This window comes from Hydra vulgaris, chromosome 08 (genome assembly GCF_038396675.1).
Source record: "Hydra vulgaris chromosome 08, alternate assembly HydraT2T_AEP".
Taxonomy (NCBI): Eukaryota; Metazoa; Cnidaria; class Hydrozoa; order Anthoathecata; family Hydridae; genus Hydra; species Hydra vulgaris.
This window is the reverse complement of record NC_088927.1, coordinates 68,791,649-68,935,827: the sequence shown is the minus strand read 5'-3', so window position 1 is coordinate 68,935,827 and position 144,179 is coordinate 68,791,649. Positions and strand designations below refer to the sequence as shown.

General features: G+C 27.0%; 2 protein-coding genes and 1 long non-coding RNA gene across 5 annotated transcripts; 1 reads left to right on the top strand and 2 right to left on the bottom strand.

Moving 5' to 3' along the window:
• Nucleotides 1–14,459: 14,459 nt before the first annotated feature.
• On the bottom strand, nt 14,460–46,802 carry LOC100198563 (sodium/calcium exchanger 3). The gene is made up of 12 exons (XM_065804255.1): nt 46,519–46,802; nt 36,136–36,884; nt 33,181–33,248; nt 27,515–27,682; nt 22,824–22,875; nt 20,868–21,000; nt 19,113–19,348; nt 18,797–18,963; nt 18,502–18,676; nt 16,825–17,003; nt 14,839–15,168; nt 14,460–14,730 (listed from the first exon to the last, which is right to left on the bottom strand). The coding sequence occupies exons 2-12, from the start codon at nt 36,875–36,877 to the stop codon at nt 14,479–14,481; spliced, it is 2,502 nt and encodes an 833-aa protein (XP_065660327.1). The 5' UTR covers nt 36,878–36,884; nt 46,519–46,802; the 3' UTR covers nt 14,460–14,478.
• Nucleotides 46,803–55,142: 8,340 nt separating this feature from the next.
• LOC136084096 (uncharacterized) lies at nt 55,143–56,878 on the top strand. Its single transcript, XR_010640328.1, has 2 exons — nt 55,143–56,421; nt 56,558–56,878. It is a non-coding gene; the product is annotated as an uncharacterized LOC136084096 (long non-coding RNA).
• A 6,349-nt stretch (nt 56,879–63,227) lies between these two features.
• LOC100215888 (CCR4-NOT transcription complex subunit 3) lies at nt 63,228–137,785 on the bottom strand. Of its 3 annotated transcripts, none has more exons than XM_065804252.1 (18): nt 137,588–137,785; nt 128,459–128,601; nt 126,327–126,416; nt 126,093–126,153; nt 121,056–121,123; nt 112,157–112,183; nt 103,522–103,590; nt 93,045–93,113; nt 85,419–85,463; nt 85,141–85,188; nt 78,334–78,397; nt 75,015–75,136; nt 74,793–74,938; nt 69,380–69,630; nt 68,797–69,295; nt 64,012–64,144; nt 63,816–63,941; nt 63,228–63,738 (listed from the first exon to the last, which is right to left on the bottom strand). In XM_065804252.1, exons 1-18 carry the CDS (start codon nt 137,610–137,612, stop codon nt 63,640–63,642), a joined length of 2,085 nt encoding a protein of 694 aa, XP_065660324.1. In that variant the 5' UTR covers nt 137,613–137,785; the 3' UTR covers nt 63,228–63,639. The 3 variants fall into 3 exon arrangements, with proteins under 3 accessions (XP_065660324.1, XP_065660325.1, XP_065660326.1); XM_065804253.1 differs by having other exon boundaries at nt 128,459–128,598; nt 137,588–137,775; XM_065804254.1 differs by lacking the exon at nt 93,045–93,113 and having other exon boundaries at nt 137,588–137,759.
• Nucleotides 137,786–144,179: the final 6,394 nt, after the last annotated feature.

The following is a 144,179-nucleotide window of genomic DNA, read 5'->3' as shown; positions in this document are numbered from 1 at the left end:
CATTATGCTTTGAAACTTTGCAAATGTCCAAGTAAATGGATGGAAAATAAACAAGCTGGTATAGAGTGGTTGAAGGGTTTCATGAAACGTCACCAAGAGCTTTCATTTAAAAAACCTGAAAATACAAGTTTTTCTCGTTCAACAAGTTTCAATCAGTGCAATATAAATCAGTTTTTTGATAACTATGAAAAAGTTTCAAAAAAATATAGTTTCACTCCTGATAGAATTTATAATATCGACGTAACCAGCATTATGATAGCACTTCCTCGGCTTAATAAAAAACATTTGACGTTTGACAAAAACACGTAATTTTTATAAACTTTGCACTCTTATATCTTTTTGTATGGTTAAGCAAGCGCCTTGAGGTTTTTTGCATCAGTTAGTGTTACTCAACCTATTTCCAACCATATATAGAAAGTACTAAGCTTTGTATAGCTTCATTTACATATTACCCATATCTTAAGACCACTTTTCATTAAAAAACATGCCGCGGGAACGTTTTTTTAAAACGAAGGCTTGGAAGGTAAGGATTCCTTAGAACTTAAACACATCTAATTTTTATGAAACTTTCCATATTTATTAAGAAAAGGACGAGGAATCTAATGGAACCTGTACGTTTTTTAACATTTACACAAAAAATTTTAGTTCTCAGCGTTTAAAAACTTCAAGGTTGATTTATATAGAAAAAAAAGTGTTTTTGAAAAACGTCCAGGTGGAAATTGCGAGTTTAGCCTTTCCTCTATTTAAAACAAGTATTTATTTAAGAATACCTAAAGAATTGGTACTAAGGATTTGCATTTATAAATTATGTGTATATATGTATGCTTTTATTCGCGTATTTATTAACGTTATCTGTTTTGATTTTTGCGTTTGTTTTGGTTAAATAATGAAAATTAAATTGAAAGTGAAAGTGAAATTGAAAGTGAAAATTGAAAGTATAATTCTTAAAATTTAATCAAATGAAAATAAACTTTTTACTTTTTCCTAGAAAAAAAGGTCTGCATTCTTCAAGAAAGTTAAAATCTTGATTTTTACTATTTAAACTACAGGCTGCTTTTATTTAAACTGTTTTTTTCAAAACAAAAACCTAAAAATAGTACTTAATAGAAGCTTACGAAAATGGAGTTTTGTAAGAAATTCTTTTTTTCTTTTTATATTTATTTGCCTCTATTTGTTTGTTGATTAAATATTATGAACTCTAGTAATAATTATTTTAATTCCCTTTTTTAAGGAGTTGAAATTAATAATAATCTCAACAACATGGTTGCTCCATCTATAAGTTAAGAAAGTAAGTCAAAATTATAAATTAGGAATACTGTAGCACAAACTTTTTTCATTTTAATAATTCTATTTATTGAAACCAAAATAATCCACCCCTTATTTTTCTTTATGTCACTTAAATTAAGTTTACTTTTGATTTTAGCATCCGACACTGTTTTGGATTATCTAAATATTAATGGAGCCAATGTATCCCTCAAAAATCCAGATTTGGTTTTAACCAATCGCCATTTTTTACAAAGTTGTAAAGAAAAAGATGAATTTAACTTGACATGGCCGAATCTTTCAGTATTTTTTACATTCTTGTTTAAATATCCTATATCTAGAGTTATGCTGATCAAGTTCCTTCAAAAGTCAAAAATTTCATTGCAAAATTAAATCGTGCCAAATATTTTGATTTAACAAAGTATTTTTTAAGCTCTGCTTTATCTTTTATTGGTGCTTTTCCGGATGTTGTTGGTTTGTCACCTTCTGATGTTTTTGTATCTTCTGATTTAAACTTGCAAACAAAAAAAATCGGAAGTAAGAGTTAATGCTAGAAGATAAAGGGTAGATGACTCATGCAGTACATTACTGTTCATAAATATAGGAAGATCTAGATTATGGCGATAACGATTAGCTGAAAAAAGTTTTCTTAGTTAAAGTTCACCCGCCACTGTGAGCCCCATGCTGTAGCAGAAGTGAGATCCTTTTCAAGCTCAAATGCCCCTTCCAAGCAATCAGAGAGGGTTCTTATCAAGACAGGAATAAATGGTAGTATCAGCTGTAGAACGAGACGATCAAAATCCGTAGTGATGATCCTAAAGTAAGTTATTAGATTCAAGAGGAGAGCTTAAATTTTTGTTAATTAAAGACTCAAAAACCTTATAATTAGACCATTAGATATATCTACCTTGTTCAAAAACGTCAATTACATGTTACAAATTAAAATTTCTTTATTTGATAGGTGAAATCACCAGATAATATAGGTAATTTTTTATCCAAATTGGAAACTGGGAGATTCTCTTCATTAAATTGCGTTTTAATAAGAAAGTTTTTAGAACCATTTCCTAAAGGGATGTATACAATAGAAGTTGGGGTAACAGAGCATGAAAAGTCATTATTAGCAATTTTCAAAATTAAATCAGAAGGTAACAGTTTCACTATTGTATATATACACACTTGTGTATAGAAGTAGGGGTAGAGCAAGCATCAGAAGGTAACAAACCAACAACATCAGAGAAAGCATCATTAAAAGAGAAAATAGAGCTTAAAAAATCTTTTGTTAATTCAACGAGATTTTTTATTTTTTAAACATCTTTATTTTAACAAGGCAACCACTTCAAGCAACCACTTTTAAAGTTGGAAGTTACAGGAAGAGCCAAGACGAAGTTTATATAGCTTAATAATTAACAGATGACTTAAAAGATTGGAAAAAGATGGGTAAGTCCATCATGCTAGACTTTATTGAAAGCCTTTGATATCCAGAGCAGTAGAATTTGCCTAACCACCTCTATCTAATGGCTTACCTTTCGATGGTATCTATTGTTAAAAATGATTATTAGTTTGTTTCGTTACTCAAAGTTGCTACTTCTAATCATTCACTAAAAGCCAAGAAATAAGTTTTAGAATAAAAACATTTTTTTATGTTATTTTCATTTTTTTTATCTTAGGCGTTTTCATTGGTTCACATAAACAATCTTAAAGATTCTTTTTTTATACTTATTTAGTTTTAAATGTTTTTAATTTATATATTTTTTAAATGAATTGACAAAATATTTTTAACACGTTATTGTGTATCTGTGTTTCTAATAATAATATTTTCACATTTTTAGATATAATTTTTGCTGTTATACTTGCCTATTGCAGTTGTAAGTACTCCAAATTTCAGAAAGTTTTTATACTGTAAGTTATTTTCATTAAAAATTAAATTTTAACTTTATTGAAGAATCTTCTGTCTGTTAAAAACGTCATTCTGAATAATTATGACAGATTTCAATGCCCTTTTGCAGTAATTTACTGACCGGTCTGTAAATTGTACAATTATTTCAAAATAATGTATGGTTTGGATTCCATGATTCTTTTATGCATATTTGTAAGGTGTAATTATAATATAACCCAAATTTTATTTTCCGAAACTAAGTAAATAAGTGAAAACCATCAGTCTGTAAAATAGATGATTCTGGTTAATCTCGTCAGATAAGTAAAAATGGGACCATTATGAATAATTTCAAATCAAATTTAATAACAGTTCAAAAACATCAAATATATTCAAAGTCGGCCCAGTTGGTTTGTGCAGCCCTTTTGCAGTAACTTACTGACCAGTCTTTAAATTATACAATAATTTCAAAATGATGAACTATTTGGATTTCATGATTCCTTTTTGCATATATTTCTAAAACTAAGTAAATAAGTGAAAACCCTCAGTCTGTAAAATAGATGATTCTGGTTAATCTCGTCAGTTGAACAAAAAAATTTTGCATTTTATTTTCTTATAATTGTTGGATCACTATGGACAATATAAAGTCAAGTGTAATAATGGTTCAAAAGTTATTCTAAAGTCAATATGACACCAAAACCAAGTAAATAAGTTAAAACCCACAGTCTGTAAAATAGACGAATCTGGACAATCCCGACTGAATTAAATAAAAGTATTTTGGTATTTTATTTTCTTATAGCTAGTGAATCGATATGAAAAATTTCAAGTTAAATGTAATAACTGTTCAAGAGTTATTCAAGAGTCAACATGACACAAAAACTAAGTAAGTAAGTAAAAACCCTCAGTCTGGAAAATAGACAATTCTGGGCAATCTAGACAATCAAAATTTTTTTTTTAGTATTTTTTTATATAGTTGTTAAATCAATATGGAAAATTTTAAGTTAAATGTAAAATGGTTCAAAAGCTATTCAAAAGTCAATATGATCCAAAAATACGCTCTTTTTTGGTGCCACAACACTGCAAATTTTCCATACTTAAGGGGACACAACCCTATAAAAAAGTGTATTTATCTATCTATGCTATTTATAAGCTTTCTATCTATTGCTTTGTATATTTATGTAACTAGTATAACTAAAAAGTTGAAAAATATTTACAAATTGAAATCGAATCATCTTGTAAGTTTTGATCTAAAAGACATAAAAGTAGGAAGTTTTATGGTAATCAACACTCTAAAAATTTTACTGAAAACTCTAAAGTTACAAATAAAGAAAACATAGCAACAACAGTTTCTTATACAAAGTTAAATGGTTCAATGGTTAAAGTTGTTGATAACTGCTGTTCAAAAAACATTACAGGCAACCGAATAGTTGATATGGAATTGTTAGCTGAAACTTTTAAGATTCTTTTGTGCCCAGAGTGTTCACATGATTCAGTAAAGCTTAATCAAAAGCAGAAATTAGGAATTGCTTTTGAACTTGAATTTAAGTGTACTGTGTGTGGTTGGTTTAAATTGTTCTGGACTTCCAAAAAAAGATCAAAAACAAAAAGTTTCGACATTAATAGCAGAATGTTTTACAGTATGCGTAGAATAGGAAAAGGTTATCAATCTTTGAAACTATTTCTTACATTACTAAATCATCCTCCCCCTATGATAGAAAAAAGTTACAATAATATTGCTTCTAATTATCAAGTTGTAATCAAAAAAATTGCCAAAAATATAATGCATCAAGCTGTTAAAGAAATACGAACATTTAAAAAACTAGATCCAATCGTCAGACAGCAGCAATCTATTTTGCCTCATTCAGATAGTCAAGCAGATATATTACGTGATGCAGGTGTATCTGTTAATGGTACTTGGCTGCGGCGTGGATTTAGTTCAAATAACGGTATTGTTGCAGCAATTTCTATTGACACAGGTCGAGTACTAGATATTTAGGTAATGAGTAAATATTGCCAGGCTTGTATTAATGCCAGAATATGGAAACATTCAAACGTAGAGGAATATGCAAGTTTTATAGCAGACCATACTTGTACAAACAATCATCATGGATCTGCACCATCAATGGAATTGGTTGGCACAGAAAAAAATTTTAATCGATCTATAGAATTAAATAAAATGCGATACTCTGAGTTTTATGGGGATGGGGATTCAAAAAGTTTTTTGTCTATTGAAAATGTTTATGATGGTACAAAAGTGGTTAAACAAGAATGCATTGGCCATGTCCAGAAGCGCGTTGGAACACGATTACGTGAATTAAAAAAGAGAAAGAAGGGACTAGGAGGGAAAGGAAAGTTAACTGATGCTGTTATTGATAAGCTGAAAAACTATTATGGTATTGCAATACGTTCAAATATAGGAAATCTAAAAGGAATGCAGATTGCTGTGATGGCTGCACTTTTTCATGCGGCATCATCAAAAGAACATAATTATCACACATTTTGTCCAAAGGAGCCAGGTACATGGTGTCAATATCATCTTGACAAGTTGAATAATACCCAAAATTATAAACCAGGACCAGGACTACCCATGAGTGTTATAAAGTTTGTTAAACCAATCTTTATAGCTTTACAAGATGAAAATTTACTCAGCAAATGCCTCCATGGCAAAGCTCAGAATCAAAATGAGTCTTTCAATGCAACAATATGGAATCGTGTTCCAAAAGATACATTTGTAAAACTAGTACAGTTGGAAATTGCTGCTTATGATGCAGTTGCTTATTTTAATATTGGAAATTTAGCCACAATAAAAATATATGATAAAATGCAGATGGAGAGAGGCAGCTACACTGAGCTTGGTTGCAAAGACAGAAATCGTTCACGATTAAAAAATGCAAGTCGAAAAAATGGTGAGAAGTATAGGATGCGTCGCAAGTTTCTGCGTGGAGCGAAAAAGAGTAAGGGAAGTGAAAATAAAAATAATGAGGGTTTGTCATATGGAGCAGGAAGTTTTTAATGTTTATATCAAATTAGTTTTATCATACTTGTTTTGTAATACTTGCAGTTTATATGAACATGGCATTTAACAGGGAAAAGTAAATTTTTTTTACCATTTTAGCTTTTTATTCATTCGCAAGTAGAAAAGGGTTATTAAATAAGACTTTTGATAAATAAAGTACATCTATTGTTTGAATATAGTCTACAGTGCAATACTTAATAGATAAAAAGGCTCCAGATAAATATAATTATTATTAACAATAGAGTTAACATAATTTTTTTTTTAAAACCTTTTTTTCCCCAAGGAATAAGTAAGTTGTTAAGTTTTTGAGGTTCATTGCATACCTCTAACATCAAGCTAGTTAAATGCCAAATTTAATTCTATGTGACCTTCTGCATTTTGAAATATTTTTGCCACAAAATGGTCAATTTTTAAGTTTTTGCCCCCTAAAAATTGGCCCACAGGGCAACCCTTTCTTTTTTTTTAATTTTTTTTTTTTTTTAATCTTAGTTTTATTATGAATTTACTTAATAAATAGAAAAAATTATTTAAATATCAAAATTAAAGATTTTTTCATTTATGGGGTTGTGCCCCCTTAAGCCCTATACCATTCGTCAAAAAATCATCAATTTTTGCACTACAAAAAATTCAATAACTTTGAATCCGCTTAACTTCAAAGGCCGAATGACCCCTCATTTTTTAAGTCAAGTCAAGCTCTATACAATGATATAAATTATATATGCTTTTTTGAATTATAAAAAAATTGTCTGGAATGGCTAATTATGAGTAGTACAAACACCCAATGTTATAGCATCATGTGGAACAAAACAAGTAGGACAGCGTGTGTTTGCTGAACGTGGACAACTAGTTACTATGTGTGGTATAGGAAATGCCATAGGAACTTTCATTCCACCTGTCTTCATAATTCCAAGAGCACAGTTTTGTGACACCATGATAAAAGGAGGACCACCTGGTTGTATTGGTTATGCAAACAGTTCAACAAGTGGCTGGATGACACGGCCATTGTTTTTAAAGGTTCCAGAACATATAAAAAAACTACTCAGATGTTTAAAAGAGGATTTTTTTTTACTCTTAATGGATAATCATGAAAGCCATTGTACATTAGATGCCATTAATTGTTGTTGTGAAAACGCAATGGTAGTTTTAACATTTCCTTCTCACTGCACTCATAGAGTTCAACCTTTGGATGTGGCAGTTAATGGTCCTATCAAGCAAAAACTGTATATCTCTAAGAATGATTGGCTTGTATGCATTCCAGGAAAAACAATAGCAATACATGATTTAGTTGGCATAGTGACACCTACAAATATATTGCCAGGAATATTGTTGCAGGATTTTCCACATCTTGAATATATCCTTTTTCACGACTTGTTTTCTCCAATGACAACTTTCAAAGTGCCGAAGTAACTTATCGCCCTCTGATAGAAACATTTAGTATAGCTACCATTGATAATTTATATCAAACACCTGAAGGCATAGTTATTCTAAAACAAGATTGTATGATTGATTATAAGGAGCAAAAAAATTTACAAGCAATGCCTTACAATCACAGCACCTGCATCAGTAAGACCATATCCAAAAGCTCTAAATCGTAAAAAAAACTAATAAAGGCAGAAAAAGTGGGAAATCTAAGATTCTTACTGACACCCCAGAAAAAAAAGAAATAAAAAAATCTTATCATTTACGCAAGGCAAGACTTTAAACATCATTTGAAATTAAAAAAAAAGAAACTTACAAAATTAGATTCTCAAAAACCAAGCTAAAACAAAAAATACTTTAATCTATGTTGAGTTAACTTAATTTTTAATTATTTTAATTTTTTAAATAGTTTTTTTTTGATTTTGTTGCTTGTAAAGATTCTTTTAAAAATTATTTGAGGTTTATTATATATATATATATATATATATATATATATATATATATATATATATATATATATATATATATATATATATATATATATATATATATATATATATATATATATATATATATATATATATATATATATATATATATATTATATATAGTGTTTTTTAAATGTTCTATAATACAATACCATACTAAACAATGTACTAACACAAACATTTGTGTTTTTGAAGTGTAAGATTTTAATTAGATCAGGGGATGCCTTAAATTTTTACATAAGCCTTGTTTTATCTATTGCTACTAATAGAAACTTAAACTTTATCCATCATCATTTACCGGTATAGTTGGGTTTTTTTAAGTTTAAAGTTTAGTTTTGTTAGCTTTTTTTTTTTAAGCTGCTTCTATTTACAGTCTAAATAACTTTATATAACTTTTGTTTGATCAACTCTCTAGAGTGATTATAAGATTAGATTGTATAGAAATATATATATTTTTACTATTAGAAACCTAAACTTAATGAAATTATAAAAGTAAATCAATGCTCTATTTAAAAAAAAATTGTAATCTATAGTTATTTCCATTTGGCAGAGATAATTCAAAGCTGTCCCAGGTGTGTTCAAAGCTACCTCAGGTTGAGGCAGTTTTGAACATTTTCACGCGTGTTAAAGAAATAGGAATTCTGATTTAATTTTTAGCTCAGAATTTATTGAAACACTGCAGTTTTTTTCCTTAATCATTGTTTTGACTATTCAGAAGAAAGAAAGTGGTTAGAACAATTAAAATAATGATTTATAAAATAAATAATGTTTAAAGCTGCCCCCCTCTCTCCTAATTCATCTAGCTTTTTTAGAACTTGATTTTATCTATCCCGGGATTAGTTTCAGGGACACCAGGTAATTTTTACTTCTGGAAGAGCTTTTTCTGGATTGATATCAATAAATGATGTTTCAGAATTTGGAGTCATCATGGAGTAAAAAACCAATTTCACCCGGTTCAATAGCTTCTGCCCTCTTGCAAATGTTTTCTAAACTATATATTAGAAAGTAACCTGATCTCTACACTTGATAAAACGGTTACAAGTCTTAATAACAGCTATGGGGCTTTATTAAATCTCGCCCTCGATTATAAAAATAAACAATGACACAATGTACGATTATACATACTTTACTACTATAGTTTTCTATAGGATTTACAAATTTATAATTATTATAATCTATTAAATTTATAAATTTCCCTTTTATATCCCTTTATTTAAATATAGCAAAAATACTAAAACACAAATTAAAATCCTGGAGAGATAAAAAAAGTTGCCAACAAAACGTTCTTTTGGAACGTACCGAACCTATAGCTAAACAGTTAAGCAAAAGATAAAGTTCAAACAAGTAGTAGATATTGTCTAAAACTTTGATATTTATATCTAGTATTAGGGTATTCAAAAAACGATTGCTCTACGTAGATTGTGATTTTTGTTGTGATTGATGTGACTTTTTGATAGTTCGAGCATTTGTTAAAAAGTTATCCAGTCAACTTTTAAGAGAGTAATCCACTTCAATTTCAAAGGTTACAAACATTTCAAAATTTTCTTTTTTCAAGCCAAAGACACTATTTTGACTTGCCGTTGAAACAATTATACTAAAGCGTGTACACGAAATAAATTAACGTAAAAGAAAAAATTATGCACAAATATTTACAAAATCCTAATAGTAGCTACAGTTCGATAGCAAAATCGTTGCAAATACATCCATTCAATGTTAGCTATTATTGGGCCCAGAATTGAGAGTTATTGAAAAGTACTGGGCTATTAATAAAAGAAAAATGAAAAAAACGAAAAAGCTTTGCAGAAACATTAAAGATATTAAAATATCATTTAAAAAAGCATCAAATAGTTTTGATTCTTATTCTGTGCGCAAGCTTATGGGTACAACTTAAGCAAAAGCTCAAAATTTTATTAGATTCCCACTGGAATAATTAATTATTTTTTTCAATGTTTGATCTTCTTATATGTATTAAAATTATTACTTGGTTCGAAATAAAAATTGAGGAGTACTTTTTTTTAGTTGTTGTTCTACTTTCACCTTTATTTCGCGTACACGCTTTACTAAGACTGAAGCACATTTTTAAACGACTTTCGACTTCGTTTTTCCTCCAGCTAGTCTATTATAACTCTTTGATATTTGAAATTATATATTATTATATAATATTTATATAGCGGTTTGCATTAAAAAAGATGGCGGGTTTGTTTAAAAAATATTTGTATTTGCATTATTTAAAGCAATTTAAATGTTATTACGCAATTCTTAGTTTCAAACTCGATTTAAAAAAGTTTTGTCATAGTTGTAGTAACATTACACAACAATGTCTTCTATGATTTACTTTCTATAATTTACTTCATTTGTCTTTAAAACGGAAATTGTCTGGTGCGGAATGAAAACGTCTTAAGCGACTAAAGGAAAGATTAGAAAGGGTAGATATACGTCGCATTACTACTTCTTTCTATGCAAGAACTGTTGTCTTATCAGCTTATTCACTTTTAAGATTGTAACTTATATAGAAATGTTCTAAATACTATTCGATTTAAGTTATTGTATTTTTAATATTAAAGCAATTTACATGTACTACGTACCCATGCATGGGGCCGTAGATACAAAGATATAATATAAACGTTTGAAACTCCGTATATTTAAAACTTAATACCTTTTTTTACTTGAAATGAATTATAAAGTGAGCAATACAGCGACGAATACAGGATATTTGAAAATTTATGAAGCCCTAAAAGCGTACAATATAGCCCTATTTTTATAAGATAGGCAGAATTTTGAAAAGTTTTATTGTTAAAAGACGGATTGTCTGAACTCCTCCTCTTTAAAGCCCTTGTTTAAATAAATTGTCTACGTCCATGTAACGGAGTACTTTTGTTATGCTAGTTATAAACGTATAAACTACGAATAAAATTGCTATAGAAGTAAAATATAAGCTTCTTAATTATTGTTGTTGAGTTTTCTTCTTAAAAAAAAATTATTTTTATTTTTCTCGTTCGATACGTATCAATAAAGTTGGTAGCGCTTATTATGAGATGGTTCACTAATTTTGGTTTTTATTTGATTTAATATTTTTCAAGAGTAATAGGATTATCAGATTTAATAAGTTCCATATTTTGGAGTAAATTTTGTTGAATAAATTGAGACCAAAGTGTACAAAAGAAATCACCACTTCGTTTTTTTTGTTGGAAATGTAAAATTTTCATTTCTTTTTATGATATATATGTTTCCGTTACTTTAAAAAAATTAAGAAGTAAAATAACTTGAACCAAGTTCAAGTATTCGAGCAGGAAGAAAATAATTTGATAGATTCTAATTGAAGAGCAAATATGCAAATACTGTTTTGTCACAAAATTAAAAAAAATAATCTATGGTAGTAAATAGTTTCGCTTTTATAAATTTCATAATATAACGCAGAGATTTTCATTCAATATATTGAAGAAAACATATTATGAATGAAAATCTCTGCGTTATATTATGAAATTTATAAAAACGAAACTATTTACTACCATAGATTATTTTTTTTAATTTTGTGACAAAACACTTTTTGTATGTTTGTTCCACAATTTCTGAACTTTACATTTGTGAGTAAAAAAAATAAACTTTTTTATTATGAACTTGTTTTGATGCTTGTTTGGTGAAAAAGATAAAAAAGAGTTTAATTTTAGATTTATTAGTAAAAAATTTTTACTTTCACAATTCCAAGTTAACGGGTTTAGGTTGCGCCGCTATAATAGAGGAGGCTACTTTTTTTTTTTTTTGTAGTTAAGTTACTTGTTTTTTTAAGACTTTGTCTCTTGACCCTTAAATTTCAAAATACAAAAAAAAAAAAAAAAAAAATACAAGCCTTGACGAACAAGAAGCCTTGACGAACAAGAGTGGTGAAAAACAATTATTTAAAAAAATTCAATAGCTACAATTTTTATGATGTCATCAATTAGCGATAGTAGCTTGATAACTAGCTTGGTTTGTATATTACTTAAATTTTAGTTGACATGAAGAAAGCTATGTTTTACTTTTTCTTTATTTAAAGACAACTTATTTAATACCTCGTTCTGGAAAACCGTCAGAAGTAACACCATAACTATAGTAGGATATTCAGGCCATAACAATAGTAGCACATACAGACCATAACAATAGTAGCATATTTAGTACCAGCAAAACAATACTTAGACTGAGCAATTAAAAATAAGCACAAATATTAAATCAATCTTTTTCTAATTCCAGTAAGCACGCGTCGTCCTCCGCATGACGTAGCCTAATGGGATTGAAGTTTAAGCAGAGAATATGCTAGAAGAACGTTTACAAAAACAGATATTTTAATGTGAAAAACTATTCTATCAAGGGGTGACGCAAAAGATAAAAACGATGAAAAAAAGAAAATTTAGAAAAAGTGACTTGGAGTAAAATTTTTTTAGTTATCTAGGTGCTCCAAGAAGATCTACGCTCTTAACACAGAGCCACTGCGGAGGAGCATTTAACCAAGAAGTTTTTTTCTTATTAATGTCACTTATTGGACTAGAACCGGCATCAAAACCCTACCACTTGGCTCTGTACACGAACTCTAACCACTGCGCTATAGCTGATCTTTTTACGCACCCCAAAGTAAAAATCTACGTAACGTTATGCACCCCAAAGTATAAATCTAATCTACGTTAATATCCTTACGAAAACACACTATATTCATGTTTGATTCTATCGAAAAATAAGTTAGCAGAGCCAAACAACATATCAGCCAGCAAGACTCGAATACGTATAACACATAGTATACACGCTGATTTAACACAAAAAAGGTCAATTTGGTACTTTGTTGGTTTAAATCGCCATATCACAACCCTATTGAATATACTTAGATTGACGTATTTATACGTATATACTTGTGTTAATATAATACTGTTGAAAGTAGTGAAAATTTATTTGTGCTGTTTATTATTTACCTATTTTTAATTTTAACAAAACTGTTTTGAATATCGTTGTTTTGCTTGGCATAACTTTTTCACTAAATGAAAAGGGTCACAGCTATTTTATATAAATAAAATGTGAGTCCAATCATTTGTGTGTCGATTCATTGTGAGTCGGAATGTGTACATTCATAAAACCATAAAAAAAAGTAAATATTTGTCCTTTTCTTTTAGCGAAACAAAATAAAGCGTATTTAAAAAAACTCTAGTATTTTAATATTTTTATGTTTTCACCACGTTTCACAATAATTTACATAATCTAGTGAGATAAAATTAAATAACATTTAAAAAATAATTGTACATAATTAGAATAACTTTTAAAATTTATATACATAATTAAGCCTCTTTAAAATAAATTTACATAATTAACCTCTAAAAATAACCAAATTATCACAATTATTTAAATTTTTATTATTGACATCTTAAAAATATACAAAATACGCAACATCAAAATTAAAAGAAAATTAGAAATAAAAAAAATCAGATTTTTTTAATATATATTAAGCTCAAATAAATAAAATAACCAAGACCGGATCTATTGTTAAATATAAAATAAATTATAGAGAAAAAAACGGATCAATAATCAGAATTTTGATTACGTTTATGAAATAAATTAATTCACATTAATTTAAACAATCCCCCAAGGTACGGGACAAATAAGGCATGAAGAGGGATGCAAAAATTCTTTAACAAAAAATCATTTAAATTATATGTACAGTTTTTTAATTTAAAAATATTTTTTATGTATTTAAAAAAAATAACTTTAATATATTCTATATTATGCTTTATAATCTAATATATATTTTGTAAAACATTTTATTTTCAATTATTTTGTTTTTTACAATAATTTTAAATATAGTGTCATGTTAATATAGTGTCATGTAAATATAGTGTCATGTAAATGTAGTGTCATGTAAATAATTATTTTTTAATCGGTATATATTGCAAAAAAAAAAAAAATATTTGGTATATATTGTAAATGAGAAAAAGTGAATTTTATTGTCTATACTGCCTTTTAGTAAACCCAAAATAAAGATAATATTGTCTGACACAATTAAAATAATTGGTTTGATAAGCAATAGATTTTTCATCTTTATAAATAATCTAATAATAATAACTTTAATAACTAATAATAATAATTAACCACATGATAACTAGATAGTCTGAACTACTTACGTTTATAAACTATATTGTATTAAATGTCTACTATGAATTCATGAAATAAATCTACATTTGTATATATATATATATATATATATATATATATATATATATATATATATATATATATATATATATATATATATATATATATATATATATATATATATATATATATATATATATATATATATATATATATATATATATATATATATGTATATGTATATATATATATATATATATATATATATATATATATATATATATATATATATATATATGTATGAAATAAAACTAAAAAGAAATTGGTGATATATGTTTATATGCAACAAGCGAAGAAACAAGCACGTATAACAGCCATAATGATATCATAAAAATCCCTGAAAAATATTTTAGTGTTTTGTTTCCCCCTAATTCACCCCTCCCAAATACTTTTAAATACCTTCTCAAAATAAGCAATACAATGCAAACCAAAGAACAGACAGTATATGTCACCACACTAGTGGCTAACGTACCAGCAGGTGTAACAAAACCTCCTGGAGTTTTCTAAATAAAAAATACAAATATTGATATAATAAACTATAGTATAAATTAAATTTTTTAGAAAAGCATAACAAACAAAACCTTTATAGAATGAAAGATGGCTGCCATTACCTTTATAGAATGAAAGATGGCTGCCATTAGCCAAGGTATGCCTAAACCTAAGAAGACGTTTACACCATTACTGCCAGTGATATTTACAACAGATGCATCAGCAAACTTTTCAACTTGAGCAGCTGTGCGACTTGCAAATAAATCTGGTAGACTTGTACCCATGGCAACAAATGTTATAGCTGTAACCTCTTTTTGGAGACCAACTAAACATCCGAACAACGTTGCAAGATCTCCAATAATAGCCGTTAAGATTCCAATTAAAATTAGAACAATAAAAAAAGCCAACCAACCTCCATACCATTTACATGGAGGAACAAATGCAAACAGAACCTAAAATTTGTTTTACAATTCAATGTCTATAACTAATATTAGTTAAACAAATCTAATTGTTAGATTAGAGACATAGTGTTAAAAAAATGCATGACGATTTGTTAGATCAGAGACATAGTGTTAAAAAAATGCATGAAGCATTTGTTAGATCAGAGACATAGTGTTAAAAAATACATGACGCAATTGCGTCAACTCTAAAATTTATTTTGGGTTCACAAATTTATTTTTCGCTTTGATTTTCTTTTCTTAATACTAAATTTTTTTAAATTAAAAAATTTATTGGGAAAATTTTTTTTTTGTATAGAAGAATGTAATAGATGTTAAATGTATTTATCAAATTTTTATAATTACTATTATTTATTTTATAATTACTATTATTTTATAATTAGTATTATTTATTTATAACAATTATGAGAAATTGTATGGTCTACTCATATATATATCTCTTGTATAATTCTTATTTATTTCTCTTATAACCACTAAAAAGCTTAAAAAACTTATTTAACCAAACTTATTACTTATTTGAACAAGCAATATATAGATTGGCTCTTTAGTATTTTAATTTATAATTACAGTTTGACACATGTTTGAAAAACATGTGCCAAACTGTAATTATATAATGCAATATATAATGTACATTTGATCTTTTTCCAGATTAAATGTACATTATATATTGCACACTTAAAATATTAAAAATTTTGCAATATTTTAAGTGTGCATTGTGTAATTTACTTTATGCAATTAGTATTCACAAAAAATCAAAAGTTTAAAGTTTCAATTGTGTGATCGAGGCATTATAATATGTATATATGTTTACATATTATAATATGTATTATTATACGTATTATAATATGTATATATATTATTATTATACGTATAATATAATATGTATTATATATTATTATTATACGTATTATAATATGTATATATGTATATATGTTTATCATTATAATATTTATATATGTATATATGTTTATAATATGTATATATGTAAGTATTTTATTCCTTTGCAAATATTAAACTAAGCATATAACAAATGATTTTGTAGATAAATTATTATAAACAATTATAAAAAAATTTGTAACAAAAAAATATGGTGCCTTTAAATAAAATCAGATATCTAGAAGTCAAAAAATATAAAAGTTGGCAGCAAAAATGCAGCAATTTAGGAGAAACTTTATTTTTATTGTTGGAGTCGCCACTAATTGGCAAATAATATCAAAGAATCGCAGCATCAGAAAAGTAGGGAATTGCTGGCTTAGGTACAGGCAAACAACTTGCAGATATCATATAACTTATCAAAAAATATAAATTTATCTGCAAAAATAATTATATATAAATTAAACTTATCTTTGCATTTCAGAACTTTTGATTAAGCATAATTTAAAGCACAACTTCAACACAACTTTCCCTTCAAAACACGAGTTCAACATAATTTTCCTTCAAGACAAGTTCAACGCAATTTTCCCTTCAAGACCTAAGTTCAACACAATTTTCCCTTCAAGATTCAACACAATTTTTACTTCAAGACAAGTTCAATACAATTTTCCCTTCAAGACGAGTTCAACACAATTTTCCCTTCAAGACACAAGAAATATCATCAAATCTTGGTTAATTAAAAAAAATATTTTAAAAGATGAAAATCTTTGGACATACTTTCCAAAAAAAAGTTATAAAGTGCATGATATAGTCAATTACTGATGCACTATCAACATCACCACCATTGACGTTCATAGCTTCTCTGAATTGTTGACCCCATGATTCAGCACCCAATTCAAACTTATCCAAATTTACATGTGCTAAATTTACGACACGGTTGAACATGTTTTTGTACTCTAAATATAAACAATTGTTGTTCATTACAATTAATATTTAAAGGTTTTCTTATTATATGTATAAATAAATAATATATATATATATATATATATATATATATATATATATATATATATATATATATATATATATATATATATATTTATATTTAATAAGTAATTAGCATAAAAAATAAAAATATAAACAACTAGTCTGTTAGCTATCATTTTTATAACTTTGATTAATGTTACCAAATGAAGCAAAATATGGCTTCATGGTAGCTTAAAGCCATTGTAACATACATTATCAATAACTTATTTAAGTATTTGATTTTATGGCAATGAATGTTTTTTTCCTAACTTTGTTTTTAAATGTTACAAAAAAAAATTTTCTTTCATTTTCTAAGCTTTTTAATGTTTCTTTCACAAAAAATAGTTTGTCTCATAAAAGTATTTCTTTGTTAAGCATTTTGGTCTTGTTCGTTTCTTGTGATGAAAAAATAAATACTACATTTAAATTGTGCCATATTTTTAAGGCTCCAAAAAATAAACTCTTTTATATGGTATTTATGTACATAATCAGGCCTTGGCAGGAGTAAATAAGCGCAAGAGCGGAGAAAAGCTCTCCTAAAACCAACATGGCAAGCCATGCGAGCTGCTTTTCTAAACTGCTTTTTACGAGAGCTTTTGGTTTTTGCACAAGCTATCTGTTTATTTATAAAAAAATTGCTTATTAAATACAAAATTTAGTTTTATACTTGTTACTAGCATATGTTTGTAACGTTAATGTTACAATAATATACACATAACAAGATCATTTACTGCGCAGTGAAAAAATTCTTTAGACATAAAATTTTTTAACTTTGCAAAAACCGTGACTGTTTATTATCCAATGAACTAAATTTTTTTGACTTTGCGTTTTTCATTTTAGTTACAATAATAATTAAACTTTTGAGAGAAAAAAAAAACTTTTGCCAGAGCTGTAAGTTGCTCCCGTAAACTGTTTTAGGGGAGTGTAGGAGAACGAGAGCTAAAGCTCTCGCTTCCTGCTGAGGCCTGCATAACTAATATTGCAATTTCAAAAATAAAACAGATTTTAAAAAAAAACATTTTTTGTCATTATAACTTTTAACCTTATTATTTCAACCTATTCTTTATCAATAATATGTATATTAAATTTTTAATTATATTCTTTATATATACTTTTTTTTATCTCATTAAACTGAAAAATAAAATGAAAAACTATATTTTTCACTACTGCTACTTACCATCATCACTGATTATGCTACTTAACATCATCACTGATTATGCTACTTAACTTCATCACTGATTATGCTACTTGACATCATCACTGATTATGCTACTTAACATCATCACTAATTATGCTACTTAACATCATCACTGATTATGCTACTTGATATAATCACTGATTATGCTACTTAACAGTCGTCACTAATTATGCTACTTGACATCGTCACTGATTATGCTACTTGACATCATCACTGACTATGCTACTTACCATCATCACTGACTATGGTAACAACAGTCCTTTTAAGTCTCCCAAACTTTGCACCAGCTGGTTTGATTTCTGTAAACTCAACCACAAAAGTTTCATCTTTTTCAAACATATGATCATCAATTATTTCAATGTTTATAGCTTTACATGTTTCACCATGTTCAAAAATGAGTGAACCCTCAAAATTAAACAGAAATAAATGTTTAAAATATAAACAGAGAAGAATTTTAAACAAATACAAGATTTCAAATAAATACAAAATTTCAGTAAAAAACCTACATCTCTTCAACCTACTTACTTGCCCTCCAATAAAATCTTTTCCGTGAAGTGCACTTTGATCTTTAGTTTTCCATAAAACCTCCAATTTTCCATCTGCACCATTAATACGATCCACTGCAAGTTCAGCTTTTCCACAACTTTCTTTTACAATATAACTAGGTTTCTCAAAAGAAACAGTTCCAGGGTCTTAAAAATAGTAATAAGATAAATGGGAATATGCTTTTTTTATAAACACTTATTAAAATAAACTTTTAAAATTAAAATAATTTTTGCTGTTGTAGCAAAAATTAAAAAAAAAACTTTTTTATTCAAAATAAAAGCAAAATGAAACTGACCATCATCATTAATAATAGTGACTTCTGTTATAGAATGGTGACCAATAATAACATTTTCTTCAGTTCCTTGAGTGGGATACAATTTGACAAAAAAGGTTTCATCTGGTTCCCACTCATTGTCATCGATTATAGTGACTTCAAAGTGCTTATGAGTTTCGTTACTTTGAAATATTAGAACATCTTTTTTAGAAATATAATCTGAGCCTGCTTCAGCAGTACCATCAATAGTTTCATAGCTGTGTGAAAAAAAAACTTTAATAGTTTCATAGCTGTTTACAAAAAAAAATAATAAATATCATGTGAGAAAATTAATTAACAAAAGTTTAAAAAACAAAACTCAAACTTATTAAATTAGAAGATATGTTTACTGGATTTAATTCAAATTTTAAATGAACAGTCTTGAAGTGGAGCATAGTCAAAATATGACAAATCTAATTGGTTTAAAAGCCAATAAACATTACTTTTTTTTACTTTCAAGGTAAGGAATATATACGATAAAAATAGGTGCCATTAGTGCTGGAAAAAACAGTTAGAAAGCTACCAAATATAACTATGTTGTTCCCCTGTGATTTATCTCTCAGGGAGGAACCCTGCTTTTTCAAGTTTTTTACTCCTGAAATCTTTGAACAGCTTAACATCCCAATTAAGCCACTTTGCAAAGCCTTGAGCAATTTTAAGCAACCTTAGCGAAAGACTCAGAGATTATACAATTTTTGGAACAAACAATGCAATAGGTTGGGCTAGACTTAAATCATACAATGTTTACCTAAAGAGGGTTTTAATATAAATGACATGATTTGGAAAAGATGAAGTGAGGTTTAGAGAGGAGAATATAGAAAAATGGCTGAAATATTTATAATGTAAATCTAATAAATATTTAACTCAAATGAAGTTAAACAAGCTAAACTATTTAACTCTATTTAAAAAACATGCTTTGTTTTAAAAAAAATAAATTTTAGTTAAATTTGTTAAAATAAACAATGGTTATTGATCTGCAAAATTTTTCAAAAATTTTGAACTGTCAAAAACAATTCTGTTGAAAAAAAAAGAATTATTATAGAATAAAAAAATTAATACTTTATTTTCACCATTATTTTCTTTTATATAAATTTTTTTCATGATTTTTAAATCACATTCTTTGAAAGTTTTTTTTGCTAAGATTAAAATGGTATAAATTTTACTTTTAGCTGTTTCATCAAGTTGTTATTTTAATACATATTTACTTTCCCAAGTTCAAGGGGACACTTTAGAACCCTCCTCATTTTTTAAATAAGATTGAAACCCTTTATCTGGTTAATCACAAATGTTGAATTCTGAGCTATCATCATCATGGTAAAACTGTTGGACTGCTTTTAATGTCTGTGAAACTTAAGTTTTTGAATTTTGCAAATGTAAACATTGTGTACATTAATTTTTCAAATTTATTTATAAAGATTAAGGAAAATAATTTAGAAACTATAAATAAATATACTTAAAAATTAGTTGAAAATTAAAAGAAACTTTACTGGCTATTTGCATAAACAAGTTTATATTTTGTTTTAATAAATATAAATAAAAATTTTTTTATATATATATATAAATATAGATTTTTATTAAATATAAATAAAATATAATTCTTATAGTTGAATAGAATATTTTATTGGGTAATAATGCAAACAAAAATCAGTTTCAGGGAACTTAGATAATAATTTTGTAAAAATTTGTTTTTGAAATTCTAAAAGTTGTATTATTTCAAAATTAAATAAACATGCTTACCCAACTTGCACTTGAAGTTCAATATTTCCTGATCTTTCAACACCAAGCTGCACACTTTTACAATTTTCCATGACTGATACTGCAGAAGCTGTAAATTCAATATAAGCCTTTTCATTAGCAGGTGTTGCTGATGCTAAATAAAGTTGAAAGATTTGATTAAAATAAATATACCTGAACTTTGTTCAGGTATATTTACTTTAATATAACTAAAATGTGTAAACACTATCTTTGAAACTTGCAGAATACATGTTTCCTTGAAACTTGCAGAATACATATTTCATTGAAACTCACGGAATACATGTTGTTTTTGAAACTTGCGAAATAAATGTTTCCTGGAAATTTGTGGAATACATGTTTCCTTGAAACTTCCAAAACACATGTTTCCTTGAAACCTGCAAAATACATGTTTCTTTGAAACTTACAGAATACATTTCCTCGAAACTTGCGGAATACATGTCTCCTAGAAACTTGCGGAATATATGTTTCTTTGAAACTTGAGGAATACATATTTCTGCTAAACTTGGGGAATACATGTTTCCTTGAAACTTATGAACACATGTTTCCTTTTGTTCAAAATTTTCTCTTTGTTCAAGATATTTTCTCTTTTGTTCAAGATATGTTCTTGTTTTTGGAGTAAGTGCAAGAATGAAAATAAAAACTTGTAACTTTATGACGTGACATATGTAATATTATCATGTATCTCTTAAGACATGACATTAGTAATATTATAATGTGCCTCCTAAAAACCATATAAAATTTCTAAAAAATAAAATTTTTTTCACTACTAAACACCGCATCAACAACAGAACCTATAGATTAAGAGACAAATATTAGCTTAGGAGGCTAGTAAATCACTGAGAGTGAACTGAAGGCAGACAACTCAAAAGATCATCATAGGTTTCAAGAAAATTAAAGCTCTCTAGGAAATTTTTATCTAAATACAACTAGAAATTTTGGGTTCTTTTTGTAATGCATCCACTAAATCTACTTGTTTTCAAAGAGTAGGAATCTGAACTAAAAACTAAGGAAAAGCAAATAAGAATGATCTAATTTTTATCATTTCATTTTATTAATTATTATGAAGCCTCATTGAAATCATTTCATAAATTGATTACATTTTATACTATACCATCCATTGCTTTATATTATTTTATTCTATTGATACTATTTAAGAATTTAATTTAAAAATCTGCAGTTTTAAGAACTTTTTCAATGTTAAAGCATAAACTAATGTTAAAAGCTTTAGCAGCAACAACAATACTTACTGATTTTTCTCTGTAAATAATATCCACCATTTTTAAAAAATCTGTGCTGAACCGTTAAAAAAAAAGAATGTTGATTGCATGAAATAATTGTCTTATGGAAAATAACTTTTTATTTATATTTGGAACAGAAAATATAATTTTAAGCAAGTCAAATTTTATTAAAATTTTGAGTTTATAAAAATATTAGTGCTTATAAAACATTTCCTAAGTAAATTAAACAAAAACAAAAAAGTTAATTATTTGGTTTTTCAAGTCCATTCAAGTTTTGCAAGTCCACTAAGTTTTGCAAGTCCATTATCATAAATAACTGTAGAAACATTTTTATATTCAAAAATTGAGCTGAAAGCAACAAGAACTTACTTCATTATTTATTTATTTATATTATTTATATTTACTTATTTCAAAAGTTTATTTTGTACAATTATTATTATTATTATTATATTACTATTATTATTATTATTATTTTTTTGTGTACAATATGTAAATAGTTAAAAAGTTATGTAAATCATATATATTATGTAGTAACATAAATATAAATAAATTTTATATAAAAATAATCTTTAGATTCTAATTATTTATTATACATAAACTTTCAAACAAAAATTCAATAAAGTAAACATTTATAAACTACTGCTATAACCATAAAACGTTATCTTCTTCAAACTATAAAAAAAAAAAAAAATAAACATACACAATTTTCCTTGTCCCAATTCAGAACAATTTTCTTTAGGACTAACCAAAATCTGAAAAATATGAAAACATATATATATATATATATATATATATATATATATATATATATATATATAAATATATATATATATATATATATATGTATATATATATATATATATATATATATATATATATATATATATATATATATATATATATATATATATATATATATATATATATATATATATATATATATTATTGTGGTAATGGCAGAGTGCTTGCAAAGACAAGAAGTTTTAGGCTTGATCCTTGCTATATTCCTTGGAGTACCATACTCAACATGTTTTTCTGCAGCTTGTCAAGATTTGTTTTTCAAAGTAAAAGGGTTGGTAGGGGGTTGTAACCAAGTCAATTGAAAAGTAAAAATAAACAATGAGTAACTTTCTTGACTGTAGTGATGCCATTGGCTTTAGGGAGGTGAATAAAAAATATTCATATTTTTAATAATATATAGAATATATTTATATCCTGAAGGCCAATATATATCGGCCTTCTGATATTACAAAATATCATAAAAGATATTACAGCAACGTATCCAGCAGTTATTTAGGGACACCAATAGTTTTTTTTTCTATCCTTATCATCCACTATCTCAGAACTTTTTTGCTGTTGGAGACTTTTTTTTGCTGTTAGAGACTTTTGGCCTCGAAAAGGAAAAACATTAGAAACCAATAACAATACAAAAACAATAGAAAAATTAACGAGGACGGATGTTCTATTCATTTTTTATGAATAATAAATTCTGTATACAACAAATATTATCGCATATAAAACAAAACAAATATTACCACATATAAAACAAATATTACCACATATACAAAAATTTTACCACATATAAAACAGAACTAAATGAGTTTGATTTAAAAATAGTTGATTTAGCTTTTAAAACTCAATCAACTATTTATATAATAATTATTATTATTTATATATTTGTATTTTTATCTCACAATTAAACATGGATTTCTACCCTGACAAAGTAAAACAAACTCAAATCAAACATTTTTTTTTCCTTTAGTGTTGATTTTGTTGTAGTGTTTGAATGAACAGTAACATTAAAATCTTATGTAACATTTACAGTGACATTTAAGTTACTTATGAAACATTTACAGTAACATTTAGGTTACTGTTCATGAAATGTAAGCCAAATACTTTAAGAGATGATTACAAATTACAATAGCTTTTAAGTTACATGTTTTTTTACAAACTTATTTTGTTTCTTCAGACATTTTGTTGTTGTGTTTAAATAAACAAATAAACATTATAAACCGATATTGTTCACATATCTTATGAAAAAACTTTTACAACGTTTTAATAATTTAAATAAAACTTTTTTTTTTAATTTTTAAAAAGATAACCAACATTTTAAGACATTGCAATCACTTTAGTTGTCATTAGTTGCCATAAAAATCTAAAAACATTTATATCCAACATAAAAACAAACTCAAAAGTTCAGAGCAATTCATTTAAAGTTTAACTACCAACCAAAATTTAAATATTTTATAAAAAAACATCTTTTTCATGCAACAATGTTTGTTCTTTGCTGAGGAACAAATAAATTTTAAAAGCTTTTTATTGGAACGAGTGACATTTGCCAGTGTTGGTTACATAACCAGTGTAGGTTACATAACCAATGTTGGTGTAACTCCTTTCTGATAAGAATTATTTGATGTGTTTAAGTGAAGTAATATCTCACAAGCTTTGACTACAAAGTGATTACAGATTTTTTGAAAATACAAAATGCTAAATAATAAACTGAAGTAAATATTCCAAGATAAACTTATTTCCTCTAAAAAATCTAACTTTATAGTAATTTAACTTGTATTATATACAGTGGGTGATTAATAAAATATATATTATTATTATATAAAAAAGAGAATGCATTGAAGTTGGCATTAAAAAATTAAAAATTTTGTTGCATTTCTAATTGTAAACCAAACTTAATTTTGCATGTTTCTAAGTTATGCTAAATTATGCTAAGTTATGCTGAAAATTTCTGAACAGTTTTTGATTAATTTTTGATAAAGCATCTATTAATAAGATTTGTCATGTATTTTTAGGCATTTATGTCATTCATCTTTTTTCTGTTATTTTTTCCCTACAACCAATATCATCTACATAATATATGATAATATCATCTATATAATAAAACATAAGTTAAACTTAAAGTTTACCAAAATAGTTTTCATAACTATGGTCTTTGATAATTGCAATATTTTTATAAAAAATATGCTTCAAGTGTAACCTGTTTACTCAGCAAGGCGGAACGAAAGCTTCCATAACATTCATTACTCTAATTGCTTCCATGTCAAGCTTATGTCAAGCTATCTAATTGCTTCCATGTTAAGCTTACCTTTCTATACAACTACCTAATTTCTTCCATGTCAAGCTTATCTAATTGCTTCCATGTTAAGCTTACCTTTCTATACAACTTGTTGCTGCTTTAAGTATCAAAATTATAACAGTCATTTTTATCTATTCATTTAAGACAAATCTTTTGCACTGTAAAACAAGGTGAAATAAGGACAGTTTTAAAGGTTTTTCTGGTAACACTGACTAAGAATATAGTTTTCTTTTTTATATTTTAATTTTTTAGTGCTAAGTGTGGCCATATACAATTGTTTTAGATGTTTGTCATAATCCATCTCTGATAGGGGTATAATAGGGACACACCTAGTAATTATTGGTAACTAGTGATCACACCTAGTGAACACTAATTACCAATAAAAAATAGTTACACAAATAATGTGGTAGTGGTGTAGTGGTGAGTGCTTGTTTCATAACCAAAAGTTTGATCCCCACCATGCCCCTGGTAGTACTGCGCTCAACTTGTTCGTCAGCAACCTTATTCGTCAAGGTTGAGAGAGGGTTATAACCACAATTAAGTAGCCTCCTCGTCTGTAGTGACCTTTTCGGCATTGGGGAGATAAATTTATATTAAAAAAATAATTAAAAAACTGTAAAAGTACAAAAATGAGCTCCATTTATTGTATACATTTGGAATGAGATTAAAACAAAATTCAAGCGCAGTATATTCTTAATACTGAAAAAATTTGGTACAGGTACCGATGTTTATGGTATTAACAAATTGGGTATTGCCACCATTTCATAGTCTACATTGAACTTTGTAACTATGCTACTGATACTAAGGACTGATCCTTAGAATCAGTATCATAGATCAGTACTTAGTATCAGTATCAGAGATCAGTTCTTAGTATCAGTAGTAGTATTGTGAACATTTAGTCATTGGTAAAGATGCAAAGATGTAAAGATGCGCATATGCTTGAAAAAGAAAAAAAAATTATAATCAAAAAAATTTGCTCAACACTTGTGCAAATTTCAGTAGCTTTAAATGTTATTACAATTACAAGTTAATGCATTATAATAAGAAATTAATTTTTCTGAATATAAAGAATAATAACCAGATTATTTATCAGGATAAAAAACATAAAAAGTTTGACTTTTTTTTCTTTTTTAATTTTAATTTACCTCCCCAAGACCATGAAGGCCTTGAGTCGATGTCGATGTCGTCAGTCGATGAAGCTACTTTAGTTGTGGTTACAACCCTCTCTTAACTCTGTGACTCACGAAACTTGACAAACAAAGCTGCTGCGTGGAGAAAAAAGTTGAGCATGGTATTACCAGGGATGTGGTGGGGAATGAACTTGGAACTTTTCACTTATGAGGCAAATGCTCTATTATTATACCACTACCGCATATGCCACTACACCACTATCACACAAACTATATATTCTATAGAAATATTATAGAGTATGCCACATATACCGCATATACCACTATTCCACTATCGCACATACTATAGAAATTATACTTTATATTCTATTGAAATATTATAGAGCATGAAATTTCAAAAGTTTACTTATAAAACATTAAAACAGATCTTGTTACAATATTTCGTAGCATAACAAAAACGCTTCACACATATAAAAGCAACTTGACTATTTGATATTTATATTGTTAAAAAATAAATTCATTAGCATATTTTAAAGTATAACATTGTAATTAAATTTAATTTTAAACCACATTAAAAATCATTAAAACAATATAAGTATAAAAAAATAATAAAGAAAATATAAATTTGGTATTTGAAAAAGATTATATTTCATTATTATTTATTTCTTAAAACAATATTGTGCATAAAAAATAATCTTTTATTTGCTTTATCAGAATATCTTGTTTTATTTTTTATGTATTTAAGGAAATATATTTAATAAAGATTTTTAATAAACAATTTTAAGATTTTCTTTTAAAAAAAAAAAGAAGTTTTTTGGTTGCTTTCACACTTCTTAATTTTTGATGAAGACTTGAATATATTAACGTTTTACATAATGAATTGTTAAAAAAAGTTATTTTTTAAGAAATATTGGAAAATCATTTTAAATTTCTTCAGAGTTAAATTCAAATTTTTAATTTTCGAAATGGTATTTAATTGAATTTTTTTTAATCAAAAAACTATTTTTTCTATCAAAATATCAAAATTAGTCCACAAATGCTTGTTTTAGTTCACATGTTTATCACAATAATTACAACTTGTATTAATAAATATTTATTTTATGATACAAATGAATAAACAAAATTACTTCTATGATAGAAGTAAAGCAAATACAAATAAAAATAAAAAATTACCAATTGCAACTTTTCATTAAGCTTCGGAAGAGGTTTTCTTCCACCACCGATATTTCTTAATGACGCAACTCGGTAATATCCATAATTTTTATTTTTGTTAGCATCAATTTTCATTGCAATCAATTTTGCGGCTTCATCTTCAGTTATTCTTGAATTAGCAGTTATTTCCTAATGAAAAACAAACTTTTTTCTATAACAAAAAAATTTATATTTAATTTATTTAAAAATTCACACAAATTATTTATTTTTTCTTGTAGTTGATAGAAAGTTTTAATTTTTTTACAACTTTAATAGTTTCCAAAAACAACATAGTAGACCTTAAAAAAATACATAGCGGATTTTTCATTTAACTGTCTGGTAAGTAACCACATACAGGAGTATCAACTATTTATTTTTTATTAATTCAATTATTACTGTTATTAACTGAAGATTAGTTAACTATCAAACTTGTTATCTTCCTTATTTCATTATCCGGGTACCTGGGTATTTACTGAGGTCATTATGTGTGAAAGCTGAGTTTATACACACTAAAGCAAGCGTTTATCAAAGTATTAATGTAAATTATTTACATAATTAATATCTTTGCAACTGCCTGTTATTTTAACAAATTTTATGATAAACAATACCAGGTAAAATAATGTTGCATTTATGCTTTTATTTGTTTGCTTTAGTTTTTTTTTGTTTTATTTATAATAACAAAGTCCCATAAAAAAAACAAGTAAACTCAATCATTTCGCAAATAGGGAACACACAGATTTATGCAACTATTTTTCAATTTCACTTTGGATACAAACATGGAATACACCCGTAAGCCTTTTCCTTCCAGTTGAATCAAGCTGTACCTGCAGTTTCAAAGATTCAGATGCTCTTGGCTGTACATATGAATTGAAGGCAAAAAACATACAAACTTTTGTTGTGAAATGTAAATTTTAACAATTAAAAAAATGATTTTTGACAAATGGAGTTTTGACAACTCTCTGCCCAGTTGCTGATAAAATAATTTTCCCTCACAAAATTTTTTTGAAAGCACTGCAAGACATCCAAAATCAAGAATATTGTAAAAAAATGCCAGAAGCCACCTTGGAGTTGATCTTTTTGTAGATAATCTCCCAAGCATTTTATCAAGCGTGACCTAATTTTTAATCAGATATAAAATTCAATAATTACAAGTTTTTTCTTTCCACTATCATCAATCTTTGCCCTCTGATGCATTGATGATAGCATAATTACAGAATCTTTTTTTTTTGTAGCACTTGCGTGTGTGTCTATTGTCAGGTACTTTGTTGGCTTGTGATGTTTTACTAAATTACTATTGAGTTATGTCCAAATGTCTCATGTTGCAGCTGTTTTATCATTTTATTCATGTTGCAGCTGTTTTATCATTTTCTGTTGCTAAGCACAAGCATAAGTATCATCGCATTGAGTAAAACAAATGTTCCAGAAGCATATTGTCAATTGCTGTATGATACAATGGACGACTTCAACCTTTGTATTGTCAGTATTAGAGTTTTTGATGCCAGAGGTTATCAAAATAGCCAGGAATGTATAAAAATGCTAATGCTCAAGATTTTTCCACACTAGATTTTTTTTGTCCTGAATTCTTTTTATCATATGCTGCATATGCTTTATTTATATCTTTTTTATTTGTACAATGTAAGTTGTAGTTGAAGTTTGCTTTTTTATTTCTATCACATATAATCATATTAACCATTTCTGTAGTAAAAAATAATTTAAATATGTTAAGATTTAACAGTATGTTTGTGTTCTTCTTAGGTTCACATCTCTGTCACACAATATAACATTTTGCAATTGATGTTCACTTGTTGGTATCTCAGACCACTTAGTACCATCTTTGAGTGCCACTCCTGGCCCATAACTGTTGCTTTTATTAAACTTTCTGTTCTTCAAATCTTCACCATCTTTTCCATCTTCATTGAATGTATTTCATCATTTTTTCCTAAAACTTTATAAAACATAAAGTATAATACAAAACATGGTGTCTATTATCATCATGATTATTATTATCATCAACTTTTTGCTGCACACATAAATAGATATAGAAACAGCATCATCAAAATTTGAAGCTGCCACTTCACACTCTGGAAAATATTCTCTGTTGTCACTATCTGATAGGTTCTTTGCATATTTCATTTAACTGCTTACTTCTCTAAGAATGGTTTATTCTTTTAGAAATATATATTAGTTTATTGTTTACTTTTTTTTTAACATTAAAAATATAAAATAGTTTAGTCAAAAATAAATTTATGCACTCACTCCTTACCAACAAAAACTTAATGGATCATCTATCATACTTATTTTATAAAACAATTATTTATTTATAACAATTATAATTTTGTATAAAACTTTCTTTAGCATGTTTTCTAAGCAAAGAAAACATGGTAAAACAAGTTGCTAGGCCCCAGCACAACCTAATAACTGACAATCATTCTGCTTTTTTTAGTTGTTCAGGGTAACAGGACTTCCACTACACACATGACTTTACAGTATGTAGGTACCAAAGGATTGACTATTATTATTTTCATTCCACAAAATTAGCTGACTAAGCGCTTAGTAATGTGTCCCATAATAGTTGGGTACCCGGTTATTGAACAAAAGTTTATCAAAATCATACAGCCCAATTTTTTAATTTGTCTCATATTGTTTTCCTTGCTTTAATTTATAAATTTCCTAATTTGACTAAATCTACAACAAGCAGAAATAAATAACAAACAACAAGTAGAAATAAATAATAAACAACAAGTAGAAATAAATAACAAACAAGTAGAAATAAATAATAAACAACAAGTAGAAATAAAAAATCGAAACTAAGTAGTAAAAATAAATAAATTCAAAACTAAATTTGGCCCTGGATTTGCACAATAGTAAATTATAATAAAAAAAACAATAGATAGACTAAAATAAAATATATTGGTATAATGAAGACTTAATGAAAATATAAAAATGATATAACAATAGATTAAATATGAAAAGAACACTTAATATAACTGTATTATTTATAATAAGTTTTCAGATAAAACAAAATTATGTGTTTTGAAAGTTTTACCAGTAAAATGCAACTTTAATCTAATGTAAATTAATTTAAAGATTATAGTTGTAAATAGAAAATTTATATTTAATTAATTAATAACATTATTTAATTAAAATACACTAATACATAATTTATTACCAATTTTTTTTTTAAACTAATTCACTCCCAACAAGCAACCACTATCAGGTTGGAAGTCACTAGAAAACAAAGAATAGAATGATCAAGAGCAAGAAAACTGTTGACAGAAGAAAAAATTGAAGGTTTTATGAGTCGAGAAAACATGAAGATGGAGAGAGTTTTAAAGCATTGATGTGCGAAGAAAAAAACTAGATGAATAAAAGTTTTTAGAGCATAAAGATACAGTGAAATAATAGATACAATAATGCAACTTTACTGAATGACGAGTCAAGTAAGGATGAGTTTTGGTTGATTGAACTAAAAGATTTTAGCTCATTTTAGCAGCAGCCATAACAAAGAAAAGCAGATGCTAACTTTGTAATAGATGGTTTCCATGAGAGAGGTAAATAATAACCCAAGAAGACATTAAGAATATTAATAATAATAATAACAATAATAATAATAAGAACAATCGATTGTTGTTTGCAATAAATAACTGAGTTTCATTAAAGTTGAAATTCGCAAGTTACTGCAAGCTCCAAGCTGTTTAAGAAAAGAGATTGTCTGGACCACAAGCCTAAAAAGAGTTTAATTGAGACTTTAGCATTGGATGCTAGAATGATTTGGAAGTCTAACAATGGGTTACCCATTTAACTGGAATGGCAGGAAGGTTATGGCCATTTGTATCAAGACATGAATTAGCAGAAAAGTTCTTTGCATATAGTTCTGCCATATTCTCAGGAGAGGTAATAAGATCAGACCAATAAATTAGAGATGGAATGTTTGACTTTCCTTTGTTAATGATGCTGTTGAAGATTTTCCAAAAATCTCTGGAACCTAATTTCAGAAATAAAATTTAGTAAACTGAATTTAGTAAACTATTTACATTGATTTATTGAAATAATTTTCAAAAATTTTTTAAGTAGAGTAGATGAAAGCAATCATTTCATAATCCCCAGGCCAAGCATGTGACTATTGGTCTCTTCACGATGATCCAAAGATGAAACAACTAAATTCAAATTAGTCTCATAACGAGCAAAGACTGGCAAATTTTGAACAAGGTAAGATTTTTTTTACACAAATATTTGTAAGCAATAGATTCAAGCAATTAGGCAATGGTGATAGTTTTAGTTCAGTCATGTTTTAAGTTTATTGGAGAACTTGGCTTGATCATAGATAGTGCATGACAACTCTTGCAACAGGCTATGCAATTTCATGGCAAGATGGCACTGCTGATTTTTTGATGTTTTACCGCTTTTGATGGAATCAGCCTCTCTGAGAGGCTTTAAACAGAACTGAGAGAACTTCAAACAGAACAGCCTCTCTGAGAGACTTTAAACAAAAAGATTTTCATTGTTTAAGATAAAAGAAAACGAGAGCTGCACTCACATTTGTGAATAAAAAATTTTTTAGATTTTTAACAAAAAAAATTTCATACTAAAACTTATATTTATATTAAAACAAAAAATTTATATTTATTTCTGAACTTAAAACCTACTAAGATTTTGAATAATGTAAATGGTATAATAATAGGAGAAAATATAACACAATTTTTATTATCTATATATCTAACTCTAGATTTATTACATTTCAATTTACAATAAAAAAAAAAATTAAGGTTGAACATTAAAGCAAATCTAATTCAAAACAGCTGCATTCAAAAATCTAATATCCTGCATAAAACCTGTCTTGGATAAAATCTGTCTTGTGTAAGATAAAATAAAAAATTAATATATTAAAACAATAAATTAAATAATGCATAACTCTACAGTGATACAAATAAGTTGGAATGACTACAGTCATCTCATCATCAATGCAATTCAGTCATCCAAACGAACCAAATGAATGCAAAAGTTACTCAATTTTACTTCACCAATGCAATTCAGCCATCAAAACCAAATCAATGCAACAAAAGTCTATGAAGTTTTACATTTTTTTTTTAATTTTTAAGACTTTTTAGAAATACTTAGCAAGATTTGGTTGAAGCGTTAAGGTTAGGGTTAGGGAATATTTATCGATATTTAATAGAGGTATTTATAAATATTATATAAAACTATTTTATAAAAGTATTTATTGGTATGGTATAGAACTATATTAGTATTATATAGAACTTATTAGTATTATATAGAACTATATTAGTATTATATAAATATATAGGTATATATTAGTATTATATAGAACTATTAACATTTAGAAAGATTTTATATAAATATTTTAGTTAAAATTAGTTTTTTTAGTTTTCTAATATTGATGAACTAATTTTTTTTTATGTCATTATGATACTTATTACTAAAATGTATAATAAATAATCTATAAAAATAGATTATTTATTATATATTTGTTATTATTCTTTTTTTATAGATTATTTATATAAATAAATAATCTATAAAAATAGATTAACCAATGATTTTCTTAAGTTTCACTTGCTATATTGCATAAAATTTTTATACACTTACTAACTGTGTGTCAACATAAACTTTCTTTTAAAATGTTTGTTTACCTTCATGTACTCAATCAAATCTGGATGATGCTTTTTTAAAATTCTTTCATTTAACAAATCCAGATTTCCTATACAAAAAATTATATATAAATATATATAACAAATAAAATAAATAAAAGTGACAATTTTTATTATTATATTCTTATATTATAATGAACATTTGTTTGCTCTTTTTTAAATAAAATTCTAAATAGTTGTTTGTTCTATTTTTGGTGTTGAAATATTTGAGGATAGTTATTTTCAAACATTTTAAACAATCTAGGTGATTCATGAAGTTTTACTTAGATAAGATTTAATCTGAGGTATTTCAGGTTTTTATTGTTTTACATATAAGTAAAACAAGCAACTCAAAAAATATTTCAAATTATTATTTTAAGTGGTTTGCGTGCTTTAAATCAGGAATCAATGTGGTCCATGTATAATGGCTATTTAAATAGTGAGTAATTTTAAAACAATTTTTTTTCAACAAAATTTTTTTTGGTAGATTAAAATTGTTTTTTTTGGTAGATTTAACTTTTTTTTGGCAGATTAATCTATTGAACCATTTATTTCAATAATTTTTTGAAGTACTGTACTGAATTGAAACCTGATTTTTTGATAATATGAAACTTTATTGCGGTTGAAAATGCTACTAATCAGATTGAATCTACTCATTTGGATTTATTTTTGGTTGTAAATCTATGCATGAAGGATATAAATGGGGTTTTTATGTCCTCATGCTTGAACATAATAGGATGTTAGTTTGAATTATGGTGGTATGGATTTTGGCAAGCTACGATAGATAGAGAATTTTTTTTTTTTCAGTTGATTTATTCAAAAGTTATAAAAAAGTTTAAAACTTGCTTGAGGCATTTCTTTATTCATTTCATTTATAACTCTTTTCGAAATGATTTATAAAGCCTATCCAACAGATTTATGGAAGTAAAACTAATTTAACAAAAAACTAAAAAACAATTATTATTATTTTTTTTTTATAATCTATGTTTTCCCTTGAGTTGTTTGAATGAATTTCAAATTTCAAACAAAAAATGTCATCAAGGGCATAATTAGATCCAGCTGGCCCCTAACATAATAAAAACAAAATGGCGTCTAGCAGTGTTGTTTTAGGAAGGGGGGTTTATATTCCTAAGTATGGCAGTTTTAGGCCCCTTTTTTTCTCAAGATTTTTTTTTTCTTATTTTCTTTTTATGGCAATAAATCAGTTTAAGGCTTCTGCTTTAAAATAGCATCAGGCTCAAAAATCTTTTTATCTGACACTGGCCTCACTGGCCTACAAAAATAATAAAATTAAACAACCTTTTCTCTTTTTTTTTTTGTATTGCTGCATATTTCTTTATCTCATGTTTTTTCAAAGTATTGTAACATAAAATATAACAACATAACATAAATTAAAATACAGAAGAACAATGATTTAAAATTTCTATTAGGTTTCAAATTTCGAAAACAAAGATAAAAAAATCAAATTAGCTAGAAAAAAACATGAGCTGTTCATATCGTGTTGTAATTCGAATTCTAAACTACATATTTTAAAACTTTATGCACAAATGATATTTATAATTTGTATGCTTTATTTTAAAACCAATCAATGTAAACAAGGATGTATAAATAGAAGAACATTTGACAAATTGTTATAAGTCAGAGGCACCACTAATTACTGATGCAGGATATAACTTTTAGCGTATTTTTTTTTTAATAATTTTACATAATAAACCAACATTTAACCAACAATTTTGTTTTCCAAAAGTTTTTCTTTCAATTAAAACTTTATTACCTGTAAAACACTAAATACTTGGAAATATAAATAGATTTTATTTGATTAAGAATATCTCATGTGTTTGAAAATACTTTAATTGATATGCAAGCTTTATTATACAACTTATTTTTTTCTAAATTTTGATGTCAAAAATTTTTGTTTTTAAAAACTCAATATTTTATATACTAATATGAATATAAAGTTGTTGACAATTAGTAAAGTTGGCAAACACAATTAGTAAAGTTAGCAATTACAATTAGTAAAGTTGGCAATCACAATTAGTAAAGTTAGTAATTGCAATTAGTAAAATTGGCAAACACATTTAGTAAAGTTGGCAATCACAATTAGTTTAATCAGATTCCCTACAATTAGATTTTACTAATCTCTGAAAGATTTATCATTTACTTATCACTAACTTATCATTTTTGACGGAAATTAAAACTATTTTTATCTCACAGCTTTGTTGTGATATTTTTCAGTATTTGAATTTTTTTTAATAGAGTTCTAGAATAATATATAAACTTTTTGTTAAATGAAATTTTTTTGATATAAAGTTATACAAGGGTAACTGAATATATAATTTCTTAACAAAATAGTAAAATATATTATTCACAATATTTTACATAATAAAGTGTTTTTTTATTTAAATGGACAGATAAGACAACTGTCATTTTGATGTTTCAAAATGACAGTTGCCTCATCAAATAAAAGTTATAAATAAATGCTAGATTCGCACAACATTTTTTTGAAGTAACTATGTAATAAAAAATTAAGTTGGAGTATATTTTATAAATTTATAAAAAAGAAATGCATTCATTTTATTTCTGTTGAGTTATAACAAAATATAAACATTTTAGTTTTCTGCTTATTTCAAGGCATTGAGTACCATGAATTGTATAAGTATGTAGACAACTTCATTAAAAGCTAATAACCTTTAAAGATTTTATATTTTAAAGCAAAACCTTATGCCAAACTATTTTAAAAGCTCTTTTTAATAAACCAAAATGTACGAGATACTTTTCCAATTATTTTTTATTTAAATTATTAAATTGTAACATTATTGAAAAATTATAATAAAAAAAAATTTATTGAATTAAAAATGTGCCTTCGCCTAAAAATGTAATCATCATAACTTAAAAATTACCATGTCAAAAATATTTTGTAAATAAATTATTTTTAAAAACATCCACAAAACTAATTACCTAGTTCTACTTCTTGCTTACGACTTTTAGACAGTAGCATGTTAGAACAGAGGTCTTTATCTGCAATATAAGCTGAAATAACCAAAACAGGAAAGAACAAAAATGTCAGTGCTGCTTCCCATACTTCCACTTCGTTTGGTGATGTTACACTCAAAATAATGAACAGCCAAATATATGCAAATATAGCAAAAAAAGAAGTTGTAAAAAAAACTCCTAAGGAACTAATGCGTTTAACTTCACCATTACCTATTGCCATTACGCAAACAGCTGTAATAACAAATAAGTTAAATGCTGCACTGCCAACAATGGTACCTGGTCCTAATTCTCCAGCTTTAAAATTACTTCCAACTATTTCAATAATGGATAGTAAAATTTCTGGAGCAGATGTGCCAAGAGCCATTAGAGTCAAGTTAGCAACTGTGCCATTCCAAACTCTTATTTCAACTTCTTCATATTCAGAACTAACTGTGTTATCATCTTCACCAGTAGCAACTCTTATTTTTTTAGTTTTACTTGTAATTATTTCTATTGCACACATAAATAGATCTGCAGCTATTGCTACACCCATAAAACACCAAAGTAGAGCCATAAAATAAAACAGTACTCGTATTCCATTTGACCATTCTGACTCATTAGTAAGAGGAAAAAATAATGTGTTCTCAGATATTTTAGTGCATTTATAACTCTGTGTTATTGAGGCTAGATCACTAATAGATTTGGAAAAAGTGAGGTTTGAAGTCATTTTTCTCCTAGATAAATAAATATTACATGTGTGTGTGTAGATATATAAATATATATATATATATATATATATATATATATATATATATATATATATATATATATATATATATATATATATATATATATATATATATATATATATATATATATGTATATATATATATATATATATATATATATATATATATATATATATATATATATATATATATATATATATTACATATATTTGAACATAAGAATCAAACTAAATCTGGTCTGAAATTAAAAAAAAAGTAAGTACAATATTTGATACAAAGATGTATCAAATTATTAGCTATAAAACATTTTATTTTATACATTTATTATTTTTTGTTGTTGCTGTTGTTGTTTTTTGTTTGTTTTTGTTTAAATAATGCAGATTTTTTTTCCTTAAAGAAAATAAGAAAATATTTTATATTGTGAATTTTCAAAAAACTTTCCAATAACTTTATATACATATTTTTTTAAACAAAATTGATAAAAATAGATCTTTGAAATTTTTTGTTAAATATAGTTGTTTTGAATTTAACACCTTAACTGATTGATTTGATTTAATTAATGCTTAGCTATTAGCATTAAAGCTAAAAATTGAAATTATATTAAAAAATGAAACATCAAATTTCAGAAAAGCTGCAAAGAATTATATTGTTTTCTTGTTTTTTGAAAAATGTAAACAATGGTAAAATTCGCTATATTATTTTCTCCTCGTGGTCTTTCAAATAACCTTTAATACAAATGTTGGCCTCGTGTTAACTATTGATGTTTTGACTTTGATATTCTTTTTTTTTTTTTTTTATCAAATTTAATCTATTTTAAATGTCAAATCCGTTATATTTATTTTAAAAATATTTATTTCAGAATTTTGTTTAAATTTATTTAATATTTTTCAAAGTTAAATTTTAAAAATAATATGACTTAAAGCGCGCGTTGGTAAATCGTCGACAAAAAAAACTTATTTGGTCTAGACTTTGTTGACGTCTAAATAGTTATTTTTTAGTAATAATATATTAGTTTTAGTAATGTTAAAACAAAATTTTTATTCATTAATTATTAAAATAGAAAAATTTGATATAAAATTCATATTTTTTTATTATATATTAAAAAAATTAAATAAATTTGCGTTAGAGGATGTCAATTTTACAAAATAATATATAAATAAAAAAAGGTTTGTAATAGTTGATGCTATAAATTGTAAATTTAAAAGTGAGTTGGTGATATGAATTGTAAATTCGAAAAAAAAAAGTTTTCCATTGCACGAAATTTTAATAATATAAAATTTATAAACAAAAAAAATACCGGAATACAAGTTTCATATCGAAAATTCATAATTATGCAATTATATAATTTTGTAACTTAAACATTATGTTACTGAAAAATTTGACGAATATAGTCGGTTAGTCGTTAGTACTTTTTTGAGGATTCACCCCCTTCCCCATATTTATTTGTAGAATCGCCTCAGTAAATTTCACGGAAAATAATAATTAATTTACATACAACATAAAAAGGTAACTTTTATATTCATAAACTTTTTCAAACTTATAATTACAAAATTAAAAAAGGTGATGTAACAAAATCTTCGGCCCCAACTTACTTGCCGCCCTCGTGCGGTGCACTACATCGCACTACCAAAAAGGCGATGCTGCTTATATGTGTGATAGTAAGGCCGGAGCTAATTAGCAGCAGGGCTCAGTTGAGGAACTGCGTTTATCTTTAAAGCCTTTCATCAGAAAGTGGCAATAATTGCATAAAACCTTCCTAATTAATCATTTCATCTTTTTCTGTAGTATTGCTACGATTCGCGCGTGCGCATGGAAGATATTCAGATAAGTGTGTTTTTTAGACAAAAACTTAACTTTTGGAATATCGCTACTTTTTTATTTTAAAAAGAAAATAGTCGTATGAAAACAAAAAGTTATTGAAAAAAGGCTTTTGAGGGTAAGATGGCAAAATTTTCACAGGGTTAGTTGACTCATAGTATTTATTATGGAGGAAAAAAATATTTTTATAAAATTATTTTTTTATTTTTTTAACTTTTAAAGATATTGAAAAAATTAATTTTTTACAAAAAAGTTAAAAAAAAAAATTTTCAGTTTTTTTTTTATAGATAAAGAGTGGGCTACTGTTTTGGTTAAACAAACTAATATTGGCCTAAATTTGTTGCCAAAATAAGCAGTTAAATAATTTCTATAAGTTTTGCACTTAATTTTGCATTTAATAGTACATTAATAATCATTGCGCCAACTTACCTCAGGGACATATTTTGAAACCCTCTTCAGGCTCAGATTAGTCAGAAATATGAGCAATCTGATTCGCTCATTTTGAAAGAGAGGCAAGTGCGCTCTTGTTGAAAAATATAATTAAATTCGAATACAAACAAATAATTATCTAAGTAATCAACGAAGTTTATCGATACAAGTCTTGTGTTAATAATTTCATTTTTAGTACTCTTCAGAGCATTTAAAAGGTATCAAAATCTATTTTTACAAGATAATTTTCACTTGTAAAAATTTCAAAGTTTCAATAAAGCGATGGGGATTTTATCTGTTTTATGTGTTAACGTAAATTCGAACAGAAATATGAAATACGATAGAAAGTGTTTCTCGTAAAATATAATGTCCGGCGCTACTGCAGTTTCTCCCCCCCCCCCCTCTTTTTTTTTTATTACTGATTATGATAGAGAATTTTATGCTGATTAAGAATCGTATAAAAACATAGGTCTGAAAATCAACATAAAGTGCTCTAATTTGCTGTTGAAGTTTAAAAATTTACTCTAAAAAACGCTAATATTCACACTTTTTTTAAAACGTTTTACCACCAAGTTTACCAATTTTAAATCAATCGCTTAGAAAATCTTTTTTTAATTACGCAACCCTGTTTTTATTGTCGTCAAAGTTAAATTATATTTAAATTAAATGAAATGGTTTTATTAATATATTTTATATATTTTTAATTAATTTTTAAAAAATTAATTTAAGATTTTGCTTTTTAAATGTACATAAATCGACTGACAATAGGGATTGGCGCAATTAAATGTACATGCATCGACTGAAAAATAAGGATTGGCGCAATTAAATGTACTTGCATCGACTGAAAAATAGGGATTGGCGCAATTGAATGTACATACATCGACTGACAAATAGGAATTGGCAAGATTGAAAGTACATGATTTGAGACAGGGTTAGGGTTTGGGCCACAGATAAATCAGAAAATGATGCGCTCAGCATTTTTTTACAGTTTTGCTTTGCATTTTTGATAGAAACCAGGCTTTTTTAAATTCGTCGTTAAAAAGAATTTTATTTATAACCGAGTATGAAAAAATGGCGAATATAAGCGTTTTTTTAGTGTAATTGTTTAAACTTCAACAGCGATTTAGAGCACTTTTTGTTGGTTTTCGGACCTATGTTTTTATACGATTCTTAATCAGCATAAAATTCTTTATCATAATCAGCAATAAAATAAAAAAAGAAGGGGGGGGGGGGAGAAACTGCAGTAGCATTATACAATTCACAAAAACTCAAAAAAAGTACACTTGTTTTTATTGGTTATACCAAAATTTACATAATGAAATTATTCATAGAATTTGGAAATACAGAATACATTTTATTAGATTTTTTTTTTCATTTTTCTAGATTTTTTTTTTCTTTAAAGGGTATCTAATTTAAAACAAATTGATAGCATAATAAACGTAAAATTTATCAAATTTTTTTGCTTTATTTAATACTATTTACCAGTTGTTATTTACCAGTTGTTATTAGAGGTAAAATCATTTCTTTACCAATTATAGAATACAATAACCAATTTTATGTTCAGGTTAACAACTATATATCAACAAACATGTTTTTTATATGTATTGACTCTTGAAATTTAAATAAACTATAACATGAATTTGTATGTTTTCAATTTTTTCTTGTTTCTACCTTTTTACACTTAGTTTTTCATAAAGGTGTGATAAGTTAAGAGTTATTCTTTTTGGTAATCAATTCACTATATCAAAACAAACTTGCGGATATCACAAGGTCATAGACTTATGCTTATAGTTGAATGATTGGGTAAATGTGAAATAAATCATACTAAGTTATTAATAATCTATTGATATTACTATTATTAATATTGGTATTACCAGATAAATTATAAAGCTATTATGAAAAAACATAAAAATCTATAGTGTGAGAATTACATCATACACACTAAAAATTAAAGGTAGAAATTTTTAATTAAGGTAGGATATGTGATATACCCTTAGTAAGGTATAATTTTCTACCTTATAAGGTAGAAAATTATACCTTTAAGTTAGAAAATTGTATGACAAATAATTGTTTTTAATATAATTTTCCACCTTAAAAGGTAGAAAATTATACCTTACTAAGGGTATATCACATATCCTACCCTAAGGTAGAAATTTCTACCTTTTTTTTTAGTGTGTAGTCAAGTTTCACTATCTGGTTTATAGTTTGTTGCAATGGTTGTCTTTTTTGTAATAAAAACCATTAGGAAAACAAACTACTTTTTTAAATCTTTGTTTTTAAAATTTGATAGAAAAATCATACTTTTTTTGTTATTATCATTCGATTTTTTATGCGATTATTCAATTTCACTTAAATTGTTTAGTAAGCTTTTTACATTTGTTTTGAATTTAACATACGCGCTAAAGCCTCTCTTTTAAAATAAGCCAATCAGATTGCGCATTTCTCTGCCTTTTCCGAGCCTGTGTAGGGTTTCAAAATATGCACCCCGGGGTGGGGTAAATTAGTGAATTTTTTTTTTTTTTTTGAGGCCCCAGATGGGCTCTAAGAAATTTTTTTAATGATGAATGCAAGTTTAAAATGTTACCTAAATTCATAATCTTTAAGATTACGCTTTAATTTTTAAATAAATTATTGCCGTTAGGGCTACAGAGATCAAAACAGAGTAAACCTGAGGCAACTCGCCCCTATCTCCTCTATATATTTATTACTTGGTGCAGTATACTAATCTGGTTATGAATTCATAATTCTGCCTAAGTAGACAAGATTTTAACAGTTCAAAACTGGTTCGGACACTTTTGTACAAAAACTTCACAGCGTACACCATCGCATAATTTTATCAAATATAAAGCGAAATGTTTATGTATGAAGATAAAGCAAAATATTTATGTATATAAAAGATGATAAGATTTTAATAGAAAAAAATTATATCTTATATCTCTGTATATACTTTTTTGTTGCTCATAACAAATAAAAAATTGGATACAACCAGCTTATCGGAGGAACGTGAATAATTTCAAATTTCAAAATAGCTCTGTGATACAAAAAAGCTGCATCATGCCATTACTAATAGCCCACTTTTCATTTGTTGCTGCGCACTAAACATTTTGGTTAGTTGTGTTTAGGTTAATTTACATAATCTACACTTCATAGTTTTTTTAATTTTTATAAATACTATATTTACGTCTTTGAGTCAAGGAGGCTGATTGTTGTTATAACACTTTCTCAATCTTTTAACTTTGAAACACAAACCTTGGAAATCAAAGCTGCTGCGTAAAATAAAACGTTTTTTTTTTTTTGTTTTAATTTTTTTTTTTGTGTCTTACATTTTCGTTGTACATTTTTTTGTACAAATATTTTTTTTTTTGTTATTTTACCTCCCCAAGGCCCAAAGGCCACTACAGATGAGGAGGCTACTTAATTGTGGTTATAACCCTCTCTCAACTCTATAACTCCGAAACACGAACCTTGACGAACAAGGCCGCTGCGCGGAGAAACAAGTTGAGCGCGGTACTACCAGGGACGTGGTGGGGATCGAACTCGGAACCTCTCGCTTATGAAGCGAGCGCACTATAACTACACCACTACCGCATCTACCACGTACCACTACCGCAATTTATACATGTTACCACAATCTTTAGGCAAGTAGTAAAAATTTAATTTTGCTACAATTTGTTTAGTGGACATTACAGTTTATATTTGTATTTTAGATCGTTACGGGACGGAAATTGTTTAGTAGTTAGGTTAATGGTATTATTAATTTGTTTTTAGTTGAAATAGTTGTATTTTGTAATGCTTGTGTAAAATATTCGTTTGTGTGATAATGTGGATTATTTATATATTAAAAAAATATACTGTTAAAAATTGATATAAAAATAATGTTATGAATATATTACAATAGCTGTGTATGTGAGTAATGTATTAGTTACTCTTAGAATATATGAATAGTTATTGTTAGTTGTTAGTTAAATTTGTTGCAAGTTTTTGTAATTTTTTGATAAGAATTTATTTTCGTAGCGGCACTTTAATATAAACTCGGTTTCGGTTATATTTTTGGTTTATTTAGCAGTTCCTCAGGTTTTGGATACAATATAATTGCAAACTTCTCATATAGACATTGTGGGCACCTTTTTAGAAATATTTGAGTAAGGGTACAGACTTCAGAATACACCATGTTAGTATAACGGTTTTGATAAAATTGTTTTTCAAATCCCAGACATAGTTTGATTGGACGGTGGAAATCATCATTCACTAATGTGAAATACAAAATACTTTTTGTATTTCACATTAGTGAATGATGCTTTGCGGTTGTTATATCTGGATTTCCATTCACCTTCCGTTAATCTAATAAAAAAAAATTGTTGGGTTTTTTTTTAGCTGCAACCATTCAGGGGGCATTTTGCTTTATATCGACAATTGCATTTTGGGTCTTCATTTTCAATTCATGGGATCTCCAAAAGTGGTTAATAATTACTTCAAGATTGGCGTTAATTATGGAGCTTATAAGGAAAGTGGTGGCAAACGTAAAATTGATAATCGTACCAAACAAGTTATTGTACGTCGTGTTGCTGCTCAGCACACGACTGCACCTTAAATTCGTGATGATTTACAATTAACTGTATCTGTTCAACGTGTGAGACAAATCTTACATGAAGATCCAAACACAGTTTGGAAAAAGCGTAAACGAAAACTTACTGCTCGTTATAAAGAAGTTAGATTACAATTTGCAAAAGAACACATGTTTTGGCAGGAAGAGTGGCATCAAGTTCTCTTTAGTGATGAAAAAAAGTTCAATCTAGATGGTCCTGACGGCTATCACTATCACTGGCACGATCTTCGAAAAGAAAAAAGAAACTCAGATGAGTTGTAACTTTGGTGGTGGAACTGTTATGGTTTTGCGGGCTTTTTCCGTTGCTGGAAAACTTCCACAGGCATGGATTTCAACAAAAATGAATTCACAAGACTACATTGGTTTGTTAGAAATAAGTTTGCTTGAACATGATGAGGAATTGATGGGTGAAAATTTCACTTTTCAACAAGATAATGATGCTATCCATAACTCAAAGCTTACAAAAGCTTGGTTTAGAGAAAAAATATTCACGTAATGGAATAGCCCGCATCTAGTCCAGATCTTAACCCAATTGAAAATCTATGGGGAGTACTTTCTAGAAAGCTTTATGAAAATGGTACGCAGTTTAAATCCACCTTGGAGCTGAAAACTTGTATCAGAGAAGCTTGGAATGAAATATCTATAGAAACTATCCAAAATCTTTTGACTAGTATGTCAAGTCGCATATTTGAAGTCATTAAAAATTCAGGAAGCAATACTAAATATTAAATGAGTGTAAAAACAAAATAATTTCTGTATTTTATTGTATTTATCGTAAATGAGGCTAATTTTATTTTCTCCACAAATTGAATGCTTTTAATTTTTTATCCATTTGTAATTAATTAAACATACAATTTATAAATTTTTTAATTGTAGTAGAAGATAATAAGAAATAAAGTAGATTTAATAGTTGTTTCACTGCCATTTTTGTTAAATTAAAACGAAAAATAAAGGTGAGGCTAATTCTATTTTCTCCGTTGTATATCGTTATCGCAATCGTTATCGGCATGTTGCAATTATCCTACCCTTAATTGATACCTGGCAGATATTTACAAAGCGCGTGCGTTCTTTTTGATTTTATTATAATTATCATATATTTTACACTTCAACTTTTCATACTGGCACAAAAACATTTAAAGTATTAAAATATTGCATTCCTTTAAAGTTTTAAAAACAGCCAAAGATCTAAGATAAAATAAAATTTTTGCTTCAGAAGCAAGTCAACAAGTCTGCTTTCATTTCTAATTCAACAAATTTTGAACAGCTGTTTAACATGTTTTTTTATCGTTTTTTATTTATTTATTGTTTTTAAACTTTTGCTAGTTTTTAATTAAATTTTTTAAAATTATGTCTTGCTGTTTTCTTTTTTTTGAAACTTGTGAGTTTTAAAATTCAACTGTTCAGCTTTTTTTTAGACCAGAAAAGTAATTTGCCACAAAACACGCGTGTTTTATAAAGAAGTCTGATGCATGTGTTTTGTAACTAATATGAAGAAAAAGAACTTTTTTTTCTTCATATCAGAATTTTTACTTTCAGAACTTTTTCTTCATATCAGAAGTCTGATATAAAGAAAAAGAATCAAAGTTAAAGACTATGATGCATAAAACGAGTATGTCTAGTGTGACGAGTATGTTGTTTAATGTAATCAAGACAGTTTTTGTTAACTGTTATCAATTGACATTGGAGTCTATTGACATAAATTTTGGTCAATTATTGAACCACATTAAAATATGTGGGTTTGCTTAAAAATTTTTTAATCTCATTTTAATTTTATTTAGGTTAAGAAGTCCTTACCGTCTTATCACAGATGCCCAAGAGTACCCAAGTTGTCCTCACGGTCTTATATTAGAGTACCGCGCATGAGCATTTAATTGTTCAAGTCTCCTTCCTAACCGATGTCACAAAACTATCCTAGAGGCGGGGTTTGAACGAGGGATCCTTCGCTACTGAGGCAAGTGCGCTACCACTGGGCAACGGATGCTCACTTGTCTTAAGATTATTTTTTTTGATTAAAAAATAAGTAGTACAATGCACATTCTTTACATTCATTAAATATTTATATATTTAAATATTTATATATTTATATATTTAAAAAGCAACAACAAGTCAAAAAAACCTTGGTAACTCTAAAGTGCTTAAAATATTATCTTAGATTATATGCAATTAAATATTAACTATAAATATGTAGGCAATAAGGAGTCAAAATGTCATATCACAAATATCTTTAAAAGTATCTCGTTTCGAATAAATAAAAAAATATTATCGTTTCAAAAAAAGAATTTTATTTACTTTAAAATACAAAACAAAATAGAATAAATTAAAGAAAATTTTTTCTATCGTTATTTAGTTTTTTGTTATTATTATTTTATTTCACTTTTATTATATAATACAATTACGTAACAATACGTTTTTTGATATTTGTTTTAATTTTGATTTTTCTGTTAAATTTTTCCAAACGCGAGTATGCACGCATGCCTTTCTTTCGAAACCAGTGGATCAGATTGAGCATAACTATGCTTATTCTGAGTCCATAAAAGGCTTCCAAATATGATGGGTTTATCTGGATAGTGGTCTGTAAGAATCATAATCATTATAAAATGATTATGATACTTAATGCCACTACAACCCATAGCGGCAGGACCGCAGACACTAACTTAGCGTAAGAATAACACTTCCATACAAAGAAGACTCGCTTGATTAGCTCTGCTATTGTAGTGTTATTTTTTAACTAATCAAATAAAAACTAACTACGTAAAAAAAAATTACCGTCTACTGCAGGTCCGCAATAATAATGTTCTTTTTGCTTTCTTTAATACTTTATTTAAAAATGCTGCGTTAAAAAAAAGCTCAGGTTTTCCCTTACACTAGCACGTGGTCGATAGCAACAGCTCAATAATAAGATTTTTGACAGATTGTTTATAATTTTAATTGTTAAAATTTCATTATCGCAATCAGAAGCTCTTACATTAGCGTGAAAAAGTTTCGAAACACTAATTTTTTTTCAATTTTTTAAGCATAACCTTTCACAACATTTTTCAAATCAGTTGAAAGTTTTACAAAGTGTTCTTTATATTCATTATACAAACCACAATTCATTATACAAACTACAAAAATAGTAAATTATAATAGTTAATTAAAATTTAATTTTTTTTGAAAAGACTTCCGTTAAGATAAAAACTAAAGTTTGATAAGAACTTATGTCGAAAGTTTATTTGAACTTTTTTTTTAAATGTCAGCGTTTCAGTACAATAGTTTCAATAAAACAAACATTATTTAGTGGCATTTCTATTTGGTTTCAAAACAGCATCAAATCAACAAATTTAGGAAGAGCATCCTCAACAAAAAATCCGACAAAACGACAAATCGACAAAATTAAGAAGTACATCCACAACAAGCATTTTTCAACCAAAGAAAATAAAGTGCATTTGTTGATTGGTTTCCCAACTAAACTACTGAGATTAACTAGTTACCAGTTGGTTAACCGTGCTTACATTGTAAATATCAATAAATAAAATATTTTTAAAACAGACCGGAATTCAAAGGAGAAATGAGTGATGCTAACTAAATTTTTTCATAAAGCTTGATAATACAATGAAACATTGTCAAAAAAAGTTATAAGAATCCTTTAAAAATATCCAAACTAGGGTAAGGTAATCTTAAAATCAAGATTAGACATCATTTATATTAACCTACGTCAAAAAAAAGTTTAAACATGAATTTTAAAGTTGTCTAGGGAGCACTAATTTGAGTTGTACCCACATTACCCCGTTTAGTGGGGTAATTTTAATTCTTTAATGAAATATACCAATTTATAAAATATGACTGAAGTCATGGAGTATGTATTATATTTAAATTATTTGATAAAAAGTTTAAATATATATATATATATATATTTAAACTTTATTATAATAGATGTTTTAAACGCAAAAGAACTTTAGTCGTTCAAAGCGCTAAATTAGAAATGCAAAATTATTATTATTTTTTTTTTTATCTAATTTAAAAGTCGAAGTACTTATAAAAGTCAAAACATAATGAAATTATGTTTAAAGAAAAAATTAGAGCAAAAGCTAAATTGAAAATTATCCCAAAATTTTTTGCGTTAAATATTAGAGATTCATTCTTTTATAAAAACAACATTTTTATATAATCAAAAGTTTATATAAAATCTTTCAAAACTGCTACGCTGCGTTATCTACTAGTTTTAATTGAAAATATGACATCATTACATCTTTAATGGTCATCTAAAGGAATCCATAGCAACATGACTCTAGAAAAATGAATCCTGAAACATTGTCAGACTTCTAATTTATACTAATTTTCATTTTAAATGTATTTATCGTTGTATAAGCATTAGATTTTTACCGGCACAAAGCACACTGACATTAACGGCACAAAACACATTGACCCACATTACCCTACCCAAAAATGTTGCTTACTTTAAAAAACTATACATCATTCCGTCTTAAACCTAATTGAATCTAACTATCTGGTAATTTTTCTTCCAGACACCTTATGTGTGTTAGACCCCGTTTTTAATACCCTTTCCCTGAAGTTTAAGATTTTTTATAAAAATCACTCTTTAATTGTAGGCGCCATTTTGAATGAAAAAAATACACTTTAGAACTTGCTTAGTAAGCTGATAATTAAAATTTAAAAAGCTGTTTTAACCACCGATAACATACAGAAAAAAAAAAGCTTCTACTTAAAACCTTTCTTCTGAAAAACTGATAAATAATCATTAGACCCACATTACCCTTTAGACCAACATTACCCCACCCTACCATAATAAAGTAAACTACTTTTGTGTGTGTGATATAACATATTACGCAACACTCCGTTACAAACTAAAAGTTTACCAGATAAAATATAAAAATATGATAAAAATTACTAGTAAAAAGAAGAAATAAAAGAATGCAAGGACTCATAAAACATTGGCAAGTCTTGCCGTCGAAAACCGCTAATGTAAACTTTATAAAATTTATCGTCGCAAATAAAAATTAAAACTTAAAAATTGAAGTGCACCAAATGTAAAAAGGTGATGAAATCCAAAATGTAAAAAGGCGATGAAATCTTATATCCAAAAAATATGAAAATCTGACAAAGATTCCTCTATTAACTAAAAGTATAAAAAGAAAAAGAAGAAAAACTATTTACTTAAAAACTATGCACACCCAGCAAGCACACAACGTTGAAACAACGTTGAAATAACGTTGATCGACGTTGATCAACGTTATTTCAATGTTGTATCAACGTTGTGAGCTTGCTAGGCATGAATATATATTCACTGAATTTAATTTATTTTTATGAATCGTGATATATACTGATATATCAGTATATATCACGATTCATTTGAAGCTGTTAAAAATGGGCATTTTTATTTCTGTGCGTGAATTTTTAGTTTTCTTTGTATTTACAATAAGAAACTCCATTTTTTTCTTTTTTTATACAACTTTAACGGGAAGCCAAAATTTTTTTATATTTTTTTTTATCGTTGCAAACAAAATAGCACTTGAACCGAAACTGGTGTAAAAATAATTTTAGCACTACCTTTTTGGAAATTTAATTTTAATTCTGATAGTATAATTTTTATGTAGCTAGAACAAAAGTTAAATAAAAAATCAAAAAAGTAAAAAAAACTCTTTTTTCTGATAAAACCGCACACTCGATTAATTATTTAGTTTAGTTTTTCGCAAGTGACGAAGCGCCTATCTTTATCTAATTAACTTAGTGTTAATTCCGGTTTAATTATGAATGAAATATAATGTTATTTGTTAAAATAATAAACACTTACTCATTAAAAACCAATTATTATATTATTTCTCAATATAATCATCACTCACTCAATTCAATTTAACTCACTCACTTTAACATTTCAACTAAAAAAACAAAAGCATACAAGAAAGACATTTCATATCATCTTTTTTATAAAGCATATAAAAAAGATGATATGAAAAAAATAAAACATCACTGAGAAAAGCTGCATTCAAACATGGCGTTGCAGTCTCAACGCTCAAAGATTGCAAAAATAACAACAGCAAAGGCTTCCATGACTCAGGTACAACAAAGGTACTCTCAAATGAACTGGTGACTGGGGTTATGGTTTAACCCAAAATGAAATCCTAGAATTTGTATGTGGCCACCTTAAACGCGAAGATCAATTACACTTATTCAAAAATGGCAAGTCTGATAAAGACTGGTTTTATGCCTTTATAAAAAGATGGTCAAAAGAAATTTCAACAAGAAAAGCGGATAAACTAGCATCTTAAAGAACCGCTTATTTTAGATGCTAGGTTGTCCGCTTTTCTTGTTGAAGGCAAAGCAACCGTAGTGTGTCGAAAAGTGACAAGACGTGCATTTAAACTTACTGGCAACAATCAAAAAATTCATTATACTGTAAACAGTTGCTGCAACGCTGATGGGCATTTTGCACCACCATTTGTGATATACAAAGCCAAAAGAAACTTTCGTCCTGACTGGGCAAGAGGTAGTCCAGTTGGCACCAAATATTTAATTTAATATAATAATTTCAAAATCAGGTTGGATGGAGCACGATACGTTTATTGAATGGCTGAAAGAAGTATTTACAGTATCGGATAAAACATGGTGGACAAACTCAAGTTTAGAACAAAAGTTGATCAAAAACTAAAAAGAACTAGTAAAACAATTGTTCATATTAATTTTTAAATAGTTTATTATGTTCTTAACAAAATTTAAAACGTTTGAATCATACTAAGAATCACAAAAAAAATTTATAACACATTTTTCTCAACAAACTACACTTTTCCTTGGACAAAACAAGGTGGACAAACCAAAACGAAGCTTTTTTTATAAGATTTCATTGTCTTAATCAATTTACCGTATTCTTTTGTTTTCACTTTTATCATAACATAGTAATGTTATGATAAAAGTGAAAACTATTTTATTATTTTAGAGTACTAAAATAATAAAATAGATTTTGGAACGTCCGGCCAATTATTTTTCAATTAAACTAAAAATAGATTTAAATTGTGATATATGGCGTAAATCGCAACTTAAAATGGCTTACGACAAGTTAGGAAGTGTTTTACGTGAAAATATTATTAAAGATTTTAAAAGCGGAAAACGTCTAGCTGAAGTTTGTAGAAAATATAATATAGCTAAATCGACTGTAAGCAAAACTGTCAAATCATTTGGATCTCGTGACTGCTATAAAACAAACCATCAAGGCGGACGTCCAAGAAAAACATCACAAAGACTAGATCGAATAATTGTTAAAGAGCTTAAAAAAGATCCATTTTTGTTATCCACAAAATTAACCGAAAAACTTGAACTACAAATCTCTAATCTCACTGTGCGACGAAGTGCTAACGAAGAAAAATTGTTTTCTCGAATGCCTGCCAAGAAACCACTAACTTCTTTTAAAAATAGAAAGCTAAGACTTGCGTTTGCCAAAGCACACCAAAATTGGACTATAGACCAGTGGAAAAACATACTTTTTAGTGATGAATCAAAATATAACCTTTTTGGAAGCGACGGCAAGAAGCGAGTCTGGAGACCAAAGAACACCAGATTCAATACTAAATATACCAAGAAGAGTGTTAAGCATGGAAAATCTGCTATGGTTTGGGAATGTTTCTCAGCACTAGGAACTGGTCCTATTCACAAAATAGTTAGAATTATGGACCGCTTTGTTTACAAAGTTATAATAGAAGATGTTATGTTATCACATGCTGAATGGGAGATGCCCCTAAAATGGATTTTTCATCAGGACAATGATCCCAAACATACGTCAAAAATTGTAAAACAATGGTCAAGGACAAAAATATCACCATAATCGAGTGGCCTGCACAAAGCCCTGACTTGAATCCCACAGAAAATTTGTGGGAAATAATTGACAATAAGATTGAGCGTGCAAATTTGAAGACCAGTGAGGAATTATTTGAACAAATCGAGAAGGCTTGGCGAGATATTGATATGATAATTGTTGACTCATTAATTGAGTCTATGCCTCGAATAATGAAAGCAGTAATTAAAAGTAAAGGAGGTCCTACCAAATATTAAGTTAATTTTTGAATTTCTTTGAATTTTCAGTCGATTTTTTGAATGTCCACCTTGTTTTGTCCAAAGAAAAATGTAATTTATTAGGGAAAATATGTTTTAAAACTTTTTTAGTGATTTTTAGTATGATTCAAAAGTTTTAAGTTTTGTTAACAACATAATAAACTACATAAAAAAATAATATGTTCAATTGTTTTACTAGTTTTTTTTAGTTTTTGATCAACTTTTGTTCTAAATTTGAGTTTGTCCACTATGTTTTGTCCAATACTGTATACCCGAAACTGAGCAAATTGGTGGTATTCATATTTTAGTATTAGTCGGGCATACAACTCACATAGCTTCGGAAGCGGTATTGCTGTGCAAAAAACACAATATAATCTTGATTTGTTTACCAAAGCATTCTTTGCATATTCTACAACCATTGGATAGAGTGTCTATTGTCATGTCAAACAAGCATGGATTCTTACAAAGTATTACAAAAACTCAAAATGTAAGATATTAGATAAACAAGATTTTTCACCATTGCTCAAACTGCTGTACGAGAATGGTAAATGTTTAACTCACTTGCATGCAATTGCTAGTTTCCAGTACACTGACGTATTTCCACTTAATAAAAGCAACATAAATCATAAGGCGTTAGCAATCACACAAACGTTTAATCTACCTTCATCAACTTTAGCAACCTCCGCAGCACCTACACCATCTTGCTCAGATACAGCTTCGTCATCTTCAACAGCCGCCGCAGCACCTACTCCAACTACACACCAATTACCGTCTTTCTCAACTACACCAGCTTCAAGTTTTGGTAGGTATCAAGCATGTGTTGAGCGTTGCAATAACAGTATCGAAATAGAGTTAAAGTAGTTTTTTCAAGCAAGAAATCAATCGCAAGTTAAGAAATTGAAGCAGTGTAACATGTTGAAACTTCCACAAACAAAAAGATGAAGAAAAAGCAACAAAGGAAGCCGTGAAAGTTGCTAAAGTTAACGTAAAGCGTAGACTCTCTATGCCAAGTACTCAAATGCCTGATCATAACAATGCTGAGCAACCTCAGCAAAACAATAATGAAGAACAAGTACCAGCAACCAAACAATTTTGCAAAATGTAAAAAGTGTAGAGTACAGTTACACACAGAAATGTTGCAATGCGAAAATTCGATGTGTCGGGAACGGTTGTGCAAACAAACATGTTTAACAAAGAAATATGTAGGTGGAACTAAATTTTTTTGTTGCAAAAAATGTAAAAACTTTAATATAGTTTCTTAAATATAAGTTGTGTTAAAAAAAAATAATAAAAAAAAGTTAAAATTTAAAAATTTCAATGTTTTCTCAAGTGTGCGGTTTTATCAGAATGTCGCCAAAAACCGCACTTTTTTTTTTTCTTTACATTTGATATTTTCGATGATTTTTTTTATATTTATATTATCTTATGTAGTTTTTTATTACCTATCTAATAAAAAAAGAAAAGAAAAAGAAAATATGAAAAATAAAAAAGTTATTGAATTTTTATTGATAAGTGTGCTGTTTGACCCGGTTTTACTCTACTCTAGCGTTTAGAATTTTTTTTTTTGACAAGATTTCCAAGTTTGAAATTTATAGTTTTTGCACAAACCAAGGATCTAAAGAACCATGTTTAAACTTATTATTTGGTTACAGATTATTTCAGAGCAAGACTTTTTTCAAATGCAATAGAATAATTAAATATCTAAAAACTCTAAAAGTAAAAAATTTCTCTATTCAACAATGTAAAAAAACATTGATTGAATTAAAATAAATAGTAACACTGAAAAATGTTTTCGTAGCCACAAATTTCATTGAAGCAATCTTGAAGTCGTAATAATAAAAATATTTTCAATTTTTTGTCATAAAAAAATTAAATCTTAATAATGGTGTTTTATTTTGCCACGGCTGTTTCACTCAATATAAAGTAAACTTCTATGTAAACAAAAACACGCCATTAGGATTATTACAAATGAAAATCGCTTCTCTCATTCAAAAATACTTTTTAGTAAACTTAATATTCTAAATGTTTATAATTTAAATCTCTATCATGTTCTTATATTTATGTTTAAACTTGTTAAAAAAACGGCACCATATTTATTCAACTCTTTATTTAAAAAAATAAATCACATATACAGCACAAGATTTTCAAATAATAACTATACTCAATCCAAAACCTACTACTCTGCCACTAAATACTCAATCACAAACCGAGGACCTAAACTCTGGAATACACTTTTAAATAATGATCTTAAACAACTTTCTTCGCTTAATCAATTTAAAACTAAACTTAAGCAAAATCTTTTACTAAACGACAATGAACTAAATTTCTTCTGAAGCGTTTAAAATGAGGGTACTATTATTAATGATTTAGTATTAATAATTGTTTATTACTAAGATTGTCTATTCTAATACATAAATATGATAAATAATCTTGTCTCTAGTCTTGTTTCTGTTTATTTTTTTTTTTTTTTGTTTTGTCGTTTGTTTGTTTTTTTTTTTTTTGTTTTTGTTTGTTTGTTTGTTTGTTTTTTCTTCTTTATTGTTGGTCTTTTTAGTAAGTAAAGTAAACTTAAGTGTTAATAAAAAAAAATAATTTATAGCATATGTAACTTTTACGGTTTTTATTAGCATTGTAATTTACGGTATATTTATTACGGGGCTTAGTGATAAGGCAACTATAGTCTTCTTTTTGCCCCTGTCATATATTGTCTTTTATTCATGAACATTGCTATTGTAAATACTATTAACGACGAAATATATAATAAAAAAATAAAATAAAATAAAATAAAAAAATATAAAAACGAGCGTGACGTCATGAGTTTATCAACAAAAAAAAGTATTTCCGCATAAAAAGTATAAAAATTCACAAACTTTAAATTAATAGTAACTTTTTTATATAAATGCTTTCATCTTGCAATTAAAAAAATATAAAAGATCTATCTTTCCTTGTTAAATAAATATTTACATTAATTGGTATAAAAATAAATATTGCCAAAATATTTTTAATAATTTAGAACCACTTTTCTAATTTTCGCATATTTTCCGGAAAACATGAGTTGGGCCAACTAAGATTTCATAACATAGCTTTGTGCTTGATATTTGAAATTTGGAACACTTAACCCTAAATGTCCATTCTATCAGATTCCTGCGTCATCCTAGAGAATTTTTTACAAAAAGACTGTTTTTAAAGCATTTATATTTTTTCATTAATCGTTTTTAAATGCAAAACGTAACTTTTTTGATAGATGACGTAAGTTAATGAAATTTCAACCTTTTATGCAAATGAAGATAAAAAAATTATTTTACGTGCCTTCAGCTATGTTATGAAATATGTTTTCAAAAATATCATGTTTTACAACTAATCTTGTTAGTTTTAGGCGTACATTTGTGTTGACGTTTTTTTGCGATGACGTAACCTTTATGCGTTACGTCCCAAACTATTTATTAACGAATATTCTCCAAACAACTGTTTCGGCGAGTCAATTTTTGAAGTATAAAAGTAAACAAAGTTACGCGGAATTTTCCTCTTTGGATTATCAAACTAATATCAGATAAGTTGTTAAATCCACTTTTACCTAGTGCATATATTTGTTAATTAATATTATTTTATTTGTTTTTTATTATATTTATTAATAAGTCAATATTATTTTGATAACAATGCATTCAACTGAGAGGGAAATTCTAAAACAACATATTGGATGGAAAAATGGTTGGGAAGATAGGTGTAACTTTCCTTTTGTTAAGCGTTTAATTAGGACAGATAAGATCAGTAACAATGTCATTTCCATTTTAATGACAGTCTTTAAAATAAGAGGTGATGTATTTAGTTTTATGAGTTTTCTTTTGCCAATTGATTTTGATATGCCTAGTAATGACGAGTTTGATAAAATGTGCCTAAAGTTAACACGCCAAAATAAGAAATATAAAAAAAATTTTAAAGCTATAAAAAACGAAGAATTTTTTAAAATGCAACTGTCGCAAGCTCCACCCAAAAAAAAATCAGCAGATGCAGATGACTTTTTCACTTTAAATAACAGTCAGGAGCTACTGAATCAAATTGATCAATTAACTTCTGAAAATAAAACAAATATGGAGCAAATAGACAAATTTAAAATGCAAGTATTTAAGTTGGAAGCTGAAATTACAGATTTAAATTCTAAAAATAGGGCTCTCAACACACATTGTAACTCATTAAGTTCTCAATTAGAGACTATGAGTATTAGGCTAAAACAGGAGGAGCAGTTCCAACTTTTTTTTAAAAAAAGCTTCAAGCCTCTAAGGTGAGAAAGTGTGTTGTGTGTTCTGAGCGTGGCGAAAATTTATTTTATAGACAAGGTCTTTGTCTTGTTTGTGGTCATCAAATTTAGTTAAAATATTTAAAAAATTAAAACAACAACAACAAAAAAACTATTTACAAGTAAGATAAATTATATGGGATCTTTAATTTATATATAAGATAATTTTATTCTGTTCTAATATTTGTGTAATGTTAGTTTAAAATATTATTTTTTAATATATTGATTTTATATATTAGGTAGGTGCCCATTTTGTTCCTATCTTCAGAAGTTATTTATACCTATGCAATACCTTCGCTCAGGTTAAAGAATGGAGTACTAGTCTTGCATCAAATGTATGTAAAAATCTAGCTTTTATATATTAACTTGTGATCAGAGCAACTGGTATGTTGGTTGGGTATGATCTTGTATGTTTGTGTATTGAATTTAAAAAATGTATTGTCCTTCATTATATGTAACATTTTTTTATAGATATATTACATATCCATTCGATGTTTATCACCAGAAGTTAGTTCTACCTTTGCAGTACCTCTGCTCTACATACCTCCTCGCTGGTTAAAGAATGGAGTATAAATCTCATATCAAGTTGGTGTAAAAATTTAGTTCAATAAATTAAGAATTTGTAAATGTTATCAAAATTTTGAGTGGAGCAATTGTTTTTCTGGTTTAGCATGAGTATGAATCTGATATCAATTGGATGTACAAAGATAATTTACTACTTAAAGAACCTATCAGTAAACCAACTGATTATAAAACAGTTTTTAATGGGAATAAAAACAAATTTTCAAAAGATTTTAATTAGCTATTTGTATATTCAAACACTTTATTTACTGAGAGAAGAGACTATAGATTCAAGTGCTATAAAATAATTCTACTACCAAAAGCGAGGTTAATTCAAAAACTTAAACTCAAATTTGGTCATGAATTATTTTATTAGACTTGGTGAGTGTTTATTTATTAACAACTTAACACCATATTATTAGAACTGTATGAAATCTGGCTTTATTTTGCAATGCAATGAATTTATTGGCTTAGGAAAATAAGTTTCTAAAACAAGAACTCCTAGGTTTAAAAATGTACTCTTTTAACAGCTAATCCCCCTTTTAACTAGATTTTTCATAACTTTGCGAAAAGTGTGGTTTGCTTTCAGACCTCAATAAAGTCTGTTTTAGCTATCCTTAAACAATTAAGTAGGGTTTTTTTGTTTTTATAATGGTCAAACAATGGGTATATTTGAGAATAACTATCAAAAATAAATTTTTCTGATTTTTTTTTGATAAAAAGTAACATCAAATTACTTGAATTCAGCCAACTTCATCAAGTTTTTTTACTAATGCATTAAATGTCGTAAGATGAAACATTTTATTGGTGTTTTTATTCTTTTTACAAAACAAAATTATCTTTAATATTTTAAAAGTTATAGAAGTTTTAGTAACACCCCTTAAGTCAATATTTTCAAAAAATAACAAGAAGCCGTTAAGCTCGGTTTGAAACAGCCGTGTTGCGTGAACAGTTGATATTCAAGAGAGGGGTAAAGATTTAATTGCCTTTATTGATGGCACTGTTAAAAACGTTTAAAATGTTAAATCAGTAATTGTTCTTAAAATTGTTAAGTTTTTTTTTCTTATTTGACCAAAAAACGTTTTTCTGAAACTTTTTGTATATGATAGAGTTAGAATATCACATTTTATAGAGTTCCACAGTTCCGAGTTTTTAGAACGTTTTAAAAAAGATTCAAGTCTCTAAAATTAAGCCTATTTTTAACGTTCACACTTAAAGCATGTTTTATATAATGATATTTCTTTTATATATATATATATATATATATATATATATATATATATATATATATATATATATATATATATATATATATATATATATATATATATATATATATGCCAGTTTTTTTTCTAAAGAACCTTATTTTTTTTATTTTTTATAGAAAATTCTAGATATAAAGGATTTTTTTAAATTTTCCTGCTTCTTGGTAAGTATAATGTATGTGCATATCACGCATGGAAAACGAGTTTACGTGCTTTATTTCTTAGAAATGCCCAAATGTATTAATAATATTTGCAATGAGTTTGAAACAAAGAGTTTTTTTTTAAAATAACACAACTTTTTTAAGGGATGATCACAAGCATCTTGTAAAATATCTTTTGATTTTAACATCAATTCTGATAAGTTAAAAGATTTTAAAGTTTTGTGCCTTGTGGTAGATTCCATATATCACTTGGTCATTGAAGTTTCATCACAAGTAACTGATTATCAAACTAAACAACAACAACAACAATAACAACAACAACAACAAAACAACAACAACAACAAAAACATTTTAAAGATTTGCTTTATAATTGCAATTTTTCATGTCTAGTTTTTGCTGATTCAGAGCTTGATCTTTTAACTAAATTGATCATATTAGAAATTTTACTTTAGTTACCAACTTAAAAAAACTTATAAATTTAGAGAAGCCAGAGTTGTCGTACCTAATGATTTAATTAACTCAATTAAAAGATCGGTTTAAAATACCGAAGAGTTGTTGTTCTTAATGATAGCATTCAATTAAAAGATCTGATTGGTTGATTTTAAAAAAAGTTTTATTTTATCCAGCTTTAGAGGTTATATATCGTTCGCAACTTTTTTGGTTCATCTCACAACAAATTTGGTAGTTACTAAACTAAAAATTATTAACTAATCAGAGTCGAACTTATTGCATTTTGAAACTACAAAAAAAATTCAATAAAAATTTGCATAAAAACCAAATTCTACACAAATCCCCCATACCTTTTTTTTTTTGTAAACATTTTTGGTAAATTTGTTTTTAGGTTTCATACAATAAAGATTTTGTAATACATTTGGCAACACATTTTCTCTACATTTAAGCATGAAACATAAAATATTAAAGACATTTAGTTGATATACATTAAAAATATTCACTTTTTTAAAAAATTGTTTCGTATGAAAAAAACAATTTTTAAAATTAATTGCGCGAACTGCGTAAAGGTAAAGAGGTTTTAGCGTGTTTCTGATGAAGGTAAAGAGATTTTAGCTTTGTTCAATGAGTGCTCCCCCATATAATATTCGCGTAGTTTATATAATAATGTATAAATGAATAACATAATTGTGTTAACTGGTGTTTACTTAATATATTTCTTGCTTTATAGAGAATTCCGATGCATTTAGCAATTTTATCGGAGGTATCATCAATATAATTTCTCCAAGATTTTCATCAATATATATTCCGAGAATATATATTCCGAGAATATATATTCCGAGAATATATATTCCGAGAATATATATTCCGAGAATATATATTCCGAGAATATATATTCCGAGAATATATATTCCGAGAATATATATTCCGAGAATATATATTCCGAGAATATATATTCCGAGAATATATATTCCGAGAATATATATTCCGAGAATATATATTCCGAGAATATATATTCCGAGAATATATATTCCGAGAATATATATTCCGAGAATATATATTCCGAGAATATATATTCCGAGAATATATATTCCGAGAATATATATTCCGAGAATATATATTCCGAGAATATATATTCCGAGAATATATATTCCGAGAATATATATTCCGAGAATATATATTCCGAGAATATATATTCCAAGAAACTTAGTAACTTTTGCTCTTTTTCTTTTTACATGATCAATTAAAAGGTGACATGAGGCAGTTTCTGCTTTTTTAAAGGTGGATAAAAAAATGTCCATTTAGTTTTTTCTATATTTAGAGACTATCTATTTTGTTTAAACCAATTAGAGTTTTTTTTTAAATTAATTTGTCATATTAGTAAAAAACATATTAATATCTCTATGAGACAAAAACAAATTTGTGTCATCTGCAAAATTTATTGTTGTTAAGTTTGATGCTTTAGAAAGATCGTTTATGTATATTAAAAAAATGAGTGGACCAAGTATGGATCCTTGTGGAACACCACATGTTATATCCATTAATAGATGAGATATAAAATCTTTATTGTAAACAAACTGTTTACAGTTAGTAAGATAACTTTCAAACCACAATAAAGTTTTATCTTTAATACCATGTGATATTAGTTTAGGTTAGGTTTTTAATAGGATTTGATGATTGACGGTATCAAAAGCCTTAGACAAATCAATTTCAATTTTCAACATTTCAACAAACATTCAACAAACGATACATCTTCATTTGTAATTTTTTTAGAATACTTTCTTGTAAAATTTAATTAAAATGAAACATCTGGTATAGTATGTAAACTTATCCTCTTTCTTATAATAATTTACAATATTTCTAGGGGTTATATATACCCTCGTTATTCAAGTAATATAAAAAAGCTCTATGTAGGTGAAACAAAACTCAAGGTTTCAACTCGCATTTGCCAACATTAAAAACATACTTTTGAGGGAAAATGGAAAAATTCGGCCGTAGCGGGGCATTCCAGAAATTGCCATGGTGCCTTTGGCTGGAATAATAACAACACTGTTAAAGTAGAGGAAGACTATTTTAAGAGAAAAGTGAGAGAGTCTTTGGAAATACAGTTTCACCAGTGTTCTCCGGGTGAAGGCGGTTTGAATGAAGACCACGGTGATTACGTCACATCGTCGTTTTGGAAATCTTATTTTTCTTTTTTAAGACGCAAGAACACATTGCATTGAAGTTTTATTATTTGTTTGTTTTTTTAAACGGTTTTTTATATTACTTGAATAACAAGGGTATATATAACCCCTAGAAATATTGTAAATTATTATAAGAAAGAGGATAAGTTTCCATACTATACCAGATGTTTCATTTTAATTAAATTTTATAAAGCTTATCTAAGATGTTAACTTTTAAAAATTTCTTATAAAATGTTCTCAAAAATTTTAACATCTTTGTTTCTATTTTCCTATGCTTCTTCTGGCTTGTCTCTTACAACCTGGTGTGAATGGACAATCACCTTGTGCACTCCAGCAGGCATAGGGTACCATTTAAAACGCGCTATATTTATCTTTAAACCATTGTAACGTATGCATATATATAGCACATTTAAAATGTGCTATACATATATCCATAGGTTACAATGATATATAAAAATCCCCAATCATTGTAACCTGGTCTTCTTCTCTGTCCAATATGACTATTTATAGTTAATAGATTGTTGAAAGTATGAAATACGTATCACATGTTTATTATTCGTTATTTCATTTGTCCATAGTTTCGTATTATCGGTATGTTGTTGAAAGGTAGAACAACTAACATTACAACAATAGTTGTTGTTGAGCAAGGTATACAATAAACATTCAACAAAAATTTTAGCTTCAAAATTGGCAAAGATATGATATTTGCCTCAAAAGTGACATTTCTGAACCACTGTGCGGTGGTAATTTTGTTAAAATATTTTGGTGAATTCCAAAAAAAGTTTTTAATTACAAAAAAAATATTTAATTCGTCTAGCCACGCGTAATCAACTCCCATGAATATTTTGAGATTATCTTTTTATGAAACCTAAAACCCATATATGTTCACTTTAGTTTCTCGTGTTATTGTATAACTGCACGACCATTTATCTAACAGGCGATACTATCAAAGCGGCGATAAGTCAATTATGCTTTCTTATTCCTAGGCCATTTGTATACTTTACAAATATGATAGCTGTGAATATTTTATAATGGCAAACAAACTGAGATAAAAAACAACGATAAACGCCGTAAGTTAATGGTAAATAACCCCCTGTTTGAAAATGATAAAATTATGTATCGCATGATTGCAGATCATCTTCTGGTCTTTATTATTTTTAGTATAAAACATAAACCTCAAGTCAACCTCCTGTCAGGTCAGGTTATCCTGCTACTGGTAACATGTAACCTAGTACAACCTGTTTCATGCCCTGCTATCTTGTAGGATATGTTTTTTTAGGAAAAGGCTAAGAGAAGTCAACTCCGACTTAAAACACCCTCTGCCTTTTGGTTCTTGGTTGAGTAAAAGTTAAAGATGGTGTCTCGATAAAAATACTCATCTTAAGCAGATGTTAAACGCATCTGGCTAGTGTCTTGTAGAAGGCCTCCTAGGCAAAGAATTAAGGGGTAAACAGTTGACCAGCCGCGCACCCCTTCTTCATATCCTGTAACTTAAGTGGTTCCTCAAGATTCAATCCAAGGCCCTATACTCTTTTTAATTTACATTAACGATCTTCCAGATATTCTCACATCTAAGGTGGCATTGTTCACTGATAACACTACTATTTATTCTTGTCATGATAAGAAACCAACACTCTCTGATTGCTTGGAGGGGGCATTTGAGCTTGAAAAGAATCTGACGTCTGCTACAGCATGGGGCTCACAGTGGCTGGTGAACTTTAATTCAGATAAAACTCAATTTTTTCAGCCAATAGTTGTCGCAATAATTTAGATCTTCCTATATTGATGTACTCGATGAGTCATCTACCCTTCATCTTCTAGGATTAACTCTTACTTCCGATCTTTCTTGGAAAACGTATATCAAATCCATTGCAAAATTAGCATTTGCTAAGGTTAAATCTCTTAATCGAACTCGACACTTTCTTACTCCGGATTCTATTTTCTATCTTTATAAATCTCAAATCCGTCTTTGTATGGAATACTGTTGCCATATCTGAAGCGGATCTTCTAATGATGCCTTTTTTTTTTAGACAAGGTGCAAAAACGCATTGTAAACAGTTAGATCTGCTCTTGCAACCAACCTCCAACCATTATCTCTTTCTTCTCTTTCTCTTTTCTACAAATACTATAATGGGCACTGCTCCAAAGAGCTAGCGTCTTTTGTACCATCTACTAAAATTCATACTCGAGTTACTCGTCATTCAATTAAGTCTTTTTTCTGTGACTGTTCTTAAGTGCTCCAAAAATTAGTTATTCTAGTTTTTTTCCTCGAACATCAGTTCTTTGAAATTCGCATTTTTCATCTTGCTTTCCTGACTTATATAATTTGCAATCCTTTAAGTCGTCTGTCATTCGTTATCTTGCTCTACAAACTTCATCTTCTCTCTCCCAGTAACTTCCAACTCTAATTAGTGGTTGCTTGCAGCCTTGTTAGGGCCAAAGATATATATAAAAAAAATAATTATACATGACATAGAAGACAAAATATAAAAAAGTTCGAGACAAATTAGACAAAATATAAACAACAAATTTGTATTTATACTTCATATTTACAATGGTAACAAACATGACGTCATATAATTTTTTAACCGCATTGGTCTTAATTCGTTGATTCGAAACAAAAGAATACTTTCTTAGTAGTATAAAGGGGTATCATAAGAAATAACCTAGGTAAACCATAAGGATGGCCATAAACTATTTGTTATTGAGAAAAACAATCTATCCAAAAAATTCATCTCCCAAAAATAATTCTTATTTACCAAACCCCCAAGACGGTAAAAAATATAAAATCAACGTTCTATTTTCAAGGCGGAATTCTGTGTCCTGTTATCAAAACCGACTTGTTCCAAAAAAACTCGTCGATCTAAAACCGAATTCTTAATTAAGGCTGTGTCGGTCCGAAACCTTCTTGCAAATGAAAGGTTTTAACATTAAGGAAGGTCTTTATCTTCTAGATATCGATATTCAAATGTAAATCCATCTCTTTTGCGCTGACTCCATTTTTCATAATCAAAGAATATATAAGTTCCCTATTCAAGAAATCAATTTGTCCTTAGTAATTATAATTAAAAAAAGGTAAAAAGAGGAATTGAGAAAAAATAGAAACCTCTTCAAACTCATCCGTAATTCTCTTTGGTTCCTCGTGTCGCTGAAACCACATCATATATTTAGTATGAAAACGCCACGATTGTTTTTTCAAAGCTTTTGCAGCCAAATACTGAGCTCGAGTACCCTAATAGCGAATTAAAAGTAGGCTAAAAATAGATAATAAAAAATGCTAACATGAAAAAAAGAAAGCTTACTTCTTGATAATAAAATATAAAAAACAATGTCTCTGTTGATAATCTCTGAAAAAATTCAATGGAGTCGATATTTGGAGGAGCTTGATGTAGATGATAGTTTGCTATTGGCACTGCACTTCTCGAGATGTAAGGTCTAAAAAAAACTTTAAAGTATTAACAAATTATTTTTAAACTAAACTTTAATGAAGATTTAAACTTAATAAATTTTAAGGACAAATTAATAAAAAGATTTAAATTTAAGTAAAATTATTGCATATATTGTAAAATTACTTTGGGGTAACTTACGTTGGGGTACGAGTTGCTATTACTTAATAGTAGCAACTTTTACCTCAACGTTTTGAATTCCTGAATTTTAATTTTGTGAAACGTTAAAGGTCTTGCTGAACTAATTATTTAAGTCTTTAGTGTTTGAGTGTTTATGCTTTTAAGTGTTCAATTAAATTTGTAATAAATACATGGGCAGTAAATACTGTGATGAATTGCAACGGAAACAAATAATAAAAGTTCTCAAGAAAAAACGTTTTATCTTCCTTAAACACAAGAAAAAAAGTGACAACCCGTCAGAGATAAACAATACATTGTGTAAAAAGTACCGTCTAATATATTAAAAAATAGGAAAAAAAGATTTGTGTTTAAATGTGTAAACATGTTTAATTCCTAAGCTCTCTACATATCCGAGAAATACCTTAAGATCTCATTCAGAAACAACAAAACTACAACCTGACTAGTCTTCTGCATTCAATATAAAAGATGTTACACAACGATTTTATGATCTTAAAGCAAACATAAATAAATATAACTTTAATATAGTTGATAGATTATTTACAGAGAGCCAAGTTTCAATTATACAAGTTCTTCCATAAAAGGTGTACCATTGCTTCTTTTAAGAACAAATAATTATAGTTTTTACTATGAATTATTTCACTGCAGATTGAAATGAATAAAGACACTTCTACAAAGCAGAGCATTTTGTTGTGGAGTCAAATACATAATAAAAGCACTTTCACAAAAAAGAACAATTTGTTGTCAAGTCAAATGCATATAAAGACTTTTTTTTTTCCACAAAGCAGAACATTTGAACGAATTTGTTGAACTTATAAATACTTATAAAATAAATAGGTTGATAAATTTGTTATCAATAAAAATTCTGTTGAAACTATTGTAAAAACATTTGAACTTGCAATCTCATATGCTACTCAACCTCAATCTCATATGCTACTAATAAAATAACATAAAGCTTTTGATATATTAGCATAACAACATTAACAAGCCGACATCAGAATGTTACTACTAGCATAACAACAGTAACAAGCCGACATCAAATTGTTTTTATTAATTATAATTACATAGTAAACCAGGCAATTTTATGCAATATGTAGTTTCAAAAAAATTTGAGACAGTTGTCATACCTTAGTAAACAAGACATCTTTTAAAACATATTACAATATATGAATAACTGAAAAGACTCTTGAAAAAGAAACATTTCACAAGTTAGAATCAAACCAAATGATTAAAATGTCTAGTCTTATCAACACTGCTGTAAGTCCCTAACCAAATGATGAGCAAAAAGTTGTCTGAAAGTATTTTGTACAGAAATATAAAGTAAATTAAAATATCTTTCAAAGTTTTAAGATGATATTGGTTTGCTTTCATTAATAATCAAAAGAGAATTGTTTGCAGCCCCCCTATACAAATATATGCGTGATCCAAATCAAGCTGTTATTTTAGAGAATCGTTAATGTTTGTAGCCCTTATACAAATGTGCGATCCAAATCAAGCTACCATTTTCCCTTCATTAAGTTTTTAATTTTCAAGCTGTATGAATTCAAAAAAATGGCTAAACTAATGTGTTCTTGAAAATTGTTTATAAGACACTTCTTTGTAACTTTAAAAACATAATGAAAACTTCACAAGACAATTAAAAATATGAAAACCTGTATTATGGTCAAATAGTCTTGTAAAGTTGCTAAAATTTGTCCGGTCTACAAATATGTTTAGCATGGAACCTTAACTTCTAATCCTTCAGAAAAGTAGTATGGAAAGACTGACACATTTTGCAATAAGTGAACGTGTTAGCTTTGATTTTACTACAACAGGGCATTGTTGTGAAATAAAAGGATTTTACTAAAAAGAAAAAATTTTGATATTAAATAACTTATCAGAGCATATTATTTATAAATATCAAAAACAACTCCGATTTACATAGCTGGCTTTAATATCCTAATTGATGGAGGTTCAGATGACTCTAACATTTATATCCTAATTGATTGAGGTTTAGATGACTTTAACATTTATTGTGAGAAGTTGGATGTTTTTATTGATGATAAAATTTAAAGATTCATAAGTTTATTGCAAGCTATTTCTTTAAGTTACTTGCAAGTTTTTTCGGTTTCAAAAACTTAAGTTTATGTCATCCCCATGGTTAATAGAACTTTATATTTAATTAATTTAATAATTAAATGTACTACCATTGAATTTTTTTTTTTAATATTTGTTGAACTAGTGCTATCACCTTATTTGTTTTTACCACGTACACTCCTTTTTAGATATGCCTTAATTTTATTTGCTCCATATTGACTAAAATACAGCATTTCAAAAATGTTGTTGTACCCTGCTAGTTTTAAGCCTAATTGACTGCATACCTTTTTAAGTATGCATAATAGTTAAAAAAAAATTAAAAAATAATAATTTTATGCTGGATAATTATTTTACACTAAGTAAATCTTCAAAATAAAATAAAAAAGTATTAAACTAATTGAATACTCCTATACTGGTGTGTATGTTATATTTTAGAGGTTTCTAAAAGTCATGATTGTTACATTTGAGAAGTTTTAAAGAATTGCTAGCTTTCAAATCGTTTTTCAGAGCAAGTTTTTCCTTTCCTCTCTCTTGTTTCTTTTTTTTTATTTTCCACATATTTTCAATAATAATTGACTGCTTCAAATTTATAATCTTTATCTAAATAAACTTGGTAATGCAACTAGGTGTGATGATTGAATTTTAGCAGAAATCTTCTACTATCAAAATAACATTATCTGCTCTCCTCAAAACTCTGCGTTCCTAAGCATTTATTTATGATGAGTTTAATGAAGAAAGATATTTGCGAACCTTTAAGATAAAGATTTTCTTTATTTCGACTGATAAGGAAAAGAGATTAATCAGCAATTATAACACAACAAATTGTGAGTTAATGATAACATTAGATTTAAAATTAAATTGGATACCTGAATTAACTGTCTCGGCTGAAATAAAAAAGGTTACAACAACAGTAGCAAAAAAATTTATGAAAATGCTTGTTACAGATATAACCAATAACATTATTTGTCCAAATATTCAAATACTTTCAAGTGGTGGTCTTAAAGTACCTTCACACTTTCACTTGAGGATTTCACAAGTGAATGGTTTTTCAGCCCTAGATTACCTAAATTAAAACTGAACACGATACCAATTTCGACAACGTATCAAGCTTTGTTTTAACAGTTTATTTTGCTTGTGATTTGTGATATGAAAAATGAGGATTAAAATTTCTTTCTAAATTTTATAAGAAATTTTTTCTTTTAATAAAAATAAGCAGGAGCTAACCCACTACACAAAATGTTAAAAGTTTTACACGGGGAAAAGTAAGAAGTTTTACTATAAATATATCAAGAATTCCAAAATGTAAATAAAAATCAATGGATATTTTAGAAAGATGCATAAAAAACCTAAATATACAAATAACAGTTTAAAATCAAATGATCGAATATAGGAAAAGGATATTGATTATTGCAAAACACGATGTTGAAAAAAGATTTTTATTTTGAGATTTCTAAACCAATATAAAATTATTTCCATTTGATAAAGGTAATGGATTTGCCGTTTTGATTCACTATTAGCGATAAAAATTGTATTGCTAATAGCAATTGCAAAATATCTACCAACTATCAAAATATCTAGTCTTATTTAGCCTACTTTAAGTAAATTAAAAAAAGATAAAAAATTAAATAACCCTTTTGAAAAAAATCTATCCTTCAGATGGAAGTCTGCTCCATTTGTATAGGTGCATTAAAGCACATGACTTATATGATAAAGATGAACTAGTTCAAGGCATTATCTTTAGTAGATATTTATAAACTAATTGATCTATGTAATAGTAAATGTTTGTTTTTATGAGAAGACAGAATATATACTCTAAAAAATTGTGGTTTAACAGGTTTGTCTAAAATGGTTGTTTTGTCAGAGGCATATTTACAGCATATCAAATCTAATGCAATTCAACAGGCTTTAAATATCAATATTGTTTCCAAATCGTATAAATATTATGCTGACAATAACCACGCTTAATATACTAGTTTAGTTTGTTCATAACATTATTAATAACATTTAATTTTTGATACTTATCACTAAGATTACATGCTTACAGTGGTAACAGACTGTTTTGGTACTTTTTGAATGTTAATTCACGTCCCTAAGGCTAGAAAGGCCACTACAGGCAAGGAGGCTATTTTAATTGTGGTTACATCCCTCTCTTAACTCTATAACTCTGAAACATCAATATTGACAAGTATAGCCGCGGCGCGGAAAAATAAGTTAAGCCCAATACTACCAGAGACGTGGCGGGGATTGAACTCGAAACTTCTCGCTTATGAAGTGAGTGCTTTATCACCACACCACTAATGCATTTGCTCTTTTATCAGCTGCAATTAACTGATATACAGGTATTTGACTTATATGAATCTCAAATATGCATAAACAAAAAACAAGTATAAGCAACTAAAAAAAATCCATTTTATTAAAAAATTTTACCTCATTTTCTCACTATCTTGTTTTTGAGGAAGATGATGGTAGGACGCATCTAGAGATTTTAATTGGTAAATACGCTCCTGAGTTAATAAAACTGGACCAAGCGGAGCAACACCATGCACTGGCTGAAGACATACTTCCTGCATCTCAGCAGGAATAGCTTTTTGAGAAAGAACAGGATTCTGATTCATTAAAGTTCCAAATAAGCTACTAGCTTTCATATTAAAGTCTAAAGTTGGTTGTACTTGTTGCTCCTCCATTTTATGGTGGGAATGAAAAATATCATTTGGTTGTTGTAAAAGACTCGATGATAGCGATGTACTTGAATTTTGGCGAGAAGAAAATGAGAGGCTAGCATTTGCTACACTGCTCATCAACTGTTCAATAGCATTAGTTGATAAAGAATTATGCAAAGAATTTGTTGAAACAACTGTTTCAGAAAAGTTCTCAACATCATTTAAGCTATTATTTTTTCTCCAATGTGGATTACTTGTGTTTATGCCTTTACAAAAAAATAAAACGGGAATGAACAATAAAATTTAAAAAATAAAATAACTATGCACACAGCCCTTGCAAAAAAACTAACCTCTTTCTGGGTATTTCAAACTTTCTGTTTGGTATCGAGCAGGCCTCACAAAACTTTGATCTGGACTTGATATACTCTTGTTACCTGGACTTGAAGGTCGAATATCTGATACTGTAGACTGCGTTAGAACAGTAGCCACAGTATTTATAGAAGAAAGAGGTGTTGTAAGCGATGCAGTGGTAAAAGAATCATTTTTGCTATATGAGTTGTATTCATCCATATGATCAAGACCATTAACATGAGGTTGTGAGCTAAAACAAAATTTTTAGAAAAATATCGATAGATAATATGTAGAAAACATTAGTCATTGTTGTTGCATATGTGTTATGTCACTTCATGTTATTAACATGAGGTTGTGAACTAGAACAAAACTTTTAGAAAAATATCAATAGAAACCATGTAGAAACAAAAGTAATCATGTTGCAATTTTTTTTAAAACATATTCACTTCCAACAAGACTGCAAACAACCACTAGTAGAGTTGGTAGTTATTGGAAGAGAGAAGATGAAGTTTATAGAGCAAGATAATGATTAACAGACAACTTAAAAGATTGCAAATTATATGAATCAGGTAAATAAGATGAAGGAAGCAAATTCCAGAACTGAAGAACTGATGTTCAAGGAAACAAACTAGATGAATAAGAATGTTTGAAGCACTTAGGAACAGTCACAGTAAAAGGATGAGACTTAACTGAATGACGAGTAACACAAGAAGGAATTTTAGTAGATGGCACAAGAGAAATTAGATCTTTAGAGCAGCGCCATTATAGTATTTATAGAAAAGAGAAAAAAAAGCAAAATTAGGACGATGCAATAATGGTTGGAGGTTGGCTGCAAGAGCAGGTCCAACTATGTCAGGGGTTATTCTAGAAAAATAATTTAATAAAAAATAAGGAAAATAAACCCCTAATGCCTGCTACTGCCATAAGGAAATTTGGTGGAAATATTGCTGTATGTAGTAGGTGGCTCTTAAAACAACATTTTTGAAAAAAACCTGTTCCTACCCCTTTACTTATATTTTTATTGAAATAAACTATTGAAAATAACTTTCTTAAATAAATGCATAAAAACTATTGTTTTTGAGCTGAAAATAAAAAAAATCATTATTTTCAAGTTTTAAAAAAATAGTTTTTTTAAACATGCTTTTATTTGTAAATTGATTATTATTTTTAAAGTTTTTATATAATTTCGCTTCTTTTGAGAACCAGGTTGACATACTTTAGAATAACTTTTATTTTCAAAATAAGTCAAATTTTTAAGGGTCTTGAGCTACCCCTAAAATAATTTTTTGTTCAAAAAAATTTTAAACCTAGTGTTTTAGTATTATATAGAACAAAAGGGGTAGGAACAGGTTTTTTTCGAAAATATTGTTTTAAGAGCCACCCTAGTATGTAGGCATTTTTTTCATGAAAAAACACAATATGTGACATAAAAGGTGCTTAACCTTAGATGTGAGAATTTCTGGGAGATCATTAATATAAATTAAAAAAAGTATAGGGCTAAGGATCGAACCTTGAGGAGCTAATGTTATAGGTTACAAATTACAGTATATGAAGAAGAGTGCTGTCCATTGAGGACATTGGTAAGGAAGGATTGAATAATCTTAAAGATGTTATATGTACACTGTAAGAAGAGAGTTTATGGAGAAAATCACATGCCAAACTTTATCAAAGGCTTTAGAAATGTTGAGAGAGATGGCATTAATCTCTCCGCATCTATCTAATGCATGATAAAACCTATCGATTATTACCATTAACAAATCAGAACTAGAATGAGAAGATAAAAATCTATATAGATGATCAGAAAGTTCTTAGATTCAAGATTAGAGATCAAGTGTTTGTTAATTAAAGACTCAAAAACTTTGCTTATGATAGTAAGAAGATTAATGGGATGAGCTAGACGAGTCAGAGATTGATGAAAAGTTTTTAGCAAACAATTCAGCATCATTTTAAAGTAAAGTAACAAAATCTGAACCATACAATTGAGGTGGAATAACTTATTACTGGGATGAAATAACTTATTATGCCCTTATTATAGACACTGTTAAAGATTCTCTAGAAGTCTCAGAAAATTTGGGAAAGGGTCCCAGACAGCTTTAAGGTAGTTGCAAGAGGTACGATGATAGACAGATTCTCATGAAGAAAAATGAGGTAGTAGTTTTAGAGAGATCAAATAGTGATCAGAAGCACCTAAGAGCAAATTTGGAAAAATTGAGCATTGATTAGGATTATAATTGAGACAAAACTTTTCCAGACAATTCAATCATTTACCTTCCTTACTCAACTAGGGAAGGTAAATGATTTGGATTGTCTGGAATGCAAGTTGGAAAGTTGATAAATTGCGTTAGAGATTGAGAAAGGCAAAAGTAGTGGGCCTTAACATTTGCAGAGTCACTGACATTAGAGCCAAGCCATTCAGTGTGATGAGCATTTAAGTCACCAACAACAACAATATTGGTTGAAGGATAAAGAGAAAGGGCTTAGTCAATTTAATCAAAAATAAAATCAAAAAAAGTGCAGCCTTGAGATAAAGAGTGATATTGAACAAAGAGAAAGGCAATAGAGTGAAGTGGTGCTAAACAAAGCACATAAAAGAATAGTCTGTGGATTCAAACCTAGTTTCCTGACAAATAGTTGAATTCTTGAAAATGTTGATGCTCAGGCTAAGCATGTGACTATTCGAGCCTTTATGAATTAAAGTAAGATAAGCATCAACATTAAGATCAGAAGATGAGACAACGAACTCAAATTAGTCTCACAAAGAGCAAGTAGATTTGGTGAACTTTGCAAGAAATAAGAATCAACAGAAGAAAATATACTTCAAAGACCACAAATATTAGTGATATGATATATATTAATGATAGATTTTGAGAACTTGTTGACGACAATGGTTTTTAGTGTTGTATAATTTTTGGTCCTTTTTTATTTTTGGATTAGTTAAAGAGTTCGACTCAAAGCACAGATAGTACTCAGTACACTATTTAATAGTCCAAGCAATTGCCTCAATACTATTAATAAACCTTATGTCATAAAAAAGGGCTCCATATGTGGCCTCGATAAGGCACACCAAAAGTACAAACAGGGAAGACATTAATGCACAGCATGGCACTATTAGTACTCTGAAATTTTACAGCGGTTGATGGAATCAGCCTCTCTGAGAGCTACAAGAGTTCAGAAAACCTGCCTGAGAGCTGGCCTCAATCATAAAACTGAGTTTTTATAGCTGTAAACTCATTAGGAGAAAATAGAATGAATTGCCCAGTCATACAAATAACACAAGCAAAAATCATGCTTTCAGTCAAGATCCAGCATTCACCTAAACTGGAAACAATGTATTTTAAATACATCTACACCAGCCTAATAGATGAAGAAGGGGTGTGAAGCTGTTCAACAAATAAAATGTTCACCCTTTAAGTCTTTGTCTTGGAGGCATTTGACAAGACAGTAGCTTGATGTGTTTAACATCTGCCCAAGATGAGTATTTATATTGAGACATTCTAGCCTTTACTCAACCAAGAGCACCAAGGCAGGGGGTGTGTTAAGTCAGAGTTGGCTTTTCCTAGCCTTTGCCTAAAAAGTGTATTGTACAAGGCAGCAGGACATGAGGCAGGTTGTACTGGGTTACATGGTACCAGTAACAGGATAACCTGACCTGACAAAAGTATGATACATCACAACATGTGTTGCATATAGTTATGTCACAATACATATGTCATATGTCAAACTTTCTCAGGAAGTGCATGCGGTTGCACGCCTTGTTTATCAGTGTTTAAATTAATTTTTTAGAAACACTGACCACAACAGTTTGCATCTTTTAACTTTTAAAGCATTTTAATAATTCACAGCAAAAAGCTAAACTTATCTACTTGGACAATACTAAAACAATACCAAAAAAATATTGATATAAAATTTTAATAAAATAAACTAGAAAAATTTAATAATTAAAAAAAGAAAATTTCGAAAAAATTTTGATATTAAATTTTTATACAACATGTATTCTTCTTTTTAGGGTAGTTGCAATTTTTAGCTACCAAATTTGATAAAAGAGAAAAAAAATATTTAAAAAAAATTTAACAGCAATTGATAGTTTTGATATGCAATTTATTCACGATTTTTAACAGCCCAATTGAAGACTCAAGACTGCTAAAAACTATTGTAAAAAAGTTTTGTTTAACGCCAAAGCCCGCTACTCTCAGGTCATGAAATCTTGTATTTCATCTCAAAAATTAGGGTCTTGTGACTTCCATAGAATCTTTAACAGTATCTATAACAGTATCTATAACAAGACCAAATCTGTTATTCCATATTTTTAGTATAGTTCAGTAAACCATAATTAACTAAAATTCATTCCGTTGTTACTCATAATTTAATTAAGACTCATCCTTTTACTGTGACTGTTCCTAAGTGTACCAAAAATTCTTATTCATTTAGTTATTTTTCTCAAATATCAGTTCTTGGAGTTTGCGTTTTTCCTCTTGTTTTCCTGACTCATAAAATTTGCAATCTGTTAAGTTGTCTGCTAATCATTATCTTGGTTTATAAATTTCATCTTTTCTCTTCCAGTAACTTTCAACTCTAATATTGGCTGCTTGCAGCCTTGTTGGAAGTGAAAACGTTGAAGAAAAAAAATAAAAAATTAGCTATGTATGCTAGAACTATGACAAATTTTGTTAATTTTATTTTTTATGTTTATTTGATTTCACGTAATTTTGCTTTTAAAAATGTTTTTGCTATGTTTGATGTTTTTTCTCAATACTTATAAAATAGGAAAAAAAGAAAATAAATTGCTATATATTTGTAAAATAAATTATTTGATTAATAAATTTTGTAATGAAAGAAATTAATTAAAAGATCAGAATGGTTTCTTTTATAAATGTATTTACCACATTTGATGCATGTCTGAAATTGTTTCCTTTATATTGCCCAATTTCTAACAATAATAGGAATTACTAGAGATAATGAATATAACAATTGCTGTTTGAATATGTGCATTTAAAAACTTAAAAAAAAGTTTTAAATAGGTTCCTAAAATTTTTGTTAAAAAGTCAAAAAAACAAAAACAGTAAAATATTTAGGTATATTATTTTTTTTACAAAATTTTTGTTTTTTAATTTACAATTTGTATTTAGTTTATCTTTTTTAGATTTTTTGTTTCATATAGCATTTGTTTCCTTTCTTTAAGTATTGATGTTTTATTCTCTGTAGTTTCTTATAGCTAATTTTTGCTGCGAATTTGTAAAACTATAAAAAAATGTGGTCAAGTTGTCTAAAATAATTACTTTAAACATGGAAGAACAAGGTTCCAGGGAAAACTTGTATATAGTTATATAATCAAGAATGTTCCAAATTCTCTATATTAATGACAAATTAAGTTCAATATATTTTTTTTTAATGGAAAAATAATAAAAAAAATACTCTTGAGATGTTGATATGGGTACATCAGAATTACTACATGTATTAAAATAACCACTAAAAATGTTTCTTTTTGAAGGCGTAGAACATGGTCCACCATTTGAAAGATTAAGTGAAGAAGATGATTTAGTATTTTTAGATGGAGATGTCTAAAAATAAAAAAAAGAAATTTCTTAAAAATAGATCATCAAATTAATTACCCATAAAAACTTTTTAACTACTTACCAACATTAATTTTGAAGGAGAACCAGTGACTCCTGAGAACCCAGAATTTATTGACGATGAAGGAGACGAATCTAAATCCTGATCATCATCTTTGTCATTATCAAATTTAAGACTTGATTCCACTAAAAATGTTGCAAATAATGTTACTGTATTAAAAATATATATATGGTGTGTGAAGAGCTATTAAGCATTGGTTAGGTTTTGGCAATAATGAAAAATGTGATAATTGTTTATTATTAGATAAGAGATTAGTTGATTAGAGTTACAATTTTTGAACTGAACATTTTGTGGGTGTAAATATTGTGGGCAATTCTTTTGTAAATAATAAAATGCAGCTTTGAAAAATTTGATTTTGGCACATGACAAATCTTAAACAAGTTGTAAAAAAAAGTAGAGATATTCAGGCTATAAAAATGTTCATAAAAAAGTAAATTGGTGCATACGACAAAAATAACTAATAATATAACATCAGGTTTAAAATTTATTTTAATTCCTTTATTAACCTCTATCCTATAAACAATTTTATAATTGTAGGAAATTGATGAGAAAATTGTTTAATGCTTGGTTTAAATTCTCAAAAAACTAAATTTTTTATTTTATCTCAAGACATTTTTGGCATCCAGCTTTTCATAGTAGACTAATTACCTTTTAAATAACGCCAAAAGCTTTCAATTGGCCTTACCTCAGAGAAGTTAAGAGGATTATCTTTTCTAAGAACAGAATTGAAGCTGCAATTATCCAGCAAAGAAGTTTTGCACAGTAAGTTAAAGCAAAGCCAGGCCTAAAGATGTAATTGTCATCAGGATATTGTCAACAATCAAAATTATGCAACTACTTTGTATGTACTTTTGTTAAGTAAATAGTCGAATTGCTAGTCTTGTCATACCTTAAAGATTAAAAGCTAATACTTTAAATTCAAATTTTGCTTCTTTTTTGTATTAAAGATCTGGAGAAGCATTTTTTGAGTCACTTGAGTAATACCCATCATTCCTAACAATTATGGAACTGAGTAAAAAATATTCTGATTCGTCATCTAAAATAAAATTCTTGTTAAAAAACCTTTTATACAAGCATCTGCATTTAGGGCAAGTGACAACTCTTTGTTGTTGAGACTTCCAGTGACAATATTTGATGTTTGTCTTTACTTTTAACAACCTATGAGTGTGTGTGTGTGTGGTCAAAATTAATTTTTTTTGGCTCCTTCAATATTTGCTTTGAGACTATTATCAAAATAAGCAGCAAGTTGGATTGATTTAAACTTTGTGCTATTTTATAACTGCTATTTTCTGATTTTATAATTTTAATTTAACACAAGGAGTTTTCTGCACTATCTGATTTTCTATTTTTAATTTACACAACTATCTGATTTTATATTTTTAATTTACACAACTATCTGATTTTATATTTTTAATTTACACAACTATCTGATTTTATATTTTTAATTTACACAACTATCTGATTTTATATTTTTAATTTACACAACTATCTGATTTTATATTTTTAATTTACACAACTATCTGATTTTATATTTTTAATTTACACAACTATCTGATTTTATATTTTTAATTTACACAACTATCTGATTTTATATTTTTAATTTACACAAGGAGTTTTCTGAACATTTTCCACTTAAAGGTTATAAATTTTACATCTTATGTATTGTCATTTTTGTAGAACTTAAAAAACAAATTCAATATTTACTATTTTTGAACTCACTTTAACAACTAAAAATCAATTATTTTTAAAAAGAAGCTTTTTTTTATATAAACATTCAATTCTTTTAAATATGATTATTTAAAATATAATTTTTTTTATATAGTTATTTAAAATATAATTTTTTTAATATAATTACTTTATGCAACTTTTTTTATATAATTATTTAATAACTTTTTTTATATAATTATTTAATATATAATTTTTTTATAATTATTCAATATATATACTTTTTATATAATTGCCTAGTTTACATTAGCTACCCGAGACATTTAAAAATTCATGTTTTCATGACTCACACAATGTTTCAAATCCTCTGTCATCTGTTTCCATGCTTTTTAACTCTATTCTTTGTTTTCTTTGGTTACTCCCAACTTAATAGTGATTGCTTGCAACCTTGTGAATTATAATAAATAAACAAAAAAATTTAAAAAAATTTGCATGTATGCCATTATACTTTGAGGAGCTCTATTTTGAGGAAACAATCTTTATTACAAATATTATTTCCTCTAATTTACTACTTGAATTTTATGACCACACTCTTCTTGACTCCAGACAAACAAGCTATCACTTGAATCTATAACACTCTTCTTGACTCTAGACAAACAGGTAAATCTAGATTGTGCTAAGTTTCTCCTTGTACTTCTCTGTGGTTTAGACCATGCTTTGAACTCACTGAAACTTTTTTTTCACTGAAACATCTTCCTTAGTATGATATGATTCTTTAGTATTACGATGATTGAATTACCTATTGCAATTCATACTACTATAATAACAAATTGACCCATCATTAGACATTCTAATCACTTCAGCTTCTGTTGCTAAAGTTAATTCTCACATACACTCATCTAGAGATTGTGGTCAAGAAACATTCCTGTAAGCAGACAACAATCCTGTCATTGTCTTACAAAAAAGTTTTCTGAAACTCTCTTTAATACTCTCTAAACTATTTAACAAGTGTTTGACTAAATCTAGCATGCTGCAAAATGGCATCTGTCATTCCAATTTTTAAGTTATTGATTATAATAACAAGGTCATTGAGTCTTTGAGTTGTTAATTATTTTTGATGAAAAGATATATTAACAAAAAAACACACAAATAACAAAGTAATTTACTGAGTAAATTATCCTGCATAAATATTTATTACTAGAATATTACTTGTCATGTGCGTTGAACTTTGAATGACTTTTTCATGCATCAAAATAAAATTAAAAATATACTTTCATTGTTATCATTATTTTCATTTTTAAAATTTTTAGTTATTTCGCTACTTCATTAGAAATTTTAAAATGAAATAAATTAATTATAAAACTTTTAAAATGAAATAAATTAATTATAAAACTTTTTGGTATATCGTATATTTATTAATACTCGATTGCCATTTAATAGTTTTATATCTGGTTTCTCTTGTTTTGATTTTAAATTGTTAACTGAGTTTAAATCAATGGTTTCTCTTTTATACAAGGAATTTTGTTTAGGAGCATTACTGGCATTTCAACAATACTATGTAATTAAAGGCAATGATAAAACTATTCATTAATTATGGATAGATCATTATTAATCAATTAAAACAAAACAAACTTAAAAATAAAACAAGAAAACTCACAATCAATTTCAGTATCAAGATCCAAATCATCATAGATACCTTCATCATCAACAAAATCAGGCTCCTGAAGAAATTAAAATTTTTTCATCATTTTATGCTTTTTAAAAAAAACATGCATAATATATATACAATATTATATCATTATATATAAAATTTAGGTTGGTACTGTCCTAATACATTTTGAAGGCAAAAAATTTTTAAATATCAATTCAATATTATTATATTAATAATATAATAATTTTGAAAAAAAAAAAAAAGGAACTACAGATGCCATTTTCCAGCAGATGAGGAAACAAGATACAGTTAAATACTTGTTAAAGAGAGTTCTGGAGTACACGTTTGTATATCGGCGACAGGAATATTGTTAGGACAACAAGCTGTGCTCGGGTGAAAAATAACTTTAGACCAGAGTGATAAAGATGTTGGATTAACATGCCTCTCTCAAATATCAGGAAGAAAATCCTTTTGTTATCAAGAAAATTGTTTGAGTAGTACTAAAGCCTAGCCATTGACTGTTATGAGCATTAAAGTTGACAATAACAACAATGTCAGAGAGGTGAAGGTCAGGGTTAGCCAAGCCATTGACTGCTATGAGCATTTAAGTCACGAACAACAACAATGTTGGCAGAAAGAAAAAGAGAAAAGACTAAGTCAATTTGATCAGAAATAACAACTGTTATATAAGTTCAAGACTTATTTAACAACAAGACATTTAACAAATGTTAAATCTTGTGATAAAGAGAATGATAAATAACAAAGAGAAAAGTAAAACAAAAAGTGAAGTAACAAAGAGAGATGGCAATAAACAAAAACACGTAAAAGAAAAAACAAAAGATTCAGACCTGATTGAACAATAAGTATATTATAAACATAAGTATATGCCAAGGCTGATCATATGCCAAGGCATGTGAAAAATAAAGATAAACCATGAAGATATTGTTCAAAAAACATTTTTAACCAGCATCTAAAATTTTTGAATCAGAATTAACTGTTCCTGGTTCAGGAGTGACTAAATTATCAAAAAACTTACCAGGTTAACAAAAGCGCTTGAAAATTTGTAAGTTATTATTTCTAATTGATTTGATTCTAGCTTTTGTAACTCCAAACAAAGAAGTATAGCTTTTATGCAAACCTTTTGTTGATTGTTGTGTGTGCACATTAATACAACAGCGTGGAAAATGAGAAATCAAAGCTGAGCAGTCAAATTGACCGGCTAATAAATAAAATTGGCGGTCAATTGTTTTTTTGGGGCGGTCAAAGTTTTAATTGTTTTTTTGGCTTAAATTTTTATTGTAGTAATTATTTTGCATGACGAAACTTTGTAAATAAAAAATTAACTTCATACTTTAAAATGAACGAACTCGTATTCCTTTTTTATTTGTATTTTATTTTTTTAAATAATAAGAAATAAACATTTTTATATTATATCAAAATAATTTATACTGAATACTTAATCAAGTATCGTTTTATGTAATACTACTATAATAATTGCCAAAGATACAATGTAACTTAAAGATGTTTTTTTAAAGATACGCTTTATCTGATTCATTATCCAAAGTTTCATCGAAAGTCAATTTTAAATCTAAAGACTCGTCTGATGACGATTCTAATTCAATTTATGTTTTTATAGTTTTTTTGTTGTTGCTTTTTTTGAATAAATTTTTCAACTTTCTTGTGTAGGCCATCGCAACGTATCTTCGGCCCATAATTCAATAGTAGGATTCACATCAAATTTTTCACTACTTGTTTCATCAGTGCACACCCGAATTAAATTATTTAGCCGTTTTTCAGCTAAGCGATTTCTTGTCTCAATTTTAATTCTATTCATAAGAGAAAAAAGACGCTCAACCTTTCTACAGGCAATACGAATAACAATTCGACAAGAAGTAGAACTGGACTTCAATCTTTTTTCATAGAACTCGAAAAAATTTGATACCATACTTTACGGTACTCAGTTTTATCAGGTGCCAAATATTTGACAGTGTAATCAACTAAGTTATGCCAAGCATCTAACATATTATTTACACTCCCAGTGAAGTCAGCATAACGTAACGGCATATTATAAAAGTCATACAATTTTTCGATGCTATCATCAGCAAATGAATTATTGGTGTTATTTTGAAACCAGCCACCAGTGTTTAGGATTAACATTCCATACATATCAGGAACTGTATTTTGTGCTTTTAAACGCTCTTCTATAGATTCGGCAATTAACGCTACAATCATTGATTTCGAATTCTTAACTAAAGTTAGTGCGTTTGTAAAGTCATAAAGCTCAACATTCTGGAATGAAAACTTTCCAGTGTTGTTTGTTATTTTTGCAAGGAAACGTTTGACTGTTGGTAAATCATTAAATTCTTTTTTCTTCAAGCGACTTAACTGTTTTTTAGTTTTTTCAATAAATCTAGATAATGCTACGGAATCAATTTTGTTGCTTTGAAAAGATAAAGATAACAACTTTGTTGGCGATAAAACTTCTATGAATAATGCTATATAAAGAGGTATTCATCAATGATCCCACATCTAATGATACCCTTTAAACTTTGCTCTTTCTGCTTGAGTAAAACTGAAGTCTGCAGTCATGTTTTCGAGATGTTTCATATATACTCCATAATTGTCTAAGTTCATCTCAAATGCTTAAATTTTATGTGCAATCCATCGTGATTGCACATAAAATTCAAGCACTTGAGATGAAAGAACTTTTGTTGTATAAAAAAGCATGAAATAAAGAATATTATTTTATAAAGTATTTTTTATAGATAAAATTGAAAAAAAAAAATCATATATACCTGATACTTTTTTGGGGCGAATACCTGCAATGTCACATGAATTACCCTCTTCAAGGATGGCAACAAGCTTTCCTAACTGTCGTAACTTTTTTTAGGATTTTTTATAAATGTTATGCGTTTTCAAAATGATGTTATCGACATCATTATACGCTTTTATTTCTGCAAATTTATCTTTTAACGCTATCTCAAGGCGATGTGCAACACACCAACCAAAGTTATCCATGGAATTTTTTTCTGAAGTAATAAATTTACATTTGTCCTACTTCCTCTATTTACAGTTGCACCATCAGCACCAAAACCAACTAATTTAGTTTTAAAATTTTCGATACCTTCTGATTCACAAGGGATTGACTGATTTTATTGAAAACTCCTTCAGATGTTCTATATTCAAGATCAGAAATAGAAAGAACACTCAACGCATATCAACGGTCTTTCCTATTGGAGTAGGATCGAAACTGATAATAAATATAGCTTCTTTTTCAATTACAGATACATCTGTTGATGCATTAATTAAAATACTGAAGTAGTTTAGTGTTTTTAACTTATTTCTGAGAATATTTGACAAACTCAATCCAATGTAATCAATAAAAGTTCCACAAGTTATTTTATTTCTATATGGTTGGCAAAACTCAACACCATGATTTTTTTTCAAACGTAGTATTTTAGGGTATACGCTAAGCGGAAGCTCTTCTTTGGCAATAAAGTATGCTACCTCAAATTTTTTTCTTGTTAAATTTAGATCTTTCGTGGTCATGGTTTTCAGGCCCGATAAAATATAAGTTTGCCGCATTTTTTTCTGCAGGTTGCTTAATTTATCATTTCGTTCGCTTACATCCATTTCTTTACTTTTCATTGCTAATTCGTAAGCTCTTTGATGTGGCAAATCATTTGCATGATCAACTGCGGCACTGTGCTGTATCCTACAACTACCTTCATCGCTTCCTCATTCTGGTGTAGCGATGAAGTTTCTGGTGTAGCGATGAAGTTACATTCTGGTGTAGCGATATCCTTTATAAATATCAATTTGTTTAGAATACTGACGACATACAGTACATTTTAATGCTGTAATATAATTTCCATTATTAAAGATCTCTAGCCATTCATTTGCATAATGTTTTGCAAGATTAGTATTTACCCATTTTTTAACTGTTGTTAGCTGTAATTTTCTACTATTGAGTTTTTTCTTTTTTTCAACAGGTGGTTTTAATTCCGATCCTGCTTGTGTTAAAAATGAGAGTGTTGTTTGTCTCTTTTTAGTCTCCTCCATTTTAAAGTGTTGATCTTTGACGATTCTCTTACAATTTAGTAATATAAAAAATGTGCAAATTCGCAATTGTTAATTTGAAAATTATTTAAAAATAACTCATTCATTGCCAAGACTTCGGAAATTCCGGGAAAAGGTTACGAGAAAAATAAATGAAAAAAAAGGAGAAAATGTTATTAGTTACATACATTCATTTTAAATAATAGTTAAATAAGTACTTCAGTCGTTACCTACGTTGAAAAAGAAAAATGGTTGCACATTTTATATCTCATTTGTATCATTTTATATCTTTCATTCATTTTCATTTAAAATCATTTTATTAACTGCTAATGTTAATTAGTTGATAATAATATTAATGCCTCTCGCCGGCAGTTGCTGAACTAATATTTAACAAAATTATGACAATCGTTTTATGAAATATTATCAAAATTATTTGTTACTTAAAACGAAACTTTATACTACAATATATATATTTTTAAGATTTCAATAACAGAAAAATAAAAAGCGAATGGGCATTTGGTAGTTTTAAATTTATCTAAATATTAAAGTTAACTTCTCAGTCACTCATCGTCAACCGAACAAAGAGTCTTTAAAGTAGAGTCTTCGACCGCGTGCATACACAAAGCAACTCAAACGACAACTTGTTCAAAACTGCTCAGAAAGCAACAGTTTTCTCACCGACCGTGTTGTCAACCCATAGAATGCTTTGACCCAAAATGCGGAGAACACAAAGAACCTCGACAATTTCAAATGCGAACTTACTTTTTTCCGGAGTCTTAACTTATTGAAATCTAAAAAATTTATTTTTTATCACAAAGGGCTTGGTGTGCGGCTTTTAGTCGATAATTTGTAAGTTTTGTTGATTACGGATAAATTAAACTAAAAATAAAAGCATATTTTCATTGCAATTGGAAGCAAAAGGTTATTAGAAAAATAAATAAAATGATATAAAGAAAATATAAATAAAATGTAGGAATAAAAAAAATTTCACCACCAGTAAAATGAAGTTAGTTTTAATAAGTGAAGCAAAATAAATTAATAGTTTACGTCATTTATAATACTCACTTGCAAAGCCATTTAAAGTAGCGTACAAACGATAAAACTATATGAGAAGCTTTTTTCAAAGATTTACATTTTATGAAATTCTAGTATATGCATTTTCAAAGACATCCTGATAACTTGTTAAACGTTATATAACTCTTTTTTTTTCAACCGGTCAACCTTGGCCGGGAAGAATTCGTTTTGAGAGGTCAAAATAGCAATTTCAGTCATTTTGGGCGGTCAGTGACCGTTGACCGCCCGTTATTTTCCACGCTGATACAATAATATGAAAAATTGTGTAAGTATGCTTTTTTTTGATTATTTTTAATTGATATTAAAGTGGCTAAGTATGGTGTTAACTATCTTTGGATAAATATTCATTAAGATTCATAATTAAGTTACTCCTTTCCTCAACACTAATAACCTTAAAATATGCAAGCTGTTTGCCTTTACAGTCTGTTCCACTAATGTAGTTCGATAAAATGTCCATTTTTTAATGATCTTTTAAACTAATATTTATTCTATTTTCATGATTTTTTTGGTAACAACAGGACAACCATCTTTAGCCATGTTTTTTCTTCTCTCTATATATTGTTTTATTCAACCAATCCTTCTGGTTCCAATCATTAATTAGTTAGAACTATAGACAATGTTGTTGGTTTTAAAAATTATATGAAATAAAAATGCTTATTTGAATAATTTTTGGTATAATAGTCATATTTAAATTATTAAAGTTATTAAAAAATTATTACTTGACTCAAACATAGAGAGTACTAAAATTATTAAAGTGTACTTGACTCAAACATAGAGAGTACTAAAATTATTAAAGTGTACTTGACTCAAACATAGAGAGTATTAAAATTATTAAAGTGTACTTGATTCAAACATAGAGAGTACTAAAATTATTAAAGTGTACTTGACTCAAACATAGAGAGTACTAAAATTATTAAAGTGTACTTGACTCAAACATAGAGAGTATTAAAATTATTAAAGTGTACTTGATTCAAACATAGAGAGTACTAAAATTATTAAAGTGTACTTGACTCAAACATAGAGAGTACTAAAATTATTAAAGTGTACTTGATTCAAACATAGAGAGTACTAAAATTATTAAAGTGTACTTGGCTCAAACATAGAGAGTACTAAAAAGGACACCATGCAGATGGAGCATGGCAGTGTTAATACTTTCATATTTTATAGTTGATAGAATCAGAAAACTGAAAGCAATCAAAAGGATTCATCATTCAACATCCAAGATAGGAAACAATGTAACACAGATTCACATCTATGCCAGCCAATTATATAAAAAAGGGGTAAAAAGTTGGTCAACTAAAATTTTCTGCTTACTTTTAAGGTTTTTGCCTTCTACAAGTCAATAGCTGGATGTAGTACACATTTGCCTAAGATTTGTATTTTTATATTTTATAATTCATTATTTTTTATATTGTATATCTTAGATTAATTTTTCTTATACTTTAGACTTTTTGAAATAGAAAAAAAATCTTGTTTTGAAATGTGCTCATATGAATTCAAACAAAATAACAGCATGTGTGTATTTGTATGTATGTACGTGTGTTTTTTCAGGGTGTTTTTTCAAACTAAAACTCCATCTTAAACACTTAACTATTTTTCTAACTCAAAATAATTAGCCAAAAAATTTATATCCTGGTTAACATACCAGTATGAATGTATAAGTACATATAAAAATTTTACCTGACAATTGTCAATGTAATACTCAACGTCTTCACGTACTTTATTTACCTATAATTACAATTTTAATTTTAATTTCTAATAACAATTTTTGCAATTTTAATTTTAATTTCTAATTACAATTTTTGCAATTTTTAAATTAACTTAAAAAAAATAAAAAGTTTAATATCAGTTAAAATAAATTTAAAATAAGTTAAAAACTAACAAAATTAAATTTTTAAACAAAACAAACATACAGCAATAAATCTAACGAAACTAAATTTTTAAACAAAAATACTTACAGCATCAACTTCAAGTGAATGATTGTCTAGCAGCCTTAAAATATGCTAAAATAAACATTCATATATATATATATATATATATATATATATATATATATATATATATATATATATATATATATATATATATATACATATATACATACATGTGTATATATATATATATATATATATATATATATATATATATATATATATATATATATATATATATATATATATATATGTATATATATATATACAGTGCTCGAAGTGGAGAAGAAAAAAAAAAGGGATGCTATCCTATATTTTTATAAAGTATAAACCATCCCACCACCTTTTTTAATCCTTGTTCCACCTAATCATTGTTATATAGAGAGATTTAAACAAAAGGTGGCGGGATGGCATCTCACCGCATCCTGTCCCATTTTGAGCACTGAATATATATATATATATATATATATATATATATATATATATATATATATATATATATATATATATATATATATATATATATATGCATCCAAAACCTTTTTTAAGAAAAAAACATGAAACTATTTTGATTAACCAGACTTTTTTTAAACTTTTTTAATTATTAAAGTTTAACTATCACTAGTCATTAGGGCTCGGCAACCAGTTAACCGCTTTTTTGTTCAGTTTTCTTAAACCGAAAAATGTTCTTTTTTTAGAAGGAAAAAAACCGGTCATTATTAAACATTACTAAATAGATTTACTACTAAATTTGAAAGATTTTTGAAAAGCTAACAAGTAACATGGAAAACACAAATATTGTGAAAATATATATAGTTTTAAAAAAAGCACTTTGATATTGCATTTAGTTTTATTTATTTCATGGCTGTTTCATTCAATATAAAAACGAGCCCGACGCCAAGTTCATCAAAAATAAAAAATAAAAAGCATTTTTGCATAAAAAGTATAAAAATTCACCAACTTTAAAATAGTAGTATTTTTTTTCTACAAACCCTTTTATCTTTAAATAACAAAAATATAAAAGATCTTTCCTTAGTAAAAAAATAAATGTTAAAATATTAAAAATAAATGTTAAAATATTGTGATCACTTTGCTGTTTTTTGTGATATTTACGAAAAACCTGGCTTGGGACAACTAAGATGGTCTGACATACTTGATGGTTGAAATTTGGAATGCTTATCAATGTCTGTTCTATCTGATTTTTGGTGCCCTTTGCTTTCTCTAAAATTCTACTAAAAGCGTATGTAAAATGTATTTGTTAAATCTTCAGCACATTGTATATAAAAATATTTTTATGTTATATCTTTAAATTTTGTTAAATCTTCAATATATCTATATATTACAAATAAATATGTTTAACTTTTAAGGTTCTGATGATAAGATCCTTATGATCTCTTTTGGAAACCTAGCTTTATATTGTTAGTAGGCTAAATAGTTAATTTTTTAAAAGACTTTTATGTTATTATGTATCACAACTATCATTGCAAACTGAAAAAAAAAAAATTTAAATAACAAAAAAAAATTAAATAACAAAAATTATTTTTTCGGCAACAAATTTTTTTTTGTAATTTTGACTTATTGTTATTATAATTTTGATATTACTTTAAATATTATAAATCGTAGCATATTTTTACATTATACATTTGTATACAGATCACACGCATAATTTTAGTTAAAAGTAACATATTCAGTTATAAATAGTATTAAAAGAAAAAAGGTTATTTAGTTGCCACAAAAAAAGATTAGAAAAGAAAAAAAAGACTTAAAAGAAAAAATGATCCAAGTTCATCTGATTCAAACTAAACTAACAATGAATAAAAAAAGATGTAAATATTACTGTAAATTGATAAAAATTAATGTTTAAAATTAATAAAAATTAATACTTAATGAAATTTTTTTTTTTAATTATAAGTGAGAAAAACTGTCTTAAGTATGAAAAACTTTTGTTTAGTTTACAGATCTAATTCCAGTTTATCAATCCTGTAGATTATATTTAATTCATACGGCAATAATAAAAATTGGTTTTTATAATAAAAAACTGGTGTAAAACTGAAAATTGATTTTTTGAAATTTTCTAGTTTTTGCCAAGCCCTACTAGTCATCTACAGTTAAAATTAAAGATTTAAACTTTGACAATACCTATGAAGATGATAAAAATCCAATAGAAAATTTTTAATAATTTGTATACAAACTATAATAATATAATTACAAAATACAATAGTCTATTCAAAATTAAAAAAAAAATCATACTAAAGAAAAATAGGAAGCAATGAAAGAATAGATTAATAAGATACACAGAATATAAAAAAGTAATAGTTAAACAAAGTGTCATATGGACATGGTTAACCTGTTTGTTCTATGAACAAACAGACATTTACAGATATGAGACAGATATGATAATGTTTCTTTTATAATGTTTAGCTATCCATCTCATGAGATGGCAAGTAGTTTTGCCTATATAATAGGATTTACATCCTACAAATTTATAGATCAAGAACGATTTGAACTCTAGAGGAATGGGATCTTTAGAAGAAAAAAATTCAGAAACTTTTGGTGTGGTAAATACTAATTTAACATTTACAGAATGAAAATAACTTTTAGCTATTGAAAATTGGATATTTTAATGGTTGAATTATTTTTCCCAAAATAGCTAGTTTAAAACAAGTCATTAAAACAAGATTAAAGTCAAGATTAAAGTCAAGATTAAAGATTAGATAAAGATTCTCTGATTTTTGATTGTGGCAGAATATTTGTGCAAACTTTGTTTAAATAGGAGTTATATACTTTTGAGATTAGCCAAGATGGATGCATGTTTCTTTGAAATACTTTAAAAAGGTTGTTAAAGTCAAAATTAAACCCTTAGCATTTAAAATCAATAGCTTGCTACTATTGATTTCAAATGCTCTATCGATTAAGCATTTGATTAGAATAACTTAGTATGAATTAAAAACTTGCGGTAGTGCTGGCTGAAGAATTTGTGTAGAGTAACAACTAGGAAAGATATTTTGGAACTTAATTTATTTTTATTCCATGGTAAAAAAATAGAATTATTTACTATTTACATATCTTTTTCTTAATTATATAAATATCATCAACATATTGTTTATAGAAAACTGACTTTACACCATTAAAATTTTTAATCCATTTATTTTCAAAATAACCCATGAACAAATTGGCAAGAACAGGTGCTAGTGGAGAGCCCATGGCTACACCATCAATTTGATCATAAGTTTGTCCTTTAAAAAGAAAATGCTCTTCGTGAAGTGGCAAAAAATAAACTTTTTAAACCATTTAAAGCAATTTTAATGTTTTAATTATTGACCATAATTGAATTAGTTGCAAATTCAATGGTTTCTTAAAAATTGGTATATAAGCATGTCACATCATATGATACTAAAAAATATTTTTGGAGAAATGAATCTTTTCTGCAAAACTCAGCGAAAAACTAGGGGAGATAATACCTTTAAGAAATTTGGCTAGTTGATAAATATAGGTTCTTATAGATGATACAATAGGTGTAAAGTGTATGCTAGTCTCAGAAGAATTTTCGGAATTTTTATTTTTGAAGAGATACAAGCAGAAACGAATCCTAAAGAATAAATTTTGTTGTATAAAGAATCATTGAAAAAAGTTTTTAAACGTAACTTTCTTTATGACTGAAGATGACTAGTGGTAGTTAAACATGTATTAATTTTAATATAATGGTTTAAAAAAAATATCTGATTTATTAAAACAGAAATATTTAATTTATATATATATATATATATATATATATATATATATATATATATATATATATATATATATATATATTTATAAATACACACACACACATATTAATATACGCACACATTTATAATAAATATATATATGGGCAATTCCATTTTTAACTTAAGTTACATGCACAGCAACTTAATCAAATATTTGCCAATTTAAACTGTAAATTAAACTTTGAGCTATTTTGTATGAAAGCTGTTAGTCTAAAGAATAAAATAGGCTAAAAAGTTTTGAATCTGGCCAAAAGAGGGCGAACTTATTACAGAAAATGCCACTTAACTTACATTACACAGAAAACTAGGTAAAAAAATTGCTTCGACTTTTAGATCAGATTTCTGCGAATCAGTAAAGAGATTAGTATTAGAAACTTTCACAAGAAGTCGAGAATTCTATACCAATTTTAAAAATATATAAAATTTTATCAGACCTGACCGGCTAAGGAAAATAAACTGGTTTTTTTGATACTATATATTTAACTTACGTTACCAAGTAATTATTATCGTGGATTTTTTATATCTATTATTAAGAGTTAGAATTACATAACAAAAGAATTGCAAAAGTATTGAACTCATTCATTAAAATTAATCAACAACAGAAATTTTAAAAAACTGGTGGCACTCTTCCTGAGTGATTTTTCATAACATTTATTAAAGTTATCGAATCGAAAACAGTTCCACAAGACCATGAGCAACTTTCAAAAATTATTACAACTTTATTAATACTCATTTGAGTCATTTAAATAAGAAAATCTTTGGTTTGTCAAAGTTTTTACTTACACTTCTTACGTTTATGTGTATTTTCATTAGGTTGAATTTTTAAAATGCTGCAAAGTATTTACATTTAAATCTTTTAAAATATCTTTGAAGGTAAAAACTGCTATGACAGTTTAAGAGGGAGAGGGTATATATGATTATTTGTGACAGGAGGGAAGGGCTTAAGAATTGAAAAATATAGGGTGAGTGCTTTATGGATGACCCCCCTTGATTGCATTTACAAATGATTTGTTTTACTAAATAAGGTTCTTACTATTTTTTTCTATATTAGGAGAATAGCAAATAAATCATCTTTTTTTTTTAAATGTCTAAATAAAAATATCTATATAATTCCTTTTTTTATTTATTTATGCATATATGTCAACCAAAATAAGAATACAAAAACAAATAAAAAAACAATAATATAAATAATTTTAATAAATTAAATTAACATTAAAAAAAAATAAAAGATTTTTTTCTAAGTTCTCCTAATATAAAAAGTTTCAGTTAGAACCTTGTCAAACCAATGCAACGAAATAAGAATTACGTAATGACATAATTCATTTTGTTAACGAAAAAGCGCCAGAACTTTAGTAAATGCAATTTGTACAAAATGTAACTTACGTTACACAAATTGAAAATAAAAATATGTTTTAACTAAGCATTGTTATTCAAAACTTTAAATGTAAAAGCGTAATATTTAATACTCTTTCGTATATATTATAAAAAAAATTTTTAAACTAAATTTTAGAACAAACAAAACTTGTTCATGTTTTTGTTAACTTACGTTACATAAAAATTGCAAAAGTTCTTTCATTAATTTCTTGAAATATACATATATACATTTTATGAAGTATAAAATCTGACCAACAAAAATTTGAATATGTTAGCAACATTTTCACGCTAAATTAATTCGGATTATGCAAATAAATTCATGGTTAAAATAAGATTTTACAATGATACTTTTTTTATCATGCAACAATGAGAAAAACCGTAACTTTCGGAAGCATAAAAACAACTTATATAAATTAATTTTAGTACTAAAGGTATATTTTAAATAAACTTTCATGTGTTTACATCAATATTCATTTGCTAAAAGTTGACGAAAAAGAGAATAAAATTTGACTTTTTTTCTGCCGTGGAATTGCACACATACACATATATAAAATACATAATATAAAAAAAATGTGTTCTGACCCCTTGGTATGTGCGGATGATAAAAGAATCTCAAGGATCAGTAAGAAAAGCTCGCAATTAATACAGCCCCTGAAAGAACAGTGGCTAAAGATCAATGAATGATTTTGTCAACACTATAGAGCCAATAATGATCTGACATGTTAGAAAAAAAAATTCAAAGAATTATCAGAAAAGCTAAAATAAGCTGATATACATTCTTTCATTATATTATTTTTCATACGTATATTTTTCATAAGTATAATGATGTATATTTAATGTTTATATTTTAGAATTGATTAAAGAAAAATTACATTAACTGGATTTAATACTGCATACCTTCTTTATCTATTTTTAATAATTACATTAATGGAAATATGTTACTGGGATTTAATGTATATTTAATTTTATACATACAAACACAGAGGATTTACGGTAAAGAAACTCTTACAGCCAAATATTTTTTTTGCATTTGTAAAATCAAAATACATTATTAACAAGTATAACTATGCCTTCTAATTATATGTCTTCATGAGCAATTTTTAGTCTGGTGATAACCGTGGTGGCAATCATGCTAGTCTTTTTTCCATTGCAAACCTTTTTTTTATTGTTAAAAAGTTGATAGAACTTTATAAATTACTTAATAAATTTAAATATAATTACTATAATTTTTTTTTTAATTTAATCAAATTAATGCAACCTCTACATATACAACAAATTTGAAAAATTTGAAGAATGTTTAAAATACAACCAATGCGTTCTATATTATAAACAATAAATAAACTTGAAAAAAATTACAAAATAACTTGTCATTTTTAATAAGGGTTTTAATTTAAAAAATTTAGATTTTCAAAACATTTTTTTCAGCTTTTGAACTGCAAAAATAGTAAATATTATATAAAAAAGTATATAAAAAAATATATATATAAAATATATATAAAAAAGTATATATAAAAAAAATATATATAAAATAGTAAATCATATATACAGCACAAAATTCTCAAAAAAGAACTTTAGTCAATTCAAAACCCATTATTCAGCCACTAAATACTCAATTACAAATCGAGGACCTAAATTATGGAATACACTTTTAAATGATGATCTTGAAACACTCTCTTCGCTTAACCAATTTAAAAGAAAACTTAAATAATTTTGTGAAACTAAATTAGCAGTAATGAAATAAATAAGCAGTAATGACTTTAAAACCTAGTTTAAAAGTTTTTTTTAAAACAAAAAATTATCAACTAATTATTTTATATGAAATCAAATAAACATTTTTGATGATCTTATTGAAACATTCTAGTTGACTATTGAACAACTATTGAACAAACTATTGAAAATTTCTAGTTACTCCCAGTTCTCCTTCAAGTAGTTTAGATCAAGATCTCCTTGAAACTTCTTTTCCTTTTTCATTTTACATCAGAATTATCAATGCACTTCTTACTACTAAAGTTGACGGAGATTCTTTTCGATATTTTCTTTGCAATGGTCCTTAAGCTGTCTTTTGTCTTTTTACTGAAAATTTATAGAAGCTTTTATTCCTTCTTGTCAGAATAATGTTTTATAACCAGATTTTTTCTGTCATTCAAAAGAAACTAGTTAATTGTTAGACATCCTAATCACTCTTGCTTTTGATGGTAATGTTATTTCCCACTTTAAATCTTTTACAGTTTGTGGTCCAGCCTTACCTCTCTAACTATACTTATACTTAGATCTACTCCATAAGTATTTTTAAAATCTTGCAAGTTGAATCTACCATGTTAACATATCTGACAAAAATTTTATAAAAACCAACACTTTGTCAAATCCCTACTTGTCGATATCTAATAAAATCTTGACTTGTCAATATCTCGAGAAGTCAAATTTTATTGTTATATAATAAAATAGTTAACTAAAACTGGGCCAGTAAAATTACCTCTACTGTGACATATGATATCTATGTTTAAATTACCTCTAATTGTGATATATGATATCTATGTTTATCTCTTCGTATAGCAAGCTCATCTACTCTATCTTGCTTCTACAAAAATATAAATTAAAATATAAACTTGAGAAAAAATCTTACAGATCAATTATAATAAAAATTAAGAATAATTGTTTATTATACTCCTATCAAAAATCAAACTAAAAAGAAAAAAAAAATTAAAAATTAACTTTTAATAAAATTAATTTACCTTAGTTTTTTTTTTCAAATTAATTTAAAAAAAATTAAGGTAAACATTATTTAGTATAAAAAAATCAATATTTAAAATAAAGTGTTATAAATAAACTAATTAAACAGTTATCAAAATTGAAATTTTGTCTGGGTGCAACAATACAGCAAGTAGCAATGAGCAAGATAAAAATGTAACTGACATTAGGCAATAACAACAAAAAAAGATGTATTAATTACTATTAATAAATCGTTTTTATGTTGCTATCCCTTGAAATAACAGCCAATCAACAATCAATGATCGTTTACTTTTGGAATGATATTTTGATCTCCCAAAATCAATTCTGGATGATCAAATTTGATCAGCAAAAATTGCAATTCAAACTTTATATTAAAAATTCATAAAAATTCCAAAACAAATGTCACAAAAACATTAAAAAGAGAAAAGTAAAACATTGACACAAAAACATTAAAAGTAAAACAAAGCTTTCAAAAGAGAAACAAAGGTATTAAAAAATTTATATAAACAAAAAGTTTATTACCCATTAATGAATTATTTTGAATAAATTGAACTTTTTTTAATGAATCAAATTTGCATTACCATTTAGAAGCAATAACGTTTCTGTGAAAAATTTTGAAAAATAATGCAAGTTTATGATTGGTAGAAAGAATGTTGCCTCGAAAACATCATAATGCTTTAAGCAAAAAAAAATTTGTTTCTGTTTAAAATTTTTAAAAAATAAGTTTTAGAAGTAAAAATAATCATAAAATGGATGCAGGAAAAAAGCAACAGTAAATTATTTCTTTTAAAAGGAAATCAGGATATGAAACACCCACTAAAAATAAAGTAAAAGTATACCAAAGAAAGTTACAAATACAATAGCGTAGAATAAGATTCTAAGAAAGATTATAATGCTAACGATTGGCTTGAAATAGAAAATGTTGATGGAATAGTTACTGCGCTAAAATAAAAAGGATGCAGTCAATTGCAACACAGTTCCTCAATCGTATATGCAAAAGGAATGTCACATCAAAAAGAAATGAAAACAAGAGGTATGAGCTTGTGCCATAGAATTGAAAAACAAAATGAGTTGCAACAGGAAATGCGGCAAACAGACATTTTATCCCGAATTCAAATCATGCATAGTAAGGATCTTGATTTGACCAAAAAGAAATTTGAGATTGCTTACTTTATAGCATAAAAGAAGAACTGTTGCTTAGTGTATATCCAAAAATAATTCAATTTCAAGAGAAACATGATGTAGTCTTTGGTCAAGCTTACAAGAACGCAAGTATTTGCAGAACATTCATTGACTATATTGCTCTGAGTTTGCCAAAAGGTCTTTCGGCAAACTGAGAGCAACATAGTCAAAAAATGTTCTGTAGTCAATATAGTCAAAAAAACAACTGAATAATTGAAACTTTTTTACTATTAGAGCAATATAGTCAAAAAAACAACTGAATAATTAAAACTTTTTCACTATTCTAATTGACACTTCCAATGATGTTTCAATTATGGAAAAAGAGGCCATATTTGTTGTCACCTTTAATCCAATCCCAACTGGAAAATCAGAAGTAAAAGTTGAATGTGACTTTCTTTCATTTTCGGATGTTGAAAATGGAACATCGCACAGAGTTTTTAACACAATAAAACAATCACATGAGATTATAGAAATTGTAAATTGCAATAACAAATTAGTTGCTTTTGGTGCAGATGGCGCATCTGTAAATAGAGGCAAATCAGGTGTTAAAATATTGCTCATGGCTGAAATTGCATGGATCACATTTGGTTGGTGTGTAGCACATCATCTTGTGTTATCATTAAAAGATAAATTAGGAAAGACTAAGTCATTTAATGAGGTCTATTGCATTATTTTAAGAATGCATTACATTTACAAAAAAATCACCTAAAAAGTTAAGGCAGCTTGGTGAAATTGTATCTATTTTAGATGATGAATATAACAATGATGGTTGTCGACCTAAGAAAGCCTCTGGTATTATTTTGCTTGATTTATTCATGCTATATATTTTTTACCATTTTAGTTATGCATGATTGATCTGCTAATATTCTTTAATTTGTTGACTATAAAGTAAAATATAAATTGCATAAGTTTAATTTTTAGGTACATGATGGATTACACATAAAGTTAGGGCTTTATGCAAGAATACATTGCATTGGGGTTGAGTGCAAGAATACATTGCATTGTTTATCGAAATTTTAGCACCAGCAAAAATGTTGTAAAAATCTTTTCAAAGTGATGAGATTGATGTATTAAGTTCACCAGGGTTTATTCAACAAGCTAAAAACCAATTCAATTGTATTCAAAAGACAAATTTTATCAACTTGCCAACAGTAAAATGTTTCCTTCTCAAAGTGACTGGTAAGTTTTAATTCCAGAGTGTTTCACTTAATGATTTTGTAAATGCTAAACATTTAGTAAAAAATTCAAAGTCTATTCTTATTGAGTTAGAAGCAAATTCACTCATAAAACGTTTAGAAAAATGTGATAATATCCCTGATATGTATAGTACAAAAATATTAAATACAGAAGGCTGGCTTCAAAGTACTGAAAACAATGCATTCTTGGATGAAGGAATAGAAAAAAATAATGACTTTTACAAAATAACGTTGTAACATGCTGGTTTCACCAGAGGCGTAAATGATGTTTTGGACGCTTGGCATAGCTTAGTAAATTACACTGTAAAGTACTTAGTACCACATAATACCGGTTACTACAAGTTATGGCACCAAATATCCTACAGCTATATGAAAAATGAATGGGTTCCGGTTCTACTTCTTGTCAAACAATTATTTACTTTGCCTATATCTAACGCAAAAGTTGAACACCTTTTTTCAATAATGAATAGAGTGAAAACGGTCACATGCAACTCTCTGAAAGAGAAAAGTTTGCAAAATTTAATTTGAGTAAGTTTACAAGGAAAAGATCGTAATGTATTTGATTTAGGTCCTGCTATAGAGTTATGGGCAAATGATGTAGTGCGAAGACCAACACAATCAGAAAGAAAAAATTACTCAAATAGAGCAAAAAAATCTGGTTTAAAAACATTAATTGATTTGGATTCGTTATATGATGAATCAAACAACAAACAGTTCAAAACCTTTTTCAATATTTTGTTTTTTTTAAATAAACATTCTTGCATTAAAGTTTCAATCAACATATGTTTTTTTAAAGGTTCTTTATATTTCTTGTAAAATTTTTGTAAAAAAAGAACTATCATTTTTTTGTCTTTAAACAAAACTGTAAAAGTTCGATCATTATTATTTGTATAACTTTTTCATTGTGTAGAACGGGAGAGAAACAAACATTTTTGCAATTAAACTTTGAATGAATGAGCTTGATACTTTGATCTAATTTGCATATTTTTGTTAGTTTTAAATTATGTTTTTACTAAACAATTGTTTACAATGTTGCAAACAGTTTTTTAGTTTAAACTATAGTTTTAACTAAATGAATGTAAATTTTATATTATAAATATAACAAATATATTTTGTAATATAAATATATAAAAAAAAACATAAATGGACAAGATATTCATAACAAAAATCTTAAAGTTAATGACAATCTAATAATGCGCTAAAAAATATCTTAAGGTAATTAAAAAATAAAGTTTTTTTATTATTTTGAATGAATGACTTTGCATAATTGAATGACGAATCAAAAGTTGACTTGATCAACTTATTTTCTTATTTGTTAATTTTAATGATAAGTTGGGATAAGTCGGACAACTTATAAACTTTTTTAGACTTTTGTCCGGCTTAAGTATAAAAAAAAAAATCTTTTTTTTTAAAGGCTCGCTAAAGTGCCTTTTTAACGAAACATTAAAAAAAAAATTCATTTAAAAAGGCTTGTTTGTATTTATAACGTGACACTTTAAAACAAGGCCCAGTATAAGTTTTTAATTTGATTTTTTTATTGTTTCATAATTTTTAACCAAGCTGGAATTCTGCAGTATAAGCAGTGCTATAAAGCATAAACATGAAAAGTGTGACGCAAAAATTGCTACACATAAAAATTTGATACAAACTAACAAAAAATTTGATCGTCCGAAAAATTATTTGATCATCTACTTTTCAATTCTTATAATTTCACCCATTCAGTGTTGATCTGCAATCCCTAAATAATTATTTTGAGTGCTTCATAAAAATAAAAAAACAATGATGGGAGGTTAATTAAAGCAAATAGACATTAAAATTAATTAGTTAAATAAAAAAGTACTTTTAATACTTTTTTATTTAACTAATTTAAAAAAACTTTTCCAAAACAAATTAATTTATGGAAAATATAAAATTACGTATCAGAAATAAAAATTTTTAATAAAATATATAGTAATATACAAAATTAGCTTTCCGATTGGTGGAATAAAATTAAACCAATTTTTAGGAAATATTAGGAAGCCTTGTTAGGAGATATCAGAAGGTGAAAAGAAGTGTTTAGAGGTGTTATGTTGTCACATTCTTTATAAGTAAACTGTTACTTTTGTATTTTATACTGACATTTAAACAGCTTGTTTTTGAATGATCAGTAGCTTAGCATCTCCAACTGATCCTGTCTCACTGAATTTTAAAATTTATCTTTTCACTGTTGATTAAGTAAAAAATTATTTTGACTTTATTTTGTATGAAATTTTTTATCAGTGCCAAAACTTTCATTATTTTTCAGATATTGTTCAATAATGAAACTTTATTTTTCCCAACAATAACCTTTCAGCAAACAATTTACTTATTTTTCAGGGTTGCCAACAACTTGCTGTACTAATAGGGGCTAACTGAAACCTTGAGTTAATTTTGGGACAACCTTTATAAAAGATGAGAAGTAACAACTTAGCAACAACATTAAATTTAATTCCAGTATTTTAATACATGAACATTTAATAATGTCAATCTATTAAAATGCTGGATATAAAAAAGACACATTTACCCACAACCATGAAGGTCATAAAGATATGTCCTGCATGATTGTGCACAGTTGCACACTATGCCTAACCAGGCATATAATATTTTGTTACAACAACTTAACCACATCTCTTTAGATATTTTGAAAACATTTAAGTTTATGGTTTCATGTGTCTTAATATTATTTAAAATCAAATACACACTAAAACAATTAACTTTGTAAACTTTTTTAATCAAACATTTTTATGAAGAGCTTTTAAACAAAGCAACACTTTTATTGATTGTTTACAAAAATAAAAACTTTGAATCTTTTTTTTTTTAAGTTACCAAGGTTACTAAGGTTTTGTAAATTTTATTATATATAATTATATAAGTAAACTATATAAAGTTGAACTATATATTGCATAAATTGTAATTATAAGTTTATTTGTAAATACATATCAACATTTTTTAATTGAAAAAGTTTGCACTTTTATGATAAATGTAAATCTTCTAAAACATACTTTATGAACAACAAGAATTTAAACAACTGTTGCGTTTTCAATGTTTTTAATAATCACTAGTGTTAATTTTCAAATAAAAACACACATTCTATTTCAAATAAACACACATTCTATTTCAAATAAACACATATTCTATTTCAAATAAACACACATTCTATTTCAAATAAACACACATTTAATTTCAAATAAACACACATTTTATTTCAAATAAACACACATTCTATTTCAAATAAACACACATTTTATTTCAAATAAACACACATTCTATTTCAAATAAACACACATTTTATTTCAAAAAAACACACATTCTATTTCAAATAAACACACATTTTATTTCAAATAAACAGAAATATATAAGCAACTGAACCCAAGGTTCTAGACCTTTATTGACTTATGGGTTAACAAATTCTGCGCTCGAGGTTAACAAGGACAGAACCAAAATTAAAAAACCCAACCCACTTAACATAATCACCAGTATTGTGAAGCATTTGCGCTTCCTTTTCATAAATTATCTCTTTTTTAGGTAAGCAACTAAAGTTTACTTTCAAATATGAGCCGTTGAAAGTGACATAAGTCAACCTTTCAAAAAAATCAAGTTATTGATTACAATGTAACAGTATCTCTTTATTTGTGAAAATCTCACAATATAACTCAATAATTTCAAATATAATTTTCAACACAATTGGTTTAATTGGTACTACATCAACTTTTGAACATCTAAATGTCTGTAGTAACTATTTTCAGTTCTAGTAAAATGTAAAAATAAAATGTAACACGTAAAATGGAAACTGCTTAAAACTAATGTCAAAAGAAACTGAAAAACTGCACGGATTTTCTAATTATTTATGCTGATGAGAATTCTGTTAACACAAATGGAATAGTATTAGCATAGGAAAGTTCTGCAGTTTCAGTGTCTTTAGAAGAACAAGAAAGAGTAACTGAAGCACTTAATTTAAAAATAGCAGCAAAAACTTACAATCCACTTCCACATTAAACTGTCATAATGATTTAGCCATTTCAGCGATTGAGCACAAAATAATAAAACTATTATGAAAGAGATAATAAAAAAGTTTGCAGAGCTTTAAGTGAGAAGACAAAGGTTTTGTGATTTTTGAGTAGTTAGTTTTACATTTTTTTATAATATGGTATAATTCTTGTTTGTTTGATTATGTAGTAATGCAGAATGCACAAGTAGATCTTTAATTTTAAATTAAGATAAACACTGCAGAACAAAAGTTTATTTTTAGCTACAGGCTTGGTCAGGAAGGCATGTGATTTCAATCCATAACATGACCATGTAAATACTATTTGATTTTGAAAACATAACCACAACTGTTAAGATGTTTTGTAAATTTGTATATATTTTAAAAATGCACTGAAAAAATTATTATAACTTAACTATAAAGAAACTTAAAGAAAAAAAACTTATTCTAAAAGAAGCAAATAAATTTTCTTAAAAAAAAAAAAAAAATAACTAAACTAAAACTAAAATCAAAAAAATAAAATTAAAACTTAATTAAAATAAAAAATTAACGGTAATTTTTAAATTACGTTTAAAATAAACAACTTTAAACTGTTCATCTTAACTGATGTTTTTATAATATGCGAAAACCTTTTAAATAAAGTAACAACTTACATCTAACGATTGTTTAATAAATATGCAAATTTAAAAGTTAAAAAAAAGATTCTAAAAAATTATTTGCAGTAACGTAAACAAAAGAAAAAATAAATCAATAATATATATAAAGATGAAATAATTTTTTTATTTAAAGAAATTTTTAATAAAAAATACATTTTTAAATTATAAAAAAATATGATCTCATTAATACTTTATATAAAAAATCATTAGCAGTGATTTGTTACTTTGAATGCGTTTCAATAATATAAAAACATAAGCAAAGATTAAAGTTATTTAATTCAAACAGTTTTAAAAAATGTTTGTCTTTTTTTTCTCAACAAAATTTTTCTTCTTTTTGAATGTATTAACTTTAATGATTCTTATTTAAAGTTTATTAAAGAGACAATCATTGTTTAAAGTCGTCACTTATAAAATTTAAATTATTATATTTTTTTAATAAAATTTATAATAAAAATTTTTTATATAACTAAATAAAATAAATAAAAATTTATATAACTTTCATTATACCTCAATTAAATTCATTAGTTACTTAATTTAAAAGCCTTTTGCTAATATAAAAACGTTAGTAAAAACAAATGTGTCGAAGTTATTTATTTTTAACATAATTAAAAACCATTTTTTCAGAGCATTTTAAAATGTTAACAACCGTGGTCAATTTGTCAAAACAAAATATTATTTCCGTGGTAATAAAAAGACTTGTTTTCGCACGCCTTCTTGGGCTGTTTTTAGCTATGGTAAGTACTTTAGAGAGAATTTTTTTAGTTTACTGGAGTTATATTTTAAAAATTTGCTTCACAAGGTAGCAGTTTGTCTTTCTATCTATGGTGACAAAAAAAACTAGAGCAGATGCTGGTCTGGAACTTTGCTGAACTATTTTTAAATTTTAAAGACAAAAGAAAAGAACATTTAAATATTTCCATTACAACTGAATGATTTATTTACGTTCAAAGAATTGTATAAAATATATTAAAACTTTGTTAACAATGGTAAAAAAAGAAAATTTACTTTTTTATTTATTAAATAATTCAACAAGCATTTTTTAAGGAAACTTATTGAAAAAAAACGTATGTACATAAAAAAGTTGTATAATATTTTCTGATAAATTGAATAGCATTTATCTTTTTTAATAAACCATTGTAAGTTTATTTAAAAGTAAAAATTGTAAGTTAATTTAAAAGCTAACTTTATTTAAAATAGTGTAATTTTAAAAAAACATAAAAAATCAGTTTCGAAGTTAGTAATTCTAAATTTAATAAAAAGTTATTAATTCCACAGGTAATCCTGAACCTAATTTATAATTTTCAACTGTCAGCTGTCACTCTATTAGTAACTGTCAACTGTCACTCCATTAGTAACTATCAACTATTACTCCATTATTAACTGTCCATTGTCAATGATCAAAAAAGCCTAATCTTAAGTTAAGCATTTTTTTACGCATTTCTGAAATGTTCTCAAAAACATATAAAAAGCAGTGGTCAAATTGTTGAAACAAAATAATATATACATGATCAGGTTTGACTTGTTAGGCTACTTTTTATTCCATTAAAAATCCATGATTGACAGAAATAGTTAAATTAATTATGTTCTAGGTCAAATCTACAGTTTAGGATAAAGGAGCAACCTAAGTGGGCAAATCAGAAAGAACCTAAACTAAACTGCATGAAAATCTAAAAATAGTCTGGCTAGATCCATCTTTCAGTTGAAGTCCCAAAATTAAATGTTTATAGAACATATATCTACGAAAGGACTCTGAGCTTTTCAAAGTTACCAAGCTAAAGCTGGTGACTCTCTTAGGAGACTTTTTAACTGAATTTTTCCTGAAGATTTTTCATAAACAATGAATCAAACTTTTTTTTAAACATAATTATAATTTATAAATATTTATAATTATACATATTTATAATTTATAAATATTCAAAAGCAAATTTATTAGCAAATTTATATCAAACCAAATGTATTCTGAAATAGATTTTACATTTCATGGAGTATATTTCATGTACATATAGTACAAGTACAAATTTTAAGTAAATATCATAATAAGAAACTAAAACGCCAAATTAAAAAAACAAAAAACAAAAAAACAACAAAAAAACGTAAAACAGTACAATACTTAAACAAAAAACTTTTGAAATAATAATTAAGTAAAAAGTTTGATAATTTAGGACAAAATTCAAATTACTTTTATACATCTATCTAGAATAAAAGACTTTTATATACCTAATTAAAATATAGCAATAAAAAAGAAGTAGATTATAATAATTTACACTAACAACATTGTAAATAATATAGTAATATAAGTATCAGTAATAATAATAGGCAATAATAATAAAAACTCCAGTTATTGGTAATAATAATCAAAATAATAATACTAATGATAAGGATAACAATTCTATTAATAATAATAATAATAATAATAATAATAATAATAATAATAATAATAATGATGATAATAATAATAATAATAATGATAACAATAATATTATTATTAATAATAACAACAATAGCAACAATAATAATAAAAAAATAGCAATATTTATAATAGTGAGAGTTGGAAATAGAATAGTGATATTAATTTGGGAAAAAGTTAAGAATAAGCAAGTATTAGTAGCAATAAATCAGAATTGAAATGAAGAAAGTAGTAGAAAAGAATTTTAGAAAAGATCAAGTAATAGTAGTTATAGACCAGCATTGAAGTGAATAAGGTTAAGATGGATAGTAGATAGTTAGCAGTAGAGTAGCATAGAAATTAGGAAGAATACTTAATTAATAAAAAATTAAATAGACTGTTTTAGAATTTGGAAAATGTAGGGAGAGATTTTAACTGTGAGGGGAGACACTTCCATGCGCATATGCTCTGATATTTAATCGATTCATGTTCATAACAAACAGTTCTATGTTTAGGTATAGATAATTTGAAGCTTTTAGCTTATCGAAGTTGGTAATGAGTATTTCTTTTATAAGTAAAAAAATCAGTAAATGGAGGAGGTAAGGTTTTATGTTGCTGTTTCCAAACAAACAGTTGGATTGTTGAATAAGGTCTTTTAACTTAAGTAAGTTTACTATAAGCATATTTAAAATTTATAAAAATTTATAAGCATATTTATATTGCATATTAATAAGCATATAAGCAAATTTATAAGCATATTTATACTTATAAATGTAAGTGTAATGTTAAAATAGGAAAACTGATTTATTTTAAAATTTAAAAAAATTACATACATCTTTGTCTAGTTTTTTCTTCTTTGAACCTGCATATAGTGCTTCACATTGAGATTCACATGCATCAATCTAAAAGCACAAAACATGTTTTTATCTTTTTTATCTTTTAACTTTAATATTCAATACAAGTTATAGGTATTTCCTTGTAAATACCCAAGAAGTCGATCACATTAAAACTTTTAAATTAGATCAAGAGGTAATAAGTTATAGATGCTACACATTACCCTTAACAGGTTTTAGTGAAAGTTTCAACAGGTCTACACATTACCCTTAACAGGTTTTAGTGAAAGTTTCAACAAAAATATCCAGGGCTTTATTTTTTGTGTAGAATTCATGGTTATTGAGCTCCAAAATAATAAACTTTATATAACCTTTATAAAAAAAAATCAAACATCATAAAGCCTTTCAGAAAAAAATCTAAAAATTTAGGAGAACTGGTATCATTTATTTTCAAGCTGAAAATTCAATCATGTAACATTTTATAATAACTCCAATTAGGACAATCATGTGAATGCATTCAATTTTTTTATAAAATGCAACCCTAAGTCTCAGATTTTGATGATTTTTATACCACTTGAAGATTTTTATAAGTTATGAACATTTCTAAAATTTTATTATCTAATTCCAAACAGTTTCAAATATGACTCTTCAAACTTTGCCTTAAACCAACAAAAATTTGCCATTTTGAAAAATAGTTTTGGTCATTGTTTCTGTTCTGTATGAAAAATGTGCACACTTACATATTTTGAGGAAAGAAATCCAATAAACAACTTAAAATATTTAAAAATAAACATAGCACCTGTAGTTTTGACCTTTATTGCAATTTTACTGGCGCGACTTTAGTCACAAATGTACCGATGTAGCCCGATTTTTTTTTTTAGATGTCATCCTGAATAGTTTAGTTAGAGTTATTACAAAGAATTGCAGAGTGGTTATTTCTTAAACAAAAAAAACAAACAGTCAAATTTACTTAAATTTGTTACATAAAAGACAGGAATTATGAAAAATGAAAGGAAAAAAAAGGTGTTAAAAAAAAAGTACCTAATACACAGCAGTTGATGTTTAATAATTATAAAAAATTTTTTTCACCCACGCATTATACTGCTAATGGGAAAAAAACTTTTAGTTTTTGAACCCGGAGTCTTTAGGTATAATGCCAGCAAGAACTCCAGACCTAAAAACAATGAATTCCAAGTTATTAAAACTTATGAATTGTTTTCGAATTTTTTTGCAGATCATAAGTCAACCAACATGTTTAGAGCTTCTGGACACCAGAGACCAGGAAAAAATAGAGATATAAAGCAATAGTTGTTTTGGGAATCCGCATCCCTGATTTTACTTGCTATGAATAAAGAAACTGTCAAAACTAAAAACAAAAATAACCTTTATTTATTATTTTCTAATTTCCGAGACCGAACAGGTCATAAAATTAGAAAATATAAACTCACTTGTAGAAACAAAAATAAAAATTCCTACCCTCCTGTTAATAACACACCCTTCCTGCTTCCTCCCTATTTCCTTCCCTATCTCCTCTCATTTATTACATGTGTACAAAAACTTGATTTGTTTATTAATTGGAAGAGTTTAACAAGTTTATTAGGCTAAATTTTGTTTGATTATGTGACCAGTATGTTTTATAATCCTTTCTCTTCTTTTATTAACAACTTCCTCCACAACTCTAAATCCAATTAAAAAACATAAAATTAGAAACCTCCTGAATTACCAATAACACTTGCAGTACGTTGCCTAACTGGAAGTCCCTTGCGCCTATTGCTGTGACAACTATTTTCCTTAAAATATTTTAAAGTAAAAAACAAACAAATGTAGATTGTTCATATCTGTTATGGTATTATGTTTATCACATTCTGACTATGAATTAGGTTTTAGGCTCAATTTTATAAACTATTAAATGCCAAGTTAAATACACGGTGTGGCACGTATAACGTAGAAGGTGATAAAATAATGAAATGCAGAAAGTGAGGGTAAACAACTTTATTGTATATTGTTGTTTTTACCAATAATTGTCTCATCCAAATGTTGGCCACTGGTCAATGAAAAAGCAACTGTTTATTATTCATTACAATTAATTTAGTAAGTAAAACTTGATGTTGTTTACCAAAATTATTTATTAATTTAGAATTTAAAAATTTTTAAAATGTCATTTCGATACGAGAACAAAAATGTCATGGCAATAAACGACTCAGATAAGCTAAAAAAAAGTTCCCATTATTTACATAAAAAAAAAAAAAAAAGATTCAGAATATATAACAAGGTGATCAACGCCTTTTTTTATATATTTATTTTATTTAAGAGTGTAATATAGAAATCTTAATTTTATTTGGTTTTTGCGCTCTATGAAAAAATATTCTTATGTGGAGCTTACTATAAAATTTATAGGAAAGTTATACGATTGTTAATAAACTCTATTTTAAAAAACAAATAAAACAATAACAAATATTGATTCAAAAAAAAAATTCTACAATGACATCATTTACTAAAACTCTTTGGAGTTAAACGCGCTTGAATAAATTATAAAGTCTGTTGATTTTGGCGTATATTTTAAAGACTTTGAGAGAATTGCTACTTTGGAGAGTATTTTAAAGAATTTGAGAGAATCGCTACTTTAGAGAGTATTTTAAAGACTTTGAGAGAATTGCTACTTTGAAAGTTTGTTTTTGTTGGTATACTTTTATTATTTTGTTTTACTTAAAAAAATTCTGCTCAAACATTTTTTTTTATCATTCTCTTTAAAATAAACACAACTTGTCTTGGCACATTGGGATACCTTTAAGTAAAGTAATCAATTTCTTTTGATCAATGTTTATTGTTTTAAAATGTTTATTTAAATTATCAAAGAATATTATATATAACTTATTTTTTTCAAAAAGAATGTACTTTTTATGATAAATAATTTCGAAATATTTTATGATATTTTCGAAATATTTAATATGATATAATTTCGAAATATTTTATGCTAAATAATTTCAAAATAACTTTTAATTAAATGTTTTTATACATTATGCAAAACACTTTTAAATAATAACAAATTACTTCAAACAAATGTTTATAATAAATACATTTTATTTAAATTATCAGAGTGTATTTTATATATACATTTTTTATTTATATAAATATGTATTTTTTTCAATAAAATACACACTAGTTTAATAATAACGAATCAAATAAATAGCACTTATGCTATTCTTCTTTTTTTATGTTAAAATCATTTTACTTTGTTTAGTAAATTAAGTTTTTTCTTTACAAAAAAAGTCTTTCAATAAACGTAAACAAAAGAAAAAAGTAGTTAAACCTTAGAATTTTTAAGTACGTTTAGAATACATAACTTTAAAACTTTGACCTTTTTTAAAGATTTTAAATGAACTGTTTCTAATTTTTAATCTTTTTTTTCTCTTTAGTTTAATTGTTGGAACATGCAAACACCCGTGGTTGTTTTAAGAAAATGTTTATTGCGTGGACAGACAAGGTGTCTGATAGCACACGCGTAATGAAACAGCCTAAAAAAAAACATTAATCTTTTAAGCTTAAAAACTTTAAATTAATGCAGATAAATATAAAGTATTTTTTATGATTACTTATTTTTAAAGATGCATTTTTTTGTGATTCTACAAAAAATGGCATCTTTAGAGTGGTTTATATATACTTATATATGATTAGATTTTTTAAACTTATCAAATAAGATAGCTACTAGTTAACTCCAAAAAAAAAATATGTATATATATATATGTATATATTTATATATACATACATATATACAGATATAACTCTATATATATATATATATATATATATATATATATATATATATATATTAGGGTGTCCCAAAAAACAACATTTTCGAAAAATATATGCAGAGACCCCCTTAATGTGTTCTATCTAATACAAAAACACTAGATTTAAAATTTTTTTGAATAAAAAATATTTTAAGGGGTCCCTTAAGACCCTCGAAAATTTAACAATTTCTTAATATTTTCAAAAAAACAGTTTTTTAAAAGTATGTCAACCTGGTACTCAAATGAAGCAAAATTATATAAAAATTTCAAAAATAATATTTAGTTTGGAAAATTTCAACTTATCAAAATTGTCATAAAAATACATAAAAAATGCATTTTTTTGTTTTTTGTTAAAAATCATAATTTTTCATGTAATAAAACCAAAAATAACAATTCTATATTTGAAATCTATATTACTTTTGAAATTTTTATATAATTTTGCTTCATTTGAGTACCAGGTTGACATACTTTTAAAAAACTTTTTTTTTGAAAATATTAGGGACTCATTAAATATTCAAGGGTCTTGAGGGACCCCTTAAAATATTTTTTATTCAAAAAAATTTTAAATCTAGTGTTTTTGTATTAGATAGAACACATTAAGGGGGTCTCTGCATATATTTTTCAAAAATGTTGTTTTTTGGGACACCCTAATATATATATATATATATATATATATATATATATATATATATATATATATATATATATATATATATATATATATATATATATATATATATATATAGAACTTCTAGAGGACTTTTTTTAGAAATAGGTTGAATATAGGTTTAAAATAGGTTAGAAAATGGTTGTGCACCTCCAATTCGAAACTTGTGCCGTTAGCTATGAATAAGCCAGTTTTATTTTCAATTCTTTCAATTTTTATTTATTTTTATCTAAATAATTTTTTATTAAATTAAAAGGGAATTTCATTTTCAAATAACTTTTATTTTAGTTAATAAGATATATAATAATCAGATATATCAAAGATGCTTATTGAATTTATTAAATTTTTTATCAATTCAAAACAATTTTTCATACATTTGCAAAGTGTACCCAAATTAATGATAACTAATATAAAATATGACTGTAAATTGTTATCCATTAATACAAAATAGTGAACTTTTCTTAATTTAGTTTGTTAAATTAATTTACTTACTATATAAAAACTTGAAGAAATTTAAAAAGGGAACTAAAATGAAAGTTGTGTTGAAATTGCTTTTTTAAAACATTTAAAAATAATAATACAATAAGTAAAAATAAATAAGATATACTAAGTTATTATTAAATACTTAATATGATATTATTATATTTATAATATTAAGTATTTAATAATAAAATATATTATTGGTGTTGTTAAACGCGCAGTAAAAAATGAAAACTATAATAAACATAATAGTTCTATATATTCTATTAAATTATATATATTTCTGCAAATCTTAAAAAAAATTTTCAAATTTAAAAAAAAAGGGCAAGCAAACATTGCTTTAATTTACAATAATAAGAAAATTAAATTAATTATTTAAAAGTAACGCTATTGAAAAAAGTATTAGCACTGTTTCTTTTGAAGTTGTTGAAAATACTTTTTTTATAATAAATAAAAAAACTATCAATTGCATAATTATTTGAAAATAAAATTACTGAAGTTATGCGTTTGTTTTTAAAATGTTTAAACAAATGCCAATGCTTGCGTAAGTAAAAGTAAGGAAATGTGACATTCATTTTTTTTAAACAAACATTCGCATGTTTGTCGATTTGTCGCACCCTGATATATATATATATATATTTTGAAACAAAAATTGCAAAAAAGCAAAATAAAAATAGAAATATAATTTGATTTAACCCTCCATACAGTAAAAATGTTTCAACAAATATTGGAAAAGCATTTTAAAAATTAGTTGACAAACATTTCCTCCCTCTAATAAATTGCACAAAATTTTTAATAGAAACACTATTAAGGTAAGCTATAGTTGTACAAAAAATGATGAAAGAATTATAAAAGGTCATAATTTTGCATTGATTAATAAAAATGAATTTCTCAAAGAAAAAAATACTGAAAATTGTAACTGCAAGCAAAAAATTGACTGCCCTATGAATGGCAAATGCTTATCAAAAGGTATTATTTACAAATGCATTGTTTCCTCACAAAACAACCCTGATAAACAATATATTGGCTTCATGGAGGGCAAATGGAAAAAACATGCGAACCACCAACAATCTTTTAAACATAAAAAATACTCTAAAGAGACTATGCCATCTAAATATATTTGGCAACTAAAAAAACAAAATATTAATTTTAAATTAAACTGGTTTATTCTAAAAATGCGCCTGCCTATAATAACATTTCCAAAAAATGTATACTTTGTTTACAAGAAAAATTTGAAATTATTACTCATTTAGATCAAGAAAATTCGCTGAATAAAAAATCTGAATTAATTTCTAAATGCAGACATAATGTTGAAGACAACTAAAAATTAAATAAGTGTTTTTACTAATTTATATATATATATATATATATATATATATATATATATATATATATATATATAAATATTTAAAAAAATATATATGCAAAAATATGTAAATAAATAAATATATATAAAAATATGTAAATAAATATATACACACACACACACACACACACACACACACACACACACACACACACACACACACACACACACACATATATATATATATACCAGTACCATAAAATTTTATAACAAGATTCCATATCTTCAAATTTAGTCAAGTCTTGCATAGGTACCTTTTATCAGACTTTGTACAGCATACAGATCAAGTCTACTGACACTCAAGGCTTGATATATGATTTATTGACCATTCTTGCTAGAAGCTCGTGATGTACACATCACGAGCTTCTAGCAAGTTTTCTGGATTCTCCTTGTTTTGAGCAAATCGTATGTTCTGGGTTTACAGTCAATTTAATAATGACCTACCACAGTGAGATCACAGTGCCAAATCAGGCTAAAAGATGTACTTGGTGCTCAATAATATTTATTAATTAAAGGTTAAAAGCACTTTTCTAAACACTCTCGATTTATTGTATTTGGTTTATTGAATGGCCAAAAGGAAAGATGTAAATTGATGTGATCCTTTGTGGGCCATCCATGCAATTTTTTTTTCAAATTTTGCAATGTCATAATACTTAACAATATCTGGTGTCAAATATTGTTCATTTGAATAGTATATACTATTAACAGCCATGTGGTAACACAATTTTAAATAAAGTTGAGCACATTTTCAGTGACCTCAAAGCCACTGTTTAGGAGTTTTGCATGGTCTTTTTTTATATAACAAAGAATAGGCTTTTTAAAGTATTTTAATATTTGTCCAATGGTGTTTTTGCAACAATCAAGTCTTCTAGCAGTCTTTGAAAGTCATACACCTCTTCTATGGTTAAACATTTTCCTTAATTTGATGGGGTTGTTTTGCGTATCAAAAATAGGCCTTCTTTTATTTCCTACTAATTATAATCCAGTATATCCAGTATATTATATATTTAATACTAATTATTTTATCAAACTTACTAATAATTATTGCTAATTAGTCTCAAATTCTATGAAACAAGTGTTATATATATATATATATATATATATATATATATATATATATATATATATATATATATATATATATATATATATATATATATATATAAATATATATATATATATATTTATATATATATATATATATATATGAGAAAATAAATATATAGTGTGTGTTACAGTAAAAGGATGCATTGATGAAGTTGGATGCAAAAAAAAGGATGCAAAGCTGAATGATGAGTCATAAGAGATTGAATTTTGGTTGATGGAACAAGTGATGATAGCTTGTTTGAGCAGAGACTATGGCAGTGTCGAAAAGAGAAATATGTAACCTTATAATTATGGAGCAAAGGCTCAAGTTTAGCAGGCAGGTCCATAAAAATTAATATTTTTAGACCTTTTGGAGGTTTTTATTTGAAGTGCAAATATGACAAAAGTATTTTATACAAGTACAAATAAGAGATTTAAAGGTGTGATATTAATGTGTAATCCAAGTGAACTAACCTACAAAATTCGATCTATTTTTTTTTTATTATTTATTCTTATTCAGTGTTTAATGTCACACCCTATATATTAAAATACAAAGCCCAGATTTAACTATATCAGTCTAAAAACAGCATTTGGTAAAAAAACAAGAGTAAATAACAAAGTTATTCATAAAAACTGACTCTATAATAATTTTTTTTTTAATTCTAATTCACTCTTGACAAGGCTGCAACCACTATTAAGTCGGGAGTTACTAGGAAAAAAAGAATAGAGTTATAGAGCAAGGACTGTTACAGTTGACAGAAGACTTAAAAAGTTTTAGGTTGTATGAGTCAGGAACACATGAAGATAGGAGAGAGTTCCATAGGGTTGAAGTATGGGGAAAAACACTAGACAAAAGTTTTTAGAGCATGCAGGGACAGATACAGTAAATAAATGAAACTTTGCGTAATGATGAGTCAAGCGAGAATGAGTTAATGGAACTAGAGATGATAGCTCCTTTGAGCATTTACTGTAAATTAAAATGTGCAAAAGATAATTTGCATTAGACTTCAAAAAAATATCCTAAAGTCTTATTCTGTGACAAACTTTTTGCATGTTAAGTAGCAATGCCATCAAGTATGGGAGATGTCCTGAAGTAAAAAACTCAATGGTTTATATAAATGGCTAGTCACAATTTTCCAACTTTGAATCATGCAATTTTTGACCCATCATTACCTTAAATTAAGTACATTTTTTTTGAAAAAAATTCATAAAATAAAATTTTAATCAAAAAAACTTTAAATTTACCTGCAGATCTAAATTCTTGAGAGCTTCCTGAACAACAACAAAAAAAATGTATAAATATAAATAAAGAAAAACAAAACAAGAAAAAATAATAATAAAGATAATAAAAAACAATATAACAATGTAGCTGAATTAAAAATTTAATCATGAAAAACACTATTAAAAAGGAAATTCAAATTTTTTTTTTTATTGAAATTGTTGGATTATGTGACCCAAGGCTCAAGATCTATATTATGACAATTAATGTTAAAATTTTCTAAACTTAGATTAAAAAAAATAAAAAAATAAAAAATAAAAAACTTGGCTGTTTATAATTAAGCAAACTTACTATAACTATTTTTTCTACTTTGAGAACAGGTTTCTCTAAAAATAATAAACTAGAGATAAAGTAAGACTTGCTTAAGATGAATTATAAAATTCTTTTAACCATGACAATTGTCATAACAACCATGACAACCATGACAATTTTCAAGATTTAGAAGTGTAAAGATAGTTTGAAGGTATTTACAATTTTAAAATGATCCCCATATATTTTTACAACACAAAACAAAAACACCAAAAACCACTTGTTAACACTGGGCAGAACACAAAAATTGAAAAAAGTAAATAAATAATATTGAAAATAATAAAATAGATCTTAACATAATCATAATTCACATAAAAACAGTTTTAATTTTAGAAAATAAAATTTTTTTACACAAAAGATTCTTAGAATAAAGAAACTCATTTCTGGCATCAACTCTAAGATACTACCTGTTGTGACCTGGTTGATTATGCATTATTATGCATTAATTATGATGGATTATGTGACTGGAGAAAACTGCAACCATGTGCATACAGATATATTGTACATGACATATTTGTGCATATATGTGTACATGATATTCTTCTGATATTTTGCAACAAGTATAGATATCAAGGAAAGTGTAACAAATTTTGAATACTGAATAACACTTTTTTAGAATATAAATATTTTTTTACATTTTTAAATAAAAGAGGGTCTCAGATGGTGGTGCATTTTAAAACATGCAACAATTTTTAAACCCATTTTGGCAACCAGGGTAGCAAGTTGTAGCAGCCAATATTTTATCATATTAAAGTCTGTTGAAGAAAAATCTCCACAACATTAATAAATGTTATTCAATTTAATTAGAAGGTCAATGTTTTGTTTGCATGAAAAATAAAAAATAAAAACTGACAAACTAGTAGAAAAAAGAGAAGAAAAAAATTTAGTAATAAAAAAAGAAAAAAGAAAAAGAAAACTTGATTGTTTTGATATAATAATAAAAATATACATAAATCTATTGAATATTTAAAAAATCCAAAAGAATAGATTAATTTTGAAAGTAACAGCTTAGTCACTACCTTTTAATATTTGACTATTTTTATACAAGTTTTAACAATTTTTTGATTTTGTGCCACGGCTTTAAAGGGATCCTAAAGTGCAGAGACAAGTTGTGTTCATATTAAAGAGAATGATAAAAAAAATATGTTTGGAATGAATATTTTTGATATTTTGATATTTTTGGAATGAATATTTTTGAAAATAATAAATGAATACCAAAAAAACTAACTTAAGCTAGTTGTCTTCATCTAGCCAGTTGCATTAAGTCTTTAAAATATACGCCACAATCTACAGACTTGATAATTTATTCAAGCGTATTTAATTTCAAAGAGTTTTAGAATATGACCTCACTGTAGAATTTCAATGCAGGTTTGATGCTGTATTCTCCTCTGTAAAAGCCGGATGTCTGGCAACGTTTAGTTTTATCGAGTCAATTTTAAAATTGAAATCATTTATTAAAAAACTTTTTGTCATATTTGGTAGTTTTTTGATTTGTACTTTTAAGAGACAAGTTTTAATGTAAAATACGCCAAATGACATATAAATTGGGAAATATTAAATATGATGTTTTTTAATGCATGCTGTAAAACATTGAAAATTTTAATTGCCATCTGTCTTGAATTATTATTATGAAACATTAATTATTGCTTTAATCAATAAAAAACTCTCTGTAAATTTGTTAAGTGTAAAATATAGAAATATTTTCTGACTAAAAATTAAAGAATTCAGCAAAAATCTCTAATAAATGATGTCATTTACCAAAATTCTTTATTATTCAAAAATTTAAAAATTTGTAAAATGTCATTTCGTTAGAAGAACAAAAACGTCCTAGCAATAAACGGCTTAGATAAACTAAAAAAAAAGTTCAAACTGTTAACAAAAAAAAAAAAAAAGTTCAGAATACATAAGTTAATCAATGTCTTTTTTATACATTTATTATATTTAAGAGCGTATTACAAAAATAGCTCTATAAAAAACATTCTTTTGTTTAGCTTCCTAAAAATTTTTTAAGAAACTCATACAATTGATGATAAGCATTTATTTTAAAAAACAAAAGCAAATAATATTATTTCGAGAAAAAAAACTTGATTTAAAAAAAAATCTTACAATGGCATCATATACTAACAATGGCATCATATACTTTGGAACTTAACGAGCTTGAATAAATAATAGTCTGTAGATTGGGTATATTTTAAAGTATTAAAGCAACTGGCTAAAATGGAGACGGCGAGCTTCGAGTAAACCAACAAAGTTGGTTTTTCTTGGTATATTTTTATTATTTTGTTTTACTCAGAAATATTCAGCCCAAACATTTTAATTTATCATTCTCTTTATTATATACACAACTTGTCTCTGCACTTAGGAATCCCTTTAAGTTGAAGTCTCTTAAGTTAAAGCCTCTTAAATGATTTTTATACAAGTTTTAACAGTTTTTTGATTTTGTGTGTCACAGTTTTAAGTTAAAGCCTCTTAAACTCAAAAATGAATAGTGATCAGAATAATCTGCTAGTTTTGCCTCACTAATTTCAGTCTGTATAAAATAGCCAGCTAGATTTGCCTCACTAATTTCAGTCCATCATACATCATAAAAATAAAAATTTCAAAACAAGTTATAACTTCTTTTTAAAAGATATATAGATAAAAAATGCACATATGCTTATATGTGCAGTACAAAATAAAGACAAATATCATAGTACGAAATAATGGATGGTCAACTGTCAATGCTATTTTTGAAACAAAAATTTTTTTGATATTCAAAAATAATTTCTGGCTGTTATCCCTATTTTTAAAAAATCTAGGGAGCCATCTGACTTGTCTAAACTACTGTCTCATTAGTCTTCTTCTTATCATGAGCAAGGTTTTTGATTCTTTGATTAACAAACACATAATCTCTCATCTTGAATCTAATAATTTACTTTATGATTATAAATATGGAGCTCAATCTTTTCATTTTTCTGCTGATTTGTTAACAGTAATAACTGATAGGTTTTATCATACATTAGATAGATCTGAAGAAGTTGAAGGGTATCGCTCCCGACATTTCTAAAGCTTTTAATAAATTTTGGAATGCTGGTCTTCTTATGGTGTATCAGATAACATCTTTAAGATTCCTCACTAATTGTAGTACAAAAGTTGTCCTCGATAGACAGCACTTTTCTTTATTTTCTGTAACTTCTGGGTTTCCTCGAGGTTCGATCCTTAGCCTTATACTTTAATTTACATTAACAATCTCCCAAAAATTCTCAAATCTAAGTAATGTAAACATAGTAGGACCTGCTCTTGCAGCCAACCTCTGACCGTTGTCACATTATTGTAATCTTGCTTCTTTTTCTCATTTCTATAAATTTATATATACTCTAATGCTATTAGACGCACTTTATCTACTTTAACAATTTTTTTTACGACCTAAAACAGCCATTTCACATATTTTGAGTCACCTAATAGTGCTTCTATTATTTTGTATATTATTATGAGCACTGCCTTAAAGAGCTAGCACCTCTTGTGCCAATTACTTAAATTCATTCTTGTCTTACTCATCATTCAATTAAGTCTCATCCTTTTTCTTTAAGTTCAATTCTCATTCTTTTACTGTGACTGCTCTTGTGTTCCAAAAACTCTTATTCATCTATTTCCTCGAACAGTCCTTTTAAATTTGCTTTTTTTCTCTTGTTTTCCTCTGTTAATCATTATCTTGCTTTATAATTTTTATCTTTTCTTTTTCAGTAACTTTCAACTCTAATAATGGTTGCTTGCAGCCTTGTTGGAAGTGAAGATGTTGAAATATATATATATATATATATATATATATATATATATATATATATATATATATATATATATATATATATATATATATATATATATATATATAATTTAATATAAATTAAGTTATTTAACAAAATAACTTAATTTATATTAAATTATGTTAATTTATAAAACATCTTACATACAAAGTAAAAATTCTGTTCCTAGTATTTTATAATAAATATACTACTCTAAAACATAAAGAGATTTAGGTCAAAATATATAAAGGAATTTAACAGGAAGATTATAAGTGATAAATTTTTTAACAAATAGAAATAAATTTTAAAACCAATTGCCACATTAAAAAAAAAAAAAAACCATTTGCCTATTTACAATATATTTAATGTCTTTTACTTGTACAGAAAACAAAGAATTGAGAAGTTTACTACAATTTTGTTTAACATTTGATGATTAATTCTCATAAAACACTTCTTCTTTTTTACATTTGTCTCCCAAATAACGTGATAATAAATATTTTACAAGTACAAAGATTACCCTTTCAAATTCTAAATACTTATTCAAAACTTCATAGGGTACATACCTTCAGCACATTATTATGCATGCAGAATAATAATATGATTGCTATTCAATAGGGTAATAATACCTCAATCACACTATTATGCGTACAGAAATATTATTATTTCAACCAAACGTTCTGAAATTCAGTATACACTTCATAAACTTAAAAAACTACAGATGCACAATCTGCAGAGTTGTGTATGCATAAGACTTGAGCATCATGTTCAAAATTAAACTTTACTCGAGTATACATTTCATTAAAAATTGAACTAAAAAATAGGCTTTATATATATATATATATATATATATATATATATATATATATATATATATATATATATATATATATCTATCTATCACAGTTTGATCTTTCTAAAACGATTTCTTCTTCATTATCAGAATCCCCATATTATCATACCTCCTACAACTATCTTAAATCTGACTGGAACTCTTTACGTGATTTTCTTTGTGATGGCCCTTGGGTAAAAATCTTTCGCTTTCCTGCTGAGATATTAGCTTCTTACATAACTTTGTGGATTCAGGCTGGCATGGAATCTTTTATTCTCAATCAACAATTCCAGATCAAGCTTCACTCTTTTCCATGGTTTTCCTCACATTATGCTGCTGCAATTGCCAATTGAAACCGTTACTTCCATATCTATCAGTAAATCAATTCTCCAGAAAACAGAGGCCTAAATATTACTGCAAGAAACATTTGTAAAAAGGTTTGGTCTAACGCCAAAGCCTCATATTCTCAGATCATGAAATCTCGTATTTCATCACAAAAATTTATCTCTCCTGACTTCTGGAGAATCTTTAATAGTATCAATAACAAGGGCAAATCTGTTATTCCACCTCTCTTGTATCATTCAGACTTTGTCACCTCACCTAAAAACAAAGCTGAACTGTTTGCTAAGAACTTTTCATCAATATCATCTCTTGATTCCACTAGTTGCGTTCTACCTGATTTATTCGTCAAACAAGTTGATCCATTGCTTGACATTCGTATCACTCCAGTTTCTGCATCTAAAGTGATTTCAACTTAGATTCTTCTACAGCTTGTAGCCTGGACAACATACCTGTTATAGTCTTGCAGAAGTGTTCTTTGGAGCTGTCGCCTATACTTTCAAAACTATTTAACAAATGCTTATCAGAGTCTTGTTTTCCAGCCTGCTGGAAAGCGGCATCTGTTATCCTTATTTACAAAACTTCTGGAGTGCAATCTGATTCGTCTAACTACCATCCCATTAGTCTTCTTCCTATCAAAAACAACGTTTTTGAATCTTTAATTAACAAACACTTAATTTCTCATCTTGAATCTAATAACTTAATTTTTGATCATCAATATGGATTTCAATCTTCTTGTTCTACAGCTAACTTGCTATCAGTAATAACCTATAGGTTTGAGCGTGCATTAGATAGAGGTGGAGAGGTTAAGGCCATCGCTCTTAACATTTTTATAGCTTTTGATAAAGTTTGGCATGCTGGTCTTCTCCATAAGCTTTTTTCTTACAGTGTATCTGGTAACATTTTTAAGATTCTTGAATCCTTCCTTTTTAATCATAGTATAAAAGATGTCCTCGATTGGCAGCACTCTTCTTCTTATTCTGTCACTTCAGTGGTTCCTCAAGGTTCAATCCTTGGTCCTATAATCTTTTTAATTTACATTAACGATCTTCCAGATATTCTCACATCTAAGGTGGCATTGTTCGCTGATAACACTACCATTTATTCTTGTCATCAAGTGAAGCCAACACTCACTGATTGCTTGGAGGGGGCATTTGAGGTTGAAAAGGATCTCACTTCTGCTACAGCATGGGGCTCACAGTGGCTGGTGAACTTCAATACAGATAAAACTCAATTTTTTTCAGCCAATCGTTATCACAATAATTTAGATCTTCCTATATATATGAACGGTAATGTATTCAATGAGTCATCTACCCTTCATCTTCTAGGATTAACTCTTATTTCTGATCTTTCTTGGAAACCTTATATCAAATCAGTTGCAAAATTAGCATCTGCTAAGGTTGCATCTCTTTATCGAGCTCGACACTTTCTTACTCCGGATTTTATTCTCTATCTCTATAAATCTGAAATCCGGCCTTGTATGGAATACTGTTACCATATCTGAGGCGGATCTTCTAATGATGCCCTTTCCTTTTAGACAAGGTGCAAAAACGCATTGTAAACATACACTACGACCATTTTCTATAGACGCACGTAGAATTTGGCGAATTTACAGTGTTGCAGTGGTAATAAAATTGTTCTAAAAATTGTTCATTGTAAGACGTATCTATGCTGACCAGAAGCAATATAACTGTGGCAGAGCTAAAAGTAGCGGTATCAGAATGCTGGGAGGATATGGAGCCAAAAGTGCTAGAAAACTTGGTGGAAAGTATGCCAAAACGAATTTATCAAGTAATTGAGCGAAAAGGAGGTCCAATCGAGTACTAAAAATGTGATAAAAACATTTTTTTGGATAGTTTTGTTAAAAAATGTGAACTGCGTCTATAGAAAATAGTCAGCTATCTTTTGAACTTAATTCATTTATGATTGACCTCTTTTCAAATTTGATATTATTTTTTGATAATTTTCGTTATTTTTTGATACTTTATTTATAATTTAATGAAATACACGATAAAAATAAAGTTAAGTACGTTTTTAAGACATAATCCACATGCGTCTATAGAAAATGGTCGCAGTGTAGTAGGACCTGCTCTTGCAGTCAACCTCCAACCATTATCACATTATCATAATGTTGCTTCTCTTTCTCTTTTCTACAAATACTATAAAGGGCACTGCTCTAAAGAGCTAGCGTCTCTTGTGTCATCTACTAAAATTCATCCTCGTGATACTTGTCATTCAGTTAAGTCTCATCCATTTTTTTGTGACTGTTCCTAAGTGCTCCAAAAACTCTTATTCGTCTAGTTTTTTTCCATGAACATCAGTTCTTTGAAATTCGCTTCCTTTATCTTGCTTTCCTGATTAATATAATTTGCAATCTATTAAGTTGTCTGTCAATCGCTATCTTGTTCTACAATCTCCATCTTTTCTCCTCCAATAACTTCCAATTTTAATTAGTGGTTGCTTGCAGTCTTGTTGGAAGTGAAGATGATATATATATATGTTTGCATACTATTTCTAATTAACAAAATCTATCTAATTACTATAAATATTTAAATAAATTCTTCTGATTTGTAAACCAAATAGTATTATTCAAATAGTATTGTTGAACATTCAATATAAAAAATTTAAACATATCAAAGACATTTAAAAAAAAAAAAGTCTAGCATACTGATTTACTTCATAGGCTCTCTACATATGATAAAAAATATTCTTTACTTTGTTAATTCAAAAATTAAGTTCAAACTTTTTTTCTCTGGTTGCATAATAAAGTTATCCTTTATGGCTGACATTTTTCATATTTTAGTACAGGGGTGCCAAAATAGCCTATCCTAATTTCTATAATAATTTTTATTTATTGCCTACCTACCTAATGTAATAAGCCTTTGTTGTTGTTGCTACTATATACATTTCTGTGTTAATGAACAGCTTTTACTTTTAGATTGCTTAGAACGGTAGACAACTTTGAATAATTTTTGCTCTAGAGCCCTCAGTGACACATGAAGAAGTTGCTTCCTTTCAAGTTACACCTACATAATTTTTCCCACTGATCTCTCCCAGAATTCATGTAAATTTATTTTAAAATTGGTCTTCAATATTATGCTTTGCTTCAATATTATGCTTGTCTTTATTTTGCTTCCCATATATTTACTACCTGAAGGTTTATATATTTGCTACTTCAAGGTTTATATATTTAACATTTCTGCAAAAAATGGATTAATATGCGGTAGTGGTGTAGTGATAGAGCGCTCGCTTTATAAGCAAGAGGTTCCAAGTTTGATCCCTATCATGTCCCTGGTAGTACAGAGCTCAACTTGTTTCTCTGCGCAGCGGCCTTGTTCGGCAAGGTTCGTGTTTCAGAGTTAAAGAATTGAGAGAGGGTTATAACCACAATTAAGTAGCCTCCTCATCTGTAGTAGCCTTCTTGGCCTTGGGGAGGTGAATTAACCAAAAAAAACGTCAAATTTTAAACTGGCAGAACTTAAGGCTCAACTTGTTATGAATGGTAAATTATAGGTAAGTTTTGCAAGAATGCAATGATCTGTTTTAGTTATTTTTAACATTTTTTTATCACAAAAATTTTAATAAAAATATTTATCTTATACTTACATTTAGCCATTCTCTGCATCTTTCAAATTCTTTTGTTTCTGGATCTATTTTGAATGCTTGACCGAGGCCTAAACATGATTATCAACAACTTAATAAAAAAAACTATTATGATTACAAACATTGGTTTTACCAGTTAAAAATAACTGTTCCTAATATGTGGAACTCCTTTTAAAACCACAAGGTAAGTAGTTTAAACCCATCATAACCCTCTGGAAAGAAACTTTTCAACTTATATGTCAAGGTTTATGTTTTGTATAACAATAATAGAGGAATAAAAAAAAAAAAATAGTGGTCTCCTATACTAGTGCCTCCTAGGTTTTGGAAGATGAATATACAATGAAAAAAAAAGTGATCTATATGTTACATAATATATGACATTTAGACATTAAAATCTCATAAAATTTTGGGTTAAAAAAAAGCTGAGAGGTTGGGTTAAAAAAAAGCTGAGAGGTTGTGGGCTAAATACTGTGCAGAAAAAATTTTTTATGTAAGCTTTGTATTTAAAAAATTTTTTTTTTAGGATTAAGTTGGTAAATATTAAAGTTAAATTTTAAAATTTTTAATTTTATAAAGAAATAGAGCATATTATAAGATTCATGTGAATCCTGAGAAATCTCATCAATGGATGTAATAAATTTTAAAAATGGTGTGACAAAAGACACTCTACATATTTAAAAATTACTAACATGTACACTATAAAGGTCCTCTGAAAATAAATATGTTAATATTGTTTTTAAAATGTTACGCAAAATATAATCAGAATACAAATATTAGTTTGTTCTTCTCCTTAAAGCCAAGGGGCCACTACAATAGAGTTCATTTTTAATGTTGTTATTTTTCAATTGCTAGTAAAATCCACTTTCAAACCCATTTAACTTGAATGAACCCTTTGAACTTGAAACTTGAACTTGTATGAACCCCTTGAACTTGTATGAACCCCTTGAACTTGAAACATGAATCTTGAAAAGTTGCTACACAGAAACACAAGCTAAGTAAGGTACTACTAAAGATGCCATAAGAATAGAAACTGAAACTTGTTATTTACAAAGCAAGTTTAGTAAGCAAAAAGTTTCAGCATTTATATTCTTTGTGTACCACACTAATCAGAGCATTTTTAAATTTTGTTACCAATTTGGCTTTCTATGACCATTAAGTTTCTTTATTATTCTTTGATGAGAGTTTTGGTGTATATAAGGAAAAAAAATGAGATTTAAAACTTGTTTTTGCAACCTAAAACTTTACTCATTTTGGTTGAAGTAACAAGAGATGATAGCTAACTTAATAAGCAACCATGGTAGCACTGGTAAAAAAGAGAGATACAATCTTACATCAATGAAAGGTACACTCAAGCTTGGCAGGTAAAGTAGGTTCAAATAGAATAAATGGGCAATGTGTTTTTGGCCTATGTCCTAATATGGCATCAGTATTATTTACAATGACAAATAGGTAAGAAAATTTCAACCATAATAAAGCAGATACTGATTTCCAATGAATTGCATACATGGTTTTCCAAGAGCTGAGTAGGAAAAAAAAATCCAAGAGGATGTAAAGTAGAGGACTCAATAAGAAAGAACCATTCATTAACATAAAAATACCAACAGTATTGTGATAAATTTTAGCAGTAAAAAACAGGGTTTTGTTAGGAATAAAATTCACCAGCCATTAGAAGCTGAAAAAATGAGAGATCACATTCAATCATATGAGAGATCACATTCAATCATATGAGAGATCATATTTAATCATGAGAGATCACATTTAATCATATGAGAGATCACATTAATTTGCAAGAGAAAAAATTTAATAGAAAAAACTTTTCTTGAACTGAAATTTTACAAATAGATTGAAATAATTTAGTAGTAATGTTTCTTATGATTTATATTTTTAGGTGCTTTAGTTATGTTTAAGAACTTGACTTAATCATAAATAGCGCATAGTATCTAGTACCACATCATAAATAGTGCAAAGTACCTAGTACCACATAGTACATAGTACCTTAAGTAATAAGATATGTAGATGCCTCAGTCCACCTAATCAAATTAAAGTTGTAACAAAGTGCTCCTTATGTGGCCATAACGCACACCAAAAGCACTAATAGCTTTAAAATATCAATGTTTGCACTGATATCTTACATAATTAATAGTATCAGACTCACATATTGAGTTTGGGAAACTAAGCAACTGGCCTCAGAACCATTAAACTGAGTTAGTAAGAAGTAAGAACTAAGTTTAGGTAAAAGATGTGTCTTTAAAAAGAAATCGAAAAGGAAAAACAAAAGATTTGATTTGTCACTTCCGAAGCAGTTAATGGACTCTACCTGAGTAGAGTCCATTAAATACAGCTAATTAACTTCATTCATTATCCAAGGTAGTAAATAATGTAATAGGTTGATATATACTCCAGTAGCTGGATGCAGTTAGCATCTACCAAAAATAAGTATTTTTATCAAGACACCATTTCTAGCTTTAACTCAACCAAGGCTCTTGGTTGTATTTTAGGTATTTAAATTGTATTTGAGGTATTTATTTACAAACCGAGCAAATATTAAAGCAACAAAATATAAAAAAATGTGAATAAACCAGCCTGACTTGAACAGAAACTTTGATAACACTGAAGACACATGTCAACGCTTTCACAAAAAATCTTAGGTTGAATTTCAAGTAAAAATCCAGACATTTGTGGCTAATTGAGAAAACTTCCCCTAACAGATTTTTTAATAATAAAAAATGAGGACAGATCCAGGTAAAGAGGACATATGGTAACCCTATTAATATTATAGAAAAAAAAAGTAAAATTTAAAAGAAAAAGGAATAAATCAAAAAAAGGAATGAAAGTACTCACTTATAAAACAAAAATTAAAAAGAATATAATCGAAGCTAAATAAAAATTATAAACAAAAATTGACAATAAACAAAACAATTTTTGATAGAATTTGGCACACACCATAACCCTTAACCACAAACCCTTAACACTAATGCTAAACATAATCAACTTATTACTATTATAACAATATTAGCAAAAATGACTGATAATTATTAGAAGAATTTTGAAAGTTTTATTATATTATACATATCAATACATATATATTATACATATCAACTTACATTAGATATACAATTATTTTCAGTAGGTAAAAACTATGTTTAAATATAGAAAAAATGTGTTAACACATATGAATACGTTTTTTAGACGGTCTTGTACTCACCAGGTTACATATGATCTGCATGCTTAACTTAGCTTACTGATGTTTACACTTACAGACACTTGAATATATTATATAATATAAATAACAAGCCTTCCCAGGAAACGTATACATTTTTTGTCTTGTTTGTCCACGCATGAGTATTACTTTAAACAACTTGGTCACGGCTGTTTGCAAGTATTATTATATCAAGCGTTGCAGAAAAAACTAAGTTTCAAAAACAAAGAAAGCAAAACTTACAAAAAATTAACAATTTCAATAATTAGTGTTTTGTTTTTATTTTTGTTTCTTTAGAATGGTTGTTATTTACAGCAACGAAATTGGATAGAGCAAAGTAAAAAAACAAACAGTTTTTAAGTTGACATTGAAAAGAATGATTTTCCTATCTTTTATTTGTTTTTTTATAAGAGGAAAGCGAAAGCATAAACTGCTATCTGTTTGTATAATATATTTGTATAATTTTAATGCAACAAGTATATATTGCCCCTTTATGAATACATCTATGTAACGCATGCATATATTTTTATGTATAACTTTTTTTATTATATAATCATAGGTAAATGTTTGTTTAACTTACTTGGATAAGGAGTTTACTTCATACACGGAATGTCTGTGGTTCAAATCCCACGACATCCTGTTATTAACAATTATCTATAATTATTAATAATAATCATAGGGTGTTATTATTATTAATTGTTCACCAATAACACTAAATAGTAGAAATAACACCAAACAGTAGACCAAAAGGGAGGGGGCGCATAGAACTAAATAATTACAAAAATTACAAAATTACAAAGCCCTAAAAGATTGGGCATAAAAAATGTACAGGAATAGAAAGGTAATATAAAAAATTAAGGCTATGTTAAAAATGTGTCCTAAATAAAGCTTAAAAACTATGTATATGTGTGCACCTTACTTAGAAAAAAATGCACTGAACAGCTAAAGTGGTATAAAAAATGTGAATGTAAAGAGATGTGTATCATTCAAAAACATACAACAAAAATATTTTTTATATACAACAAAAAGATAAGTGGTTACAAAGCAAATATATATCCAGTGGTATTTAAAAGTAAAACAATTAAAAAATATAGCTAGTGGTGGGATTCGAACCACAGACATTCTGTGTATGAAGTAAACGCTTTATCCAAGTAAGCTAAGTGTGCGCATACCAAGAAGAATAAGTATAATTATGTAATAAAAAGTTATACATAAAAATATATGCATGCATTACATAGACGTATTCATATAGAGACAGTATATACTTGTTACATTCAAGTTATACAAATATATTTTACAAACAGATAGCAATTTATACTTTCGCTTTCCTTTTCTTTCAAAAAAAAACAAACATAGGAAAATCATTTTTTTCAATGTCGACTTAAAACTGTTTTTTTTTGCTTTGCCTTATACAATTTTGTTGCTGTAAATAACAAACAATCTAACGAAACAAAAATAAAAACAATACACAAGTTATTGAAATTTTTATTTTTTTCTATTAAAATTTATTTTAATTTCCTATTTTGTAAGCTTTGCTTTCTTTGTTTTTGAAACTTTTTCCACAATGCTTAATATAATAAAACTTGCAAACGGCCGTGACCAAGCAATCAGCCATGTTTATTTTACCCATCTGGTTGGTTTCAAATTTCAAGTGACCTTGATTTAATTTATGCAATTAATATATGCATGCTTAATTTTATTTTATGTTAACTAAGATTGCAACTTTGCAAAATAAATTTAATAAATAAAGGAAGATAAATTAAAGTGAAAAATGAAGATGAAAAACTAATTTTTACTTTTTGCTTTCGATGCAAAAACTTTTTAATTAAAACTTTAAATACCTTCTTTTGAATAGGCCTTCGTCTTAGTTTCTTTCTCCACAACTCTGAACCTTTCCATTTGCTAGTATTAAATGACAATTGCTTGAAAATATTTTGATATTTAAAAAAAGAGTGTAAAAACATAAAATATTTTCATACTCTTTTTAAATTTTTAAATATTAATCAAAGGAAAAATAAAAAAAACATGATTTAAAAAACTTAATTTTAAATATAAAAGATATTTAAACCACCAACCAATTCAATTAGTTTTCTATTTTCTCTTAACAAATCTTTATCTTTGACATCACTTGAAGTTGCCCACGTTTTTAATTGTTCTCGAAGTCTCTGTAAATAAAAATTAGGACATACATAAATACTTTTATTATTGATACATGGTCAAAATTGCTCGGCATAAGTATGTTTATACAAATTTAGTTGTGCATGAAACATTTCCAAAAAATTCTTAATTGAAAATTTTTTTTAAATTGTTTTATTATTTTTTTTGACATGATTATTTTTAAATAAATTTGATATGTTCAAACAACCAGTATAAGAATTTCATTAAAAAACATTAAAAAAACTGTAAAAAAAAAAACGAACAATAACAACAAAGCTTTAGTAGTTTTTAAAAAGCTTTTTAAATTTAATCAAAATTTTTTCTACCACTTATATTTTATGGAAAGCAAAAAAAGAGCAATTTTAATTAATTATGAACATTGTTTATATATCTTCTATTTATGTATATAAATAATGGTAAATGTATTTATTTTTTTGCATTTTTCTGTCAATTTAGTTGTTGCATTAACCAAGGTCCCTCATTATGTTGCATTTTCTTGCTATTTACTTTAGTTTAATTAATATATGTAACACATAATATATGTAACACATAATATATGTAACACATAATATATGTAACACATTATATATGTAACACATAATATATGTAACGCATAATATATGTAACACAACATATGTAACACATAATATATGTAACACATAATATAGGGTTTAATATTGTATGCAGTAGTGTATGAATAATTTTTTAAGTTTGCCTTTATTTTGCTTTTATCTCAAACTATTTTATATCAATCAATTTTATATCAATCCTTCTGAACTAATGTCATTTAAATTTGTGTTTTCTCATACATTTTTTTCTCACTCATCTTAGAAGTTTTTTTTTGTCTTACTCCTTTAATATTTTTGTTCTGATTTTGATTTTTTAAATATTTTTGTTCTGATTCTGATTTTTTAAATATTATTGTTCATATTATCTTTTTTTTTATTATTACTTGTATTTTTTTTTTTATTATTACTTGTATTTTTTTTATTATTACTTGTATTTTTTTATTTATTTTTACTTGTATTTTTTTTATTATTACTTGTATTTTTTTTTTTATTATTACTTGTATTATTGTAGTTTACTCTCTTTATTAGTTACTTGTCTTAATATTTTTTTTATTTTAATTAAGTGTCACTTCAGAGTAATACTGAACCTAATTTTGTAAATTATAATTAAATTTGTAATTTTTAATTCCATGGTTAAATAATTTGATTTAAAAAAATAATAAAATTTAAAAAAAACAACAACTATATTTTCAACTAAATACTTTTGAAAAGAGGAAAAATTCATTTTTACACGCTATTTTTATAGTTGTTTTTATTTATCGACTTGATCAAAACGACTTGATAAAGTTTATTAATTGATCAAGATTATTAGTTATTGACTATTTTACTTATTATTATTATATTTTACTTATTATTATATTGATTTTCCTGATTCAACTATCAATAAAATATATACAATCCATTGATAATGGATTGTATATATTACTTTATTATTGATCAAGTTGATCAAAGTGAAAATAATAGATATTTAAAACTTAAATTAAACCTTTTTTAATAAACAGCAATAACATTTTTTTGCTCAAACCTAAATTAAGTTTAAGCAAAAGTGAAGCTTAAATTAAATTAAGTGACACAAAAACAATTTTAAAAGTATTTAACTCATTCAAGATTACAAAAGTTTTTTCTTATAATTACTTGCTCTCTTGCTTGGAGCTATTTCAGTGCAATTTTTAAACTTGTAAATTAGAATGAAATACTTCACAAAGAAGAAGTGTAGCGAAGGAATTTTTTTAATATGAAAATAAGAAACGCAATACAAAATAATTATTATAAAATAATGAATTGTTTCAATAAAAAAAGCAAAATGTATCTATGTATGTATGTATTTATGTATGTATGTATTTATGTATGTATGTATTTATGTATGTATGTATGTATATATATATATATATATATATATATATATATATATATATATATATATATATATATATATATATATATATATATATATATATATATATATATATATATAAATTAACCTGTAATTTTTTTATTTCTCGTTTCAGTTCAGCTTCATACTTTTCTTTTTGATTTAAATTTGTTGCGTTCTGAACTTTCTGCCAAATTTCTTCAAAAGCTTCAGTACCTTCACTAACTTTCTTTAAACACCGTTCCACTTCTCCTAAGTTAAAACAACATAAACCAAAATTTGAAACACAAAAAAAGTTAAATAACTTGTAATATAAATAAGTAAAAACAATAATGTAATAAAAACTAAATTATAATAGAAAAATAAAAATTTAAACTTTATGATTAAAACATTTACAGATAAAAAAAGAAAAATTTTTATTTCTAATTCTATGCTGACCAGATCTGTAAAAACACAGGTCTTTGTCTATTCAAAACCGATCTTTTATGTACTTTTTTCTTATATTTATACTCCATTAAAAAACAGCTTTTTACCAAACCAACTATTTCTATATTTATCTAGTCCGCACCAACCATTTCTATACCTATTCTTTATTTACTTCAATATTATTTAGTTGAAAAATTCATTCTGAAAAACTGCTTTAAGAGCAAAAAAATTATAATGCGCACCTTTTCTGCATACGCAGGTGCTTGTAAGAGATTTATGATTAGGTTTTCTCCTATACGCATATCATTGACAGCTCAGTGGTTTAGTGCTCATTAGTGTCATTTTGGGGGGTTTAAGAACTCCCCTTAGCATAATAAGTTTTGAAATTTTTTCAATCTTGCCTATATATTTATAGCAAAAAAAAATTCTAATTGTTAAAATAAAACTTTGAAGTTTTCTCATTTTATAGATATATTATACATGGCTGTTCCATATACTGTCTTATTATTCCATATAATGACGATTATTTCATACAATGCCTGCAAACTCAATTTATGCTAAAGACGCTTATATTTACAGACAATTGTACGTAATGCTATACAAATGGCAGAGCTAATATCTTATACCATTGAAAACTATAGAGACAGCCTTAGCTATAAAACACTAATCTAAAAATTAGGCCAAAAAATTTTCCGCAGTGACGCCAGTTTGTGGCAAAAACAACTTTTATACGTCAAACTTGCTTTTGCGTTTATTTTACATTTTTTTAATTAATTTGATTATGGTGCATACAATTGCACAAAAAGTTATAAAACTGGTACAGATATATCATTTCACGGATAAGAATTTGTAATTATTGGAATAGTAATAGATAAATTGTTTTAAATAACATATTAATAACTATATTTAGTCTTTATTAGAATATGTCCCATAAAAATATATTCTATATATTTTTATAAAAGGAATTTTACTAAAAAATTTATATAAAATTTTATTAGTGTATTTTTTTTTTAGTTTTTGTGATGTCACATACACGGCTTCAACAATTTACGAAAAAGCTGCATCTACTATTTTTAATGGTCTAAGAAGAAGATGACATAATTTTAGCAATTATCAAAAGAGGGGAAAATCTAAAATTGGTCAGGGTTAGGGTTTCAAATTTTCCACTTGGATGAGATAGTATGTTTTATGTTTTTTCAATCTTGACAATTTTTTAAAATACAATAACATAAATAACAAATATTCAAAATAAAACAGCTTGAGCAAAAAAGACTTGTAATTATTAGAAAATTTTTCTTATACTACACATCCTGTAATATAAGAAAACTTTCCTGTATAAAACTTTATATAAGTGGATATTTTACATTTTCATATAGCATGTGTTTATATATAAGCGCAACTTTATTCCTATTTAATAAAGTTGTTAAACCCACCCCTTAGCACATTATTTTTTCAACTTTTTCAATCTGTCTTATATATTTATAGCAAAAAAATAAATATAGTTAAAATAACATTTAATGCTTTTTCTAGCTACAGGCTTTTTTCTTCTTTTTTTTTTCACCCACAGCAGCACCTTCAGGATTAGCAGGACTGTCTTATTGAACTTTTTCTTTATTAAGTTTCAGACTATCTGCAGCTAATTACGACTAATTACCTGAGCATATTAATAACATTAGTATCTCAATCAGCAACAAAACTTGCCCAGTGTTTTGATCTTTTTAGAATGTTTAGCTTTTTTAAAAAGTGGTAGGATTCAAAAAAAGGCTTTTTCGTTCATACTTTCAACACGACTACGTTGGCACGTTGACTACTGAAAATTTTTAAACTATATAATAAATCCAAGACTTTATAAAACGGAATCAAAGGTTATAGATCAAAATTAAGGAGATGTTGTTGCAATCCAACTTTTAAGTGAAAGTGAAAACTGTAAAACTTAATATAAGTTTTAGGATGTTTTAACATTACATAACTTGAAGTTTACATAAGTTAGATATTTGCATACACTTTCGTTCACAGTTTTTATAACAAAAACTGCTGCAACTCTTTCTTGTTAGTAAGTGACCGGGGTTGATATTTGACCAGGGCCAGGGTTGACAAAATATAGCCAGGGCCAAGGTCAGGTTTGTGACCGGGGCTGTATAAACATTTATACATCCTAAAGTATTTTTTTTAATTCAAAATTCATGTTATGTTTTGTATATGTATGTATATATATACATCATTATGATCAACATGATCATCATAATCATTATTACCATCATTACCACCACCACCACCACCGCCACCACCACCACCACCACCACCATCATCATCATCATCATCATCATCATCATCATCATCATCATCATCATCATCATCATCATCATCATCATCATCATCATCATCATCATCATCATCATCATCATCATCATTATCATCATCATTATTAAGCTTTAGCCTTCCTTTTTTATGCTGTTTCTCTAACCATGGTCAATGATCAAACAAGCTATTATCTCTATTATGATAAATCAAAATTCATTCTTGCTTGGTTTCTTATTCAACAGTTTGTATCCGCTTAATGTATTTGTCCGTTCATGCTATAAAAACTTTCATTCTAGTTTTTTTCCTTGCACATGAAACTTTATAACTCTTACCCATCTTTATGCTTTCCTTTTTAAATCTATAACTTTTTAAGTTTGGTAATAATATATAGAGATAACACGGTTAAATTAAAAAATTAAAAAAAAATTTTTTTTAAGTACTTTTAGAAAGTGTAATGAATTTTTTACAAAGCTTTGCTAAATAGCATTTTAAAATGTTAGTTTCTAAAGCATATAAATTGCATGTATATCAGTGTTGGGATTTAGCCAATTTGCAATAGTTTTCATGAACCATTAAATAAAAATTTTGGGGTTTGCATGACTGGCTGTGTGCGCTACTGCAGTTATCCCACCTTTTTTATAATTAAATGATAGAACTTTATGATAATTTAAAAAACATAAAAACTTTGTATTACAAGATAAACAACTTGTAATACAAATAAAATATTAAAACCAAAAATAAAATAGCAAAAATAAAAATTTTATTAATAAAATTTACAGATAAAAAAAGAAAAAAATTTTATTTCTAATTTTTTTTTTTTTAGATTAGGTGTTATTTATATGTGGTCAAAATTGAAGTGGTCAAAAATTTTGTTTATTCCTTTAAGTACTCTTAGAAAATGTAATGAATTTGTTACAAAGCTTTGCTAAATAGCATTTGATAATTAAGTCTTCTAACTTAGTTTTTCACCTATGCCTGTTTTACGACCAAAGCGTGCATCAAACTTTAGACAATTTGTAATTCAAATGATAAGAAAATTACTTAAACAAAAATTAATTAAAATTAAAATAAAAATTAAAATAAAAAGTTAACTTATTTTATTTTAAATATTTTACCATTTACATACCATTTTAGAAAATTTTTAAAAGTTTTTATTAAACTAAAATTTTTAAAACCTTAATATTTTCAAATTCTCTATCAGTAAATAAACAGCTCATTTTTGATGAGCAGCTTAAACAAAAAATGAGAAACATCTGAAAGAATTAGATTAGTGTTATATAAATATACATAATATAGAAGTTGCTTTGAGTGTGATGCAAAAGTTTTTTTTTGCGAATTGTTAAACATTATTCAAACAATATTTAAAAGAATTTGAATATTATTAGTCACCAATGATCTAATAACAAAATAACCCTTATATAGGCAAATTTAAAACTGAATATAAATTCACTACATTGATATATATTTTTAAGCATTTAAAATTATACAAATATAGCATTATTTGTTTCAATAAAAACTGAATGAAAATGGTTGTTTAAATTTTAATTGATTTGATGACTTTAATGTTTGAATTTTAAAAAAGGAATGTTATTTTCTAATCTATGTTTGCTTTACTTAAATATGATTTTTAGATATTTTCACTTGGTAATCTTTTTCAAATGGGTGCTTTACTTTATGTATTTTTTGAGTCTTTGCATTCAGTCTTGCATTTGTCTATTGTTTTTTAAATATAAACTGAACCACAATACACTGTTGATATGTACAAGTTCCTTAATTTTTCAAGGGTTATAAATCAAGGATGATATTTTGCTTTATGATTTCAAGTTTGATATGATATAAATATTTTATGACTATATATATTGATAACATTTTTTATAAATTTTATACATCAATATACAATAAAAAAATTTTTATACATTTTATCTATCAAAATAAAATGAAAAATTTACTACTTTTTTTACTTTAACCTTTTAATTTAATACTCCTTTCTACTCTTCTAATTTTGGAGTAATCAACATTGCTAAAGTTAATTTTATTTTATTTTTTTAAATTTTATCCGGATTATTATATTAAACATTTTATTTCTATATGGAATGACTTTGCTTTGTAATGAATGAAGGTGAAAAAATTCAAATATGTTACTTGGATTATCCACAACAAAAATATTTGTAACAAATATTATATACAATAAATTGTCAACTTAAAAACTTATAAAAATTATTAAAACAATAATTTTTATAAGTTTTTAAAATAAAGAAATAATTTTTAAATAACAATAATACTTTCAAAAAATAATTATTAATTACATTTTATTTTCAAATTTCTTGTTAAATATTAAAAAATAAAAATTTTTAAACAATATTTTCAAATGTTTATTTGATAATACGCAAAAAATAAAATGCAAAAACTGTTGTATCTGTGTGAAAAACAGGGTTAGTGTTAAGGTTTGAAAAATGCAGTGAATAAAATATAGATTGACAATTCACTTTGTGCATGGAAAAAAACAGCTATCCAACGTATTAAGTTAAACTGAATAATGACACAAAATGATTTAATTTTGTGCAAGGCTGTGATCACTAATTATATTGGATATGAAAAAACATATTGAATATTAAATAAGAAAACTAAAAATTTAAACATAAAAGTTAAAAAGAATAGCCGTGGCGCAGTGGTTAGAGTTCTGGCTTAGAACCCAGAGGTCCGAGGTTCGACGCCGGCTCTAGCCCAATAAGCGACATTGGTAAGGAAGGAGGCGTGAACTTCCAGTTAAATGCTCTCCCGCGGTGCTTTGTGATAAGACCTTACGGACTTCTGGGAGCACCTAAATAACCTATAAAAAAAAAAAAAAAAGAAAAACTGTGTGAAAACAAGAAGAAAAAAAATTCTAAAGAAAAAGGGGCAGGCAAGTCACATTGGAGTCTTTTACCTTTACCCTGGACAGGCTTGGTTGGGAAGTGGGTGTGATCACATTCTATATCTGACCACACATATGATATATAGTTGCAACAAAATGACCCTGGCTTTTTAGATGTTTTTAGACCATTTCAAAAAGCGTAAAAAAATAAATAAACTTAAGTTGACGGGAGACAACTACTAAAAAAATTAACTAAAAAAAGAAATGAATTCTGAACAAAGAAAAAAACTTAACTAAAGCAACGTAAATTACGTTTAGAATAAACTATTTCTAAACTTCTCTATTTTGTAATATTTTTGTAAAATTAATTGACACATAAAAAGTAATAGCTTACTATTAATGACAGTTTAGTTAGGAAACAAATATTCTTCAATTTATCTTCAATTTATCAAAGTGTATAATATAATTCTTTACTTAAGTATCTATTTTTTATTTCAACAAGGTTCTAACAAAACTAACAATAGTTGAATTATATAATATATTTTTATAACTATTTCATGCTTTGCGTAGTTTGCAATATATAATCTAAGTTTAAATAATTTAAAACAATTCTTCTTAAGTAAGATAAACAAAATAAATAATTAAATCATTGCATTACTATAAAAAATATTATAACCTTTTCTTTTGGCAGAGTCTTTATAATGTTTAAAAAAATTCTGCAATGTGCAAGACCCCTAAAACAGCAGCCTCTTATGATCAGTTTCCAAACCGAACACTGTGTATACATTTAATAACTTTATATTTTACTTAAGTCCATCGGTTTATTTTAGCATATATATTATAAACTAATATATAAAAGAAATTATACATTCTAAGTAAATTATGATTTAATTTTGTTTTTGCAAACTAGAAACACGTTTTTATTGCATCAAATTATTAGAAACAAAACTTTAATGGTTAAACTAAAAAAGTAAAATATACTTATGAAGAGAAAGCGGAACTGCTTCACAATACCACTGATGTATTTAGTGAGGCTTTTTAATATTATGGTATGTTTTTGTCCTATATGGACCGCTGGCATGGTGCTGGCTCACTCATAAGTCACTTTATATAAATTTATGTATTGTTCGACCTTCTGCGCTGTGTTCATCTACTCGTAATTCACTATTTATATATGTATGTTTATGTTCAGTCACCTGTAAGTTGATGTTTATTTATTTGATTATTAATTTTATTAACTTTGATGATTATTATTCTATTAAATTTATTGTTGTTGTTGAAAGTCTTATTTTTATAAAATTGATCACACAAACATTTTAAAAAGGCTTACATTTAAATAATAAAAAATCAATCTATATTATTATTTATTATAATTCTTAAAATAAAAATTATCTAACTTTATATAATTAAAAAAATAAAATAAAAAATTTTCTTTTCATAAACAATTAATAATAGTAAATCATCCCTTAGTTTAAAAACGCTTTGCTGATATTAAAACATTTGATTACAAAAGATTAATTACAAATTTAATTGTTTTAGCATGTCAAAAAGTTTCACACAAACATGGAAACACACATAAATTTAAATGTTACCAAAATATCTAAAAAGCCATGGCCAGGTTGTCACAACTAAATATAATTTGCATGGTCAAGAATAGAGTGGGATTTTTCTAGTGCTAGTATCACAAAATAACTTAACAAAAATTTGCAAAACTGTTTAACAATAACTTTTATATCTGTATTTTTTTTTTAAAGTTTGTATACAAAATACAGATAAAAATGATTTGAACATCTAAGTACATACTTCATAGTTTGTACATAGATGTTCAAAATATCTTAACTTATACAACTTAAAGGATAGGTTTATATAGAGATTTCATGTAGTGACATTAACAAAATCACTCTAAAATATTTGAAATATCATTCAAAATAAAAGAAAACATAGTGGTGCAATCAAAATATGAGTTCCTCTAATTCATAGCTAATATAACTCAGAGTCCAAATCACACGTTTTACATTTCAATTTCATAGTTATACCATGATGTCACAGCCATGTAGCAACTATAAACTTGGATTCTATTTTATATTTGATATATAATATACTTTTCCAAATATATCCAGAAAAAGTATACCAATAAATTTATTTAATATTACTTCTTGTAACAAATATACTTCAAAAGTAAAATACCTGCATAAAGCCTAACTCTAACTTTGATCCCAACCAAGCATAAATTCAAACTTTCAGTCAATATAATTTCTGACGCAACTATCTTACTTATAGCATCATTGGTGACATTTTACTTGTATTTAAGTATACATCAGATACAAAGGGTTTTGGCAGGTACAAGAGATAGAGGGTATGGGCAGGTACAATCAAAATACAAAGGACTTTTGAATCTGAGTAGATAATTAAATTTATAATTTTAACACAGCTTTATAACACAGCTAGATACTTTTAGCATTTAGCTGCGTAAAGTGTATATCAAAAATAATATAAGCATGTGCTTGCATTAAAAAATAATTAAAAGAGTTTAAAAAAACAATTAAATTAGTAAGAAACAACTAAATAAAATTAAAATGTACATTTATTCTTCTAAATCACAAGAACTAATTCCTTTCTTAAAAGACTTTTTATACTGCTGTTAACAACATTGCATTGTATTCATAATTTCAAAAATATATTTTTGTTTGGTTTTCATGCTTATTGAATGAAATAAATAAAATACAAAAATAAAGAAAACATGATGAAATTACTAATTTTTCAATTGAACACTAACAGTGAGAGTAAAACTAATATACTTGTATGTCCTGTTACTTGTTACATATTTTACCAGTTACATATTTTCAAATTAGATGTTTCAGTGTTATATTATACTAATAGATGTTTCACTATTAAAAAAAAAAAAATTAAAACAATATGTACAACTTAATATGTTTTATACTTATATATACGCGTTTATGTTACTCAATAAATATCATAAAGTTTTAGTTATATGTGCAATAAAATATTATTATAGTTATGTTAGAAAAGATTTCATAACTAGTTCTTATGACTCAAACAATTCAGTATAATAAAATTTCATATTTTTAAAGTCTTTAAAAAGTCATTTATGTAAACGATTCTCTTACATATCATGATTAACATGTGTCTAATTTAAATATATCATACACAGATTAATATGGTTAAAAACGACCTCTCAGACGTTTTAGAAATAATACTTTTTAATCGAGGCAATTAGTTTATAGTTTTTTGTTCAAATTTTAAATTTTACCTTAAACATTCATCTTTATATTTACTTTAATGGAAATCTGATAGCCCAAAGTATAAAATTAGAACCTGTATTGTTTAATTACACAAACGTATTTATCTTGTTTGATCATAATTAAAAAAAACACTCTCAATAGCACTTGACACAAAATATGTTGGTTTTTATTATTAACTTAATTACATTACTTCAAGGAAATGATTCCTGTGTAAGTACAAAACTAATGCACATTGTAATATTATATATATATATACTTTAAATAAGAGATTTAATCATTGCAGTTCTATAAAAAAAGATTAACGCTATTTGTAGTAAAAGGTGCGTGTTTTTATTTTTCTGAAATGTGATTCGCTTTCATCGTACTTCATTTTGAAAAAATATTATGAACAGACCTTGGAGTTTCCTTCGATCAGCCATACCATTTATTGAACATTTATTATAGCATAATTAAAAACAATTATTCAAAATGATTGGCAAAATACAGTGATGAGAAAAAGCATTTGGATAACACACTGCAAATCGACTTAAAAATCTTCTGTATTCTTTTCAAATGCAAATGTTTGCGAGAAGTTTTCTATCCACGCATGCGCGTAAAGTCATCAGAATAACAGTGGTTACTCGGGATGATAAACTTTTCGTATCTTAAATAGGTCCACGTTTCTAAAAATATGCTTTTTTCATCAGCATTTTGACATTTTGGCTCATTTGTAATCGCTCGGGGTCTCATACTTATTAAACGACCAGCGCTCTTATAAACAAGATTTATTTTATTTTTCAAAGTAAAATTATTAAAACGTATTGTCTCAGTTAATATATATTTTTTTACTCACACTTTAATAGTTGTTACCTACAATCTTGTTGATTGTAGGTAACAACTATATAAGTGTAATAACTATATAAACAGGTAATAACTATATAAACATTGCATTTGTCTTAAAATGTTTGTTAAACATTAACAATTTTAGCATATAATCATGTTCTAAATAACAACGAGATCATAGTTTTAAAATATTATCTGCATCAGAGTGAAGTTAGCTAAGCGGGAAGTAATCGCGCTCCATGCTAAAAACGTTTTATAATTACTCCGCTCAAGCTCCGTTCTGGGTGTGAAATTGCTCGTTCCTCACTTTCTTTTTTGATCAGAAGATGAATATAATGTAATAAACAATACACATTACAAAGAGAAGAAGCTTAACGAAATTTTGAACACTGAACTCAACCCAACAGCTCACTTTTAAATAAAGCAAAATAAAAAATAACTGTCGAACGAGGCTAAATTAAATAAATTTTCAAATGAAAAACGTTATATTAAATTATCAAACTAAAAAGGTTAAATGAAATAAATAAACAATACTAGAAAATCAAGTTCTGTGTTCGTGGTTTAGGTTGCTCAAGTTGTGTGCGAAAAAAAGTGTTCAAATGTGAGCGAAAAAATGATTTGTTTCTTTGACACGTGCTTTTTAAAATTCCACAAGGAATCTTTTGACGTTTTAATATCCTCCCTGCACTCACGTTCTCCTTTGACATCACTACTTTTTAAAATACATTATCTTCCCCCCCTCCCCCTCCTCTTTATGATAGAGGAATCATCATAAAATGGAGATTCACTGGCGGAAATTGCGAGAGGGTTAGTAAAAATATAACTAAAGTCATGTGGTAAACTGATTACCGTATATATACTATAAAGAAATGTTTGTAAAAGTAATAAAAATATAAATGAAAATAAATTCGAAATATAGTTAGAAACATTTTGAGTTCCCCTTCGTCACTTAAGTGATAATGGTTTTGGTCCTAAGACTTCTGACTCGCGAGTCGTCACTGGTAACTCGTGATTGGCAATAGAGTAATAATAGAGCGTGTTGGAGTACAAGAAAATAGCATTGCTCCGACGTAAAAAAATTTGCAAAACCATGCAACTCCGTTCCTTGCTCTGCTCCAACCTCGTTTTGCTCACATTCACTGAAATTAGCTTTGAAAGCCCCCTTTATGTAAAAAAAACTATTTTGAATATTAGGTTTCATTATAAGTTTAAAAATTTAGATCGAAAAATTTAGAAAGTGCGTTTAAGTTTTATTGTTAATTATGATTTGAATTAATAACAATAATAACACGAATAAACATAAATTAAAAAAGACAAACTTTTCGGTTTTTAACCTTGCTGAATCTTTTTAAAATTGTGTCATAACAAACACCCGCTGCAATTGTGAGCATGATTTTGATTGTTATGTAAAGATTTGGATATATTTCTTCAAAATTATTTTCTAAAATGTACTGTAAAATGTAAAATGTAATGTAAAATGCTTTGCACCATTTATATTTTCTAGTAAAGTGGATTTTAAAATTTGTAGTTCTTCATAAAGTCTGTGAGGATTTATGTCGCTTTTTTCACCTTTCCGAAGTATTGTACCTAAATGTACTGTAAAATGTACTGTAAAATGTAAAATGTACTGTAAAATGTAATGTAAAATACTTTGCACCATTTATATTTTCTAGTAAAGTGGATTTTAAAATTTGTAGTTCTTCATAAAGTCTGTGAGGATTTATGTCGCTTTTTTCACCTTTCCGAAGTATTGTACCTAAATTATTACAATGATTGAGTAGTCTTCTCTTGAAAAAAATTTCAAATAATTGATATTGTAAATAAAACCAAAACGGTCAATATATTCATTAAGCTTTTTGAATCGACATTCAGTGTCAACTATGACTGCGTCTTTTATTGTGTTGAAAAAATTTACTTTATACTGTGTTTCAGCAGATTGTAAAGGTTCATTCATGTGTTTGTAACCGAACATTCGTTTTTTTTTTGTGCTATTCTTTTTTCTTGAAATTGTGACTTAATTTTGTAAGCGCTTTTCTCCACAAACAATCAAGCGTCTGCGACGCATTTTTTCAAATTCAGTATCACAAAATTCTTGAATCCAAGTATAAAATGAACGTAAAGTATCAACAGTGACTTAAGTTCACTGGAATTGATTGCCATAGGCTACTTATATTGTTTACATGTAATAAAATCTCATACCCTTTCGTGTATAGCAACAATAAAATCGAAAGTTAGCATTTTGTTTAAAGCTGCTTTGCAGTCCCTTAGAATTTCCGAATCGTCCGTTTTATTTTTCGAGTCATTCACACATTTGATAACATTATTAAAATGAACAGTATAGCTTCTACTGCTCCTATCTTACTCTCCCACTGTGACTCTGAAAGAAGTTTTAGTATTAGTTTCAATTTAGTTTTTTAATGTTTCCAACGCTTGCTTGACTTCGAAAATAGTACATAGATTTTATTAACAAAGCAGAAAAACGTTTTAGCTGGTGTAAAATAATTAGCTGCATCTATTAAAAGTAAATTCCAGCTATGACATCCGCACGGCGTGAAGAATGCTTTTGGATTAATGTTGAGTATTCTTGTTCAGACACCTTTATTAATGCCTACCATATTGGCGCCATTATCATATCCCTGTCCTCGACAATTTTGTATATCCAGACCATTTCTCTCTAGTTCTTGTAATATGGAGTTTGCTAAATACTCACTTGTAGTTTTTGTAACGGCAATAAAACCAACAAAATGTTCCTTCCAGTTGAGGAATTACAAAATCTTAATATTATTGACATTTGTACAATACGACTTGCATCTCTGGTGCAATCGAACAAAAAGGCATAGTATTTTGCTTGTTTAACTCTGTGTATAATTTCATCAATAACTGTTTCAGACATCAATGTAATTAATTCATTTTGAATATTGTGGCTCAGATAATTTTGAGCAATTTGCTTTTTATTCATTAGTTGCAAGTGCTCCTTTAGCGTCAGATCATATTTGGATAACAACTTAAATAAGTCTATAAAGTTACGACTGTTTCTGCTATTGTCCATGTTAAGTGATTCGCGATAACCTCTAAATGCCAGACTAAAACGTTTATTATATCAATACTATAACAAAATATTCCAATATTTTTGAGATTTTGTAATCAATCCCTCGTTTTCCTCATCTATTGTTTTTCTGTTTTTGATTCTTTTACAAAATTCTATTTATTTAACCATATACTCCATGTGTCCTTGATTTTTTCACGTCCATACAATATCCGACTTAGATCTTTCCAGTCACAACATCCTTCTTAATGACTGTTATTTGCGTCTTTGGAGTAACTTTCATCAAAGTTCTCTATATTTTGGTGGGGACTGTTTTGAATTAAGTCATAACGCTGAGAGTTGGTTATTGATAGATGCGGGAATTATCCATTTTCCCGCATCTAAGTTTGTAAATGAATCGCTCAAATGATTTGCTTTCTCTTGATTTACTGATTCACAAATTTAATCACTTGCGAAATCTTTATTGCATACAAACTCTTGAGTAACAGCTGATACATTTGACTCTGAAGCTGGTTCTGTTTCAGAAACCAAAGAAACTTGGCTGAGAGATATATCAGAGGACTCTGGCGCTGTAACAGTTAAAAGGGGTTTCTTAAGAAATTTCATTATACTGGAACTCATAGCTTGGTTTGATTTCTCTGTTTCAGTCTTTCTTTTTCTTTTTAATGCACCAGATTCCCATGTTCTTTCTATATCTCAGTCTCTCGTTGGTTTTCCAGATATAATTTTGGACTTATGTTTAGATTAATGGAAAAAAATTATAGTTAGGTACTTGCATGAGTTTTAAGTTTTGTTTTTAATTATTTTTTTATGTAATTAAATTTAGGTCAAGATAGTCATAAAAGAAGCCGTGGCGCAGTGGTTAGAGTTCTGACTTAGAGTACGGAAGGAGGCGCAAACTTCCTGTTAAATGCCCTGCCGCGGTGCTCTGTGATAAGACCGAAAGGACTTCTGGGAGCACCTAAATGACTACAAAAAAAAAAGAAAAAAAGAAGCAGAACATTTTTAATTAACTTTTTAAATTTATGTGGAATTAATTAAATAAAGCAGGGGTGGCAGAACAATGGGGGGTTTGTGGGTTTCAGCCCCCTCACTTTTAAAAGTGTGGGGGCTTTTGATATTCTAGCCTCATCCCACCCACCCAACCCCCACCCACTTTTCATCTCTGTAAAATTATTATTTTAAAAATTTTTATCTTGTTTTAAATCACAACTTCAAGCTGCTAGAGGTCAATTAGTATTTTGTATTTGAAATACTATCTTAACGAATTTGCTTCGAATCAAGTTTTACAAGCATTTAGAAAGCAATTAGCGTTTTGTATTTGAAATAATAACTTTATGTGTTTGCTTTGAATAATGTTTTACAATTCACATGGAAGAGATTAACGGTTGTGAATATAATATAAATCTATGCATAAGCACATTTTACATAATTCATTCTTTAAGTCTAACTTGACTAACGGAAGAAATTATTCAAGAAGGAAACGACATTAAAAAATCTTTTCCTGCTGGTTCCTGATGTGAGTGAAATGCCGAAAAAATAGAAATAAATTCTGCCGATATTAAAGCAACCAAAAAAATGTATGGCAAACAACTTAGATTTTCAATAAAAAATGGATAATAGATTACCCTTGAATTCATCTATGTCTTTCCGAAAAGAGAGTAAATTGCTATATTGTCATTGGCGCTGTCAAGAAAAATCTGGTATCTTTTTCGAAATGCGGTGAACAAAATTTTGTGACAATTGGTTATGACAATTGGAAAAAGGCTATAGAAAGACTGAAAAAACACGACCTATCACCATTTCATACAGAGGCAAAGAAAAAATTATTCACACTACGTGCAGCAGGTTTAAAAGCCATACATTAAATAATAAGTGAAATGCAAGGTAAGCGATGTGATGAGCATTACGAGTGCTTAATTCTACATTAAAATGCGTTACTCAACAAGGCTTAGCTATTCGATGGAATGATGAAATTGAAGGCAATCTTAACCAGTTACTTTTAATGAGGAGTGAAGATTATCTACCTTTATTGAGCTGGCTGTCAAACAGCAAGTACATGTCTCATGATATAGTTAACGAGATGATAGAACTAATGGCAAATAATGTGCTACGAAATGTACTTAGTGCTGTAAAATCGAGAATTTTTTTTCTGTAATATGTGATGAAACTCGAGACATTTTAGGTATTGTGCAAATGTCTATATGTGTTCGATCAGTTTCTGAAAATTTTACAATATACGAAGATTTTCTTGGTCTCTATGCAGTAGATGCTACCGACAGTAAGTCACTTTTTTTATGCAATATGTGATGTTTTATTAAGATGTGGACTAGACAAAAAAATGGTGCGGGGACAAAGTTATGATGGTGCCTCTTCAATGTCAGGGCATCTAAGTGGTGTTGCTAAACTATTTCAAGATGATGTCAATGAAGCGTCAATCAACCTTGCTCTTCAAGATGCTTGTAAACAAGTCAGTTGTATGAACTAGGGACAGGAATTGTGCTAGCTGTTGTATAGTTTCATTTCTTTATCTCTAAAGAGACTGGTAATGTTTAAAAAATTACAATACGATATACTTGACGAGGATGTCAAGCTAATCAATTTAAGTGCTTCTTGTCAAACTTGCTTTACCGCGAGAACCAAAATTGACGAGGATGTCAAGCTAATCAATTTAAGTGCTTCTTGTCAAACTTGCTTTACCGCGAGAACCAAACCATATGGTTCAATTCTGACAAATTTTCAAGTAATTGTTTTAGTGCATCCAGAAATTTCTGAATCAAATGATCCTAACAGAGCTAAAGCAGAAGGTTAACTTGATAAATTATTATCATTTCAATTTTTTTTGGGTTTGGCCTGGCTTTTGATGTGTTTGCAACTGTACAGCAAATCTCTCAACATATGCAATCTGCTGAAGTAGTAAATGTTCAAACAATTGCTTCATCAATAATGTTATTAAAAGTTCATTTTTCATCTATGAGATCAGATACACGCTTTAAATCATTTTTTGAATCTTGTGTTAATAAAGGAGTTAAGAAATTTGGTTGCAATTCACCTCATGTTTCTTTGCCTCGCCGACGTTTAACTCCTTCTCACTTTGATGATAATACTTTGAACATTC

Coding starts and splice junctions, on each gene's coding strand:
- LOC100198563 (XM_065804255.1), bottom strand. CDS start 36,877: ATGACTTCAAACCTCACTTTTTCCAAATCTATTAGTGATCTAGCCTCA. Junction 22,876..27,514: donor TTAATGAAAAGTTGCAATTG/GTAATTTTTTAT, acceptor CATATTTTTCAG/ATTTTGGTTAGTCCTAAAGA. Junction 21,001..22,823: donor ATTGGGACAAGGAAAATTGT/GTATGTTTATTT, acceptor AACTTTATTTAG/CATCAGCAACACCTGCTAAT.
- LOC100215888 (XM_065804252.1), bottom strand. CDS start 137,612: ATGGCTGATCGAAGGAAACTCCAAG. Junction 112,184..121,055: donor GATGCAGAGAATGGCTAAAT/GTAAGTATAAGA, acceptor GTTGTTGTTCAG/GAAGCTCTCAAGAATTTAGA. Junction 69,296..69,379: donor TTTGAAATACCCAGAAAGAG/GTTAGTTTTTTT, acceptor TTTTTTGTAAAG/GCATAAACACAAGTAATCCA.